The 142986-nt window shown below is 49.5% G+C and overlaps 2 protein-coding genes and 1 pseudogene across 2 annotated transcripts; 1 reads left to right on the top strand and 2 right to left on the bottom strand.

Moving 5' to 3' along the window:
* Positions 1–3608: 3608 nt before the first annotated feature.
* On the bottom strand, positions 3609–21711 carry Fasn (fatty acid synthase). Its single transcript, XM_032913583.1, has 43 exons — positions 21579–21711; positions 20259–20394; positions 19589–19741; positions 18392–18565; positions 17996–18196; positions 17699–17821; positions 17496–17611; positions 17272–17406; positions 16197–16659; positions 15892–16079; positions 15466–15655; positions 14867–14961; positions 14524–14658; positions 14243–14446; positions 14021–14136; positions 13663–13835; positions 13399–13590; positions 13245–13325; positions 12973–13152; positions 12637–12816; positions 12360–12563; positions 11816–12102; positions 11037–11423; positions 10790–10954; positions 10593–10711; positions 10356–10510; positions 10043–10249; positions 9689–9839; positions 9429–9607; positions 9223–9342; positions 8985–9107; positions 8678–8901; positions 8255–8456; positions 7989–8140; positions 7786–7877; positions 7467–7618; positions 7141–7386; positions 6753–6941; positions 6346–6573; positions 6037–6257; positions 5820–5918; positions 5385–5636; positions 3609–5284 (listed from the first exon to the last, which is right to left on the bottom strand). Exons 2-43 carry the CDS (start codon positions 20383–20385, stop codon positions 5147–5149), a joined length of 7518 nt encoding a protein of 2505 aa, XP_032769474.1. The 5' UTR covers positions 20386–20394; positions 21579–21711; the 3' UTR covers positions 3609–5146.
* Positions 21712–24396: 2685 nt separating this feature from the next.
* Positions 24397–127977, bottom strand: Ccdc57 (coiled-coil domain containing 57). Its single transcript, XM_032913584.1, is given in 20 exon segments — positions 24397–24794; positions 61536–61752; positions 62343–62474; positions 66715–66836; positions 75909–76122; positions 80915–81088; positions 83680–83780; positions 87446–87598; positions 88130–88343; positions 96023–96157; positions 96642–96804; positions 98912–99070; positions 102774–102974; positions 104255–104329; positions 104466–104590; positions 104592–104624; positions 105223–105324; positions 114770–114878; positions 117176–117590; positions 127539–127977. Coding segments are annotated over 19 exon segments (3057 nt in total). The 5' UTR covers positions 117583–117590; positions 127539–127977; the 3' UTR covers positions 24397–24573.
* An 8043-nt stretch (positions 127978–136020) lies between these two features.
* Positions 136021–137787, top strand: LOC116910335 (annotated as a pseudogene).
* Positions 137788–142986: the final 5199 nt, after the last annotated feature.

Genomic DNA, 142986 nt, shown 5'->3' with positions numbered 1-142986 from the left:
CTCCTCCAGAGGTCCTGAGTTCAATTCCCAGCAACCACATGGCGGCTCACAACCATCTGTAATGAGATCTGATGCTCTCTTTTGGTGCGTCTGAAGACAGCCACAGTGTACTTGTATAATAAAATAAAATAAAAATAAATAAATAAATAAATAAATAAATAAATAAATAGTAAGGGATTTGTTGTATGTGACTGAGTGTTTGCCTGGACATGTGTCGGCCCGTGGAGGTCAGAAGATGGTGTGGGATTCCCTGGAACTGGAGTTGTGATGGTTGTGAGCTGTCATGTGGGTTCTGAGAATCAAACTCAGGACCTCTGGAAGAGCAGTCAGGGCTCTTAACTGCTGAGCCATCTCTCCAGTCCCCAAAAATTGTCTTAAGCATTCCTCTGTGTACATTTGGAATTGTGTGATGCTTGAGTGTTACTTTTACCCCATTTTCTTTTGAGACAGGGTCTCCTGTAGCCTTGTACTCCATATGTACCGGAAGACCCATCTCCTATAGGTCCCCTCCTCCACCTCCCAAGTGGTGGGTGCCAGGCACATACCGCCATATCCAGCTCTTATTTCAACTGTTACGCATGAATTGGGGACTAAGAGAAGAAAATACTGCATTTACCCATGCCTTTTGTTTTTCCACTTTCTTCCTGATATTTTAAGGCTCTCTTTTGTTGAAGGGACGGTAAGGTGGGATCTTTCTTTCTTTGCCACCCAGACAGCCCTTGAGCTTTCAATCCTCCTGCCTCAGCTTTCTTTCTTTATTTTTAAAATTTATTTATTATATATAAGTACACTGTAGCTGTCTTCAGACACACCAGAAGAGGGCATCAGATCTCATTACAGATGGCTGTGAGCCACCATGTGGTTGCTGGAATTTGAACTCAGGACCTCTGGAAGAGCAGTCAATGCTCTTAACCCCTGAGCCATCTCTCCAGCCCTTGTCTCAGCTTTCGAAGTGTTAGGATTACACGCCTGTGCCACACCAGGATCAGACCGTGAAATTTCTATTGCTTTATTTATTATTATCATTATTGTCATTACTACTATTGGGTTTTTGAGACAGGGTCTCTGTTTAACAGAGCTGGCTGTTCTGGAACTCACTCTGTAAACCAGGCTGTAACCGAACTCCCAGAGATCCACCTGCCTCTGCCTCACAAGTGCTGGGATTGAAGGTGTGCACTGCCACTGCCTGGCCAGTGCCCTCTTTCTTTGTTGAGATTTCCTATTTTCTTATTAGATATGTTCTTTACTGCTCACTGCGGCATGTGCTATCAGCTGTTTTATTCGTTGTTGGGTTACAGGTGTGCCACCTACCCAGTTTACATTATTTCCTTCCTCCCCTCCTTTCCCCTCCCTCCCTCCTCCCTCCTTCCCTGTTTCCTGGTCGTGGGGATGAAACCCACAGCCTCTTGAACAGTGGAGGAAGCACCCTACCCTAGATTGTACCCAAGCCCACTGGCTGCTTCCGGTTTCTCTAAGAGCATTCTGTCGGTCAGCATGAACTGACACTTATTTTTGTTTTCCCCCACTCAAGGTTTCTTCTGGTTCTTGGTAAATAAGTGATTTTTAAAAAAACGAAACCTTGTAGGCGGTGGTGGTGCCTTTAGTCTCGGCCTTCAGGAGGCAGAGGCAGGCAGATCTCTGTGAGCGCAAGGTCAGCCTGGTCTACAGGTGGAGGACAGCCAAACTGTTAAACAGAGAAAACCTGTCTGCAAAAACCAAACCAGACCAAACCTGTTTGGTGTATTAGGCTGTGTTAAGCTGTGAGAGTCATTCAACCCTCCAATCTGGCTGGTCTGTCCTCTACCAAAGTGGTAAAAGGTCTGGCTGCTGTTGCCTAGCAGGTCACCTAGGTAGGGAGTCCTCTGAGGGGGGAAAGGAACTTTATTTTTTTTTCTTTTTCTTTTTTTTTTTTCTGGCCCCCATAGGCCTTTCCCACACACTTAGGGGTAAGGTGGTGGGCTCCTTGCCCAATAACCTACCATTTTGATTTGCTAGGCTGGTTCTTCTGGCCCTCTGACTACATAGACTTTTTTTCTCCTTCTTACCCTCTCTCCCTGTTTCTGGGATGGAACTTAGAACCTCAGAAATTCAGTTAACCCCACCTACATACCTGTCAAACAGGTACATAGTCCAGGTTAGCCGTGAACCAGTAGTCATCTGCCTCAGACTCTCAGGTGTTTGTCACATTGTACATGGACATGGAGACTTTTATGGAACTGGGGCCTTTTGGTCTGCGCCCTTAATGATCTACAGGTTCCTCCCACTCCATTCCCTGGATGTTCAAGGATCCGCCCCCAACTGTTGACTTTCCATTTAGGACTCAGTATTTGGTTTTATTTCCCTGTCCTTGTTCAGTATACTATATACTGCATGTGCAGGAGGGTTGGGTAGAAACATCACTCACTCCAGTTTGACTGTGACAGACCTTAGCATACGACATGGTTCCTGACCTTGGAGTTTGTTTCCTGAACCTATGAGTTTGAAAATGAGCCTCCACTCTAACCCCCCTTTTCCAGTTCTAAGGACTGAAAGCAGGGCCTTGTGCACATTAAACAAAGGCCATTTTTTCCTATCAAGCTGCACCCCCTGCCCTTTTACTCTGGTACTCCAAATTACCCACAAGGTCCCATCTCTTCCTGAGCTCTGTTCATTATTTAAAAATAAAACAAATTCTGTTCTCCAGAGGATCGACCAGATTGTTCCCCATTCCAGGAACCTTCATAGGACTGCCTCTCTCCAGAGGTTTTACTCAGGGGTCCTTCTCTTGCTTCCTACACACCTTACTAATCTGAATACCTGGACCGGTTACAGCTAGCTCACTTTTTTGGTCGATGTCCTAATGTCCACCTGGGTGGTTTGATAGGTCTCTTTTCTGGGCTTATCCCTAAGATTCTTTTTGGCCCCAAGATGGGGGCTTTCCTTTCCGTGTGGCCCAGGCTGGCTGGAGCGGAGATCCTCTTGCCCATCTCCAGAGTGAGATGTATCATCTCTGGCGAGCAACCCCCCTCCCGGTTTATACAGCCCAGGCTGGTCTCTGCCTGCTGGGGTAATGGGTGCTCAGGTCTTGAGCTTTGTTTGCACAGAGCAGTTAATTCAGAAACTTTGACCTTTAAGCTCTTTGAGCTTTTGTTTAAAATTTAATTAGTTTTATGTGTGTGAACATTTTGCTTGCATGCATGTCTGAGTACTCTCTGTGGTTCCTGCACAGGTGTCAGGTCCCTTGGGGCTGGAGTTGCTATGGTTGCTGGGAACCTAATCTGGGTCCTTTAACTGTAGAGTCACTTCTCTACCCTCTTAGTCATTTTTATTGCTGAAGTTCCTAGGAGGACTCCTATTCCTGACTGATGTAAGAACTCAGTGTCGTACCGACAACCCAGATGCTAAATTTGGTCCTCTACCTGTATTTTAAGATCCCCATGAACAGCAACTGCTCTTTTAAATTTTCATTTTAGTATTGCTCCACTCAACACGTGTGGAAGTCAGATGACAACCTTTACGTGGGTTCCAGTGATCAAACTCCGACTCTACCCAGAGCAATCTCATCAGACGCCCTGGAAGTCTTGTTACATGAGCACGAAGAGCAGGAAGGAGCAAGGTGGCCATAAGACTAGAGTCTCAAGGTTTTATTGCCTCACATATGTGAGTTCGAAGGATCACACAGCCTTGTAGGGGAGTCAGGCCTTTCTAGGACACTTTATAAATGTTTGAGTCAGTAGACTCCAACGAGATAGAGACATTACCGAGACAGGGTAGGTCCTTCCCAGGAAGTACATGACAAGAGCTTTAAGAATTCTCTAGGAGGGACCACAGCCAACCAGATGCTTCAGTCTTAGGCTAATCACTGGGGCCCGGACCTCCTGAACACCCTACCTGTACCCCAGCACTGCAGTTTTCTAAGCTGGCAAGGAGACAACTTAGTCTGCTGCTCTCTGTGGATAGGACTGAATGCTGTGGCCTTCTGACAGTCTCCTCTGGACACTCAAGCCTGGTCAGTTTTGTGTGACTCAGGTAGGCGTTAGCCCTCTGCTCTGGTCACCTGTTTCCAGGGATATGCTTCTCACAGTGGCCACACACTGCTGTTTTCCTCTATAGGGGCTGGCACCAACTGCCAGTTAGTCAACAAGTAGAGGGTACTATTCTCTACCCCTGGGTGAGGCTGTAGCTACGCTGATGCCTTCAGGGTGACTTAAAGGTGGACACATTCTGTTCACTACAGTGCCAAGGTCTCTAGCCAGCCCCACACGCTGAACGTGAATCAGCGCACTCTACTTCCCTTTCACTCTGACAGAATGCCACGCCTTCCAAGGAGTGGGCCAATTTGATTCTCACTGTAAGAGCTGTGGAGGCTCTGGGGACTCAGGTCTGGGACTGGAAAGAGACTGAACGGAAGCCAGAGCTCACGTGCAGTTTAATTGTGGCAACGGGACAGCATCAAGAGCATTTTTACCAGGTTGGTGTAAAAAGGACACAGTTCAGACATGGTTCTTTACACTGACAGCTGCAGTAAATTCAAAACCCAAGCAGCAATTTGAATCTTGGAAAACAAATACAGTGAGTGCCCGGTGCGGTCCGCAGAGTCTGGTAGGCCCTGCATCATGGGTGCAGCCGGGGGTGCTGGGGACCAAGGGCCATGGGCTACAGTGTCTGCTGGGGTCCTCGTTCCCCGGGAACCAGCCCTCTCCATACCCTGCCCTGCAGTGAGCGGGTACAGGGCTAAGACAAAAAGGGGCTCCAGCCAGCAGCCTTCCCCACATGGCTTTTCCCACTTTAGGGGTTCTGGAATGAGTTAACCCTGGGGTGGGCGGTCTTTCCCAGCAATGCAATAAATATGAGAATTTAATGGAGAAACAACCAGTGTGACAAATGTCACTTGGCAGAAAAGGCTCAGTTTGGCTCTTGCTGGCCTCCACTGACTCTTCACAGACCAGGGTGCCTCCAAGTCAGTGGCTCTGGGAACCCCACTAAGTGGCTGGGACACATGTGATGGTCCTGTTTGTAGCAGCCACCAGGGGAGGGGGTGGTGCTGGGCCACTGGGGCGAGGGGGTCCCACCAGCAGGACCCTCCCCAGTCCCTGCACTCAGGGTGTGGTGGGGATCGGAGCATCTCTGGTGGCGGGTGTGGATCGTGGCTTCATGGTAGGCAGGTCTAGCCCTCCCGTACACTCACTCGAGGCTCAGCCAGGGAGCTGTGGATGATGTTGATGATAGACTCCAGGCCCCTGCCCTCCAGCAGCGTACGGTGGTCACCCTCAATGATGTGCACAGACACCTTCCCATCACACACCTGTAAACATTCAGGTGTCATTCTGTGACTACCAGCAGGCGTCCCACCTGTGGCAGGCAAGCGGACGACACCGCCTCATCTGCTTCACTCACTCACTTACCTGGGACAGGTTGTAATCAGCACCCAAGTCCTCGCCGTAGGTGCCACCTGTCTTGGCCCGCAGCAGGGTCACATTGCCATGGTACTTGGCCTTGGGTTTATACTGCTCAGCGGCTCGAAGCTTGTGGTAGAAGGACACGGCAGCAAAGCTCAGGTCACGGCGGTCCAGGCTCTGGTGGCTTCTAGTGATGAGGTCCACAGCAGCAGCAACCCGGTCCTCCAGGCTCTTCAGTGGTAGCAGGGCCTCTAGCACCTAAAAGCAACAGCTCTGAGCATGTGGGGTGGGATGGGGGGACTACACGGTCTGCCCTGCCTTCACTGGGCAGATGGGTTTCTGAAGAAGCGCTTGGATCTCCCTGCTCCATTTTAAAGGCGCAGAGACCCCAATCCCCCCAGCCTTGCCTTTCCTGCCCTCTCTGGGTGTGTCCAGGCCCACCTTGCTGTGTTCTGCATCAACAAACTGCTTAATGAAGAAGCAAATGGCTTCAGCTTCAGCCTCAGCCTCACAGCCTGGGGTCAGCTTTGCACGGTAGCTCTGTCAGGGAAGGAGAGATTGATGCTGCAAGGGCTAAAGTAACCAGGACCCTCCCAGAAGTGTGTTCAGAGCCAAGACACAGGCGGCAATGCTTAGGACCAGTTGGCCCGGCTCTCACCTGGGTGTACGCCAATACGTAGGTGTGCGAGCCGTCAAACAAGAAGAGGTTGTTGTGGGCGGGGGCTGGGCCCTGCTGGGCCTGCAGCTGGGAGCACATCTCGAAGGCTACACAGGCTCCAAAAGAATACCCAGCTACTCGGTAGGGCCCCTCAGGCTGCACCTGCTTGATGCAATCAATGTAGTAGGCAGCCAGGTTCGGAATGCTGTCCAGGGGGGCCGCTGTAATGACAAACAGAGGACTCAGCCAGCAGTCAGTGAGGAATGGAGGCCCAAGGCAGCATGTACTGCTTCGCCATGTGCACAGTACCTTGGGTGCACTGCAGACCGTAGGTGGGCACACTGAGCTTGGCAGCCAGGCTGTGGAACACAGTGATGGAACCTTCAATGGGGTGCACCAGGAACAGAGGCCGCTCAGAGCTCTGCACTGAGTTGAGTCGTGTTAAGGTAGGGCCCTCGGGGTTCACCAGCAGGATGCTCAGATTCAGCTGGGCCTGCTTCAGGGATGTATCATTCTTGGACTTGGGGGCTGCCAACTCTGTAAAGACAGAGGGTGTAGGGTAGCCTTGGCACATGGGCTCTGGTACACATCCCCTTGTGAGGTCATACACACACAGATTAAGCACACGCCCGGGTGTTCTTTGCAAAAGGGCAGTGCTGCTGCCTACAATACTAGGATGCACTTGTGTCTCTCACAGCCTGCTGCTTGGTACGCACCGGTGTCTGAGCCAGCCTTGGAGGACATTTCCTGAAGCTTCCGCAGTGTGAGTTGCCGTACTTCACGCATGGGTAGCACCAGATCATGTTCACGCTCCAGGATCTGGCGCACTTCTACACCCATGAGCGAGTCCAGGCCGAGGTCTGCCAGCGAGCTGTCCAGGTTAATCCCTGCGAGGTCGCGGATGCCTAACAAAGGGGATGGGTAACTGGTCATTACTGAGAAGGGGACGTGGGAACCAGGTGCATACTGTGGCTCTCCAGCATCACTGCCAATCACCTGGCCTGGCCAGCATTCAGACCACAGAACTCTGTCGTCTGCTTCTACAGACGGGAAAACTAAGGCTCCAAGTCACCTAAGCCAGGAAGGTCCCGGAAGCTGGCTTACCTAGGATGTGTGCCACGGCTTTCACCAGATCCCTCTGGGCTTCACCATCACCATGGACCACAGCTTTCTTCTCAGCCAGCACAAAACTGCTCAGGACTGCGTGGGGCTGATTCAGGAAGAGGTCCAGCACCTCCATGCAGGAGGAGATGCGCTGTGGCAGTGTGCCGCCAATAACTGTGTCATTGGTACCCATCGCTTCCAAGATAATGCCCACGTCACCGATGGCACCCCATTGCACAGCAAGACCTGAGAGCAAGGGAGGCAGCCGGTGAGGTGCTTTGGGGAGTGAGACCACAAGCAGGGGTGGGCTGGACAAAGAGGCCCACCTGGGAGGCCATCGTGCCGGCGCTGTTCGCAAATACGCTCCATGGTAGAGTTGGCGAAGCCGTAGTTGGATTGGCCAGCATTACCACGCCCGCAGCTTACAGAGGAGAAGGCCACAAAGTAGTCCAGCTCAGGACAGGCTTCCCGGGTCGCCCTGTGGGTACTCATGTCAGTCTGATAACTTTCATGTCCGTACCTCCCCAGGGCAGGCCCAGAAGGCCACGGGTGGCACAGTTTCACTTCCCCAGACCCTCAAGTCCAGCAGGGACCAGTATACATTGCAAGCATACATGAAACTCAGAAGAGGGACCAACTGCCTACCTGTCAAGGTTCAGGGTGCCATTGTACTTGGGCTTGTTGACGTCCTGGAAGAGTTCTGGAGTCTGGTTCTCCAGCATGGCATCCCTTAAAACCTAGAAGAAGGGGTTTTAGTGTCTGCTGCAGCTCTGAGGTTCTAACCCCACTTAGCAGCAGCCTGGGTCTCAGGCTCTGGAGGTACGCAGAGCCCTGCATGCTTTTCTCACCATGGCCAGGTTGAAGACACCTCCAACGGGCCCAAGCTTTGTGGCTTCAGCGATGAGAGCACGGGCCCCCTCCAGTGAACTGACATTGCTTGTCGACACTAGCACATGGATGCCCTGGCGCCTCCACTCCCGAACGTGCTTGGCTTGGTAGCCTGTGGGACACAGGGAAATGGGGTTGCACCAGAGGAAAGCAGTGGCCTACAGCCCTCCCAGGACACTTTCCACTGAAGGGAAGCCTACATTACCAACTGCCTCTACTTGCCCACCTGTGCGGATTCCAGATCGGGAAGTTAGCACAAGCCTTTGGGCCCCACGAAGCACAAGCCACCGGGCCAGCTCCAGGCCAAAGCCACCTAGGCCACCAGTGATGATGTAACTCTTATGCTCTGGGCAGAAGGTCTTGGAGATGGCGGAAATCAGGGTGGGCTGAGCCCCTGGCAGCACAGCCTCGGGCTCCTCGTCCCGTATCTGCAGACAAATAGCAGTGGTTCAGCAGCTGTCCCAGGACCGGCGAGACAGCTGGGTGCTGCTATCAAACCTGATGACCCATGGAGGAGAACCAACTCCTGCAAGCTGTCCTCTGGCACCCACACATGCCACTCACAACCATCAAAGTAAGTAAATATAATTAGAAAAAAAATCACTACAAAAGGCGAGACCAGGCTTGGTGCCCGAGGGCCTCACTTTACCTGGACAAGGACTTTGCCAATATGTTTTCCTTGAGCCATGTAGCGGAAGGCGTCCTCCACCTGGGCCTTGGGAAACACTGTACACTTGAGAGGCTTCACAACCCCATCACGGATGCCGGCCTTCAGCAGCTCTGCCACCTCCCGCCAGCTGTCGTTGGCCCCCTCAAAAAGTGCATCCAGCAGGATCCCATGGAAAGTGACGTTCTTCAAGAAGATGGCCATGCCTGCACGCGAGAATCCTGTTCACTGTGGGATGCTCCTGGCCCCAACACCAGCCCCCACCCCTGCTCCTGACTGCGAGTCATACCCAGAGGGTGGTTGTTAGAAAGATCAAATTTGCCGATCTCTAGGAAGCGGCCATGCTGAGCCAGGCACCGCACGCTGGCCTGCAGCTTCTCTTCTGCCAGGGAGTTGAGGACCAGGTCCACCCCTGCGGTGGCAAACAGGTCAGTCGGTCATACTGGGCTCACCCGTACCTCAGTCCTCAGCGCTGGACTGACTATGTGACCCACTCACTCTCAGGCAATGGCCCAGGGGGTATTTACCTTTGCCACCTGTGTGCAGTAACACATGCTGCTCAAACGATGTGTCTCGAGAGTTAGCAAAGCTGGTGTCATCCAGCTGAGGGAATCTGGCCTGGAGGTAAGCTCGCTTCTCAGCGGAGCCTGTCAGTCAAGGGGACCCCAGTAAGTTTGGCCCACAGGGTTCAAGAAGCTCCTTGACTGGGATCGGGAGGGGGTGAGGGCCTTACCCACAGTGGTGAAGACTCGGCAGCCCAGGCTAAGGGCAATGGAAATGGCCGCTTGGCCCACACCGCCGGAGCCTGAGTGAATGAGCACAGTTTCCCCGCGCTGAATACGACCACGCACTACTAAGGAGTAGTAGGCGGTGGTGTAGACAACAGGCACAGAGGCCGCCTCCTCCAGGGTCCTGAGGGAACAGAGCACAGGATCAATTCAGCCTGGCCACCAACTAAGATCACATAACCCCCAACTGCAGCCAGCCACTCACCAGCTAGAGGGTACATCCCAGAGGAAGTCGGGTGATAACAGGACTGAGGTGGCCAGGCCTTCTGCGGGTACCAGCCCCATCACACGCCGGCCGCACTTATCACGGCCCGAGAACTCCATGCCAAGCATGCAGTCCCGGCTGGCCCATTTACCTGTGTGCAGACAGAGGGAGGCTCCTGTTAGCCCAGACCCTAGGACAGGTTGTCAGGGGAGCAGGATGCAAGTGCAGCCCCTGGTGCTGGGAACCCTCTCTTCCCCAGGAGCCGGGCAGGACTCCTCCTCACTGGGCTGCTACAGTACAGGCACCTTCTCTACTCCCAGCAACCCAATCATAAGCCCCCGTCCTGGTTGGCACCTGGAATGGCATCAGGGGACAGCTTGCCCGTGGCCAGCATGATATCTCGGAAGTTCAGTGAGGCATAGTAGACAGTGCAGAGCTGTGCTCCTGAGCTCGAGGGCGGCTGCATGTGTTTCAGGGGAGAAGAGACCCAGCGGATGGAGGCAAGGTCCCCTCGGGTAAGGACGTTTACAAAGGCATGTGCGGTCTGCTCCTCGGGCTTATCTGAGGGGAAAGAAAGCACGGATGCCACAGGGGCCTACCTGGCCAGCTCCTTGTTCCCCCACCTCCTCACAAGCCTATTAAGTATATAGGGCATCGACAGGCTCACCCTGCTCTAACTGGAAGTGACGGAAGGCACCCCAGGCACCGTCCCGGTACACGTTCATCACCAGATCACTCTCTAGCACCTTCTGTAGCTCTGAAGAGCCAGGGTCCAGCTTGGGGACGTGAGATGTGCTGCTGAGGTTGGACAGCAGGATACACCTGTGGGGGCAAAGTGGGTAAGGATACCAAGAATGGAGGGGGTGAGGGAGGAAGGGTAGGCACCTCTCAGGGCCTTTCCTACCGAATCCGGTGTCCACCTGGCTCTTTTCGGAGACAGTTCACCAAGCCCACCACACCTGAGGTGGGGCAGTTCATGGCTGTTAGCCACACAGGCTGGGAGGAGGATGTGGCCAGAATGCTCTGCAGGATAAAGTAGGGTCAGCCTCTAGGGTGATCATACGTCAGGGGAAGCCAAGGTACCCAGCCCCAGAGCCTGACCTTCAGAGAGTCCACCCACTGGAAGCTGGTATCCTCCACAGGCAGGAAGATGGGCTTGTCCTGTGGGCTGAGACGGCGGCACAGGAACAGCGCAGTACCGTAGAATGACTTTTTAAGGCCCACCAGGTGCAGTGCCTTCCTTGAGAACAGGCTCTCCCACTCTTCCTATGTGTATGAAGTCTTATAAGTACTGAACTGGCAGAACCATACCCAGCCCTTACCTGCCCTGCATGCCCAGGAGCAGTACCTGGCTTAAGAGGCTGGGCCCAGGCTGCACCTCAGAGGGGAGGCAGGCCAGGGTCTCCCCAAGGGCATGTCCTTTGAGCACTGTGTGCATTAGCAGGAAGCCACCTTCCTTGAGGGCAGCTACCATGTTGTCCAGGGCCAGGGCTGGATCCCCCAGGGTGGCTAACGCACAGTTGCACACCACAAGGTCAAGAGCACCCAGGTTGGTGGGAGCAGGATCAGAAGGGTCCCACTGGCCCTGTGCTACATCATGCTGCTGCAGCTTGGTCTGAACATCCTTCAGGGCCTGGGGGTGCCGGTCGGTGGCTGTATACTCCAGTTGCAGCATAGGCTGGGTGTTGAGCAGTGCTGAGATGTGGGAATACAAGTGGCCTTCTCCAGCCAGCACCTGGTGTGGGAGAGCATCTTAGATCTGTTGTTTCTAGGAGGCAGAAAACCCTGGGGCCTGGGTGAGCCTCTCCGTGCTGCTCATGCTCAGTTTTGAGGCACTGCTGGCCGGGAGGCTCTTCCAGTGTTCTCCTCTACTCTCCTGCGGAGACTGTCTGCGACATCCCAGGTTAGAGCTCAGAGCATCCCAGGGTTCTTTCCCAGAGGCCTTCCTTCTGATAGCTCATCCCTTGGACTGGTAGCAGTGAAAAGTTCCCCACAATCTTTTAGGGTGGAACAAACCAAAGCACAAAGGCCATAGAAAGCTGCTACATCATGGCTGCCTGCCTTGGGCTCGGGTCTGAGATTGCCCTGGATCCACGCACATGGCCTGTCTACCTTCCCAGCACTCACCTCCACCACCTTCATCTTGAAAGTAGACAAGTTCTCCAGGGCTGTGTCTATGCAGGCCTTGAGGGCCTGGGAGTTAAGGAGGCCACTGATCAGAGGGTCTTCTGGCAGCAGGAGCCTCTCTCGAGCCAGTACCTCACCTAACTCCAGCTGCAGGTTCCCGTTGAGCTGCAGCTGGCAGGCAGCGGCCAAGAGTCGAGGCAGCCCATGCTGGGGAGGGTCCTCTAGCCCAGGCACTGTCATCTTCAGCCCTTGCTGGGTGGCCTTGGTTTGCAGAGCCTTTGCCAGACCTGGGAGGGACAAAAAAAGGCCTACGTTCTCTCTCTACGGCCTCCAGCCTACTGCCAGGGCCTGCTTCCTAGTGTGTCCACAGGACAAGCCCACAGCAACGGGAAGAGCGGAAACTCAATAGGAAGGATGCAGCAGTGCCGTGCTACCCATGGAAGGTAGGCTGTGCTCTCACCAACCCTGAGCTCCCCGCCATCCAGGCCTTGTCTCGGGAGTTTCAAAGCTAAGACTGAGGAAGAGGGAAGGTTTGGATCCTCACCTTTGCACAGCTGCAGCTCTTTCTGCAGGATAGCACTCTCAGACAGGCACTCAGGCTCCACGTAGGGTGTGAAGAGAAACTTCTCCAGGGTGGGGACCAGCTGTTCCTGCTGCCGCCGTGAGGTTGCTGTTGTCTGTAGTCTCGAAATGTAGACACCCCCAGAGACGGTCACGCCCAGACAGCGGCTCGTGGTCACGTCAGCCACTATGGAGACACACTGGTCAGTGTAGGCAATGCTCAGCCCAGGACAAGTGGACAGAGCGAGGGCCAGAGCTACCTTGAGTGTCTCCCTCCAGCATGTACACCTTCTGCAGGTGGGTTGCAGGGTCAATATAGATGGCAGTCACACGGGTGGGTAGCTGCAGACTCTGCTTGCTGAAGCCCAGGATGGATATCTGCAGCATTGTGTCCATGAAGGTCACCCAGTTGTCTTTCCAGAGCAGCTTGCCTTGCTCACCTACAGTAGGGGGGCTGCTCAGCACACAAGGCCTCACCTGCTCCAGGGCCTCTACTCCCTTCCTCCGTCTTCCCTGTCCCCGAGCAAGACATGGCCCAGGAGTGACAATGGCTCCTGGTCATCATGCTCACTGACTCGGGGATTGCTCCTGCCCACCTTCGAGGGTGGCCTCATAGACGCCCTGGAAATGAGGGCCATAGTCATAGCCACGTAGCCGCAGCTCCTTGTATACTTCTCCCTGTGTCAAGCGGGAGACGGACTCGGACTCAGCGGGGATCGGGACTTCTGGGTGGTCGAATAACTTGGAGTCAGGGTCTTCCCACTGGTACACTTTCCCTGTAGGAGGCAGGGCAACAGGAGGGTCTGAGCATGGGGCAGGCTAGGAGCTGAGGTCCTCAGCCACACAGGCCCAGCCAGGTCCTACTCACCGCTCACTATCAGGTTGCCACTGTCAGACACCTCAAATGCATGGGAGGCCTCTAGCAGCCGCACCTCCAGAGGCACGGTTCCTGCAGAGAGAAAAGAAGGTTAGAGCGGAGTAGTCACAACCACCTCACCGGCCCCCACTGAAGGGCCTCTTACCTGTCCTGGGCAGGATGGTGGCCTGATGAAATGTCACGTTCTCAAACACCACAGGGGTCTCTTCTAGGGACAAGCTCAGGCTTCGAGCCAGTGTCTTCCACACCAGGTACAGGTAGCCAGTGCCAGGGAAGAGGACACGGCCGTCAATGCAGTGGTCGACCAGGTAGTGGTCAGGTGACTCGGAACTGGCGTCTGTAAGGACAATGCCTCAGCACGGGCCCACAGGCCTGGGAAGGAACCCACTGACCACGGAGCCTGGCTCACCAATGTTGTAGACTGTAGCTGAGGAGGAGCTGGAACCGTTGGGGAAGTCTTCAGCAACTGGGACATCCCAAGTCTGACTGTGGTCCCACTTGATGTGAGGGGAGATGAGAGGAGTCCCTCGGGGAACCGGGAACTCCACAGGTGGGAACAAGGCATTAGGGTTGATGTCGATGCTGGTGACAAACAAGTTAAGTGACACACCTGTCCCTGAGAGTCTGTGGCCCTACTTTTGCTCTAAGACCCCAAGATGGCCAAGATGAGGACCGAGGGCCAGTACTGAGCTAGGCCACAGCAACCCCTCTCATGGGGGGTGGTGGTGTGGGCCTGCACACGAGCAGCAGACAGAAAGGAGACCTACCCTGTGAGGTGCACCTTGCCGAGGTTGGTGAGGAAGAACTCCAAGTTATCTTTATGGTCCCTCTTCATCAAGGGGATGATGGTGCAGCTAGGCTTCACGCCTCGCTTCAGGACAGCCTACACATACAAAGGAGAGCTAGGCTCCGACCCCTTCCGTGCCACACTTGCCTTCACCAGTGACTGGCAGGCTGATGTGCCCCATCCCAGGCGGACCAGTGCTCACCTGCAACAGTGCATGGGGTGCAATCTCCAGCACCACGGCGTGCTCGGGGACGTGCCACAGTGCTTCCTGGAAGAGCACAGGGCTCACCAGGTTGTTGACGTTGTACTCAGCAGAAGATGTGCGGGCCAGGCTGCTCTGCCACTGGGCCTCAGGGATAGAGGTGCTGAGCCAGCGTGCTGAGCGTGGCCGTGGCTCCCGGATCACCTGCACACAGACGCTTGGTTAGCGAGTGAGGTCAAGTCACCGTGCCCTGGGGTCCAAGCACATGGCCAGGTACTCACCTTCTTGAGAGCCTGCAGCAGCGTGGGGGCAATTCCTTCCATGAAGTAGGAGTGGAAGGCCAGGCCACCTGTTCGCACCTCCTTGGCAAACACGCCCTCTTGCTTTAGCTGCTCCACAAATTCATTCACTGCAGCCTGCAGGCATCAAGGCCAGTGGTCAGGGGGCCTGGACTGGCTTTCCCTGGTCAGGGACACAGTCCACCCAGAGGGCCTGTGACAAGTGTAGCTCACCAGCTGGGCCCTTCAGAACTTGGTGGACACAGACTGAGAAGGCCTTGCCTCCTAGGCAGGGCCAGGGCAAAATTGCAGGGAACAGAAGTCCTGCTATGATTGCAGGGCCTACCTGAGGTCCAGAGATGGTCACAGTGTCCTCAGAGTTGTGGCAGGCAGGCACCACACCAGGAGGGCAGCGTTGTTTACATTCTTCCCAGGACAAACCTATAAGCAGAGAGGCTGGCCTCAGAGCCGGCCCGAACTCAGCCCATCCTCCTGGACCATGAGCACTACTTAGGGCCAATGGTGTTGGGATGCCAAGAGTCGACCTTCCAGGGCACCTTTACTCCCTCCCTGCTGTTTCTGATCTCAAGAGAGGTGTCATTATGGAGGGAGTGTAGGAAAGGAGCCGGACCTCAGAAATGACACCTAAGTGGTGTAGGGGGTAAGCAGCTGAGAAGCTGGGCAATGAACACCTAGGGTTGGTAAGTAGCTCTCCTCAGCTCCTGGACCCTCATCTGATGTGTATGGTGTTTCCTGCCTTGCTCGGGCCTGTGGGGTCAGAACTGAAGCCTCCTATAAAGATAACCTGAGCAGAGTGACCTCTCCCTTTGCAACCCCATGTCTCACAACAAAGCAACTGATTCTTCTGGAGGACCCAGGACAGAAACCCCTTCCAAGAAGATCCTGGTGCCTAATGAGGTCGGGGGCCCTTGGGAGGATACCTACCAACAGCTGCCATGGATCCAGCCGGAAGGTTGGCATCCTTAATGCACTGGCCTCTCCAGTAGGCTGCAAGCACAGCCTCTCTCTGGGAGAGACAGCCATCTGCATAGCCACAGGCAACCTCTCCCAAGGAGTGCCCAATGATGCCATCAGGTTTCAGCCCCATAGACGTCAGCAGGTCGATGAGGGCAATCTGCGAAGTGGGGACATAAGCCATGTCACGTAGCCCCTAGATCACTAGCCTGACCATCCCTCACAGTAAAGCTGAGCACACCAAGCACACCAACCCTCTCTCAGGGTCCTCTGAGAAGACCCTGCTCCTCCTCAGGTGTACCTATTTAAGGCTCTGCCTACACACCAGTCGGGGCCAGGACTACGTGACTCTGGTGCGGAGTGTCCCGGGGTCCGAGTACCACGCAGGTGGCATACCTGGATGGCGGTGAGGCTCACAAAGGAATGCACGATGTCATCAAAGGTGTGCTCATCAGTGCTCATCAGCAGGTCTGACACTTTGACTCCCAAGGACTTCAGAGCCTCATCAGAGCGCAGGATGGACTCACGGAAACTGTCCAGGCGCATAAGGCTCAGCCCCATTCCACGCCACTGTGTGCCCATCCCTGTACCAGAAAGCTTATCAGGGCCATAGCATGGCCAACCTCCAGCCTCACCCTCAAGAAAAGGGACCGACTCCCCTCCTCCTTTGGGGCCAGCCTGGGAACATGGGAGCAGCTCACCTGAGCAGATGAACCAGAGTGGGCGCTGGCTGGCAGGCACTTGCTGCACTTCCTGGACATGGCCCTCAACACCTAACACAGTGTAACCTCTGAAGGGCATGGCTGCTGTAGGGGTTGCTGCAATGTCATTGAGCATGCTCACAAAGGCCAAGTCCTGACTGTGCTGGCGGCCCTGTTCCAGCAGGCCCTGCACTGCCTCCATGGTCCGTCCACTGGCATGCAGCAAATGCGGTAGGGCAGCATGTGGGGCAGGTGCTGGGGCCTGCTGTGTGTTGGGCTGGAGGATGACGTGAACATTGGCACCTCCGAAGCCAAACGAGTTGATGCCCACGATGCCACCACGAACAGGCAGGGGCCTATCGACCACCTGCAGCCGCCCATCAAGAAGTGCTGGGATTTCAGGGTTGGGGTTGTGGAAATACAGGTTGGGGGCCCAAACCCCATTTTCCAGGGATAACAGCACCTGTAGACAGAACACATGGTTACTGGGCAGCTGTCCCCACCAAGCGTGGCCACCTACCTCCCCAGAGCCCATAAGCTGTGTATGGTACTGGGCACCAAGACCCTTGTCTTCTCTGGCCTTGCCACCAGTGGTCCAGGGTGCATGGTGCCCAAGTCAAGGGGCAGTAGGCCTGAGCGCACAAACTCTGAAGCCAGGCCCAGAAGCCCCAACAGATAGGTCATCCAGACAACCGCACCCCTCCCAGCATAGAAACAAGCTGAAGGTGCCTACACGTGCAGGGTCACCCAGGGAAAGAGCACCCAGATCAGACACTGGGTCACTCCTCCCTTCTCATCTCAGAATGGGGCATTCTGCTAGACCTGGCTGCCTAGATACTTCCTCAGAACTGCACCTGCCCTTTATGCAGCCAAGTGTTTCCTTCAGCCAGAAGCTATGTAAGTCAGCACACCAACCACAGGGAATGTGCCATGCCCCAGTCTCCCTGCCATTTCAGCCATGGTACAGCCAAAGGGCTAGTTGGTGGGCAGGCAGGAGCCCCGGGGTAGGTCAAGTGGTGGTCACAGTACAGAGCTATCTACATCACTCTTGACTCAGAGCCCTCAGCCTGCTCACCTTGGTCAGGGCTGCAAGCCCCGAGGCAGGCTCAGGGTGTCCCATGTTGGATTTGGTGGAGCCAATTAACAAAGGGCTCTGGCGGAAAGCACACAGGGACCGAGTAATGCCGTTCAGTTCCTGGGGGTCCCCCACCTGCAGGGGACAGAGTAGGTTAAGGCTGCAGCCAGGTCCCTCTAGTGAGGATAGAGGAGTCGCAGGTATGGGCTGGAAAGGGCTTTCACCTTGGTGCCCGTGCCATGGGCTTCAATATATTCAAGAGACTCGGGGGCCACACCACCCGGCTGATATAGAGAACGGATGAGTTGTTCCTGGGCTTCTCCAGAGGGGAATGTCACGCCTACGGAGATGGGTAATGGTACAGTACGGTGTCAAGCCCTGTGCGCTCCACGTCCCCATTCCCCATGCTCTTTCCCTCCATGCCCACCTTGCTCCTTGCAGCCATCTGTGTTCGTCCCGGCATTCAGAATAGTGGCATAGACTCGCCGAGCCAAGGACTTCTTAATCAGCAGAACTGCCACGACAGCCTCAGCACGGCAATACCCGTTCCCTAGAGTAGATCAACACCTCAGCTAGGTGCTCTGGTGTGATGGGGTGTGTGCTATGAGTCTATACATGCACATGTCCTCCCTTCCCCCCCCACCAGGAGCCCAGATGCCACTCAGGGTACAGGCTGGAGCCCTGCAAAGTAGAGCCTAACGATCCCTACCCAGGCCAACCTTACCTGAATCATCAAAGGATCTGCAGGTGCCATCGGGGCTGAGCATGCCTAGCTTCATGAACTGCACAGAGGTGTTAGGCTTTAGCAGCAGGTTGATCCCGCCCACAATGGCAGCAGGGCATTCCCCACTGCGGATAGCCTGATAGGCATTCTGTAGTGCCAGTAGGCTAGAGGAGCAGGCTGTGTCCAGGGCAATGCTGGGTCCTGTGGACAAGGTCATAAAGTGGGTGTGGGTACCCTTGGGCAGATGCTGTCCCACACCCCCCGCCTCCCGGGCCTTGAGTACCCCACTCAGTGAAGGCTTGAGTACCCAGGAATAAGGAAGTCTGAGTCTGAAAGGGTTGTCTAGGTGAATGCATATACAGCTGGGTCGTGCCCAGAGCTGGGCTGCCCACCCACCTTTGAAGTCGAAGAAGAAAGAGAGCCGGTTGGCCATCATTGCTCGTTGGCAGCCCACCATGCTGTAGCCCACAAGAGTCTCGGGATCTCTGCTCAGGGCCTCCGATGCCTCGGAACCACTCACACCCACCCAGACACCAGTGTTTGTTCCTCGGAGTGAGGCCGGGTTGATACCTGCCAGGGGCAGCAATAACCACATGGGTTTGGGTCAGAGGGGTACCATCGGGGCCACAGTGGACCTCTAAGGTCTGGGTCAGAGCTGCAACCATAGGAGGCCATAGTTAAGACAGAGGACAGCATTGTCTGAAGGCAACTCCCTCAGGCTCTGGTGTTACTGGTGGGTCTCGAGAGGCCGCTGGCCAATGAGTTCTCTAGTGCCAAGGGCAGCCTGCCCTGGGACAGGCTGTGATAAGGAGATACAGGAAGACAAAGACCAAGTGTCCAAGCTGGGAAAGCAGAGGACAGTGGGTAACCCCCTGGGAGCTGTGCCCAGCCTCTGATAGAGCCTGGGCAGCCAGACAGGCCCAAGGTGAGGACCTTCATTTTCACCACCGAGGTTACCAGGATCCTGCATCCCCTGGTCTTCTACTCTACCCCAGGGCAGTTATACATCAAGCTGTTTATCAAGTACAGGGTTAATTAGCATTTACCAACCTGAAGCTCACCCCCGCCACACCAACCCACACTGGCTGCCCACTATGGGGCCTTCTATCCCTGGGGACACGTCCATGACCCAAGCAGCAGGATCCAGAGTGAGAGACAGCCAGTGGGACTGGGTTGTTGCCAAAGCTGAGGCTGAGCCCCTGCAGAGCTACCTGCTGTAAGCCCTGCCCTCAGTCCAAGAACAACCAGACGTCGGGGAGTGAAGTAACTGGGGTAACAGGGCGCGCCTGGGACACTAAGTGTGTGGTTGTGAAACCCATGCCCTGCTCAGGGCCCCCGCCTCCTGAGCCACTGGCCCTATGTCAGGGTTGGGGACATAGCTAGAGGGACCCATGCCATCCATGCCTGTCTCTGAGCTCTTGACATCTCAGAGCCAAGAAGGTATCATTGTTGTGTTTCCTTTTCCTGGACTGGGGATGATGATGTTCCCAGGTCCTTGTGCACACTAGGCAAGTGCTCTCCCACTGAACTACGTCCCCAGCCCTCATGACAGTAAGTCCTACAAAGGGCAATAATAATACCCCAATGACCCACCTCCGTCCACAATAGCTTCATAGCTGACTTCCAGCAGCAGCCGGAGCTGCGGGTCCATTGTGTGTGCCTGCTTGGGGTGGACCCCAAAAAAGGAGGCGTCGAACTTGGACAGATCCTTCAGCTTTCCAGACCGCTTAGGCAACCCATAGAGCCCTGTGGAACATCACAGTCTGAGGCCAGGGAACCAACCTCTCCTGGAGGAAGGTTCCCAGAAAGTGACCCAGCCTCACTGCTAATGAGCCCCAAAACAGCCACATGTGGGTGACCCAAAGCAAAACCTGTAGGAGCAGGAAGTGAGGCTGGCGACCACCCCCTGGTAACCCCGACCTGACTGGGAGACCCTCTGCCTACTCCCAGGCTGGCCAGGCCAGCCCAGTGCTGACTCACACCTGCCCATCAGGTAGAGCTAGCTGCTCTATGGCACTGTTAGAATCCACTGGGTGTGAGCGTCATCTTAGACACTATCCGCCAGCTCAGGGCAGAGGTTACAGATGGGAGATCCAAAGGGCCAGTCCTCTTCTACAGCCCACCTTCTTCTACAAGTCACCTGTCCCTTCTCATTCTAACCGGTTCACAACCTCACAGCTCTACAGGGAGTTCACTGTCTCTAGAAGCATCTTGGGTGAGACTCTCAGTCTGTCCTGCTGCCTGATCCCGAGGGGACACTCACCAGCCTTCCACCTCCTGTCATCGTCTGTGACCATGTCCACACCGCCAATGAGGTTGGCCCAGAACTCCTGCAGGTTCTCTGACTCGGGCAATTTCCCGGACATACCGGCTATCACCACCTCCTCCATGGCTCTTCTCTGTGGGGGAAGGTAGGTAGCCTGGTGGGCCTTCCTCATGGAGTCATTCCCAGCTACAGTCACCTGAATCCACAGGTAGCACACCTCACAGCCAGGCCCTGACTTTCTGAGAGCAAAGGGCTCAGAAAGCCCCCCAGTGGTGGAAACTAGCAGGACCCAGCTATAATCAATGGATGAGCCCGGGTGCTCGGGTTCCCTTGCACGGATAGCTACTTCTGAGGTTTTTAATCCCTTCCAGACACATGACCTGGCCTGACCCTACCATGCCTTGCTAGTTACCTGGGACCATATGATCTCCAGTTGCCTACTGGGTGCTCCATCCCAATCATAAGGAACTTGCAAACAGAAGTGGGGCTTCAAGAAGCAGGGTCTGGGGCACTCTCACCTCAAGCCACGGGGAAGCCAACGCTTCCCTTTCATGATGAGGGTGGAGACTGACTGCCCTGCAGGGCCAGCCAGAACGCCAGGCATGGTAAGGACCCAGAGAGAACAGGCCCGACTACTTAGTGCTCAGGCCTAGCAGGGCTGAGGCAAACCGATCCCCTGCCAACGGATCCTTTCAGCAAGATCCGACCTAGAGTACCACTCCTAACTAGGTGCGGATCCGGGACAGGAGAAGCCTCTCGCCATTTGGTCAAACACCTTGTAACCTGGCTGAGGCAGCTGAAGGGTTTGATAGATCCTCTGGTCCCTAAGGCACTTGCCCAGGGCAGTTCAGGCCTTGCAGCCGTAGTCCAACGAGAAGGCTTCCGCGCCACCCAGCCGGTGAGGCCTGGATGGTCTGATGACTTCCGCTGAGGCCCCTGGGGCCTCGTGCGCTCCCAGACCCACATCTGGCCTCTCCAAACTGGAGCCCGGGTACCACCGCGGCCTCCTGTGCCCTGCCAAAGCCTCCGGATGAGAGTGGAGGCCCCGGCCCCATCCACGAGGCACCCAGCCTCCTGCACCGGGCTGGCGCGGCGCCCACGTGACAGCGGCCCGCCGCGCTGGCTCTCCGCACACCCCTCCCGCGCCCCTCTCGGCCGGACCGCGGCGCACAGCCGGGTGGTTGGCTGTCGGAGGGGCGCGGCGGCGCTTTTGTGAGCGCAGGGCTGTTGAGGATGGGCGCCCGCCTGTCCTCCCACTGGAGCCGCGGCACCCAGACACCGGCCTGCCATCCCGGAACCCCGAACGCAGCGGCGTACCTGTCTGGGATCCGGAGGCAGACGACAAGCGAGGAGCGCGGCAGGCGAACTGGACGGGACGCTGCTGCCGTCTCTCTGGCTCCCTCTAGGCCGCGCCGGCGCTATTTAAACCGCGGCCATCCCCGCGCGGCCACGCCACATGGGCTGACAGCTTGGCTGCGCCGCCCAGGCCAATGAGCGTCGGGGCTGCGCCCCGGGACCCGGCGCGCCGCCGCCGGTGGGGTGATGCCCGCGCGCGCCGCCCCCAGCCGGGACCCTGCACAGGCGCGCGCTGGAGCACAAGGAACGCGCAGCCCCCGCCCGCTTCCGTCCCCGCCCCCGGCCTCGCGCGGGCCACGCGGGGCTCATCCCGACGCCCTCATCTCTGTCCTTTCTCTCACCCCCCCCACCCCCACGGCCGGGGCCAGGTGTGCACTGTGCGCGCGCAGTGTGGGTCGGGCGTGCTTGGTCACACTGGGGACTGCACTGAGGACACTGGGGCCACGCGGGGGAACAGAACAGGTCCGTGTCGCTGCGATTCCACGCCGTGCTCATAGCGCGCGCGGAGCCGAGGGGCGTGGCCTGCTCCACATCGAGACCAATTGGACACCGAGGCCGTTCTCGGTGGCCCAATGGTGGCGCGCGGGTGGGCGTTGCTAGGCAATAGGGTGATGGGCCGGCAACAGCGGCAAAGCGCTTCTCGGGCCCCCGCGCAAGCGCGGTCGTTGACCCTGGCGGAGGGCGCCTCAGGCGGGGTTACTACCGGTCATCGTGGCCCAGCTTTCTCAGACACCCACCCTTTCTGTGGCCGCCTTGGAGACCAGGATGCGGGCAGGGACGAGAGCAGTAGGCAGGATAGGGAACACTGACGGGCGCGTGCCGCGGTCTCCGGAGTCCGTTCAGTGTCCAGGCGCGGCCATCTGGCGAGCGGGATACCACCCCTCCCCCGCCTGGTGGGAACAAAGGAGCGTCTGCGCGCCTCCCTGAGTTGCTGGTTTCCGGGACCCTCACCCTCCCTCCCTTTAAATTCCTCTTTTGAAAGGGTTATCGAATTTGGGGAGGGGAGATGATGAAAACTCACCGACCAAAAAGACACAGACTGCTCAGAGTTGATCCCTTTCCTTCTGCTCTTCCACTACAGGCCCAGGCCACTAAGACCAACCTTATGGGCAATGGCTTTGGGGGGGGGGGGCGCTAGGGAGGGAGTAGTGTCAGTGGTCCTTGACTGCATGTCTATAGCAAAAGCCAGAGCCTCAGGGGTTGGGGATTTAGCTCAGTGGTAGAGCGCTTGCCTAGGGAAGCAAGGCCCTGGGTTCGGTCCCCAGCTCCAAAAAAAAAACAAAAAAAAAAAAAAAAAAAAAGCCAGAGCCTCAGAGTCTTGCTTGTCAACCCTGGCTTCTAGCTTCTCCAGCTTGGCTGTCCACAGGCTCTCTGTGGAAGGAGGCTAAGTGGGGACCCTGAAGGGCAGCCTGTAGGACTGGCAGGTGTATTCTGCCCACATGCCGGCTTGTCCCCAAGTTCTCCTATTAGTGCCCCTGTGTCTTTAGGGCCTGTTCCATGGCCTGCTGATGGCATCTCTTGCTGTAATGTGTATTCTATGGAGGTGGGGAGTGCAGGACCCAGGTCCTGCACTCTCTCTATTGGAGGGTCTTCACTTTGTTGTGTCTTTGGGTTTCAGGGTCAGCCTAGGAGAGTTTTACAAATGGCTTGTGCATGTGCCAGCCAGAGCTGTCCCACCCCACCTCCAGGTGCCTTGAATGCCGTGTTTGCCTTCTCGCTGGCCAGGCTGCTGGCTAACCATACTTGGGTCAGCAGAGCTCTGCCCTCTGCAGCTACTGGGGTCTCCAGTGGAGGGGTGGTAACCAAGGAGAGCAGGCTGGAATGCAGAGTATGGGCCTGTGCAGAGGAGGATGCTGGGGTCAGCAGACTTCTCTGCTCATCTTTTTACCCATGGAGGTTGCAGGCTACATCTCAGAAACGAGGCCTCACCAGCAAAGAGAGTGGACTGCCAGATGTGGATGTGGGAGAGCCACATCAGGATGGCCTACCACTGCCCTTGCTGGTCTTGAAAGCACTGTGTGCCTAGGTGGGCTGTTGTGCCTTGGCGTATGCACCTCGAGAGCAGCCCACTGCAGACACAGCAAGAGTGATCTGCAGTTGTGTGATACCTAGGCCTGAGGGTTTCAGCGAGCGTCCCAAGACCACATTACTGAGCGTGGGCTTTCCTGTGATGTTTGTGTGGCCCACACATGTGAGCCAGCCAGCGGGAACCACTGTCAGGATTTTACACAGATGCAAAATGAAGCTGTAAGAGTCACATGATTAGTCAGGGACACAGAGCAACCTGGACCTGGGAGCTGCTTCCACCCCTGCAGCCCTGTGTGTCTTATGCCCAGCAAGGCTAAGGCCATGACCCTCTTTAAGACCTACTGTGGGGGTTGGGGATTTAGCTCAGTGGTAGAGCGCTTGCCTAGGAAGCGCAAGGCCCTGGGTTCGATCCCCAGCTCCGAAAAAAAAGACCTACTGTGGGCAGCAATGGTCAGGCAGGTCCCTTGATGAGGTTTTCAGTCGGCAGATGAGTATATTTCTGAGATAGGGCCTCGGCCAGGCTCATGCTCCTGGGAGGACCTCTCTCACAATGTTCCTTGGGGACATACTTTGCAGGTGGCCACTCTATTCTGCCCACCAGGTTCTAGAGAAGAACAGTGTCACTGACAGGGTCAGTGCACAGTGGCTGTGGGTGGTGACACAGGCAGGTGGCAGAGACCAGCCCAGGCTCTAGCCTGCATGTTGATACTTCATTTCCCAAGTAGGACAAGACAGACAACTTCACAGGCCAAGCAGATGGAGGAGGGTTTTAATTTCTCTTTAGTATCAGGAAGGCCAGCATTTGGGAGTCTGTCCTGTGTCACAGTCCACCTGTGTATTCTGTGTGTACTCACTCCCAACTTGTACATGCACAGGCCCCGTGGACCCAGGTGGCAGCCCCTGTGCAGTACCCTGCAGGAGCTGAGATCTAGTCCTTGAGGTTGTAGTTGCGGATCCTCGGGTGTCGCTGTGGCTGGCAGTTTGCAGGTTTTGCTGGATGCGACTTGCTGGGTCTGGGGTGTAAGGCTTTTGGCTGAGCTTCCATCTTTAGCCCTTTGACAGCAAAGGCCCTTTGTGTGGGGACAGGGCTCCAGCTGACCCTTTGTGTGGGGACAGGGCTCCGGCTGGGTCCCAGAGGTGCGGGACACTCTACAGGCAAGAAGTAGAAAAAGATGTAGGTTAGGATCACAGGAAGCGGAGGTGGGATGTGCCCAGAGTTGGTCATATCATAGCAGCCTGTAGGGACTCAGTCTGCTTCTCTCTGCAGGAGCCTATACAGGCCAGCAGGCCCTCCGCAGTGACCTAGCCCTGGCCAGTGGCAGCAACTGTATTGGGTCCTGACTAGGGTGTAGGAGGTCTGTGTGGGCACAGGCTTCACATATCTTCAACTGATCCTGGGCCTGCCTCTTCCCTACTGCACAGAAATCTAGGCTCTGGAAACAAAAGAAAGCACAGAACAAAACACCCTGAGCTGTTATAACCATTTCCTAAGGGCATGGGGGCAGGTGGCCCCACCTCCCATTCAAGCCAAGCCACCCCATCGAGAGTTCAGTGAGTTGTCCTGTGCTTGGGGCTTGCGTGTACAGGGAGTGTTGATGAACACTTCGGACACAGACAGGCCAAGGACTGTCTGGTAAGCTGTACCACACACACAGGCACAGGTTAAAGCCTAGAGCAGCTCTGCCAGAATCCACTTGAGCCGTAGTCAAAGTGGTCACTTTATTGCCGCTGCTGCGGCTGCTGCTAGAACCCAGACTTCATGGGTAAGGGCCTGCTAGTAAGCCCCACTAGTTAGTAAGCCCCACTAGTTAGCCCCACTAGTTAGTAAGCCCACTAGTAAGTCCCACTAGCTTTTGTAGATGATCATCTTTATCTTTTGAGCTTTTGTGTCCTTTGAATCTTTGACACTAAAAATGTCTATCTTTTCTAAAACTATTTCACTTCCCTCAGGCACACAGACAGACCTGTCCTTCCTCCCTGGCAGCCTGGCCCAGCAGACAGGAAGCTTCTGGTTTACCTGGAGCTGGGGCTTTTGCATTTTTATACTTTTTTTTCTCCTTTTTAGACAGGAACTACTATGCAGTTCTGGTTTACCTGGAACTCACTATGTAAACTGCTTGGCCTAGACATTAGGGACACACCTGCCTCTGCCTCCCAAGTGGAGGGATCAAGAGCATGCAACACAACACCATGCACTATATCTTACAGCAGAGTCTGGTGTCTTGGGGACACAGCCCACTGCTTGCCAGTCTTAGCTCAGCTGTCTTATGTGCATGTCTGTCCAGAGCTGAGGAGCCTATCTCTGTGACTCCCGTGGACCTGGAACATGCCGCATGGGCACAGGGTAGGTAGGGTAAGAGTCAGTAGAGCCACAGAGTGCCTGGCAGAATCTAATGTGCTGTGGGCATGGAGCCTGAATGCTTGCATAGGCTCCAGAGAAGTGAGCTGCCCTCCTCCCTGTCCTGAGACTGTGTAGGTCTCTTTTTCTTTGGTTTCTTTTAAATCAGGGTCTTGCTTTGTAATCCAGGCTGGAGTCATGGCAATCCTCTTGCTTCAGGCTTGTGAGAACGCAGTATGTGATACCATGCCCAGCTTTCTGAGGAAGGAACTTTTTGAAACATTTAGAAGCAGCAACCTCATTAGGGTCATTTCCGCCCTAGCTCCTGCAGGACAAGACTGTGCTGACTCAGGATCCTGAGGACACCTGCTAGCTATGCCTGGTTCTCCAAACCTAGACCACCCTTCTCTCTTACACACATGTTCCTCCCAGCACCAGCTACCATATCACATGGCTCTTCCCCCTCTAAGTCTTCCAGAAGGCATCATGGAGGGCAGGAATCATAGAAGGGCTCCATGCTAGGTCCTCTTGCTGCCGACCTGGCCCAGCCAGGTAGGAGCAAAGGCCAAGGAAGGAACTAGCCTGATCTAACCAGTGGTCACAGTGGAGCTGTTCATGACTCAGGCCAGTGTCAGACAAGTAGCTTCTAACTGGCACCAAGAGCTAGACACATTTACTTGAACTGTTCCTAAGTAGGTCTAGTTAGAGGAAGAACAGGACACTCTTCTTGGTGGCCTTTGGATCTGGCCTCTCTTTAGACAGTCCTCCCTGTGTCGGGGAAGGAGGTACCTGGCCCAACTCCCAGGCCTCCAGGGCCCCAGCCCACTACTCTGCAGCTAGGAGACATAGCACTGGGAATCCCAGGCCTGGCTGAGGTTTGTTTCCCACCTGTGCTGACCTGAGGTCCAACCAGTAACTGGCCCATAAAGCCCACTCTGCCTATCTGGGACTCTATGTTGTCACCTGGGCTCTTGAGTAGTAAGCACCAGGGAGAAGTCAGGATGCACAGATGTCCTGGGCATTGCCAGGCAAATACTCGTGCACACCAGCCTCCTGTTTGATCTGCCTCTGCCTAGCATTTGACTTGTGGAAAGTTCTGGTTTGTAAGGTATTTTAGTCCCTGTGGCTTTTAATTGAGGGAGAGGTATCGGAGCCTTATGGGTCCATATGTGCGGTTACTGCATGTTTTCACTGAACATTTGATCCTGGACTGTGTTTGGAGATGGGCCTGATTCTCATCTACCCTAAAGTGTCTGAGCCTCAGCTCTCTTGCCCCTGAAAGTCCTAGGCCCAGGGGTTACCTTCAGAGCTACTACCCCAGCTGCTTGGCTCCAGGATATGGTGTGACCTCCTGGCTCCATGGATGCCCTGATGTGGCTTTTCAAAGGACTGGACTCAGGTCTCCAGAACCTGCCTTGGGGCTAGAGAGGGCTTGCCCTGGACTCTGGCAACAGTTCAAGACTCAGTTCATGTTGTGGCCCTGGGCACAGCTGTCAAGACCTTTCTATCCCATCTTATGCATGGCTGCTCCAGCCAGTCCTGTCTTTGGGGTTAACCAACCTTCACGGAGACCTCTCCTATCCCCATGGGATCTAGTGTGCACCTCAGTTTTCTTGGCATTTGCCCTGAGCTCCTTTTTCCATCACGCTTATCAGTGAGGTCGTATTACACTTCTGGCCTGTCAGACTCTCCAAGGCTCCCAGAGTCCAAGCCTTCAGTGAGGCCTGCACGGGGGACATGATCTTGCTTCCTCAGCCCTCATATTCACATGCAATGGTGGCCTGGCATCCCCACTCCTGTACCAAACCCCCTGCCTCAATGCCTTTTCCTAAAGGAGCCTTTAATTTCAGGTAATCAGATGCCACCTAACTCCTCACTATCATCACCTTGGGGAACCCAAAGTTGTGTGGCCTCCATTGGAGCAGCTTAGGCTCCATTCACAGGCCTGTTGGACACCACCTTCTCTTGAGCTGTGCTACAGCAGAAAAGCAGGAACCTCAACCAGCGCCCACTGCCACGCCATGGGGTTCAGAGAGGCAGCCCTTGGTGGTTGGGTCCCACCATCCCTCCTGAAGATTACTTTGCCAGGTGTGGACACTGGACCTATCTCTTTCTGGCTGTCCTGCTTATATCAAACCATCTGCAGACAGAGATCCTATGCAGCTACCTGGCCTAGCTCTAATTCTGCCTCTGGCAGGGGTGGGGGAAGGGGAGAGACAGGGCTGAGGACAGGGGTGACGGTTGCAAGAGGAACTGCACTGTGAGGTGGCCTCAGAACTGGCTTGCCCGGTTGGGGATTTGGCTCAGTGGTAGAGCGCTTGCCTAGCAAGCGCAAGGCCCTGGGTTCGGTTCCCAGCTCCAAAGGAAAAAAAAAAGTGCTAAGAACTGGCTTGCCTCTGGATACATTCTCGGGAAGACAGACAATAGTGTGGGCAGGAGGTGAGAGCGGGGCAGAGGAGGCCAGGGATGTAACAGGAATCTCAGGTTGTTTAGGAAGCTGTGAACCTGCTTCAGGGTCCACACTGTTCTATTCTCTGCATGTAGAATCCTGTGTGTGCGCAGATGGTGTGTGGCTCTACCAGATGTTCTTTGGGGTGGCCACCTTGTCATGACAGAGGAACTTTTGCAGGGCCTGCCTACTGACTGGAGGTTCCAGGTGGGCTCCTGAGCAGCCTGAGCCATGCTGGCAGAGCAGGTCAAGGCTGGTGCAGGCTGGTAGGCCCTCATGGATGGCTACATTGTGGGTAGCAAGCCCCTCACTATCTGCACCTCCCCTCCCTGCGGCACCTCAGGGATGGCTGTGGCATCTCTGGGCTGCTGTACCTTAGCTGTTCTCTGCTTTCCCGGCCAAGACAGCTGAGTGAGGCAATGTTCCCCACATCTACCAGTGTGGCCTTATGGGGAGAGGCTGCTGGCCACGCTGACACAGGCTGCCCAGCTTGCTCAAGACATCATGGGCGGCTGGCCAGGTCAAAGGCCTGCTCTGGAATCATTCTCTGGAGGTTTGGCCAATGACCCTTTGGACCCCATGAGCTGCTTTCTGCCCCCCAGGAAGGAGAGGCAGAGGGTGACACGCCTGTGGCACATGCAGGAAGGGTGCGCTCGCCCAGGCGTGGGTCTGAGGCCAGGGCCAGAGACACAGGCAGTGCTCCACACAAGGCCATGGCTGTGTTCGCTCAGGTCTCAGCTTCAGCAAGCCTCTCTGTGAAGGATGGGAGACCTACTCCCCCAGACTGAAATGTGGAGGAGAACTGCAGGAAGATGAGCAGACATGGCTTCACCCAACTAATGCTCAGCACCTCTTGGGTCCACAGGGGATCAGGCCCCAGACAAAAGGCCTGTGGCATGGGCTAGGTGGGGGGTACTCAGGTTGGATGTGGGTAGATATTATCCAGTGCTATGCTTCTCTGGGCTAGGGATGCAGGATCAGTTCTGCAGAATAGTGTGCCAGTGTGTACACTGAGGTGAGGTTCCTCCTGCAAGCACTACATGTGGAGCTTACAGCTGAAGGCTGCCCTCCTACCTCAGCTGCCTTCAGCTCCCTCACACCACTGAGAGGTCAGTGGTGTTTCCAAGACAGGCAGGAAAACTACAGGGCCTCACTCACTGCAAGGAGAGGGGGGGCTTTGGGGTTCACAGGCTGGGCCACTGAGTCAATCACAGACAGGGATTAACATCAGATCATGATGTTCCCGGAAGGCCTGGTCTTCCCACTCTTCTCCTAGACCTCTTGAGTTCTGCCCATACTGGTTTAGGAGCACACAGTGCTTCCATGTTTAAGGCCAGAGGCCATTGTCCTCAGGAGAGCACAGGCAAGCCACTCTGGCTGGTGAGGAGGGTCTCTCTGGTCACTAGGACACTTCTGGGTTGTGACACCTGCTGGTGTTCCACCACCTCCACCTACATTCCACTATATGCAGCTTATAAACTATAGATACTTAAATACTATACTGGCCCTGCTTATATGAGGGGTCCCCAGGTATCCAGTGACGGGGCTTATCCCCAGATACAGAGTGATGTGAACTTTGCAAATTTATACCCTCAGTGATAGAATAAAGTGTCCTGTTAGCCTGTTATTGGCTTTCCGTTTTAGACAAAAGTTGGTGGTACCACAATGCACATGCCGAGAGAAGACTGTTTCTCCTGAGTGCCCGACCAATCTCTTACCTCCAGTTTTCAATGTCAGGCCTGACAGGGGACATGGCCTTTGCCCCACTAGACTGATTAGTTCTGAAGTTTAATTGGGAAGGCCACATTTCCTAATCCTGAGCATGAATGGGACGTTTTATTAAAGAACTGCTGCCAGGGTACCCAGCAGTAGTGACCTGAGCTAGCCCTGTTGCTTTGGCTGTGAAGAAATGAGGAAGCAAGTAGGTGCCTGAGGGGTGTGTAGGGTTCACACACACCAAAGTTCCACCATTGTGGACCCCAGGGCACACACAGTTTTCAAGGGCAGCATTGTTTACCTGGGTCAGACTCAGCTCAGACTTATGCATCTTTGTTCTGGATTGTAACAGCTTTTCATGAACTATAGGTATAGCACAGGTTTGTTTTTTGTTTGTTTTTTTTTTCCTTTTTTTCGGAGCTGGGGACCGAACCCAGGGCCTTGCGCTTGCTAGGCAAGCGCTTTACCACTGAGCTAAATCCCCAACCCCCTATAGCACAGGTTCTTTTTTTTTTTTTTTCCCCCGGAGCTGGGGACCGAACCCAGGGCCTTGCGCTTCCTAGGCAAGCGCTCTACCACTGAGCTAAATCCCCAACCCCTATAGCACAGGTTCTTAAAGTGAAGGGAGAGGGGTTGGGGATTTAGCTCAGTGGTAGAGCTCTTGCCTAGCAAGTGCAAGGCCCTGGGTTCGGTCCTCAGCTCTGGAAAAAAAACAAAACAACAACAACAACAAAAAACCAACAACAAAAAAAAAAAAAAAAAGTGAAGGGAGAACTCTGGTTTGGGTTTTTTGGGTTGTTTCTTGTTTGTCTGTGTAGGCCTGGCTATCCTGGAACCCACCGTGCAGACCAGGCTGTTGTTGAGTTCACAGAGATCCTGAGTGCTGGGACTAAAGGCATGCACCACCACACTGGGGGATTCTGGCTTTACATTAGGGCTTACATCTAGACCCTCTAGTAGAAACTTCTAAAGCAGGGAGGCCAGGTGTGGTGAGGCAGAGGCAGAGGCAGGTGGATCTCTGGGAGTTCCTAGCCTGCAGAGTTACAGGGTGAGACCATGTTCTAGAGAGAGAGAGAGGGAGAGAGAGAGAGAAATGAGGAAAGAAATTTTAGGAAACAGTCAAGTCCTATCTTCTCCAAATTATCTATAAGATTAGAAAAATGCTAAGACCTGTAACTCTAGAACATAGGAGGCAGAAGCAGTAGGATCCTGAGTTCAGGTTCAGCATGGGTTAGATAGTGAGGCCTTATCTCAAATACTAAAACAGCCAGCATTGGTGGGCCTTTAGTTCCAGTAAAAGCAGGCAGATCCCTGTGAGTTTGAGGCCAGCCTGGTCTACAGAGTGAGTTCCAGGACAGTCAGGGCTACACAGAGAAACCCTGTCTCAAAACAAACAAACAAACAAACAAATCAATCAAAAACTGAAGTTGGAAAATGGCTCAGTAGGTTAAAGTGCTTGCTATACAAACTTTTAACTTGAGGTCTATCCCAAGAGCCCATGCAAAGGTGGAAGGAGAGAACTTAAGTAACTGTCCTCTGACTTCTATGTGAGTGAATGGTATGTACATGCCCTGTTCCCAGACACACACACACACACACACACACACACACACACACACACACACACATGCGCGCGCGCGCGCACACACACACGCACAGGCACACACACACACAGACAGATACACAGACAGACACACACAGACACACATGCACACACACACACAGACACACACAGACAGACACACACAGAGACACACACACACACACACACACACAGACAGAGACACACACACACACACACACACACACACACACACACACACACACAAAAAACCATAAAATACAGGTAAGACAAACCCAATCAGTTCTAGGCGAGCACATTGCTGCAATGTCAAGCTCATGGCTGCCCCTCAAGGCTGGCCCACACCAAGTCTGCTTCTCCATGCTCACTTCAGCAGAGATAAAGTACCGGGCAAGGTTTAAGGCCTGTCTGTGATGACACGAATATCCATATCCGGGGTAGAAAGTACCTTTTTACAGTTCTGGGGACAGAACTCGAGGCTTTGTGTATGCTAAGCACACACTCCAGCCCTGAACTCCAGCCCCTGCTAGGAGAAATGCTGAGCTTGATAAAGATCCCATTGAGAAGCACACAGCAATCATCACATTTAGAAACTTCAGCCTAATCCCCTTCGATTTAGGAAGGATACAAGACAACTACTGTCACCACTCCTGTTACCATGGTGTTAGGGGGCCCAGCCAACTCTTTAAGAAAAGGAAAAGGAGTGTATGGCTTGGAAGAGAAGAAAAGAAGGAAGACAGCATCATCTACTTAGCAAGAGAAAGAATCAAAGCCAAATTGTGAAGGTCTATTCAGGAGCTCAGAAAGGCAGCAGCTCCACCTACACTCCCCGGCCCTTTCTGAAGCAGCTGCGAGAGCCACGACTTTAGGAACAGCAGAAGTGAAGTGGCTGCCACTCTGCAATAAAGTTTTCCTGGCACTGCTCAGTGTCTGGGCCTGGGTGGGAACACACCTCAGGGCTGGGTACCTGCTCGTCAGTCTAGGAAGTCCTTTGCTTTATATCCTTTTTTTTTTTTTTTTTTTTTTTTTTTTTCGGAGCTGGGGACCAAACCCAGGGCCTTGTGCTTGCTAGGGCAAGTGCTCTACCACTGAGCTAAATCCCCAACCCCTTTTATATCCTTTTAAAAAAGGGTTTTAGGTTCTTCTCTTTATGCTGACTCTCCACAGCAGACTTTTTACTCAAGCTATTGGGGGCGGGGTGCCAGGCTCTTCCACTGGCTCTGTCCCCTGGGTTCTACTATACTCCCATGATGCTGGAGCTCCTGGCCTGCTTGTCAGCAATAATGGCCTCCCCTGGTGTCCCTAAATCCACAGAGGAGAACAATTAAGAAGCCTCCAATGGCTTGATGAGAATTATAAGTATGCTTCAAGGATCTCAAGTGGTCTCCAAACAACACACTTGGAAAGACAAGGCAGACTACATAGTCTTGGCTTGATCTTGCCAGTGATAGACCCAGATCTCCAAGGAAAAAGAATGTAGTAATTAGTAGTAGTAGTAGTAGTAGTAGTAGTAGTAGTAGTAGTAGTAGTAGTATGTGTGTGTGTGTGTGCGTGTGTGTGCGTTGGGTGTGGGAGGGGGTTCATGTGTGCTACAGCATGCACTTTGGAAGCTACAGGACAACTTGTGAGAGTTATTTCCTTTCATAGAGAGGGTTCCTAGATGGAACTCAAGTTAGGCTCAGAGGCAAATACCCTAACGTGGTGAACCACCTCTCAGGCCTCTTAAATCATTTTTAATTTACATACAATAGAGTGCATCTTTCTAGATCTTCCTATCTACTTTGTAAAGTATCTGCCTCTCCTTTGGGGATCAAACCCAGGGCCTTGTGCTTGCTAGGCAAGCGCTCTACCGCTGAGCTAAATCCCCAACCCCTCTGCCTCTCCTTTTTAAAGAGGCAGATATTTGTTTGTTTGTTTGTTTATTTAAAGTACACTGTAGCTGTTTTCAGACATACCAGATCTGATCCCATTACAGATGGTTGTGAGCCACCATGTGGTTGCTGGGAATTAAACTCAGGACCTCTGGAAGAGTAGCCAGTGCTCTTAACCCCTGAGCCATCTCTCTCCAGTCCCTGGCTCAGGCCCCTAAGTGCTGGATTATATGTATATGCTGTCAGGTTTGTTTTGCAGTGTTGGAGGTTAAACTGGAGCCTTCCAGGGTAGAAGTAATGGCTAAAAGCACTTGTTGCTCCTACACAGGACTTGGCTCCAATTCCACGCACCCATAACTAACCCATAAAAACCATAATTTTTATACATAAAATAAATAAAAACAAACTGGGACCTTCCACAATATAAGATGAACAGTCTGTCTTCACTCTAACCTTTCTGGTTTTTGTTGTTGTTTTAAGATAGGGTCTCCCTATGTAGCTCTGGCTGCCTGGAAAATTCTATGTAGACCAATTTGGTCTCTCCCTTGCTTCCCAAGTACTGGAATTAAAGCTTTTTTTTTTTTTTTTTTTTTTTTGGTGGGTTCCTGGAGCAGACCCTGTGATACTGGAATAAAGAGTGTCTCCTGACAGGTGTGGTGGTGCTGAGGAGACTGGGGTGGGTGGGGCAGAAAGGGCTTTCTCTTTACAATCTGCTTGTCCCCTTTCTGGCTTCATTATGTTGTAGGACCGCCTGGCCATCGGGCAGGCGGAGGAATATGGTTCATCAGGTTCCGGAGCTGGGGACCAGACAGGCCTGGAAGCTTCCTTAGGCAGTGCCTGAGCTAAATCCCCAACCCCGCTGCAGTGCCTTCTTGACTTGCTAAATTGTTTGGTTTTGAGACAGGATCTCACTCTGTAGGTCAAGCTGGCCTGAAACTCACTATGTTGTCCAGGATGGCTTAGAACTAATGTGAATCCTACTGTCTTAGCCTCCTGAATGCTAAGATAACAGGTATGAGCAGCCAGACTGGCTTGAATTTATTTTTTAAAGTTTTATTTATTATTATATTTATATGAGTACACCTTAGCTGTCTACACACCAGAAGAGGGCATCGGATCCCATTACAGATGGTTGTGAGCCACCATGTGGTTGCTGAAAATTGAACTCAGGACCTCTAGAAGAGCAGTCAGTGTTCTTAATCGCTGAGCCATCTCTCCAGCACAAATTTTATTTTTTTTAATCATTTAAAATATAAAAATTTTTTTCTTTTCTTTTCTTCGGAGCTGGGGATTGAACCCAGGGCCTTGTGCTTGCTAGGCAAGCGCTCTACCACTGAGCTAAATCCCCAACCCTAAAAATTTTTAAAATGTAATGTGTATTTGCATGAGTTTATGTGCAACGCATGCATGCAGATGCCGGTGGAGGCCAGACGGTGTTGTCTCCTGGAACTAGAGTGGAATTAAGGCAGTCATGAGCTGACAGACACAGATGCTGAAAACCCAGTCTAGATCCTCTACAAGAACAGTAAGTGCTCTTAACCACTAAGCTATCTGTCCAGCTCCTATATTTCAATGGTTAGATTATCACCATCATTATTGCCACTATTATTACATGGGTGTGTGTGTATGGTGCATGTGACTACACAAACATGGCCATTAGAGGACAACATCCAGGAGTCATTTCATTCTTTCTCTCTTTCTCTCCTTCTTCCCTTCCTTCTTTCCTTTTCAAGACAGTGTTTCTCTGTGTAGCCCTGGACATTCCAGAAACTCACTCTGTAGACCAGGCTGGCCTTGAACTCAGAGATCTGCCTGCCTCTGCCTCCCTAATGTTGGAATCAGGGAGTCATACCACCATGCCTGGCAAGTCAGTTATTGCTTGATACCCTCAGCCTCGTTGGCAAGCCCTTTTAATTGCTATCCCATCTCGAAGCCCAAAATTGTGCTTTTCAGACAGGAATTTAACTCTGTAATCCCTGAGTGCCAGAATTACAGCATGTGCTACCATGGCCCCTTTGATTTTTTTTTTTTTTAATCTGTTTGAGACAGAGTCCCATCCTGTAACTCTAGTTGGCCTGGAATCCGTTCTGTAGACCAAGCTGGCACCCAAGTCACAGAGATCCATTTGCTTCCACCTCCCTAGTGCTAGGATTAAAACTGTGGGTTACCATACCAGGGGGTTGTGTGTGTGTGTGTGGGGGTTCCATACCAGGGGGCTTTGTGTGTGTGTGTGTGTGTGTGTGTTACCATACCAGGGGGCTTTGTGTGTGTGTGAGGGGTTACCATACCAGGGGCTTTGTGTGTGTGTGTGTGGGGGGGTTACCATACCAGGGGCTGTGTGTGTGTGGGGGGGCATCCATACCAGGGGCTTTGTGTGTGTGTGTGTGTGGGTTACCATACCAGGGGGCTTTGTGTGTGTGTGAGGGGGTTACCATACCAGGGGGCTTTGTGTGTGTGGGTGGGGGTTACCATACGAGGGGGCTCTGTGTGTGTGTGTGTGGGGGCAAACACACCGGGGGGCTTTGTGTGTGTGTGGGGGGGGCACCATACCAGGGGCTTTGTGTGTGTGTGTGGGGGGTTTACCACACCAGGGGGCTTTGTGTGTGTGTGAGGGGGGGGGGCCATACCAGGGGGCTTTGTGTGTGTATGTGGGGGGGCATCCATACCAGGGGGCTTTGTGTGTGTGGGTGTGGGGCATCCATCCCGGGGGGCTTGGCGTGTGGGGGGGGTTACCATACCAGGGGCTTTTGTGTGTGTGTGTGTGGGCATTCCTGTGGGTTGTGTGTGTGTGTGTGTGTGTGTGTGTGTGTGTGGGGGGGGTTACCATACCAGGGGGCTTTGTGTGTGTGTGTGGGGGGGGTTACCATACCAGGGGGCTTTGTGTGTGTGTGTGGGGGGGTTACCATACCAGGGGGGCTTGTGTGTGTGTGTGTGGGGTTACCATACCAGGGGCTTTGTGTGTGTGTGTGTGGGGGGGCTTTGTTACCATACCAGGGGGCTTTGTGTGTGTGTGTGTGTGATGTGTTTGTAGGTGTGTGTGTGTGTGTGTGGTGTGTTTGTAGGTGTGTAGGTGTGAGTGTGTGTGTGTGTGTGTGTTTGTGTGTGTGTGTGTGTGGGGGGTTACCATGTTTGTGTGTGGGGGGCATCCATACCAGGGGGGCTTTGTGTGTGTGTGGGGGCATCCATACCAGGGGGCTTTGTGTGTGTGTGTGGGGGCATCCATACCAGGGGGCTTTGTGTGTGTGTGTGGGGGGGCATCCATACCAGGGGGCTTTGTGTGTGTGGGGGGGTTACCACCAGGGGCTTTGTGTGTGTGTGTGGGGGGCATCCATACCAGGGGCTTTGTGTGTGTGTGTGGGGGCATCCATACCAGGGGGCTTTGTGTGTGTGTGTAGGGGGGTTACCATACCAGGGGGCTTTGTGTGTGTGTGGGGGGGCATCCATACCAGGGGGCTTTGTGTGTGTATGTGGGGGGGCTTCCATACGAGGGGGCTTTGTGTGGGGGGGTGGGGCATCCCCACCAGGTGTGTGTGTGTGTGGGGGGGGTTACCATACCAGGGGCTTTGTGTGTGTGTGTGGGGGGGCATCCATACCAGGGGGCTTTTGTGTGTGGGGGGGGCATCCATACCAGGGGGCTGTGTGTGTGTGTGTGGGGACATCCAAACAGGACTTCTCTATGTAGCCCTGACTGTCCTGGAACTTGCTCTGTAGTCTTGGCTGGCCCCAAACTCGGTGACATCTTCTTCTGCCTCCGAGTGCTGGGATTCAAGGCCTGAGACATTACTGTTCAGCTCTATGATTTTTTTCCCAGTCATAAATACTTGTGATTTTCTTTTCTTTTCTTTTCTTTTCTTTTTTTTGGAGCTGGGGACCGAACCCAGGGCCTTGTGCTTGCTAGGCAAGCGCTCTAACACTGAGCCAAATCCCCAACCCTTGATTTTTTTTTTTTTTCATCTAAGCCATCCATCATGAAAATGTTTACGATAAGCCTAGTATGTTGGCATACTCGGATCTCTGTGAGTTCCAGAAAAGCCAGGGCAAACCATGTCTTAAAAAAAAGGAAGGAGGGGTTGGGGATTTAGCTCAGTGGTAGAGCGCTTGCCTAGCAAGCGCAAGGCCCTGGGTTTGGTCCTCAGCTCTAAAAAAAAGAAAAGAAAAGAAAAAAAAAAAAGGAAGGAAAGGAAATGTTAAGTTAGACAAGAAGACACTAGGTTTGGTGGCCCACACTGTGATTTCCACACCTGAGAGGCAGAGAGGCAGAGATGCAGGAGGATTACAAGTTCAAATTCAAGCTAAAGGAAAGGAAGGAAAGAGGCAATATGGCTGGGCGGGGAGAACGCCTGTGTGGAAAGATTCTCACCTTTCATCTGATTCGCCCGGTGCCGGCTGGAGCATGACAAAGTGGGTACAGGGTCACTGCGATACAAACCTCTACACGTCAGCCTCCAGATGATGTCACAACTCCTGCCCAGCCCCCTGTGGCTCCCACCCCAGTTATTTCCCTGCCTGTGGGCCTGGGAGGAAAACACATGTATGTGCACAGACCTTAAATATTTTCCTTGATACTGGGATGTCTGAGTATCACGGCCATCAGAAGAGGCCTGTGCCCTCGAAACCGCGTGAGGTAGGTGTGTCGGTCTCCGGACATTCTTCACGCCTCTTTCAAGACCTTTGTTTCCGCGCACTCTCACATATTCAATGGAGAAAGTTCTGCCTCTGGCAAGCTTTACAAGTAAAATGTGTATAGGACCCAGTGCTAAACACTGGGGTCAGTGTGGCTGCAGCATACAAGCTCACCCACACGTCCTGTGCCATTGTGATCTATGGCTAATAAGTCCTTTGGCCTTTGTCCCTATTTCCTGGTGTATAATTGCTAAAATCAAGTGGACTCACGCCTTAATATCTACCGGGTTTGGCTCCAGGCCATCTCGCTCCCCAACACTAAATATGCCCTAGTCCTTATATGAGATGCCTCAGTGTTTAAACATGAGTTTTGAAAGACGCCACTGACTCTACGTAACTCTTGATTCCATATGACTTAACATACAATATACATGCCCACCCTATAAACACCTGCCAGACTGTATGGTGGGGGGACAGAATAAAGTGCAGATTAGCTTTATTTTCTGCTTGCTTGGCCTTTTTTTATTGACAAACTAACATCTACTGAACTCACGTCAATACTTATTCAGTAGAACAGCACAAACGGAAAGATTACGTTAGGAAAATATTATGGTATGACATATGGCCTGAAGACAAAGCCAGTCCTGTTGTGGCTGGGCATGGTGACTTACGTCTGTTCATGCTACAGTTCTCTGGAAGCTGAGACAGGAAGATTTGCTGCCCAAGCTGGGATTACAGGCCTTTGCCACAAGGGTCAGCTGAAGAGGTTATTTCAATTTAGCTTTCCTTATTGGAGATGTTGCTCTGAGATAGAGGACTAGCCTACCTTATACATGACCCAGGGCTCAATCCTCTCAGCAGAACAAAATTAAGGAACTAAACAAAACCACTTTCTTTGCAAGGTTGAACTGGCAGCTAGAACAATAGAAAAGTAACTGATTGAGCAACACTGGCTAGCCTTATAGGCTATTCTGTGAGAGGATTAGGGTAGAGAGAACTGTTTTCTTGCCAACTGAAAGTGGCCTGTTTGAGAATTTGGCAGTTGTCTCTTTAGGACTGATTTCTAGAAGGTGAGGTAAAGAGCTTGGCTTTAAGTTGGACAGGGATGGCAATTCTATGTTGACACCTTAGCTTGGTCCACTGTTGGACCCCAACAGTGACCTGCTATTTCTGCATACCTGTTCTCCCAGTAAGTCCTGGTTTTCTTTTTCTTTCTTTCTTTCTTTTTTTTTTTTAAGATTTATTTATTTACTATATGTAAGTACACTGTAGCTGTCTGCAGACACACCAAAAGAGGGCATCAGATCCCATTACAGATGGTTGTGAGCCACCATGTGGTTGCTGGGATTTGAACTCAGGACCTCTGGAAGAGCAGTCGGTGCTCTTAACCTCTGAGCCATCTCTCCAGCCCAAGTCCTGGTTTTCTAGAGCTGAACCATTTCTTCCATTTCTTGGCTATTGCTTTTGTGCTCCTTGTGTCCCCTCTAGAGATCTTGTTTCTATGCACTATGCCTGCGTGGGTATAGAAATACCGTGTGCCTGTTGTGCTCTTTTGTGGAGGACCTGGGACTGTTGTGTCCTGCTGTAGAGATGCTTTCCTGAGGAAACACTCCTTGTTGAGACTTAATCCTCTCCCAGAAAAAAAAAATTAGCCTAAGCAGCTGTGTTAACTGGTCAGTTGTTTTTCTTTTGCTGGATTCTTGGCCTTCTTAACCTATTTTTAGATTTTTTTTTCCCCTGAGAGAGGGGGTGTCTCGTGGCTGTGGTGACAAACTCCTGTAATCTCAGCACCTTGGGTATGGAGGCAGGAGGATGAGTTCCAGTGTACTGTCACCCTCAGCTGTATTCAATCCTGTCAGAGAGAGAGAGAGAGAGAGAGAGAGAGAGAGAGAGAGAGAGAGAGCGAGAGAGAGAGAGCGTGCAAGCGCTGTAGAGCACTGGCTGCGCTTCCAAAGGACCCAGGTTCCATCTCCAGCACCCACACGGCAGCTCACAACTGTCTGTGACTCTAGTCCCAGAGGATACAGCAGTCTCTTTGGGCCTCAGACATATGTGTAGGCAGAACATCCATGTGCACAGAATACGTGTGCTGGTATGGAACTCCCAGGTTCCACTGGTCCTTCTGCCTTGTCTGTGGAGTAACCGTGACTATTTATCTATATAGGACCATAGGTGTGTGTCACTGCCTTGTTGTGTGGGCTCCTGGGGGCAGGATAGAGCTCAATTTTAGCTTTTACTCCAAGTCAGATAGCAGAGTGTTTAGACCATGTAAATACATTTTGTGAAGCAAGAGAATGAACTAAATTACATCTGTCTGGTGAGACCTATTTTTAAAAAAACATTGATGAGGGTGGTTCAAGACAGGTTTTCTTTGTGTAGCCCTGCCTTTCCTCTTGTTTTAAAGACCAGGCTGTCCTGAACTCAGAGACCTACCTGCCTTGCTCCACCCCCCCACAAGACCCCCACCGCATGCTGGGCTAAAACGCCTGGCCTTTTTTTTTAAAAATAAAGGTAGCCTAGGTTGGTCTCAAACTCCAGGTATAGCTGAATCACTAGATTGTCCTGCCTTCCCCCCGCCACCCCTCCCCCACATGCTAGGATGACAGACCCATGCTACTATATTTATGCTGTGCTGGGTATGGAGGACTCTAGGTAAACATTCTTATCAATTGAAGGTTCTCAGCCCACCTAGTGTTCTAACACTGAGCTACAGGCCAGCTATGTTTGCTTTTTCCTTTTTTTGCTTTTTCGAAACAGGGTTTCTCTGAGTAGCTCTGGATTCATTTTGTAGACCGGGCCAGCCTGGAACTCAGAGATCAGCCTGCCTCTGCCTCCTGAGTGGTGGGACTAAAGGCGTGCAACCATAAAGGCAGGCCTGTTTGGTTTGTTTGTTTGTTTTTGTTTTTTTCTTTTTTTCGGAGCTGAGGACCGAACCCAGGGCCTTGCGCTTGCTAGGCAAGAGCTCTACCACTGAGCTAAATCCCCAACCCTGCCTGTTTGTTTTTAAGTTACTGCTCTTGGAGACAAGGTTTCTGTGTCATTAACCTTGTACTTCCAGCCATTCTATTTCAACCTAAGCACTAAAGTTGCTGGAAGGAATATACACCAGACCAGGCCTGGTCTGTATTTCCAAGTGGTTTGTGGTTTTTAGTTTCCAAGAGGAGCCTATCAGGATTTTTATCTACCCTTATGTACAATGTGCTAGTTTTTCTTTGATAGCATTAAGGTTTTTTTCTTTACCTCCTTCTTTAAAAAATGTTTTTTTATTAGTGTGTGTGTGTGTGTGAGTGTGAGTGTGAGAATGTGTATCTCTGTGTGTGTGTGAATGTGTGTGTGTGTGTGAATGTGTGTCTCTGTGTGTGTGTGAATGTGTGTCTCTGTGTGTGTGTGAATGTGTCTCTCTGTGTGTGTGTGAATGTGTGTGAGTGTGTGTGTGAATGTGTGTCTCTGTGTGTGTGTGTATGAATGTGTGTGAGTGTGTGTGTGAATGTGTCTCTGTGTGTGTGTGTGTGTGAGTGTGTGTCTCTGTGTGTGTGTGTGTGTGTGTGTGAGCATGTGTAGGTGTATGATATAAGTGGAGAGTCCATGGTACACGTTTGGGGGCAGGAGTCAGCTGAAGAGTTAACCTCCCCCACGTATCTGTGGGTTACAGGGACCCAGCTCAGAGCACCGGGTGTGCCTGGCAAACTTAGCTGGACCTCCTCCCTAGGCCACTTGTCACTGTTTTTTAAAACACGTGATTACGCTGCTGGGTGGTGTGTGCCTTCTATCCCATCACTAAGGAGGCAGAGGTGGTGGATCTCTGTGAGTCTGAGGCTAGTCTGTCTACATAGTGAGCTCGAGACCAGCCAGAGCTACAAAGTGAACCTTATCAAACCAACTGACCAAACAACTGGTCAAGAACAAATACACATCCTTGCCAGCATGTGCTGTCACCAGCATGTGCTGTCACCTGAGGTTTTGATCTTAGCCATTCTGATTGGTGTCAGGTGGAATCTCATGGTCATTTTGATTTGCATTTCCCTGATGACTAAGGACTTTCGACATTTCTGTGCTTCTCAGCCATTCAAGATTTCTCTGTTGTGAATTCTCTGTTTAGCTCTAATATCCCATTTTTTGATTGGGTTGTTTGATTTTTTGAAAATCATTGGAGCCATTGGAATTGTTTAGGAAGTCCCCCACTCCCCGTACCAATGAGTTCACTCTTCCACTGCTGGTGGGATTGCAAACTGGTACCACCACTCTGGAAATCTGAGGTTCCTCAGAAAACTGGAAATAGATCTACCTGAAGACCCAGCTATACCACTCTTGGGCATATACCCAAAAGATGCCCCACCATACCATAGAGGCACATGCTCCACTATATTCATAGAAGCCTTATCTGTGATAGTCAGAAGCTGGAAACAACCCAGATGTCCCACAGTGAAGAGTGAACACAGAAAATGTGGTTCACTTACACAGTGGAATACTACTGAGCTATTAAGAACGAGGACATCATGAGTTTTGCAGGCAAATGGATGGAACTAGAAAATATCATCCTGAGCGAGGTAATCCAGACCTAAAAGGACATGCATGGTATGTTCTCACTAATAAGTGGATATTAGCCAAAAAAGTACAGAACACCCAGGATACAACCCACAGAACTCAGAAAGGTTAACAAGCCGAAGGGCCCAAGTAAGGATTCTTTAATCTCACTTGGGAGGGAGAAGAAAGCAATTGTGAGAAGCAGAGGGAGGGAGGGGAAGGGGAAAGGGGGAACACGATCAGGTACTGGGGGGGAGGGGCAGGAGAAAAGCCCTGAGGGCTGGCAGAATGAATGGAAATATGCAACCTGGGGTTGGGGGGTGGGAGGTAGGAGGACCAGAGACCTGGGAGGTGAGAGACTCTCAGGACTCAAAAGGAGGGACCTTAGATGAAATGCCCAACAGTGGGGAGAGGGAACTTGTAGAGTCCACCTCCAGAAGAAAGACAGAGCATCAAGTGGAGGGGTGGGGTTGCCCTCCCACAGTCAAAAACTCTGACCCAGAATTGTTCCTGTCTGAAAGAACTGCAGGGAACAGAGAGGAGCCTGAGGAAAAGGAGGTCCAGTGCCCAGGCCAACTTGGGATCCAGTTCAAGGGGAGGCTCCAAGACCTGACACCATTACTGATGTTATAGTGTGCTTACAGACAGGAGCCTAACATGGCTGTCCTCTGAGAGGCCCAACAAGCAGCTGAACGAGTCAGATGCAGATACTTACACTTAGCCAATGGACTGAAGTTGGGGACCCCTATGGTTGAATTAGGGAGAGGCTGGAAGAAGCTGAGGAGTAGGGTGACCCCATAGGAAGACCAGCAGTTTCAACTAACCTGGACCCCTGAGCTCTCTCAGACACTGAGCCACCAACCAGGCTGCATGCAGCTGCTGGTCTAAGGCCCCTGACACATCTACAACAGAGGGCTGCCTGGTCTGGCCCCAGTGGGAGAAGATACACCGAACCTTCAAGAGACTCGAGGTCCCAGGGAGTGGGAGGCCTGGCAGGGGGTAGGGACATCCTCTTGGAGAGAGTGGGGAGGAGAAATGGGATGAGGAATGTGGGATGGCAGACAGGGGTGGGGAGGTAATGACTAGACTGTAAGAAAATAAAGGTAATTAAAAAAACAAAACAAAACACTATGTTTTCAAACACCTCTTTTGAGATTGTGGGGATCCTGTTTGGAATCAAGGTCATGGGTCACCACCATCCCACAAAGCTTTCTTTTTTAAAGAGAAACCAAGGAGGAGTGGATAGGGTAGGGGACAAGGGGATAGTTGTGGGGAGGGACTGGGAGAAATTGGTTGAGAAGTAAGAAAAATAATTAAAAAGAGAAAAACAAGCAAACAAATAAATCTTCTTAAAAACTGCCCCTCCAAATGTGTTGACAATAGCCCAGGCTAGCCTAGAACTAAATCAATGGTTCTCAACCTGTGAGTCTCCCGCCCTTTGAGGGGTCACATATCAAATAGCCTGCATATCAGGTATTTACAACAAAATTACAGACAGACATGAAATAGTAACTAAATAATTTTATGGGTGGGGTCACCACCACAGGAGGAACTGTCTTAAAGGATCTTAGCATCAGGATGGTTGAGAACCACTGAGCTAAGTAGTCAAGGGTGACCTTCAGCTCCTGGTCCTCCTACTTCTGTCTTCTATGTGCTACAATTATGGGAATGCGCCTGATGTCTGGATCATATGGTGCTGGGACTGAACCCAGGCCTATGTGCGTGCTAGGGGAGTCCACATCTCCAGCCCTCGTAACAGCTCATGCTAGCTTCCCACATTTCTGAGATCTTTTCACTGACTGATTTTCCTCCGTGTGTGTTGGTTTGGTTTTTGGAGACAGGGTTTTTCTGTGTAGCCCTGGCTGTCCTGGAACTCACTCTGTAGATCGGCTAGCCTGGAACTCAGACATCAGCCTGCCTCTGTATCTCAAGTGCTGGGTAAAGGCGTGGCTACCAGCCAACCTGGCCTTATATCCCTCTTTGTTAATGGATATTTCCATACACTTCATGTGTCTTATAGATTGATTTGATGCTACTAGACATGTTTTTTTTTTCCTTTCTTTTCATTTTTGGAGATATACTGAACCTCTGGAAGAACAGTCAAGCGCTCTTAACCACTGAACCATCTCTCCAGCCCCTAGACATTTTCTTATGTTACTGAAATTCCCTGTCTTTCAGAGAAGCCTGCATTGATCTTGTATAGTTGAGCAATTGTCTAGGCACCTCAAGACTGTAGAAGCAGATGAGGCTTTGCCCTCCCTCATGGTGCTTTCTCTGGGGCCTGGGGCCTGAGCACCCTCCTCCCTGGCAGAGCTCTGAAGTCAGTCATCTTGTTAGTATTCTCTTTCTTTTTTTCCCTGTTTCTCCCCTTAATTCCTCTTTCTCCTCCCTCTTTTTCTCTTTCACTGCTTTTTGAGATAGAGTCTCAAGCTAAGTACCCTAGGCTGGCCTCAAAAAATTTGGGGGGAAGGAGATTGAGACAGGGTCCCACGTGTTGTCCTGGCTGGTTTGGAATGCCACATGTAGAGGAGGCTGGCCTTGAGTTTGTGGTCATCCATTCTCTGCACTTGTTTTGCATTTGCGTTGTTGGTGCTGGGATAAGCAGACCCTTGGGCATGCCAGAAAAGTGGTCCACCACCCAGGTCCCACAGCCCAGATCCTCACTTGCCGCACACGCTGTGGGCTATCTAGGACTCCTTTCTGTACAAATCTCTCTTTTACCTAGACTCTGCCTTAAGGTTCATCCTCCTGGCCTCTCCAAGTCCCATTCTCTGTCTCTTCCACAACGTATTGCCTGTGCTTACCCGTTCCTTGCTCTCCAGACAGAAGGTCAGACGACCTAAAACTGGCGTCTGTTGCTCCTAAGGGTGGCACGCAGCAATGCCTGCCCTCCTGTCTGCAAATAGTTAGCTGCTTTGTATCTTTATCCAGTTGTTTATGGGGAACCTCAGAGTGAAGTCCTTATCAGTAGAGCTTGCAGGAGCAGAAGTGGGTGCCAGAATTCTATGGCCCTAGAACAAATACCACTAAGAAGCAAGTTGATTTGGTTATTTCTAAATATATTTGCTTTGCTTTAGAAGTGACTTCAACTTGTTGCGTTCCTGAGTGGCAGTCCTCATAGCCTCATAACTATTAAAAAAAAAAATCTCTGGGTATCTGTGTCGCAAAATTGTGGAGGGCCCTTTGTCTTGAGGGACCTCAGTACAGGCAAATGGGCAGCTCATCCACTTCAGGATCTCCGCAGCTCTGCTTGTTCGTTTGTTTCTTCCTTTCTAAAGCAAAAGTTTCTGTGTGTGTGTGTGTGTGTGTGTGTGTGTGTGTGTGTGTGTGTGTGTGTGTGTCCCTGGCTATTCTAGAGGTGGGCCACACTATCCCCTGTCTTTTAATATTATTTTTAAATATTTATTTTTATCTTATGTGTGTGTGAGTTCATTGGATCCCCTGGAACTAGAGTTATGACAACTTATGGCAGCTATGTGGGCATCTGGAGTCAAACTCAGGTTCTCTGAAGAGCAGCCAGTACTTTTAACTACTGAGCCGTCTCTCCGGCCTCTGCCCAGGTTTCTGTAAAGGCAGTTCAAAGATGCTGTGGGTGGTGCGCAGGCATCTCAGAGAAGTGTTGCCAGCTGCAGGCTCTCACTCAGCAACGGACCAAGCCAAGGACAGACAAGCCGAGAAGCGGAGAGGCACCCTCACCTCATGAGCGAGGCAGTCTGGCCCAGTGTGAGGCTGCTGTGACAGTGGCCAGGTCGAGGTGAGGGGAGCCAGGGCTGCTCAGGCTCTCTTTGCCCTCCTCTGGAAAGTTCCTGGAGCTGAGCTGACAGGAAGCTGAGGTTTGTTCTCCCTCGCAGAGGGGTGGTTGCTAGGGTCTTCTTGGCCCATGCGTCTCATTGCCTTGGCTATAAGAAGCCCCATGTCTACCTTCCAGCTCAGGTTACTCACACCTTAGGGGACTTGTGTGTCAGTTTTCTAGTGTTTGAAGTAGACAGGAAAGGAACACAGTGTTCTGGGTTAGTTTACAGTAGTCACAAACTGTTCTTGGAGGTTACCCATCCTGTGAGATTTTCACTTGATTTTTCTTATCATAAATAAGCATCACACAGCTCATTACCATCTCCCACAGGGACAGCTTGCCTGCTTTCCTGAGCTCACCTTGGGTTTCACAAGAGACACAAAGCTCCTGCAGAGGCCAGACAGTAGACAGCTCCGATGTCAGGGACTCCTAGTTAATACACATTACAGGAGGCCAGGTTGGGGGCTAAGAAACAAATCAGGAAATGCATCAAAACCCCACATCACCATTCTGAAGTATGTGCCAGATTCCCTGGGACTGGAGCAACAGGAGGCTTAGAGAGCCATGTGGATCTCTAGGATTGAACACAGGTCCTCAGGAAGAAAAGCCAGTACTGTCTGTCTGTCTGTCTGTCTGTCTGTCTGTCTGTCTGTCTATCCATCCACCCATCTTCTATCCATCATCTATCTATCTATCTATCTATCTATCTATCTATCTATCATCTATCTACCCATCCATCCATCCATCCACCTGTCTGTCCATCCATCTGTCTGTCCATCCATCCATCCATCAACCATCCACCCACCCACATATCTATCTATCTATCTATACTACTACTACTGCTGCTGCTGCTGCTGCTGCTGCTGCTGCTGCTGCTGCTGCTGCTGCTACTACTACTACTACTACTACTACTACTACTACTACTACTACTATTAATGGGTTTTCAAGACAGAGTTTCTCAGAGTCTCTGGCTGCCCTGGAACTCACTCTGTAAACAAGGCTGGTCCTCACACTGCTTCTGTCTCCCTAAGTGCTGGAATCAAAAGCACATGCCACCATGCCTAGCCACAACCAGTTCTCTTAAGTGCGGAGCCATCTCTCCTCCAGCCCACCTTGCCTTCAACTGGTGCTGATAGTGAAGCTGCAGTTGAAGTCCACAAGGCAACCCAGTGACTAGATGGAGGCCACATCTGGTAAAACTTCAGGAGTGTGAGATTAATCCTCTGGGATTAGCCCATACCCATTTTGCCTCAATTAAATGCTAATGTTCAAAAGTAAACATTTTAAAGTTTTTTTTTTAACAGTATTTATTATGTATACATCACACAGCTTTCTGCCTGCATGTACACCCACAGGCCAGAAGAGGGCATCAGACCTCATTACAGATGGTTGTGAGCCACCATGTGGTTGCTGGGAATTGAACTCAGGCCCTCTGGAAGAGTAGTCAGTGCTCTTAATGGCTGAGCCATCTCTCCAGCCCCCTTAAAGTTTAACTTAATTAATTTTTAAAGGTTTTTGAAGGAGGTTGGTGAGATGGCTCAGCGGTTAAGAGCACCAACTGCTCCTCCAGAGGTCCTGAGTTCAATTCCCAGCAACCACATGGTGGCTCACAACCATCTGTGATAGGATCTGATGCCCTCTTCTGGTGTGTCTGAAGACAGCTACAGTGTGCTCATACATAAAATGAATAAAAAAGGTGAGCAGTATGTGAGTGCTGGAAATCACACCTGTGTTTTTGGCAAGAGCAACATGTGCTATTATTGGCTGGGCCATCTCTCCAACCCCCATTTTTTGTTCCTTTGTTGGGAAGTGTGCACACACTTGTCCCAGCATGTATACGAAGGTTAGAAGTTAATCTGTGGTGTTCTTTCCTCAATGTTTCCCAGGGCCGAATTCCACTTGTCAGATTTGGCAGCTCACTTTTACCCACGAAGCCATCTTGTCAGCTCCTTCTTATGTATATATGTATGTATGTATGTATGTATGTATGTATGTATGTATGTATGTGGGTATGTATGTATGTATGTATGTATGTTTTTTGGAACAGGGTTTCTATGTACAGTCTTGTCTGTCCTAGAATTTACTCTGTAGAGTAGGCTGGTCTCAAACTCAGGGATTTGCCTGCCTCTGCCTCTGCCTCTGCCTCTGCCTCTGCCTCTGCCTCTGCCTCCGTAGTGCTGGGATTACAGTATTCAAACTCGGGGAAATCTGTAATTTTAATTTTTTAAAACTGATTTTTTAATGATGGTTTTAACCTCCCTTTAGTCCACCACCCACCAGAGGTTGTGGAAAAGAAAGGATATGGGAGAAGTAGACCTGTTTAGAAAGGTTCTGCGGGACAACTCTCTTCTGTGTTGTCTGGAAATCGGCAGTTCACTTTATAGATTAGCAGAGGCAGCTCGATCCACTTACAAACATTACAAACAGAAACTCTGGTCAGTAACAGCAGTGGCACGACCTAATAGGAACAGCCAGGCCTCAGCCTTGGCTTGAGTTAGCAGGAGGGACCGGGAGGAACACCAGAATCTCAGCTGTGCCTCTCTCAGAAAATCGAAGAGCAGCAAAGAGATCCACAGGGGTTACACAGCGAGTTCTATCAGCAAGCCAAGCTCAGCCTCTGTCACTGTCCATCGAGTCCTACTTATACTCTCTAAACGTGTCTTCTATAGGTCTGTCTCAGCTGATGTCATTGTCAGTCAGTACACGGAAGCAACAGGAAACTGCAGCACACCACCAGAAGACTTTCTGCTGTATTTTTCTATAGAGTCCGACAAATACAGTTCAACTACACAATATGACAGACAAATATATGTGTCGTCAATAAAAAAATCTTTCATCACATGTCTTTTCACGTGTTTGCTTTAACAAAACACCTTTCTATCTATGTCTGCTTTTGCCAAACATTCCTTTACGAGTCTGGCTGTGTCCACTTCAGCTAAACGTTCCTTCATGTGTTTGCCCTAGCAAAACGCCATCTGACAGATTTTCCAAAAAACCTTTATGTTTCCACTTCAGAAATCTTCCTGCCTCTGTGTCTCATGTGCTGGGGTTACAGCACCTTAATCTTTTGAGGCATGGCCACTCTATCACGTCTGACCTTGGTCTACAGAGAACTCTACCTACCCCTGCGTCCCAAGTGCTGGGAAGGTGTGCACCACCACGGCTGACTGTTTCCTAACGCTAAGGTTCCTCTCTCACTGAATCTAGAGCACACTGTCTGTTTCAGCTAGACTTGCCAGCACCCCCAACTCCACCGTGACAGGGACATGTTATCACCATTGGCTTCTATGGGTGCTGGAACCTGAACTCAGATCCTTCCGCTGGTGCAGCCAGCACGGTTACCCTCAAAGGTGTGTTCTCAGGTCCTTAAAAGAATTGTTTTGGGGGTTGGGGATTTGGCTCAGTGGTAGAGCGCTTGCCTAGCAACCACAAGGTCCAGCACTAAGAAGGCAGAGGTAGGTGGATCTGAGTTCAAGGCCAGCCCGATCTACAGAGTGAATTCCAGGACAGCCAGGGATACACAGAGAAACCTTGTCTCAACCAACAAACAGTTTTGATTTTATTTTCAATGTGAACATTTTAAAGGGGAAAAAACATTTTCTAGCTTCCCTAGAAACAGATGCTTATTAGATCCACAGAGCCAGGGAGGAGCCAGTGTGGGTGTGTCCAGGCCGAGCCCAGTGGCCACTTCCTGCCTATCCTCCCACCCTTTCCCTGCAGGAGTGCTCTCCTAGTGAGGCCTGAGGGAATGGGCTGGCCATTCCAGCTGAGTCTAGGACAGGGAGGCTCAGCTGTCAGGCCATCAGATAAGTGTTGGCAGTTCAGTTCAGTTTTTTTTTTTTTTTTTCTTTTTTCCTTCTGGATCTCCAGATAAGAAAAGCCAGGTAGCAATGGGGCCACTGTCACAGTCAGGATACACACAGCAGGTGTGTTATGTAAGTAGGACTTAAGAAAGGGCGTTAAACTTTTTTTCCCTTTTAGACTGGGCTCCGGTATGTAGCCCAGGCTGGTCTTTCATTTCTGATGATCTTCTTTCCTCAGCCTACCAAGAGCTGGAGTTAGAGTCCTGTGCTATGAGGATACACTAAAAACAACCCACGACATTAAAAAACAAAAAATCCAACCCAACCATTGCACTGTACTGTGCCTAGCCTTCAGTTTGGTGGCAGAAGCTGACAAGTTAGAAGCCCAGTACTGAGCAGGGAGGGGCTGGGCTAGTCCCAACCAGTAGCCACATTCCTCAGTAGCTTCCACGCCCATGACCCTTTGTCCTGGGGACAACCTTAGCCCTCCTCCTAAACCCTCCATTTTCACCCAGCTGACCTCCCATCTGGCCTGGTTTCTACTTGGATCACTGTGCGTAGGATTTTGTTTTGTATACCTAGATGTCCTGCAAACCAAGAACTTGCCAAGCATTGAAGGGTACCTTCCATACACTGGCTGTTCAGGCCAATCCCACCTAGAACCCCTCAATACCTGGTCCCTGTAGGTATGGACCTTCTGCCCTGCCTCTAGTCTCCCAGCACCTTGTCTGTCCTCCTCTCCAAAGAGTCTGTTATCCCAAGTCCTCAGTTTCAATTGTCCTCTGTGAAAAGGTCGAAAATCCACATTAAACCCAACCATCTACAGCTTCAGAACTGCAGGTTAATGGACTGGGCGTGGTGGCATACACCTTTAATCTCAGCACTGTGAAGGCAGAGGCAGGTGGATTTTAGTAAATTCAAGCCTAGATCTACGACACAGAGCACGGTTCTAGGACAGTCAGTGCTATTCAGTCACACCCTGCCACAAAAACAAAAACAAACAGCAACAAAACAAGCAACTGGGAATTAAGGCGTTGGAGGCAGGAGGATCAAAAGTTCAAAATCATTTTAAGCTATGTAGAGTTTGAAACAAGACCGAGCTTACAAGAAACCCTGTTTCAAAAAGCAAAGCAAAGCAAAGCGAAACAAAACAAAACACCCAAGCCCCCAACTGGTAAATTAAAACGAACAATGAAGTATCAGTTTTCATGTATCAGCCGGAGAGAAGGTCTGGGTACTGGAGCTGAGAGTTGCTTTCCACCTGCCCGGCAGGCAGCTGCTGGCATAGGGCCAGATTTTTTTTAGAACAATTTGGTAACACTTCAAACTACCCACACCTTTAACCCAGCTATTTCCCTTCTAGATAATTGTCCAATCATGGATCCCACAAGGAAAGGGACATACATTGCAGCACCACATCTAACGTGGAAGATGAAACACATGAGACCCTGAGACAAAATAAGTGTGGCCATGCCGTGGACTAGCCAAAAGATCTACCAGCCTACACATACTCTGAAAAGATCTTCAGATAGAATAAAAAAGCAAGCGCTTAGGGCTATTGGAAGGAAAAGGGCAAAATGTGTTTAAAGGGGTTGGGGATTTAGCTCAGTGGTAGAGCGCTTGCCTAGCAAGTGCAAGGCCCTGGGTTCAGTCCCCAGCTCCGTAAAAAGAAAATGTGTTTACAGGCACAGTGCACCTGCTCTTGACAGCTGGGTAGGTGGAAGGCAACTGAACAGGCGGTGGGCGGACTGGAGCCAGCTCTGGGGAGGTTGGAGTTCCAGCTGACGCCTGCACAGGTGGTTTCCAACTGAGGGAGGTGGGAGGCAGAACCAGGCTGCCACTGGAGCCCCTTTCTTCCAGGGAGGCAGGCGGTTGGTTCTCTGATACATCTGTCCGCTTGCATTCCTGGGACAGACACTAGGGAAGCAGGACAATCCTAATTCCTGGAGAAGACATTTGGGGGTACCAATAGCTGCACTCCAAGAAGGTAGATGAGGTCTGCCTCAAGACTGAGCTTTGGAGACAGGTGCTTCTGGATAAGGGGATCTTCTGAAGCCCCTGGCTGGGAACTGTGAGCTTCAGAGATGTATCCTCTGAGGGGAAACAGCTGTTTAAAGATGACTGCCTCACAGTGCTGCTCAGACCGGAGTAGAACTCTCTGCCTCAGAACTGGGAACAAGTTCACCTCTGGCTATTGTGTTAACCAGTGTGTGTGCACGCATGTGCATGTGTTGTGTGTGCATGGATGCTCTTGTGCATGTGTCTGTGAGCGAACCTAGAGCCTGGCACATGGGAGGTAAGTCTCTTGCCACTCAGATAGGCCCCAGCCTTGCATCATACGTCTTAGTGCTTAACATGTGGAAGGCTGCAGCAGGCTGAATGCCTCTTCCCCAGGCATTTCATTGCTGTGGAACTTGAAAATCCACTTGTTTGGCTTTAAGAGAAAGTCTGTCCATATTTCAGTTAGGATTACATTAAAGGTTTCTTTACTGGAGAAAACCACTGCCCTACTCAAACTTAATATTTTCATGCAGGAAATACATGTACTTTTAACGCCTTGCTTTTCTTTTCCTTTTTCTTTCCTTGAAGTGTCTTGACTGACCTAGGCTCCAGGGTGCTGGGATTGTAGATGTGTCCCACTCTCAGGGGCCAAGTGTTAGCTGTGATGTGTTGAGGTGGGAGTAGGGAGGGATGAATTGGGAGCTTCCTGGATGTGAGGCTAGGACGGCACCACTGAGCTGTGGTCCCAGGCTGGGCAGTGACCTTATCAGTAATCAGTTTTACTTCCTAAAATTATTTCAATCCTCTCCTACCCCCACACTAGGCTTTGGACTCCATCAACCTTTTATGTATTGAGTTTACTATCCAAGACAAAGTGTCCCTACCCTTAGGGGCATTCCTGAAGAGACAGAAGGGACTCAAGATAAATAAGAGAAAGAGAAAAAGGCCTGGGGCAAGTTGCTGAAAGCTGGGTGGGACGTGACCTATTGGATTGGCCTGGGGAGCTTTTTGCTGAGGAAGGAGGCAGGTGGTAGGGAAATGGAGTGGGGGGTGAAGGATGCCCTTAGTTGTATGAGGGACAGGTGTAGTGGGAAAGTCTTCTTGTGTCTGCAGGTGGGTGCTGGGCTCCTGGGCTACCCAGTAACACAGAGAGCAGAAGAATGGGCCCAGGCCTTGGGCTAGTTCTGATCAGAAAGACTTGAGGCTTTTGTAAGAATGAAGGTGAGAGAGGAAGCCTGCTGTTTTTGCAGGTGGGCCTGTGAGGTGTGCCTGTGAGGTTGGGAAACTCAGGGGTGTTAAGGGGGGGCAAAGGGGAGTCAGGTGTGTGGGGGGTGTGGGGTGTGTGTGAGAGGGGGGTAGGAGTCAGGGTGTGTGTGAAGGGGTAGGAGTCAAGGTGTGTGTGGGGGGTGGGAGTCAGGGGTGTGTGTGAAGGGGGTAGGAGTCAGGGGTGTGTGTGTGGGGGTAGGGAAGGGGTGTGAGGGGTGGGGTGTGTGAAGGGGGTAGGGAGTCAAGGTGTGTGGGGGTAGGGAGCCAGGGGTGTGAGGAGGAGTCAGGGTGTGTGAAGGGGGCAGGAGTCAGGTGTGTGTGGGGGTAGGGTCAGGGTGTGTGTGGGGGTAGGAGGGTGTGTGTGGGGGGTGGAGTCAGGGTGTGTGTGTGGGGGTAGGAGTCAGGGTGTGTGTGAAGGGGGGTAGGAGTCAGGGTGTGTGTGAAGGGGGGTGTGGGGGTCAGGAGTGTGTGTGAAGGGAGTAGGAGCTGGGTGTGTGGGGGGTCAGGGTGTCTGTGGGGGGGTGGGGGTGTCAGGGTGTGTGTGGGGGGTAGGGAGTCAGGGTGTGTGTGTGGGGTAAGGGGGTGTGGGGGTAGGAGTCAGGGTGTGTGTGTGGGGGTAAGGGGGTGGGAGTCAGGGTGTGTGTGTGGGGGAGGGGAGTCAGGGGGTGTGTGTGAAGGGGGGGGAGTCAGGGGTGTGTGTTAGAGGGAGTCAAGGGTGTGTGTGTGGGGGGTAGGGAGCAGGGTGTCTGTGAAGGGGAGGGGTGGAGCCAGGGTGTGTGAAGGGGGGGGGGGGGTGGGAGTCAGGGTGTGTGTGAAGGGGGTGGGAGTCAGGGTGTGTGTGTGGGGTGGAGGGAGTCAGGAGTGTGGGGGGGTAGGGAGTCAGGGGTGTGTGTGTGTGGGGTGGGAGCCAGGGGTGTGTGTGGGGGTGGGAGTCAGGGTGTGTGGGGGGGGGTAGGAGTCAGGGGTTGTGGGGAAGGGAGTCAGTGTGTGTGGGGGTAGGAGTCAGGGTGTGGGTTGGGGTAGGAGTCAGGGTGTGTGTGGGGGTAGGGTCAGGGTGTGTGTGTGGGGTAGGGTCAGGTGTGTGTGTGGGGGTGAGGTCAGGAGTGTGTGTGGGGTGGGGAAGGAGGTGTGTGTGTGGGGTGGGGTCAGGGGTGGGGTAGGAGTCAGGGTGTGTGTGTGGGGGAAGGAGTCAGGGTGTGTGGGGGTAGGAGGGGTGTGTGGGGGTGGGTGTGTGGGGGTGGGGTCAGGGGTGTGTGTGGGGGTAGGAGTCAGGGGTGTGTGTGGGGGGGGGAGTCAGGGGTGTGTGTGTGGGGGGTGGGGTCAGGGTGTGTGTGTGTGTGGGGGTGGGGGGGGTGTGGGTGTGTGTGTGGGGTGTGGGTGGTGTGTGTGGGGGGGGGGTGTGTGGTGTGGTGGGAGGGGGGGTGGAGGGGGGTGGTGGGGGGGTGGGGTGTGTGTGGGGGTAGGGGGTGTGTGTGGGGTGGGGGGTGGGGGAGTCAGGGTGTGTGGGGTGGAGTCAGGGTGGGGGGGGTAGGGAGTCAGAGTGTGTGTGTGGGGGCAGGAGCAGGGTGTGTGTGGGGGTAGGACTCAGGATGTGTGTGGGGGGGTAGGAGTCAGGGTGTGTGTGGGGGGGTAGGAGTCAGGGTGTGTGTGTGGGGGAAGGAGCCAGTGTGTGTGTGGGGGTAGGAGTCAGTGTGTGTGGGGGGTAGGACTCAGGATGTGTGTGTCAGGTGTTCTGTATGACAGGAAGCTGTCCATAGCTGGTTGTGGGGCTGAGGCCTTGTACTGATCCCTGGACTGGAAACCAAACAGTGAGGATTGAGGGGTTTGGGGTGAACAGTGCTTATTCCTTTCCACCTCAAAACCTGGAGGCGTGAGGCAGGTAATCCCAGCCTCCAGACAGGGTGGCACCATAGGGCCTAGGGTTCCTCAAACCCATGACCCTCCTATCTCATCCCTCAGTGGTTGTCCGGGGCCTTAACTGTGGACACTATTTCATGGCTCCTGTGCTTTTTCGTCAGTATTGTTAACTGTCCAGGGCTGTCAATGGCCAGTTTGCTGCTCACAATGCACCCAAAGTGCAAAAGACAAGCAGCCGGGAAGAATTCCACCCTAGATTTTGGAGTGAGGTTTACAGACTGACTGGGTTCTGGTCTTATCCCACCTCACTAACATGGTGAGGTCAGCCACATCTTCATCTTATCTCACCTTACCTCCCGAAGTATGACTGTGTCCAGAAATAAGGTCCTCAAGCTGTTACAGTATTAGCACACAAAGTGACAAATCTCATGGTCCACTCAGTTACACATGCCCAAGCTGCCACCAGATAGCACTGACGACACCCATCCTTTCCTCTCAATAAACCCTTTACAGGGTGAACTAGGAAGCCAGAGATTGTGGGTGCCTAGGAGCTACCAGCTACACCCCACACTCAGGCTGGGGATGATCGCTCAGCTCCTCCTTTTTTTTTTTTTTTTTTTAAAGATTTATTCATTTATTATATATAAGTACACTGTAGCTGTCTTCAGATACACCAGAAGAGGGCATCGGATCTCTTTACAGATGGTTGTGAGCCACCATGTGGGTGCTGGGAACTGAACTCAGGACCTCTGGAAAAGCAGTCGGTGCTCTTAACTGCTGAGCCATCTCTCCAGCCCCCTCCCCATCTTTTCTACTGAGAGCTCCAAGAAGCAGGCTTCTAGGAAGATGGCCTAAGGCACAGGTGAGGGCGGCCATGAGACCCATGAAAAGCAGGTATGTGGGTCCTAGGGCAGCATCCCTTCACTGATAAAAATGAACCAGTAGGAGAAGGGGGTAGGCTCTGTGACTCATGGGAACCTTACCAGCCAACTCAGCAATAGCAGAACTGTGAGGACCCCAGATGGCCAGCTAGAGGCAGTATCCTCCTGCTTGTCCTGCAAATTGGTGCAGGCATGTGCTTTGGCCTGTGTGGGTCTTGTACTCTGGCAGGATATGAACAGTGCCATTCCCCATGGTTCTCCTGACACGGTGCTCTGTCCCACGCCACCTTCCCTGGGATGTTGTGACCTACAGCTGCATGCATACTGGCTGGTCTGTGCCACCCTCTTCTCCCTCAGCCCACACCCCACACATCATCGTTGATCACTGTGTGGCTTCTGCTGCCCTTTCAGCTGCCAGTCAGGGTGCTCTGGGTTGCAGGTGGGACTATGGACAGCATGTGGTGTGGCCACCAGCTATGACTCTCACTCTGACCCAGGCCCAGCTTTCCTGAGAACCTGCTGTCAGACACGCTTCTGGGTCCTGTGAATTTATGCCTGGCAGGGGTACCAGTTGTTCAAGAGTCAGGGGCTCCCTCAGGGTTAGCTGCATTGTAGTCTGCTCTTAAGAGGCTACGTGGAAAGTCTACGTGTGTTGGAAAGCCTGCCTGTCAGTGCTGGAAGCCTGTCCACCTCTATTCCAGTCAGCCGGTCCACCTCTGTCCAGGTTAGGACTGCAGGAGTACATCCGACCTACCTTCACCTCTTCCAGCACCTCTCTCTGAATCTGTCTCCCACCCCACCCACCAGCACAGGGGAGCTTCTGTTGGGAGTCCCCATCCTCATCTCTGCTGAAGTCTTCATCAAGGAAGACTAAAGTAGTGATCCTTGTTCCACTGAGAACACTCTTAAAAACCACTAGTGCTTTGTACCAGGCAAAACCCAGGAGTCGTGGGCATAGCACCATGTTTATAATCCTAGCACGGCACAGGGGCAGAGGCAGAAGGACTGCTGCAAGTTCCAGGCCTGTCAGGGCTACAGAGCAAAACCATGGCTCAAAAAACCAAAGTCAAATCAAACCAAAACAAGGGTCATGGGCTGGAGGGATGGCTCAGTGGTTAAGAGCACTGACTGCTTTTCCAGAGGTCCTGAGTTCAATTCCCAGCAACCACATGGTGGCTCACAACCATCTGTAATAGGATCCCATGCCCACTTCTGGTGTGTCTGAAGACAGCGTCAATGGACTCACAAAATAAATAAGTCTTTAAAAAACAAAAACAAAAACAAACCAAGGGTCACTTCTCTATCTGATCTCCTGCGTCTATGAGCCGACCACTTCCTCAGTCTTTAACCCATGCAGGGTGTAATTTCTGTAATCCCAGCATTTAGGAGACAGATTCAAGGCCAGACAGAAATACACAGTGAGACACAGTCTCAGAAGAAACAACAAACCCAAAAACTAACAACAGAAACACTAAACACATGTAATACGCATGAGTTGAAAGAACAATAAAAATAAAATACTTTAAGGTTCTATACATCCAGGTTAAGGAACAGAATGTTACTGCTACTGGAAAAACAAATTAAAAAAGTTCTATTCACAGCAGCTGTGTCTGCTGCCAGTCTGGGCTCTGCACTGTTCCTCTTCGATGGCGGAGATTCACTTCGTCCCAATGTGTGTCACCATGCCCAGCTTTGACAGAGGAGTGGCTGCGAAGCCACATCTCATACTGGCTAAGTTGAGATTACTGTTTTTGAGGAACAGTCGCTGGTGACACTGCTCAGGCTTCTTTGTTCTGGGTGCATTTCCACCCTCTTCAGCTCCCTGTGCTGAGTCACAACAGTCTGTCCACTACTACAACCCTCAGAAGGACGGCACTGCGGCTGGAACGATGGCTCAGCAGCTAAGTGCTTTTCCAGAGGCCCAGGTTCAGTTCCCAGGACCCACAGTGGGCATAACTTACAATAACTTCCTTGTAACTCCAGCTCCAGGCGTATTCAATCCCCTGGTCTCCTAGGAACCTGCACTCACAGGTAGGAACCCACCTCCCTCTGGTGCCAGCAGTCTTGTAACCTCCTGGGTGTGGGTCTTATTACTCTGAGACTAGTAGGGATATCTTGTAACAAGTCCAGGAGCTCCTGCCTTCTGTTCCCAGTGCCTCCCCCATCTTCCCCTTCTTTTTCCTCTCTGCTAGGATAGAACCTGGGACTGGCACCTCTTGCCAGAGAGCTGCTTTCCCTATATTTGGCTGTACGCAGTGCTGCTGGCTTCTTCCTTAATTCTTTCTTGGGCCTATTTTCCTGTTATCCAATTCTTTGTTTTGTTTCTTGAAATAGGCTCACTGTGTAACCTTAGCTGTTCTGGAACTCCCTTTGTAAACCAGGCTGGCCTTGAACTTTCAGACATCTGTCTCTTTTTTTTTTTTTTTTTTTTTTTTTTTTTTTTTTTTTTTTTTTTTTTGAGCTGGGGACCAACCCAGGGCCTTGCTAGCAAGCTCTACCACTGAGCTAAATCCCCCAACCCCTCTGTTTTTGGTTTTTTGTTTTTTTTTTTTTAATGGTTTTTGTATTTAATTTTTTTCCTTTAATGCGAAAGTGGTTAACAAACATGAAGACTACCTGGGCAGGCGAGGATGTAGCTTAGTGGTTTTGTTTTTTTCCAAGCCTTGGTTATCCTGGAGCTCGCTTTGTAGAGCACGGTGGCCTTGAATTCACGATCTACCTGCATCTACCTCCCAAGTGCTGAGATTAAAGGCAGGTGCCACCACCACCTGGCTGTAGCTCAGTTGTTAAGAGTAAGGGCCTAGCATATGGAAGCCTTGGGTTAGCACAGCATAAGCCACAGATGGTGGTGTATACATGTGACTTCAGTACCCAGGAGGCAGGAGGATTAGAAATTCAAGGTCATCCTTAGTTACACAGGGAGTTTGAGAACACCCCCTTAGAGACAGCTTCTTTAGGAAATGCTGTCAAGTGACTCAGTGCACAGAGGCATTGGCCACCAAGCCTGATGGCCTGAGCTCACCCTGGGACACCAGATGAAAGAAGAGAACCAGTTCTTGAGAGCTGCTTTCTGACCTCCACATACATTCTGTGGCACACACATGCACACACCTGTTTGGTGTGGCACACACATGCACACACCTGTTTGGGGATATAGCTTTGTGGTAGAGCATCTGCCTCCCATGCTGTAGGCCTGGATCCCAAAGACAAAAAAAGGTGCTGTTTCTAACTTTGGCAGACACCATAACTTTGGTGTCCACAGAGACTGCAGGTTTTTACTCTCCTAACAATACTGAGGGAACACACACACACATATATACTCACTCACATACTAAATATAAATATATATGTATATATGTACATACACACATATATGTGGTTTGAATGAGAATGGCTTCCATAGGCTTGAACACTTGGTTCCTGGTTGTGGAACTGTTTGGGAAGAATTAGGAGATGTGGCCTTGCTGGAAGTGGTCACTATGGGGCAGGTTTGGGGTTTTCTTTTGTTGATTGCTTTGTTTTGTTTTGTTGTTTTGAGACAGGGTTTCTCTGTGTAACCATCCTGGCTGTCCTAGATCTTACTATAGAGACCAGTCTGGCCTTGAACTCACAGAGATCCACCTGCCTCTGTCTTCCAAGTGCTGGGATTAAAGGCGTGAGCTATTACACCTGGTTTGGTTTGAGATTTTTTTTTTCCCCCCCGGAGCTGGGGACCGAACCCAGGGCTTTGCGCTCACTAGGCAAGCGCTCTACCGCTGAGCTAAATCCCCAACTCCTGGTTTGAGGTTTTTAAAGCCATTCCACTCCCAGTTGCTTTTCAGTGCTTGGTGGTTATGTCTCCAGATATGATCTCTCAGCTACTGCTCCAGCACCATGGACTCTTGAGCCTCTGAAACTGTAAACCCCACATTAAATGCTTTCATTTGTAAATTAACTTGGTCATAATCTTTTACCATAACAATATAAGTAAGACATTGTGTATGAATGATTTAACAGATTTTTTTTTTTTTGAGACAGGGTTTCTCTGTGTAGCCCTGGCTGTTCTGGAACTCACTTTGTAGACCAGGCTAGCCTCCAACTCAGAGATCTACTTGCTTTTGCCTCTCGAGCACTGGAATTAAAGGCATAGGCCCACCACCACTGCCTGGCAACAGTAATTGTTTTTTCGGGAAAAGCAAACTTCTTCTCCTCCTTCTCCTTTCTTCCTTCTTCTTCCTTCCTTTCCTTCCTTCTCCTTCTCCTCTTTTACTTCTTTGAGACAGGATTTTGCTATGTTCCCCGGGAAGTACTGAATTTCTGGACCCAAGTAATTGATCCTCTTGTCTCCGTGTCTTGAGTAGCTGGGACCAGAGGCATGTGTATCACGCTCACGTCAGAACTGTCTCACTTGACATAAAATCCGGGCTAACGTGCATGTTCAAGGGTACTCACCACTGTCTTATTTGTAATGACAAAGGACTGGAAATGACATAACACTAACCAACTGTGGGAGAACAGCTCCCGACACAGTGCACAGCAGCATGGATTGTGACCAAGAAGGACACATCCAGGACCTAACACCAGAAGGACACTGGACCACATACCACATTCAATGTAGCTGCTGTACTTTCTCCCCCTTTTGACACAGTGTTTCTCTATATAGTTCTGGATGTCCTAGAACTCATTATATAGACCAGGTTGGCCCTGAACTCACTTGCCCATCTGCTTCTGCCTCTCGAGTGCTGGAGTTAAACGTATGCACCACCATGCCAGGCATTGTTTGTTTGGTCTGGCTTTGGTTTTAAATCAGTGTTTCTTCTACCCTTGCTCTGTCATCTCAAACAGTTCCCCCAAAGTAAGCCCTTTGGAGAGATTTTCCCTAAGAATTTCACTTTGACCATCACTGAATCTTCTAGAGAAGCAGGCCATCCACCCTGTATCCAACCTGTGGAGAAGTAGATTTCATCCTAACAAGTCCTGGGGAACATTGTATATGATACTGTTTCTGGTCTGCAGGGCTCTATGATACAAGACATGGGACACTCTGGTTTCATACAAGAACTAAGATACACAGGCCCAGGAGATCAAAATGGCAGAGAGAATGCAACACACAACCCCCAGTCACTTCAGAACATTATAGCCACCCTGTTCCCACAGCCACCCTGTCCTCACTCCTGTGGCAGCAATCAGGCAGGCAGATCTCCTACCTGCAGCAGAGTTATCCTGTGAGGGGACGCCTGAAAGGCTGGATCCCAGGTCTAGCAGCCTCCAGGTATCTAGGAGGGAACTGCTGGCCAATGAAGATGATCTGTGTGTATGGTGGTCACTTTCTTCGGGGACTTCTTGAGCCTGTGGTAGCTTTGGAGTCCTGTTTTCTTTCTGATAAACTGACTTCCAAGTCTCTGTGGGGATTCTATGCTGCTTCTGGGAAAGTTAAGAGGTAGTTATCTTCGATAGCTACTCTTTCTCCAGCCGTGAGATGCTTATAGCTCTTCCTCCTCCCTGCTCCCATCAGGATAAAGGGATCAGGATACTTCCCAAGATGGAGATGTGCTCCTGGAGAGCACCTGAGTGCTCTGGGCAAAGTGCACTGGCAGTGCTGACTGACATCACCAGGCTCGGCTGAGTGTCCAAAGCCCAGATGAATCCAGCATAGAGGTATGGAGACAGCCCTGAGAGCTGAGGCTCCTGCTGGAGTGTGATGGCCACTGTGGGGTGAATGTACACCAGCTGTCCTGGAGTCTGTGGTCCTCCACCTCTGTAAAGTGAAGTACCTGCTGGCAAACCCATGGCAGGCATCAGAGCAATGTGACCCTTTCTAAGGCACCAAGGAGTTCAAGTTCCATACTCGTGTGTGTGTGTGTGTGTGTGTGTGTGAACATCCAGCTGTGTGTGTGAGAGTGTGTGTGTGAGAACATCCAGCTGGGTTGTACTCCAGTACCCAGACTCCTATGGCTACACTCCAGCTCCCATATGCACCCTCGGAGCCACTGCACCCCAGCACCTGGCCATACCTGCACAGGCCTTGATGCCATTCCTGCCTTGTGGCCTTGTGGGGTGGAGTTTTTGTTGACCACTTGTGCCGAGTGGGGTTGATTCTTCCCTGCATATTCAGAAACACATTTTCTCTTGGTGTGCCTGGGGTCCTGTCATGGAAAGTTAAGAGAGATTTAGGACCTGATCATTGGTGTATCAGCTCTCCTACAAGATTAGAAAGAAACACTTCCCAAATCCTGAGATGGGGGCTCTTCATTTGTTGTCAGTCTTTAAAGGAAGGACATGCTTGTTTTACTACAGATTCAGCCAGCTTGCTCCAGTTGGCCTAGGTGGTTCTCACAATCCTCTGGGGAAGGAAGCTATGAATTTCAAGCATAAGTCTCTTCCCCAAGAGCAGGGCAGTCCTGCATGGTTCTGGCTTAAGTAGACCCCAGCCCAAGACAGAGCCTCCTGGGCTGGTCCCTAGCTGGGCCACTCTGCCCATTGTACAATCTGAATTCTTGACCCATCCATGCTCTGCAGAGAAGTGAATGGAAAGGGAGGCAGGGGCATCAAAGAGAACAAACACTAAAGGGCTCGAAAGGAAACAAGGAAAACAGGAAGGAAAAAGCAGCTGGGCACAGTGGGTGGGGCAGGGGCCATCTCTCTGGCAGTCCTCTAGTGCTCATAGTAGTGAGCACACCCAACTATGGCCTCCCTTCCCCCCACCCCTCCCCACATCTCTGACGGGTTTCTCTGTAGACCAGGCTGGCCTTGAACTTAGAGATCCACTTGCTTGTGCCTCTCAGTGCTGGGATTAAAGGCACCACCACTGCCAGCTCTTTCCACTACTTTTACACGGTAGGTAGAATTACTACTAGAAATAAACATAAATAAAAAATAAATAAAAAGACTATATATGTTCTTGTTTTGTTTCGTGAGATTAAAGAGATTAGAGGCATATGCCACCACATGGCTATTTTTATATTTTGACGACTATAGGTGTTTTGCCTCATGCTCCCCTGTATTGTATGCATGCCTGCTGTGTACAGAGGTGAGACAATGGCATGGGATCCCCTGTGACTGGAGTTACACAGTCATGAGCTGTTGTGTGGCTGCTGGGAAGCAAACCTACATCCTCTGCAAGAGCGGTCAGCACTCCTAACTGCTGAGCCACCTCTCCAGCTGTTTTGTTTGTTTTGTGTTTAAGGCAGGGCTTCACTGTAGCTCAAGTTGGCCTTAAACTCCGTCCTCTTCCCTCAGTCTCCAGCATTTCTTTTCTAGAGTTTTAAGTTTTTTGTTTTTTGTTTTTTTCTTTTTTTCGGAGCTGGGGACCAAACCCAGGGCTTTCCGCTTGCTAGGCAAGCGCCCTACCACTGAGCTAAATCCCCAACCCCTTGAGTTTTAAGTTATTTAAGTAGATGGAATAACAGTGTTAGTTTTGTTGCTTGGAAAAAATAGTTTAATAAAATATTTATTATCCTAGGAAGAAGTAGTCAGATATCAGACATGCCTTACTGTAATGGACAGCAGGCTTGTTTACTTGGTATGGGAAGGTTTCTTCTGACAAAACAAGTTTGAGAAGTTTCAGTAATGACAAGTACAAGTGACTGAAAGTTCCCAAGTGGTTAAGGTGAAACCTCCCTGGACTGAAGAGCATCTCCCATGGGTCAGAAGTGGAAGCGCACGGAGGGTAGCATTTCTATGTGGGTCCATGGGGGTAGGCGGGAGGTGGTGGCGCACAGGCGGGGAAGTCCACTCTCCAGCAGTGCCAGCAGTACCTACCACTCTGAACAAATGAATGAACGAATGAATGGACAAACAAACGGGGCTCCTCTCTGGACTCAGCCATGTTTCCCAATGCTTCCCGCAGACTTCCCTTTGTGAGGAGAGGGGTCCGATGGGAAACACCTGGGCCTGCCCCACTTTCTCTGGCTAATCCTGCTCCGTTTCTTCTCTGAGGAACAACTGGCCTGCTGTGCCTCAGCTGTTCCCTCCATGGCTGCTTTCTGGGTGGCCTTGCCCCTGTGCCTGGCCTGGCTCTTCTTGGCTTGTGCTTTGCGTGTGGTCTCAAACACAGGTGTGAATGGAGAAGGAGTACCTTCGACTTGACCCCTCTTCCCTACCCAGCTGCTTGAGCCTAAGCTTTGATGTTCTTTCTTGGTGTTCCTGATATTCTGTTTCCACATTTCAGCCCTGCCCCGCCTCCACCACCGCCTCAGTGGGCCTCACCAGTGATGGTTGCTCCCTGGCCCAAAGCCTACTCTTCCCACCTGGCTAGGAGTACATTTGGAATTTACATCACCCCAAGGCAAATCATTTCCACAAGGTTTTCTTTTCTTTTAACTTACTTTACGTAAACTCAAAAGGCAAAGTCCTTTGGGAGGATATATTTGCATTATTCAACAAGTACGAATCAGTATCAAGATTCCAAAAACAATTCCCATAGACTTAAAGGTGCTGATCAGCAGCAGCTTAAAACCTACATTCAGCTGGCCCAGAGTGGTGACCTAAAATCCCTGCACTTTAGGAACATAAGCAGGAAGGTGGCAATGCTCTCAAAAATCAAATAACTCGGGGTTGGGGATTTAGCTCAGTGGTAGAGCGCTTGCCTAGCAAGCGCAAGGCCCTGGGTTCGGTCCCCAGCTCTGAAAAAAAGAAAAAAACAAAAAATCAAATAACCCTGCTAGGTACACAGTTAGCTCCAAGGCAAAAGCTTGCTATGCTTCATCAGTCAGTGATGGAAATTACTAGGTGTATTGAAATTTGTGGGAGGAAGAGGCGATGTGAACATTCCCATGGCAGAGGCATGCTACCTCAGGTCTCAGGGAGGCAGGCCTACTACCTCAGCTGAAGTTCCCAGTGAGCAGCCCTGGATGCTGCTCCACCTGGGAATTCTTATCTTGCAAGTCACAGCTGTTCTGGGTAAAACCTGAGGAGAGATCATCTTGTTTGAGACAGGGTTTCACTGTGCAGCCCTGGCTGTCTTGGAACCCAGAGATCGACCTGCTTCTGATCCCAAGTGCTGGAATTAAAGGCATAAATCGACACCACTGCCCGGCTTTAAAGTGTTTTAAAAATTTAAAGACTGAGAATTTTATGATATCAACATGAGCAGAGCTCAGGGACACACAGCACAACTTAATCCTAATCCACAGCCCTGCCTCTGAGACAGCTGCACAGAGCAGTAGAGGAACAGACTTACTAACCTTCAGAAAACAAGAAAATAAAGGGGTGGATTAATAATGGCTGCAGTCGGGGTTGGGGATTTAGCTCAGTGGTAGAGCGATTGCCTAGCAAGCGGAAGGCCCTGGGTTCGGTCCCCAGCTCCGGAAAAAAAAAAAAAATTCAAAAAAAATTCAAATACTGGCTGCAGTCATCTGGCAGGGGAGTCTCAATGGAGAAAATGCCCACTCCAGATGTGAGAAGGTCCTACCCATCCCACCACGGACGGTGCCACTCTGGGGCAAGCGGTCCTGGACTGTGTAAGACAGCAAGGTAGGGGCTGAAGAGACGGCTCAACAGCTAAAAGCACAAGCTGCTCTTCCAGAGGACCCAGGTTTGATTTCTAGGACCTACATGGTGGCTAACAACCATCTGTGACTTTAATTTCAAGGGATCTAATGTCTCTCCTGGTCTCCACAAGTACCAGGCATGCACACAGAACACAGACAATCATGCGAGCAAAACACCAATGCACATAAAATACAAATAGATTAAGAAAACAAAACAAAAACTAACTGAGCAAGTCCTGAGACACATGCCAGTAAGCAGTGTTACTCCATGTTCTCGGCTTCAGTTTCCGGCTCTCGGTTCCTGCCCTGAATTCCCTTCATGATGGACCATGGTTGGGATGTGTAAGCCAATTAAACCATTTCCTTGCCAAGCTGCTTTTGGTTCTGGAGTTTTGTCACAGCCATAGAAAGTAAGCTAAGACAGATGCCCTGGAGCGACAGTTAGGAGCCGCCTGAGACAAACTCAGTTCTTCTGGAAGAGCAACAAGTACTCTTAGCTACTGAGTCATCTCTCCAGCTCCAAGATATTCTTATTAAAGATACAAATCTTAAAATTTATATTGGTAAAGATTAAAAATATAATACCATATGGGCAGCGCTAGTAAACCATATGTATAATTAGTTACTTAAAGCCATAAACGAATTCAGGAGGCAGGCATGGTAGGGCACTTGTGTAATTCCTGCACTTAGGACCCAGGGTTCACACTAAGCTGCACTTCATAGTGAGGCTCTGTCTCCAAAACTCAAGACAAATTAAGAAGAAAGGCAAGAGTGAGTGTGGTGTGGCCAGCATCATGGTGGGCGCTGAAACAAGAGGTTCTTGTTGTCTTCTACTGAAAACTTACACTTGGGCACTTAGGAAATGGTAACATAGATTTCTAGGTGAAGAAGGTACCTGAGTTGTTGAATGGGGCTGCAATTGTCCCAAAGGTGGGCCACGATCCAAAGGTCTCTCAGGTACCTCCCGGGGATCCTGGGGCTCAGAGGTGGGAGGACCTGGGCAAGGAGTCAGTTTCCCTGGAAACAGAATCAGGAAAGGGTTGGTTTCCCTTGCACATCATAAAGGATTTCTTGAACACAAGAACAGCAAGTTAAGCTGGGCAGTGGTAGCACACACCTTTGATTCCAGCACTTGGGAGGCAGAGTCAGTCAGAGGAGTTCCAGGCCAGCCTGGTCTACAGAGAGTTCCAGGCCAGCCTGGTCTACAGAGAGTTCCAGGCCAGCCTGGTCTACAGAGAGTTCCAGGGCCAGCCAGGCCTATGCAGAGAAACCCTGTCTCAAAAAAACAAGGTGGATGGGGGAGGGGGCAGGAACAGCAAACTATTTTTCAAAATCAAAGAAATTTTTACTTTAAAGAAGGAACTAGGGGTTGGGGATTTAGCTCAGTGGTAGAGTGCTTGCCTAGGAAGTGCAAGGCCCTGGGTTCGATCCCCAGCTCCGAAAAAAAAGAACAAAAAAAAAAAAATAAATAAAGAAGGAACTAGGGGGCTGGAGAGATGGCTCAGGGGTTAAGAGCATCGACTGCTCTTCCTGAGGTCCTGAGTTCAATTCCCAGCAACCATGTGGTGGCTCACAACCATCTGTAGTGGGATTCGATGCCCCTTTCTGGTGTGTGTTAAGAGAGCAACAGTGTACAAAAAGTAAATAAATAAAGAAGGAACTAGGTGACAGAGACAGAGGTCAGGTGTGAATTGTGACACACCATCATCTCCTAGCAGAGCCCAGGGACACACAGCACTACTTCCCAGCAAACTCTAACCTATAACCCTAACCCTCAGACAGCTGCATGGACAGTAGAAGGAATGAACAGTCATTAACACAGGCCTCAGGCAGCTCATTAAGTAAGCATCTGCCTGTGCAGGACACACACACACACACACACACACACACACACACACACACATACACCCCACACCATACCACACATATACCACACACACACACCCCACACCACACACATATACCACACACACCACACACCACACACATACCACACACACACACACACACACACCACACACACCACACCCCACACACATACCACACATACACACACACACACCACACCACACATATACCACACACACACACACACACCACATATACCACACACACACACCACACACCACACACACACACACACACACACACACACCACATACACACACACATGTACCACACACACACCACACACATATACACATACACACACACACACATACCCACACACACACACACACCACACCACATACACATACACACACCACTCACACACACACATATACACACACACACACACACACCACACACACACACACACACACACACACACACACCACACCACACACACACACACACCACACACCACACACACACACACCCCACACACACCACACACACACACACACACACACACACCACACCACACACAACACACCACACACACACACCACACACATACCACACACACACCACACACATACACACACACACACACCACACATATACCACACACACACACACACACACACACATACACACACACACACACACACCACACACATACATATGCACAGCACATACACTACACACATATCCCATATACAACACACACAATGTTCTGAATACTCCAATGCTCCAGGATGAGGCCAACCTGGATAACACAGCAAAGTCCCACTTTAAAAAGGGGTGGGGAGACAAATAACCCTATTAAAAATGGGGTTCAGAGCTAAACAAAGAATTCACAGCTGAGGAATGCCGAATGGCTGAGAAGCACCTAAAGAAATGTTCAACATCTTTAGTCATAAGGGAAATGCAAATCAAAACGACCCTGAGATTCTACCTCACACCAGTCAGAATGGCTAAGATCAAAAACTCCGGTGATAGCAGATGCTGGCGAGGATGTGGAGAAAGAGGAACACTCCTCCATTGTTGGTGGGATTGCAGATTGGTACAACCATTCTGGAAATCAGTCTGGAGGTTCCTCAGAAAATTGGTCATTTAACTACCTGAGGACCCAGCTATACCTCTCTTGGGCATATACCCAAAAGATGCCCCAACATATAACAAAGACACATGCTCCACTATGTTCATAGCAGCCTTGTTTATAATAGCCAGAAGCTGGAAAGAACCCAGATGCCCTTCAACAGAGGAATGGATACAGAAAATGTGGTACATCTACACAATGGAATATTACTCAGCTATCAAAAACAACGACTTTATGAAATTCGTAGGCAAATTGTCGGAACTGGAAAATATCATCCTGAGTGAGGTAACCCAATCACAGAAAGACATACATGGTATACACTCATTGATAAGTGGCTATTAGCCCAACTGCTTGAATTACCCTAGATGCCTAGAACAAATGAAACTCAAGAAGGATGACCAAAATGTGAATGCTTCACCCCTTCTTTAAAAGGGGAACAAGAATACCCTTGTCAGGGAATAGAGAGGCAAAGATTAAAACAGAGGCTGAAGGAACACCCATTCAGAGCATGCCCCACATGTGGCCCATACATATACAGCCACTAAACTAGATAAGATGGATGAAGCAAAGAAGTGCAGGCTGACAAGAACCAGATGTAAATCTCTCCTGAGAGACACACCCAGAATACAGCAAATACATAGGCGAATGCCAGCAGCAAACCACAGAACTGAGAATAGGACCCCCGTTGAAGGAATCAGAGAAAGAACTGGAAGAGCTTGAAGGGGCTCGAGACCCCATATGAACAACAATTCCCACCAACCAGAGCTTCCAGGGACTAAGCTTTCCACTACCCAAAGACTATACATGGACTGACCCTGGGCTCCAACCTCATAGGTAGCAATGAATAGCCTAGTAAGAGCACCAGTGGAAGAGGTAGCCCTGGGTCCTGCTAAGACTGAACCCCCAGTGAACGTAATTGTTGGGGAGAGGGTGGTAATGGGGGGAGGATGGGGAGGGGAACACCCACATAGAAGGGGAGGGGAAGGGGTTAGGGGGATGTTGACCTGGAAACTGGGAAAGGGAATAACAGTTGAAATGTAAATAAGAAATACACAATTTAATGAAGATGGAGGGAAAAAAAGAAAAAAAAAGGGTGGGGGATGAGATTGGAGAGATAGCTCAGCTGTTTGGAGGACTTGTTACTCTTAAGGAGGACCTGTAGTTGAAAGCACCCACACAGTGTTTCACAAACATCAAAAACTCTAGTTCCTGGGTTGGGGATTTAGCTCAGTGGTAGAGCGCTTGCCTACCAAGCGCAAGGCCCTGGGTTCGGTCCCCAGCTCCGAAAAAAAAAAAAAAAAGAAAAAGAAAAAAAAAGAAAGGTTTAAAACTCTAGTTCCTGGAGATCTAACGCCCTCTTTTGATCTTCTCAGGCACCCAGATGCACATATGGTGCACAGACATACACATAGCCAAAACACTTACACATATAAAATTAAATAAACCTAAAATAAAAAAAAGTAAAAAGAGGGAAGGTGTAATAAATGCTTCTGTACTCTTTCACTTGAGGAATGATCCTGAAATCAAATAAGTATTCTCTCATTAACTTGACGTGTTTTTGTTTTTTTTTTTTTTTTTTTTTGGAGCTGGGGACCGAACCCAGGGCCTTGCGCTTCGTAGGCAAGCGCTCTACCACTGAGCTAAATCCCCAACCCCAACTTGACGTGTTTTAAGCTGTTGTTTAAACAGGTCTAGTTCTGTAGACAGGGTGGCCTAGAACTGTCTGTCTCTTGTTTCAGTCTCCCAAGTGCTGTGACACCCAGTCTGACATAAAGATGATGATGAAGATGATAATCTTGAGATCACTGTGCAGCCCTGGCTTGTCTGGAACTATCTCTGTAGAGAACATGCTGGCCTTAGACTCGCAGAGATCTGCCTGTCTTTGTCTCTTGAGTCCTGGGATTAAAAGGTGTTCGCATCACACCTGGTTTAGGATCGCTCACTTGTACAGTTGCAGAACACAGCCTTTGCAAAGAGGCCTGAGTATCCTGTACAGACAAGGCCTGAAATAGTCTGGGACACTGTTTCCCACATTCTGCAGGAAAATGTTCTCTTTGCTAGGGACAGCACTCTTGTTTTCACTGGTAAGTTTGGGTGGCCAGTCAGCCAGGGAGCTTCTGTTTCAATCAGGTGTGGGTGGGAACTTTGGCTTGGTACACTCAATGGAGCACTTGGAGTGCATGGAATCAGTGTTCCCAGCTCTAGTTGAGAAATAAAATGGAACGAGAAAGGAATTCATGTTGGACTGAGGACTGGGAGGTTTCCAATGGGTCACAACATGTCTTATTCCTCACTGTCCAATAAAGAACAAAATTTAAACCCAGGCTCACGTCCACACCTGCATGAGAGCCATGCTTTTTTCCTGGAATGATCTCCTAGCCATGGATATTGTCAAACACCAAAGCATGCTGGGTGAGCCATGATGAAGTGTAAAGTCTACACTCAGCACAAGAACAAACAGCACAAGGACAGGGAGGCGCAGGTAGAAGGCAAAAATGGAAAGGTTCTAAGGCACCACAGCAGGCGACCTGAGGAACAGAAGCGAATTCAGAATGTGAGTGTGTTTTATAAAGGCGTTCAACAGCAGAGAATAAAAAAACAGAAGCCAGCATATTAGATTAAAGAAATAACCAAAAGGGATGTTGAAAATCTCTTCTAGATAACTCAGGGTGAAGTAGAACCCTGAGCCCACAAGAGCATGTGCCTTGAGATCAGTTACTTGGTAACTTTCCTGCATGTCTCCAGGACAAGTTTGAAGTCATAGTTGAGAGAATGAGAATTTACCCCTAAAACATGCAATGGCAAGCCAAGTGTGGCAGCGCATGCCTTTAATCTCAGTACTGGGGACAGAGGCAGGTGGATCCCTGAGTTTGAGGCTAGCCTGGTCTACAGAGCAAATTCCAGGACAGCCAGGCCTACACAGAAACCCTGTTTTAAAAAACCAAAATGGGTTGGGGATTTAGCTCAGTGGTAGAGCGCTTGCCTAGCAAGCGCAAGGCCCTGGATTTGGTCCTTAGCTCTGAAAAACAAACAAACAAACAAACAAACAAGCAAACAAACAAACCCAAAAACAAAAACAAACAAACAAACAAACAAACAAAACCAAAACAGCAGAGACCATGCAATAGCTGAACATGGAGGACTCAAGTAAAATGTGAGACAATCAAGATACCAGGGAAGAGCAATCAAATCAACTCAAGAAAAGAAATAGAGATGAGGTGCTAACCGATAGCCCCCAGGAACGAATCTAGCCACTTTTTTTTTTTTTTTTTTTTTTTTTCCGGAGCTGGGGACCGAACCCAGGGCCTTGTGCTTGCTGGCAAGCGCTCTACCACTGAGCTAAATCCCCAACCCGAATCTAGCCACTTTTGAAGCCTCAGAAAAACAAAAGAAGAGGAACAAACACATGCATACACACACAGACACACCACACACACAACACTCACTCAACACAGACACACACAGAGACACAGACACAATACTCATACATACAGACACACAACACTCACCCACACAAATGCACACATTATATAATGGACATACACATAGACACACACACACTACACATACCACACACATACACACTACACATACCCCCACACACACACATCATGGTGATGTACACAAGGCTGAGAAAGAAACAAGAAGTGGCATTTAAAGGAGTAACAGCTGGACTTTTTTTCATGTGTGTATCTGTTATTTACGTGTGTGGAAATGCATGCCTCTGTGTACATGTGAACTCTGAGACCCAAGGTTGATGTCAGAGATTGTTCTTGCTTGCTCTTCCACCTTTTATTCCTTGAGGCAGCATCTTCCAGTCACACCCAGAGCTCACTGATATGTTAACTTCCCCAGCTGGCTTGTTCTGGGGATCCATGTCTCCAGCTACTACATCCACTCGACTTTGGGGACTCATCAATGCTTAACCACAGAGCCATCTTCCCAGTCCCTCTGGCTAGGTTTTCAGGACTATGAAAGACAAACCGGTGTATCACATGGACTTTTAATCAAGACAAACCAATTACCCCATCTGGATACAACAACATAAAACAGGAAGGCGACAGAAGTGGTCACTGTGTACAGAACAGACCCTCACCATGGAGCCAAGACCAGACTCTGGGTGACTGTTTAGGAGGTGACTTATCTATGGATCCAGCAGGCGGGAGGCTGAGGCAGAGGGGTTTTGATCCAGGCCAGCCTGGACTACACAGTGAGATAAGACCCTGTCTCAAAAGCAAACACACGCGTGGAGAGGTATAGCACCAGCTTAGCTACAGTTCTAGACAGCAGTTAAACTAACAGACCCAAGGAAGCTTCTCTGCCCTCAAGCTCTGGCTAAAGGAACAGTAAAAGACAACAAAACAAAACAAAAAGAAGCACCACACCTCCACCTCAGAGGAGGAAATGCAAGGTCCGTTTCCTCTGAGGAGGCAGTTGCCTTTTGTGGAATTGAAAGAGGCCAAGTGTGGAGGAGGACTGCTTCCAGGGCCCAGGACAATGACATAGCAACAAGATACTGGCTTCATAACTGTATTCAACTGGTTTGTAAGGTGAAATTTTGTACTAAAGCCATTTCTTTATGATTAGTGATTTCTGCATCAGGTTTTTGTACGTGCATGTCACTGTAATTACCAGGGATGGACATCTGACAACCCAGGCACATACACTCAGAAGGAGACACCATCAGCTGTAGCCACAGGGAAAACCTGAGGCCCTCCGTTACCTTCTCTTTTAACTTTTTGACTATGGCTGATCTTGAACTCATGATCTTCCTGCCTGTGCCTTCTAAGTACTAGGATCATAGATGAGTATAACCGACTCCAGTATGGTAGGTTTTCCCTGAATCATTCATAGCTGAATCAATTTTCCTCAGCAGGACTGGGGATGTGGCTCAGTGGTAGAATATCTGACTGGAATGCAAGAGGCCGTGGGTTTGATACCTAGTATATAAATCAGAAGTATAATAATGTAATAAAATGGGGAAATAATAAAACAATAAATGGGAGAAAACACTACAAAAATAAAAGATGTATGAAGTAAAACAATGAATGTTTTACCTATCGTGATTTTCTAATGGATTATTTTTATGGGCCTGTGGTCACAGCAGGATTCTAACCCTCTGTTGTGCAAGTCTCTTCCGGCATTCATAGCTCATGAAGAGTGCAGAGAGCAGTTTGTGGGAGACAGACAATAGGCTAGTGGCAGATGAGAGGAAACGCGGACACCATTACCAGGCCACAGGAAGAAGGAAGAAATCGATGTTGGTACAGTGCTTGCCTAGCATGTATGAAGTCACTGTTCCATCTCTTCTGGGAATCAGCTTACTGATGACTCAAAATGTACAACATGCCCTGCTGGAAGGAAAAGCAAGCTATGTGCACACCGTGTACCTAAAAGTCTACGTCCGTGAACCCTGGGCGAGGTGTGAGTGTAAGTGAGCGTGGGGCACACGTGGGTTGGTAGAGCGGATGCATACAGAGCTGGAGGACGGAGGGGCCAGCGTCCCCCCAAGTGCAGACAAGCTCCAGTCACTCGGTTTTGTTCCCTTACAATCTTCGTTTTGCCTTGTACTTTTTCTTTTGTTTAAAATGTAGACTTATTTATTTGTTTTATGTGTATGAGTGGTTTGCCTGCATGTATGCACAGGCATGCCTGGTGCCTGTGGGGTCAGAGTAAGTGTTGAATCTCCTGGAATTAGAGGTATAGATAGTTGTGAGTCACCGAGTTGGGGCTAGAACTAAACCCAGGTTCTCTACAAGAGCAACCAGTACTCTTAAACTGAGCCATTGCTTCAATCCCTGGATTTAGTTTGTCTCACTCCGTAGCACAGGCTGGTCTTGAAGTCAGTGTTCCTGCAGTAGTCTGTCTCCCTTGTGCTAGATTAAAACATTAGCAATGCACCTTAGTTGGTACAGTGCTTGCCTAACATGCATGATCCCCGAGTTTGATCCTCAGCCCCATTGAAAATCGAGTAAGTTAATGCAAGCCTGTAACCCCAGTTCTGGCAGGGGGGGCAGGAGGATCAACTCATTCCTGACTATACAAGGAATTCTTCTGAGGCCAACCTGAGCTACGTGAGACTTTGTCTAAAAACAAAAGCCAGGGTCCTGGGGAGATGGCTCAGGGGTTAAGAGAACTGGCTGCTCTTCCATAGGACCCAGGTTCAAGTCCCAGCACCCACATGGCAGCTCACAGCTGTTTGTCTGTAACTCCAGTTCTGGGGAATCTGGCACCTTACACAGGCATATGTGTAGACAAAACACCAATGCACATGTTAGATGTTTAGAAAGTAAGAGGCAAGAACAGATGCTGGGTTCTGATTTGGGGAAGAGGTAGCATCAGACAGAGGGATGTGTAGGAGGGAAAGGTGGCCTGCAGAGGTATGATCTATTTATGGACCTCTTCCTTTTTTACATTTCCAGTGCTCTACTTCTTGGCTGGTCTTGGCCTGGACACTTTCTGTAGTGGGCCTTGGGACCTGAACTTCAAGTTCTCCCAACCACTGAGCTACCTCTCCAGCCTTGTTTGTTTTTAAGATAAGGTCTTCTATAGCTCAGGCTGGCCTGGAGCTTGTGGGGATCCTTCTGCCTTAGCCTCCTGAGTGCTGGGGTTACAGGCAGGGCCTACTATATTCATCTGTCTTGCATTAAAGAACAAACAAACAATCAATCCTGGGACTCAAGAACCACTTGCTTCTTGTGGGAAACCAACTGGATATCAGCAGACAATGCTGCACTATTGAGGACACCTACAGTGGACTGGCCTGAGACTGCCCTTCTGCTTGCCTCACAGGGCCTCAACTGCTACACAGCTATTTCTTCCAGATGTGGCCAGAAGAGTGGGTCAAGGGACACCCAGTGCTGAGATGAAGCCCTGCTCTGTGCCTAAGGCATCTGGTTGGCTCCATTCCACCACCAGTGGCCTCTGTCCTCCAGCCTCCCTGGGAAGCCAGCCTGCAGCCCTCCCTCTGGCCCCAGGCTTGTAGCAAGCAAGCCAGAAAGCTTTTTCCCTTGGCCTCCTGTGGCAGAACCATGGCACCACCTTCCCTCCCCATTGGCGTGACCCCAACTGGCCTGGCTTACCATCCTGCTCCAAACACTTACCTTTCGCGTGGCCCTGCTCAGCTCGGAGTCTATTTCCCATTTCTAGGAGCTGCTCCCTCTCTAGGAGGAGGTTGAGTATCTTCCTAGCTGCGTCCTTTAATTTTCTTTGCAGATGGGACACAGATGTGGTCTGTGGAGGCTGTGCCCCTTCCTGGAGGAAAGTGGGGGACTCCGTCTGGTCTTCCATGCCCATGGGGTGCCAGTCTGCCAGACCCTGTACACAAAACCCAACCAGGAGATAGCCCTGTTAAGACACTCGAGAAGGCCTGCTGGAGGAGATCATGAGGGCTGAGGGTTGGTGGGATAGCCTAATGCACGGCCTACAGAGGTGCTCACTTGCCCTCTTACAATCACCATGGCTGGCTCACTGGTGATATCCTTCCAAAAGAAAAGAGAGACTATTTCCCCATGCTTTAGCTGAGCTGGTGAGCTACTTCTTTCCCAGAAGAGTGTGTGTGTGTGTGTGTGTGTGTGTGTGTGTGTGTGTGTGTGTGTGTGTGTGTGTGTGTGTGTGTGTGTGTGTGTGTGTGTGTGTGTGTGTGTGTCTGTGTGTGTGTCTGTGTGTCTGTGTCTGTGTGTGTGTGTGTGTGTGTCTGTGTGTGTGTGTGTCTGTGTGTGTGTGTGTCTGTGTGTGTGTGTCTGTGTGTGTGTGTGTGTGTCTGTGTGTGTGTGTCTGTGTGTGTGTCTGTGTCTGTGTGTGTGTGTGTGTGTGTGTGTGTGTGTGTCTGTGTGTGTGTGCATGTGTATGGTTTGCATAGTTCTCAGTCTCTCCACTCCTGTTCCCTTCACCCAGAGCACCCATAAGCTCCTGCTGAGAGTCTAGGTGGGGTGTCTTCCAAATGGAGACAATGAGAACTTATACTCAACCATTAGAAGCTCCCTGAGGGCCTGTATGGACTCTGTTCTGGAAGAAAGTAGAATGGCCTCTCATTAGCCTCCAGCAACACCCTAGACCTGGGAACCTTGAACCCTGTGTGAAAACAGGGCCCTGTGGCCAAGACACTTCTCACTGCTATGGCCCCACTCTGCTTTTGCCCTCTGCCCTGTGCTGGCTGGATGCCCCCTATGTCCTCGTTTGCTGCACAAGGGTCAGGCATGCTTTTCCTTCTCTTCTTTCAGCCCCCTTCTGCTCACCCCTTCTATCTGCCTGTCCCCTTACCACCCTGTGGGTTAGCTATGGTCACCTTTCCCTGAGAAAGTACAGGAGACTACTGGGGAGACGGGGCACTGTGCCAGGGTCAAGCAGACATGAACCCTGGGGAAGCACCACGTGCCCCTCCTTCAGCCCAACCTGGAGTTGGGGGCCAAACCACACAATGCAGAAATATAGTATGTGATGAGGAGAGGGTATAGGAGAGACCAGGTTCTGGCAAGACCTGCCGATTCCTGATAGTTATAAGAAACCATGACAATCTGTTACTATTCTGGGTGCTTGAGTTCCAGGCCCTGGAACATCCTGCATGCCCTGCTCTGTCTTCCTGGTCCTTGCCAGTGCTGGCAGGTGCTTGTGCCCTCTGGGTGCTACTGTTCCACAGGTAGCCTGAAGTGTGTGGGTGATTGCACTGCATCCAGGTGCTTTTGGCAAATGCTGCAGGACACAAGGGACTGAAGGGCTCACAAAAAGACATAGCAGAGGCTGGAACTCTGGGTCTGAGAAGGTCCTATGGCAAGCTATGACCAAGCTAGGCCAGTGCTCAATGCTCCCAGGGAGTGTTGTTACAAGCCCGAACACTCCAAATCTCAATGAATTTCCAGCATATGTAGTTTGTTCTGAGTCTCTCCTCAGATGTGGCCTTCAGAATACAAAGGAACTCAGGTCCTAGGAAAGGCAGGTTGACCTGGAAGAAAGGAGGACAGGGCTAGCCTAGTGCAAGATCCCTATGGCTTCAAATCATCTCTCTAAACAGGACCTTTGTGTGTGGGTTAAGAAGGGCCCAGTGTGGCTTTGTTCCTGATGGGACACTGGCCTCAAGGATATGGAATGATTTCCTTGGGCTCAGCTATTAAAAATTTTCATTTGGTTAAAGTGTTCTGTGAAGTCTTTCCCCTGAGTAAAGATTTTACAACACGAGACATATTCAGAGATGACTGTGGTCTACCGGCACTTGAATAAACACTGTGGCAACCCACTTCCACCATCTTGGAATGGTAGCATGTCTGGAGAGTAAGGAAATCTGCAGAAATGTTTTGATGAGATTCACTGGGTCCAGACAGTCCTGCAGAGGAACTTGCTCTGTAAATCAGACTGGATCCACCTGCCTCTACTGGGATTAAAGGTGTATGCCACCACCACCTGGCTTAAGCTGGCCTTTGACAGAAGCTGAAAGGATCTTTGGAGGGGCCATCTTAGACTCCTGTCTTGGGAACTGCCATTTCCAAGCTTGGCTGCCCACCTCTCTCCACATAAACTTCTTCCTGAAACACTGGAGAATGGATGGGAGACTGTGCCTTTATACCTAGAAGTTCTGCACTCCCCACAAAGGACAGTGGCACACTGTTGATCCTGGCCTCCTGATCATACTCTTCCAAATTGAGATTCCTTTCCAAAGTTCGGGACCCCCATAGTATGAATGTGCCTAAAGCTAAAAGGTTCTTCAGTCTTTATCTGAGAGGGTTGGTTGGTGTTTTGTTTTGTTTGAGACAGGGTCTCTATGTATGGGGATGGCTGCACTGGAACTCATTCTATAGAGCACGCTGACCTCAAACTCAGAAATCTCCCAAGTGCTGGGATTAAAGGTATGTGCCACCACAAAGCAGCATACTTTGTATTTTATGACAGTGACATCCTCAAGTGTCCTGAGAGGCTAATCTGTGGATCCCCTTCCACCGGTTCTGTGTGAAGTAATCTCTTACTTAGGTTCAGGTTTCATGCTTTGGCAGAATTCCAGAGTCTTGGGAACGTTCCACTTAGGCACAGATGCTGGTGTCCTGGTGCTGGAGAAGTTAGTCAAGCTGGTGTCCCTAGGTTTCTCCAATGAAAGGACTTTTCACCTTCTGGTCAAGGTCAACTGAGGGTGGGAGACACACTAGGTGACTGGAAATTAGGGCACCTCAGTTCTCACTAAGCTTCTGCCTTGAGTTCCACATCTACATTCAACTGCCTTGTCTGTCATGCTTACTCACTGCTTGATGTAGAAGTCGTGTGACTTTTTACTATGCCTGTCTGGGATGCTGTGCAGGTCACTGAATATGTTTTATGGAGAAGAACTTGTAGAAGTGGGCCTGCTCCTTCTACCACAGGGGTGCAGAGACTGAACTTGGTCCTCAGGCTTCCAGCAAGTACCTTTGCCTGCTGGGACACCTTGCTAGCTTCCATTTCTTCCTGTGTCTGTTCACTTGGCCCATGTCACTTCAGGATTTCCTAGGAACTTGGTGGACTGCAGCCTCTCCTGGCTGAGGTGGCCACTTGGAGTTGTTCCCAGATGGCATCTGTACGATCCTAACATATCCATTTGGAACTCGCATTGTTCAAGGAGTGCTGATGCTAGAAATGGAGCAAGAGAGTCTGGAGCAACCTCTGGAGCAACAGGTGCTGGTGGCTGCAAGGCCCTCAGGACAGTGAGGAACAGGAACACATATGTCTCATCCACTTCTCTACGTATCAGTAAAGACAGCTGAGGTCACTGACCATGCCCCTTGGAAGCACTGATTTCCAGGCCTCCCATTCCTGGGCATCTAACACTTGGTCCATTTGGGGGATATGCTGCTGGGCAGTGGGTGTCACTCTTGGGGCCTTGTCCAGCAGCGGGGCTGGGCACTCATGCTTCTGGAGCTTTACCCCGGGAATGACCTCATAGTGTGTCAAAATCATAGCTACTAAGACCCAGCAGGAACAAGGGTACCCAATAACTTTTTAAAAATTATTTTTACTGTGTGACCCGATAAATGTGACTGTTAAAGCCTATGCCTCCTGCTTCAACCTAGTCTACCACTATTTAAAATCCAGTGTATGTATGATCTGCCCACTTCCCCTGGACTGCTGGTTTGTGGGGAGATCTGAAAGCCAGGGAGGCCTGGGCGCAGGAACCCTTGGGGATGAATACTGCTTGATACTTCAGTATTGGCCAGTTCAGTCATTTGCTGAAGCCTCAACCTCCCTCAGCCCCCATACCTGCCCTGTTTCTCTTCTGCTTGTTCTTAGACATAGCCTCTGCCAGAGGCATGGCCTGTGTTCCTGTTCTTATAATATGGTGCCATATGAGCACACACTGTCTTAAACATCTCTGGTGAGTGCCTGTGACCTCTGGTGATTAATAGGTCACCGTCAACAACCACAGGCGGCCACTGTAGGTCAGCACAGGTAGCCAAAGGTGAGCATAAGTCACCACTGTCACTGCAGGTCAACTGGCAGGGAGTCATAGCTCAGGTCACTCACTGTAGGCCACAGCAGGTCAGTGCAGAGGGAGAAGGTCATCATAAGTGGGTATATACCACCCCAGGTCACTGAAGGATGGGTAAAGCCTCAGGGCACAGCAGCGGTAGGACTGTCACCTTTCCTACCCATGGTTCCAATGGGGCCTTAGGTGGGAAGAAAGAGTCAAGTCTCACAGCTGAAGTTCTGGCCCTTTTTGTAGATTAGGCTCTGCTATGGGATTCAGTGGATACTCAGTTCATTAGGCAACGTCCTAGCCACAGTGCTGACCAGATATTAAGGACTGTGGCCCCTCCTCTCATAGGCAGGCCAGGTCAGGTCACACAATGCCTTCTTAGCCATCAGTCCGGGCCTGTCTATGAAGAGTTATGCATTCTTTGCAATGTGTTTCCTAAGGAAGGCTTTTCAATCAAGGAAGGCATGAGCTCCATTCTAGCAATAGTAATAGCCAGCCAAAGAAAGAACAAGAGGCCTGAGCAAGCTCACAGAGGAAAACAGTGGAGGAAGAGAGAGGCAGTGTCTGAGGAGATCAGGAATCTATCCATGTGCCAGCAAACATGTTTTCCTTCAGCAGTAGAAGCTGACAGGCCAGGCTGTGAGAATACGGTGGCAGTCGTACATATCTAGCACCCACCTCTCTCTGTAACTGCTTCATGTATGAAGGCTCTCCTTGGGGTTGTGTCATCTTGAGATGCTTCCTTAGCTCAGCCACCTGCTTCTGCAGCTCTAAAACCTCCAGGTGTACCTGGTCCACTTCACTGGGGATCTCCTGTTGGACAGCGACCAGCTCCAGGGGTTTCTGTCTTAGCTAGGCAATCAGTTCAAGAAGGCAGTGTTAATGTTAGGAAAAGGCAGTGGGGACACCACTGTCCTAGAAAGGATGGGAGCATGAGTGCAAGGATGCAGCAGGCCACGTGGCCAGTTCCACCTCTGGCTGTACATGACGGTCTGCAAAGCTGCCCCGTGTACCCCACATCTGTACAGTCCATCATGACGATCTGCAAAGCTGCCCCATGTATCCCATATCTGTACAGTCCATGCTCACTGCCCAAGCTCGCTGTCACTGGGAAGAATTACGCATGAAAGTGGGTTCATAATCCTCTCCTGAGCCCTAGTTCCCAGGAAGATATAAATAACTGCTTTTAGAACATTGCTGGTGACCAGGGAATCTTTTCTATCAAGAGGCCAGATGGTAGGCTGGGTGAGGTGGCACATACCTTTAATCCTGGCACTTGAGAGGCAGAGGGAGGTGGATCTCTGGAAGTCTGAGGCCAGCCTGGTCTACATAGTGAGTTCCAGGAGGAGTGGCACAGAAGGAGCTGAGAGGGAAGTAGGCATGAAGGAAAGCTCCACCAGGCAGTGATGGGTTAGGGATGTGCAGCTGATAGAGTGCTTGCCTGGGATGCATGAAGCCCTGGGCTTCACTGCCAGTATCACGTGAACAGGGTGTAGTGGTCCATGCCTGTAACTTTAGTGCTTGGGAGGTACAGGCAGAAAGAGCAGAAGTTCAAGGTCATTTGCAGCTAGCTTGGGTTCCATGAGAACCTATCTTAAAATTAAAAAAGGTAACAGGAGAAGTGACTGTGGTGGATGTGAAGTTCAGAAAGGGAAGCCAAGGGTCATGGTTATAATGGTGGCAATAGGGTCACTACATCACCAGTCCCATGCGGCTCCCCTGTGGCCTGGGCCAGGTAGGAAGAGAACCAGGAGAATGGGAAGGACACTTCCTCACACGGTGGCCATCCATTCTAGGTTACGGGAATTAAAACAATGCTTCTGTTCCAGGGATGCCTGCGGTTGTCTCTGCATGACTATCCCTTCTTCCCACTACCTCAGGAAAAGCACTTATAGAATGGTGAGAGGACACCATGCCCTTTCCCTCTCACCGCAGGCCCAAGTGATGGAAAAGGAGGGTGAGCTCTGTCTAGTGACTAAGAGTTGAGACAAGATGAAGAATAGGAGACTTAGCAAGCAGTGTGCTCTTAAGGATCTGGAATCCAGAGTGCACTCCTGCTGTAAGTGAGCAAAGAACCTCAACATCAAAAGAGGCTGCAGGAGGGGTTGGGGATTTAGCTCAGTGGTAGAGCGCTGCCTAGGAAGCAAGGCCCTGTCATGATCCCCAGCTCCGAAAAAAAGAACCAAAAAAAAAAAAAAAAAAAAGAGGCTGCAGGAGAAGGTACTCAGCACCCTTTGTCAGCAGGGAAGTGCAGGCAGGCTGACGTCAGAGTCGAGTGTCATGAGATACATGAACCACAGTGGCCAGAATCAAAAAGGCAGAAGAGGGCAGTGTCAGTGAAAACATGGAGGAAACAGACCCTAGCACAGCGACAGTGGGGAGGTAACACTGCTGCTACTGCTGCTGCACTCGCTGGTAACAGTCTGGTGGCTCCTCAAAGAGTAAACACAGACTCTCCATAACGTTAACACAGCAATTCTACATCTGGGTACACAGTCCCCAAACCGAAGACACATTTCTATAGTGACACTTGTACAGGAATGTTTACCCTGTTCACAATGGCCAATGGCAGAGCCAACCTATGTGTTTATCCACAGGTAGGTGGATAAACAAAGCCACACAAGACTGCTGTGTGGCTACAAACAGGAAGGAAGAACTCTGTGTGGTGCAACGCATGTGAACATTGAAATTAATGAACTATTCCAGCACTTGTGAACTTTAAGGCCAGATTGGTCCACAGAGGGAGTGCCAGGACTACATACATCTGTCTCAAAGCCAAAACAAACCAAAACAAACTTCTGGGTTGAGTGAAAGAAGCCAGATGTAGTGACTTCACTATACAGTCTTGTGTGTCCATCTTGCTCTCTGTCAAGGCCTCCTCTTTCTTCTACCTGGTTCTTCTTGTATGCTTTCTTCTTTTTCTTCATATCTATGTGTACATGTAAAAATACATATATGCATTGTGCATCCATACATATACTTATAAAATGCATAATGTACATAAACATACACAAATGTATGTATATGCACACATACATGTTTATAGACATACATGCATACATTGTGTGTGTGTGTGTGTGTGTGTGTGTGTGCGCACACGCGCAATGTTGTTGTTGTTGTTGTTGCTACTGCTATTTTGGGATGGGTCTCTCTATAGCCAGGGATGGCCTTGATCTTCCTGCCTCTATCTCCTGAGTACTGAGATGACAGACACTCTCCATCATATTAGGCTTCCCTGTGAATCATCTGTGGCCACACATAAGATAAACCAACTACTGCACAGTGCAGTCCTTTGTCCTGAAGAAAACAGAAGTTGGGACGACACCCAAAGGTCAATGAGGTCACACCTGGCAACCTCTCGGTGCCTGCACCTGTGTCCACATCTGGACTGGTTCTTCTGCTGGAATGCTTGCACAACCTTAAGTGTCCAGGCTAAGTCTCACCTTCTTTTTGAGCTGTGTCACTAGCAAGTTCAAGAGATGCACCCTGTCTCCAAGTTTTCTGAGTGCCAATGTAATGAGTGTTTGGTCTGCCGGGGCTGCATCTGTGGGAAAGAACAGTGGCTGTCACCTCAAACCTCAGAAACAAAAACAGTCTTCCTGTGAGGCTGACCCTCCTTCCCCACAGAGGCCCACTGAAGCTTCTAATTGAACTCAAGATAAATATGTCCATCCCTGAATCAAAGGGTTGGGTCCCTAGAAAAACCAGAGGTGTGATATTTAGTACAACCTTGGAGAGAGAGAGAGAGAGAGAGAGAGAGAGAGAGAGAGAGAGAGAGAGAGAGAGAGAGGAGAGAGCGCTTATAGGATGAAACCCGCCTTACTAAGTCAGATCAGAACAATTTTCCCACTTAAATACAGGGCCATTTATTTGGAAAGAAAGAAAAAAGATGATCACATACTTCCTGGGGCAAAGAAGAAGTGACACTTGATATTCCAAGTTATTGTTCATGGAATGGTAAAAACAACTCTAAGGATGTAAAAAATACATGTAAAATAATAATAATAATAATAATAATAATAATAATAATAATAATAATAATAATAATGATGATGTAAAGTAAAGCTGTCCTTTCAAGGAAACTCACAGCATCTAGGCCGGGTGGCTGAGGCAGAGGGCTTTGGAGTGAGTTCAAGGCCAGCTTGATCTACTTAAGGAGAATGTCTGGCACTGAAAACCTGGCTGTGGGTGGGGCGTAACTGAAGGATGCCCCAGGATACAGAGCCCTGGCTGGTTTTTCCAGAGGACTGAGGTCTGGTTCCCAGCACTCACGTGGCAGCTCACAATCATCTGTGACTTCAGTTCCAGAGGATTTGACACCCTTTTCTGGCCTCTGCAGTTACCAGGCACACACGTGGTACACAGACACGTGTAGGTAAAACACCTATACACGTAAAACAAAAACCCAACCACTGGTTGTGGCCAGAGCTCAGAGGCAGAGAGCTGGCTAGAGCACTGTGTGCTAGGCTCTAGGGTCCATTTCTAGCACTGCACAAAAAAGGAAAAAGAACATTTATAGCATTAGGCACATATCTTAGAAATAAAAGGTTAACCCACGAAAAACAAATATCTAGAAGGAAGGGCAGAATAAAATGAACACTAACCACTGAGGAGATAAAGTAATGAAGACTCCAGAGCCAGCAGCCTCAATGGCTGACTTTGGTAAAGTAAAGAAGTAAATGACTGCACACTCCCAGGGAGAACACCAAGAAAGAACAGAAGAGAGCAGAAGCCAGTGTCCAATATGATGCATGAGGAAATGTCTACAGACACTTAAAACTCAGGATAGACAGTACAGCAATACAGCTGCAATTTCAGCTACTCAGAAGTGGAGGCAGGAGGATTATTGTCTCAAAGAAACAAATGAACAAAACAGATAGGATGAGAAACTTCATCCTCTATGTTTGAAAACTCGGAGAAATGGATAATTTCTTAATATAATGTACATGAAATATATAAAAAGAAAATATGGCAGTGTGGGTGCACACCTCTAATCCCAGTACTCAGGAGGTAGAGGCAGGTAGAGTTTGAGGCCAGCTTGGTCTACAGAGTGAGTTCTAGGACAGCCAAGGCTACACAGAGAGACCGTGTCTCAGAAAAAAAAGAAAGAAAGAAAAAGAAAAGAAAGAAAATATGAACAGTCCCTTAACTACAAATGAATATTTAAGCTTCAAATCTTCCCACAAGGAAAACTCTAGGCCCTGGTGACTTGAAAACTAAATTCTATAAACTGTTTAAGAAAAAGAAAGTGTGTGTGAGCATGCATATCTCTAAGGCCAGAGTAACCCTGGTTCCAAACTCTGACCAGAACATTGCATACAAGGAAACGAAGTGACAGGCCTATCTGTAGTATTTCTCCACGAAATGATGGTAAGCCAGGTGCGGCAGCCCATAAGGAAGCACGCACCACAGTGCCTGGGCTCCTTCCTTCTCAGGAAAGGGTGGTGTGACAGGACACAGTGCATTCCACCCTGCTTTGCTCAAAATCAAAACCTGGCACACAGATGGCTCTCTTGGATGGCTCAAGAGAGGCAGCTCCTTGGTCAGGGATGGAGTCCTGGATGACTGATGTGAGCTCCTGTCCTTCCTTCCCTTAGGTGACAGCGGATGTACACTGCACCTCAGACATTCTTTGTAAATAATGGAAAGAAGCCCAGGGAGAGCCTGTTCTAGGAAAGATGTCTGTCCTCTGTGCTCCTGCCCCACTGCTTGCTTCAGTTCTCCAAGGACAGCACACTCCTGGGAAGGGCCTGTGAGTAGACATCTGTGGAGAGCCCTGAGGGACCCAGGGACAACACATGTGGCAGTCGGGAGTGCTGCTCAGAACTCAGGGTCTCTCAGAGGTCACAAGTGGCTACCAGCATAGGTTTAACACCAGGCTGGTTGTATTTCACTGTTGTGATTTGAATGACAATGTCCCTCTTGGCTCAGATGGTTGGACACTTGGTTTCTACTTGGTGGCAGTGTTTAGGGAGGTTTAGGAGGTGTGGCCTTGATGGAGGAGGTGTGTCACTGGAGGCTAAAGACTCCATACCTCTATCTGCTTTGTGCTTTTGGTTCAAGATGTGAGTTCTCATTGCTCTTTCCCAGTAGCCACATTTGTCTGTTGCCTCAGCCTTGTCTTTCTAGGCTCTAACCCTCTGCAACTGTAAGCCAAAGTAAGTGTTTTCTTCTATAACCTGTCTAATTCATGGTGTTTGTTTTTGTTTTTTAAGATTTATTTATTTTATTTATAGATGGTTGCAAGCCACCATGTGGTTGCTGGGATTTGAACTCAGAACCCCTGGAAGAGCAGTCAGTGCTCTTAACCACTGAGCCATCTCTCTAGCCCAGTGTTTTGTTTTGTTTTTTAAAGATTTATTTATTTCATTTTGTATATGAGTACACTGTAGCTGTCTTCAGACACACCAGAAGAGAGCATCGGATCCCATTACAGATGGTTGTGAGCCACCATGTGGTTGCTGGGATTTGAACTCAGGACCTCTGGAAGAGCAGTCAGTGCTCTTAACCACTGAGCCATCTCTCCAGCCCTAATTCATGGTGTTTTGTCACAGCCACAGAAACGTAACTAATATACTCACTATGACAGCCAGGGCAGGTGAGGATTCCAAAAGCTCAAGAAAAGACTTCATGTTCACACAGACTGCAAATTCACACTCTAACAGGACATGCTATGTAGACTCTAGGACAGCTAACCAGGAAGGCAGATTATATACGTGGTGGAGCGGCCCTGCACACTGCTGATGGGCACTGTAAAGTCTGGTATTGTCCACTAAAACACAATTTAGGCCAAAGGACACCAGACAAATGCTCATGTGCCACATAATTCCACTTACATGAGAAAACAGAACTCCCACCTAACACTGGGGACTCCAGTGAGCTCCTGTTCTGGAGATAGGGTGTCTGATGGCAGTCAAGACTGTGTAGTTATGCGTGCATTTGGAAGACTTGCCTTAGGGAATATATATCAATTTTCTTTATTCTTAAACATTGTTTTTTTGTTTGTTTTGTTTTGTTTTTGAGACAGGGTTTCTCTGTGTAGCCCTTGCTGTCCTGGAACTCACTCTGTAGACCAGGCTGGCTTCGCCTGCCTCTGCCTCTGCAGTGTTGGGATTAAAGGCCTGTGCCACCACCAACCACCATCTTGATTCTCACATAGTCAGTGCTACTGGGACAGAGAATAAGGTTCAGGCAGCCAGGGGCTCTCACCAGCTGCTTCTGCAGAGTTGTGGGCGCCGTGGTGTGGATCGGCGGTGGCCGTGGACGTCTTCCCTGGCTCTCCCGTGCCTGGCAGCTGCTCTTCCAGTGCCTTGAGTCCATGCTTTAGGGTTTGCATTTCTGCTTCAAGGGCCAGAACATAATCTGCCAGAACACCAGGGAGCAACACCACACACGCTCACTGCCACAGCTGCAGGGCTCACAGGCCCTCCTCTGCCCTGGTCTCTTTCCCCCAACTCTCTGGACCGACCTTCACCTCTCAGCTTAGCCTCTACGTCCTGTAGGAAGGCTTTGGGATCAGGAGTAAGAATTTGCCCGCTTCCACTCCCACAGGCTTTCTGAATGGAGGGAACAGCTCCCACATCAGGGGCAGTCATGGTGCCTGCTAAGAACAAGACATAGGTAGGGCTGCCAACTCAGATCTACCATAGGATGCTTCTCCTGAGGAGGTCCTGCCTAGCAACCCTGCTGGCAATGACTGCCTGCCAGGGGCATCAACTATGCACCCAGCACTTTGCCCTATGTCGCTAAAGGAACATTGGTAAATGTACTGCTGTACTCTGTGGAAATATATGGACTGGAGTGAGAAGCCTGCCTAGGGGCACTCTCCCTGTCCGGTCCGGTACCCATGTCCCCACCATTTACTCTTCTTTGCCTCCATCTCTCCCTGCTCACCTGGAGGGGCTGAATCTTCTCCAGCCTTGGGCTCAGGGTTTGCATTTGAACGCTCTTCTGACTGGGCAGAGGGAAGATGGCCACTCAACATTTCCATCTCTTTCCTCATCTGTGAAACAGCGTTCCGCAGACCTGCATTCTGTTCCTGCAGCCTCTGGATCTCACTAGATGGAGAATCCGTCCTTATTTCTCCTTCATGGGGCTGAGGAGGTACCTGCCAACCACACACAGCAAGGGAGAATTAGGAATACAAAAGAGGTCCTTTGTTCCAGCTCAGCTTGGAGCCATACCCTGTCCTCCAGAACTGCACAGTGTGCTGTAGACCACTACCCTCTGAGTGTAACAGCCACCATCTTTATCAGAGAAGCTGACTATTTGCAAGCGATCCCCAGGATCAGGCTTGTTGACTGATGACACTTCCTCACAGATGGGAATTAAGGTGGTCCCTGGACCCTTACTGTCTTACCCTGACACATATTCTGGCCTCTCCTCACTGCACCTCGTACCCAGCAGTATGCAGTCTTGTCCTAACTACACACACCTTCATGGTTTAGAGATGTGTCAGGGAAGACAGTAAGACAATACAGACTGAGGGAGGTTAACTGAAGGCAGGGGTTCTAGCTCTACAGCCATGGGAAAGTCACTGTCCACACTGGGGCTAAATTGATAGTAAGACTGCTCTAGAGTTTGCCACAGGCCTATAGGCAGCCACTCACACATGATCTGTGAGAAAACCCAACGAGCTCTTGGACTTCTCAAGGTGGGCTTGGAAGAGTCACACTTCGGTTTGTCACCAAGCATTACATGGAGGGTGTGAAGCTCGTTTGTCTCCCCGGGAAAATTCTGTACAACAGGATGGCCTCCTGACCCAAAGGAAGTGCACCTCACGGGGCCTGTTGACTTGTGAGCACTGCATGACAGTGTCTCTCCATAGCTGGATTCACAGACACACACAGGGGTCACAGGGCTAGGAAGGAAGAAGTGTGTTGGGGAACTCTGGAGGAGTGACAGTTCAGTCAAAACCCGTGTTTACTGCGCTAAAGGCTTCATGAAATTTCTTAATTTTTAAAGAAGATTGATTGGTTTGTTGTTGCTTATTTATAGTTTTTTTTGAGACAGGGCTTCCTCTGTGTATTCCTGGCTGTCATGGGACTAGGTCTATAGACCAGGTTGGCCTTGAGATTCACCTGCTTCTGTCTCCCAAGTGCTACTACTGCCAGGCCAAGATTTATTTATTTTTATTTTTTGTGCATTGGTGTTTTGCCTAGATGTAATGTGAGGTTGTTGGATTTCCTGGAACTGGAGTTACACTCAGCTGTGAGCTGCCATGTGGGTGCTGGGAATTGAACCTGGGTCCTCTGGAAGAATAGCCGGTGCTCTTAACCGCTGGGCCACCTCCCCAGCCCTGGCTTTATGACTTCTATGCCGTTTTAGAACAGTAAAACAATTCACTGGGTAGAACACAGTGAAGACAGAGAGAGGGGCAGTAACTACAATTGTAACAGAAAGCATCCAACAGGTCACTCCCAGGCCTGGGGACAGCGTGAGGTATAGGGTAAACTGACACTCAGAACAAAAGGGGAAGAAAAAGCAACTCCACATGCCCGAGGCATCTCAAGTGCAAACCCAAGCTCTGCTACCAGACCTCTGGTCAGACGCCAGGCAAGACTCAGCACGGGAGATCCTAGCCAATCTTCTGAGCAGAGACACAAATGTGTCCAACAACGCATTAAGAAAAGAGATGGTGTGTATGAGTGTTTGACTGAAGATACGCATATGCACCACCTACTGCACCACTCACAGAGGCCAGAAGATGGCGCTGACTCAGGAACTGGAGTGACAGAGGGTTGTGAGCAGCCCTGTGGTGCTAGGAACTGAACCCAGGTCCTCTGCAAGATCAGCAGGAGCAAGAAGTGCCCGTAACTGCTGAGCAGCCTCCATCCTCCCTCGTCCCCGCCCACCACAGCGTTTAACCTGGCTTGGGAACAGTCGAACAATCTGGAACCTGATGAGAAAATGATTTGTCACACTAAAGCAAGTCATGTGACATGCATTCATGTTATGTTTCTGAGGGACCTCTATGAGGCAGACATATTTATGGTAGAATTAAAGGAAAAGACAACCATCCTAGTAAAATGCTTGCAGAGGCTCAGCCCCTCAGACACTGCCCTGCCTCCTCCATTTATGCCCTCCTCCCCCACCGACATGTTCAGCCCCTTCCATCCACTGTCTGTCTACTTCCCGGGCAAGTGGATGTCAGGCAGAAGTACTGTCAGGCAGCACCTCCCTCCCTCTAGTGACAAGTGCAGCCTTGGAGCAAAGCTAGGTCTGTTGTAGGCCTGCATGATCTCAAAGATCCTCTCGCTACAGCCACCCAATCCCACACTTTTAAAATTACATTCTCCCCATGTCTGTTCCTGTGTATATATACGTGCTATGGCCTGCATATGGAAGTCAGAAGACAACTTTGGAGAGTTGGTCCTTTCCTTCCACAATGGGTCCTGGGGATCAAACTTAGGTCTTCTGGTTTAGCAGCAAGCACCCTTACCCACTGAGCCATCTCACTAGCCCAATTACAGCTTTTTTTTGTTGTTGTCTTTTTTTTGTTTGTTTGTTTGTTTTTTTCGGAGCTGGGGACCAAACCCAGGGCCTTGCGCTTGCCTAGCAAGCGCTCTACCACTGAGCTAAATCCCCAACCCACAGCTTTTAAAAAAAAATATTTATTTACTATGTATAGAGTTCTGCCTGCATGTACACTTGCACACCAGAAGAGGGCATCGGATCCCAGTACAGATGGTTGTGAGCCACCATGTGGTTGCTGGGAATTGAACTCAGGACCTCTGGAAGAGCAGTCAGTGCTCTTAACCACTGAGCCATCTCTCCAGCCCCCAGTTACAGCTTTTAGGTTGCTGTAAGTTGAGTTTTACTGCTGAACAGAGTTATCATTTCTGTCACCCTGAGCCCCAACGTGCTCGTGCTCGTCTTTAGCCAGGCTGACTGAGTGTGCAGCGGTGGTTGCTAACCTTCTAGATCGACCTGACCACTCCAGCTCTTCCCCGTGGACAGGAGGGGCCACCTCCGTCTTCTACAACCTCCGGCCTCCCTTTTATTATGACTGTGGCACAGCAGCCAGGCCAGGAAACCTGGAGAGGACCTCTATGAAGCAGAGGCAACAGTGGAGCTCGGTCTTCCCTGTGCTACCTCACATCTGTGACGCCAAGCTGGCTAAGAGCCCCTTCTGATCTCAGGCTGGCTACATCGTCTCCCTGTTGGGGTCCCCAGGTAACAACTCTGAAGCACAAGGGCCACCTCTTATGTGCCTTAGACTACAAGTGACGTTCCTATATCACAGGTGCCAGATGGGAGCCTGGAAAATGGAGGTTGCACATGGCTAATCCCAGTCAACCAAGGAAGCCTGTGGCAAGTCTGTTGTCAGTCTTTGGTGCAGCACAGGCTCCTGGCCAATCCAGAGATAGTGTCCAGGGGCTCTTAGTGGGGCCTGCAGGAGGGTCTCACTCAATAACACTCAGGCAGCATTTCCTCCGCTGACCTCTGCAGCTCACCAGTAGTTCAGCTCTCCATTCAGTTCAAAGTTTTCTGTAATGCTGCCAGTGAGGAGCTGGTGAGGGCTTCTCCCTCCTGGGGCCCGGCCATCACTCTCTTCCAAAGCATACCTAGGCTTGCGTCTGCAGGCAGATTCTGGGAACTGTACGGGCTGCTCTGGTTGCTGGGTCACAGCCAGACACTGTGTCCAAGATCAAGGGTGCACTCGAGGAGATGGGTGGGCATGGGCTGTGCCTGCTCTAGAGCACTTCTCAAGTTTATTGTTTACTTAACAAAAGCCGGCCAACCGATAGGCCCTGCTGACCTGCTTAGCTGGTACTCAGAGACAAATGTATTCTTTTGATTGCCAGCCTAGGGGAAAAGTACAAGAAAGCTTCCAGTAAGAGACCATTGGTGAAAATAAGTACCTTTCTTCTATCATCACAGATGTCTACAGTTTTTCCTGGGATCAGATTGGGAGGCACTTTATATGTGATCTCAAGAAAGCCTATGGGGTAAAAGGTCTGTGTGTACCAAAAGCCATCCACCCCCTCATCATCCTCTGATTCTTGTGGCAGAAATATGAGCACAGCTGCTCAGGTGTCCTCAGTGCTCTACCCCTGGGGCAGCTCTCATCATAGACCCTAGGAGTATCTTCAACCAACTTCTCTGCCATGGTCCAAGTTGGGAACTGCAGAATGTGAGAGTTGAGGAGAAATGTGTTTTGCTGGCAATCTGCTGCTCAGATCCTACATGCCCACAGTACCAGCTGCCAACTGCCAGCGCCAGAACCATCCTGGGGAGTCACTTCCAGTGTGGACACTATCGCCCCCTTGTGCCTACTCTTTGTGATCTGGGAACTTGGCCTTTAAAGGAATGACAGCTTGGTAGGAGGAAGACAAGTCTGAGGCAGGTATCCCTCAGGAAGGGCATACAATAACTTCAGTATTGTTACTCCAGAGAAATGGTGAGTGACCTTTCATAAAAGGACAGGTGCTTGATGACTGAAAAAAAAGGGACCATATGCTGGATAGTTTTATGTCAACTTATTACGAGCCAAAGTCATTTGAGAGATGTAAACTTCAATTAAGAAAATACCTCCATAAGGTCAGGTTGTAGACAAAACTGTAGGGCATTCTCTTCATTAGTGATTGATGGGGAAGGGCACAGCCCACTGTGGGTGGTCCTGGGATATATAAGAAAGTAGGATGAACAAGCCAGTAAGCAGCACCCTCCATGGCCTCTGCATCAGCTCCTGCCTCCAGGTTCCTGCCCTGTCTGAGTTCCTGTCCTGAGTTTCCTTCAGTGATGAACAGTGACATGGAAGTGTAAGACAGATAAACCCTTCCTCCCTAACTTGCTTTTGGTCATGGTGTTTCATCACAGCCATAGGAACCCTGACTAGGACACACCATTAAAGACGATCCTGAGAAGGGGTCGCACTAGTGAAGCCTTATCTTCCAATGGACACGGATTAGGAGAGCCAATGGAGATCCTGCTGAGAGTCGGCCCAGGCTAAGGCTTAGTAGAGTCTGCAGGAGTTCCTTACAGCTTTAGGAACATGCATGTGGTCATAGCTGGGTTCAAACGGAAATCTATTCTCTTCTGTTATCCAGACCCAAAGCCTGACTGTGCTATGAGGAGAGGAAAGCTGTGCCTCATCTAAAGGCTTACAGCAGATCTGTTCCAGGTCTTGTCAGAATCTGGTGTTCTGGGCTTGTAAATTTGTCACTCCAGTCTCTGCCCCTGCCACCACATGGCCATCCTGTGCTTTTATGTGTCCTTCCCTCTAAGGACAGCAGAAGCAGGGTCAGGGATCAGGGGTCAGGCCACTCTGCCCCAGCATGGCTCATCTTAACTCACTACACCCTCAGCAATACAATCTTAGTGAGTCATTCTGAAGCTTTGGGGTCAGGACTAATTCCGAATCTTGTGGGGAACGCAACTTAGACCACAGGCATCCTGTAATCAGTGTCTGGCTGTCGTCACCATGGAGCTGCTAGGTTCCTCTTTGTGGAGGGAAAACCACCTTCTCTGTCTTATGTTACTCAGACACCATGGGTGAAGTTATGTGTCTTTGGACAGAATTCTCACTTCTTACTCAGGATTGGAAGATGAAGGGGGTCCCAGGCCAGTGAGATGGCTCAGTGGGTAAGACGACTTGACTTGGAAGTCTGGAACATGCGCTGTAGAAGGGGAGAACCAATTCCCTAAAGTTGTCCTTTGGCTCCACCCACTGGTATATGCACAAATGCACACACACAGAAACACAAAATAAATAATGTAATAAGAAAAGGGCACTGTGACTACATCCTGAAATGTTACTCTGGACATTTGATTGTATATCAATTTTCCAAAATAGACACCACAAACTGATGAGATCAATAAAAGAGGAAGCACCGTCTTGTATTGCAAAAACAAACGTAAGGCAGCTATGGTGGCATGTGCAGTCCAGCACTCGGGAGGCAGACGCAAGCAAAGCTCTGAGTTCAAATCCTCAAGAGTTTACACAGTTGTGGTGAATTCTTTTAATCCCAGTATTTGGGAGGCAGAGGTAGGCAAGGCCAGCCTGATCTATAGAGTCAGTTCCAGGATAGCCAGGGTTACACAGAGAAACCTTGTCTCGAGGGAAAGAAAAGTTCAGTCAGTGCTCCATACAGTGAGCTGCAGGACAGCTACAAGCCTTCCTGCTCCTTTACGCTCCAGTGGCCAAGAGGCTGCCACCACTACTCACATGCCTGCCTTCCATGCGGCTGTAGCTCCCAGCCAAGAGCACACACAACCAGCCAGTCTCCTGTGGCTGGACAGTTCCCATGAAGTGAAGATGGGGTCTTGATAGATGTACCCTGACTTCATGTGCTCATGTTCAACACAGGGAACAGATTGCTTTCTGTCTCTGTGTGCCTCACAGGTCAGTGAGGAGGACTGTGTGCAGTGACAAATCACTTTCATGTATTTGTGATGTTGGGGCTCAAGCCTAGGGCTTTGGTCATGCAAGGAAAGTACTCGGTCTCTACAGCCTATTTAACAGTTTTCATTTCGTTTTTGATAAAGAACCTTATGTAGTCCAGGCTGGCCTTGAATTCACAATTTTCTTCCCTCAGTTGCCTGAGTACTGAAATTACAAGTGTGTGCCACTACACCTGCCTAAATCTTAAATATTGTGTGTGTGTGTGCGCGCGCGCGCGTGCGTGCATGCATGTGTGTGTGTGTGTGTGTGTGTGTGTGTGCATGTGCACGCGTGTGTGTGTTTATTATATGCTGGTGTGTACCATGTGAATATCTATTTTTCACTGTATGGAGTCAAGATGCAACATCAGATGACTTCTGTGTATCCGAGGCCCTTATGATTGTACAGGAAGGACTTTATGCATTGAGCCATCTCCCTATCCCTTCAAATATTCTTATTGTTGGTGTGGGTTTAATTTTGGCTTGAGACAGGGTTTCAATGTGTAGTTCTGCTGGTCTGGGACTCATTATGACCAGACTGGTCCCAAACTCACAGAGATCTATCTGCTGGGATTAAAGGGAGGCACCAGTAGGCCTGATCCTTGAAATATTCTCAACCATGGCAGGATTCACAACATGCAGTAGAAAGACTCCTCCATGCAAGGTGACAGAAGCCACAGGCAGAGGAATAAATCAATAAGGAGAGAAATCAGAACATGGCCTCTAAGGCTGTCTCTAGACCCTCTAGCTCCCACCTTGAGCCCTTCTGCCTAGGAATCAGTTCTGCTAACAACTGTGGCAGCTCAGGCATGCTGGTCTCCATGGCAGTTGTACCCAGCTCTGAGGCTGTGGGATGTCACTGTCCTGATAGCTGAAGACACTTGATGAGCAAGACTTGCAATCCAAGTGACTTCCCTGAAGCCCACGTAGAGGTAGAAGGAGAGAACCAACTCTACAGGGCTGTCCTCTGACCTTCTCATGCTTTCTGTGGTGCACATGTCCTCCCCCCAACAATAATAATAAGTAACACTTAATAGACTGAGTTGGCAAATTTTATGGTCTAGGGAGCTAGTGACACAGCCTAAGTAAGCACTGAATGAATGACCGTCTTGAAAGGCTCAATAGTGATTTGATATAGCCACCTAGTGTAGAGCAGTGCCTGAGACGTTCTTCAGTGCTGGGCACACCATGTGTGCTCTTTGGATGTTGGGTTTTAGAGCTTTAAATGCTGAAGAATGGAGAAGACTTCATCCTGCCATGTCCACTTTAGAACTGTAAAGTCTGGACTTGCCCTCACTGGAGCAACTGTCACCGAAAGGGGCTGCACTAAGAAAGCCTGAGCCAATGTAATAGACACTGAAGTGTGGAGTGGAAGGCTCTTCAAGCCAGCAGAGGGCTCACCTGTGCCTCCTGTCCAGGGAGGAGCCCATGTGTCCGCAGAGTTTCCATAGCCTGGTCTCGCTCCAGCGACACAGCCTTCAGCAGTGTCTCCTGCTTATGCAGTGCCCTCTCTGTCTCCTGGAGCTTAGCAGCAACCTGTAAAAATGTTCATCTGTGGGCAGTGCTGGTCTTCAGGGACCAGACTCCCTTCTGCTTAAAAAGCTAGTGAACAGTCACAAGAGCCAATCTACACCCAGAATGCTGGGGCCACCCTCTAATGGTGGGGAGGCTTCCTGTTCAGTTCCAGTGCTTAGTTTGCTCTGGCTGGTGGGGCCACCCCGGTGGAGGGACCATCTCAGCACTCCCAGAACCAGAAACAGCCCCTGACGTGTTTGGGGATTAGGCAGAGACTTATTTTTGTTCAGACTGGCCTTGGCCTTGCAATCTTCTGCCTCCTTTTCCCGAGTAGCTGGGATTTCAGGACTGCATTACAATATCAGCATGATTGTGACTTCTGGCTATAAATTAACTGGTATCTGAGGTTTTGAGTTTTCTGAGTTAAAAAAAAAATATTTCAAGAACCAAACCTATCCCATTGTACAGATCTGCTTATACTCCACTCCCAGAGTACCCAACACACCTGATCTCTGGCCTTGGTCAGCCCTTGGATCAAAGTCTCTGATCTCTGGATCTGGTCACGTTCAATGTCATCGCAGCGACGCTGCCAGTCGAGGCCTAGCTGTACCTGCTCACGCTCCAGGCTCTGCTCCCTTTCCACTGCCAGGGACAGTTGCTGCTTGTACCTATAGACACATGACAATGTCCCATGTCAACTTTCTTTCCTGAGGTCGCTTCAACATGAAGAGCAAAGGTGGGGTGATACATGAGGGGCTGACATGATGCTCTGTTCGTCCTTCCCATCTCACATGTGCCTCATGCTGAGGAAGGATGTGTGCCTGATACGAGGAGAAGCTGTCCTAGGAGAGACCTGGAGAAACAGCAGCACCCATGGACAGGTAAACATAAAGGGCTGATATCAAGATTCAACAAATGCTGGAGAAAGCAGTGCTGGAGGGAGATGGCCATGTCCAAGCACAGTTGGAGGTCTCCAAACTTTTCTGTGATTGACAGAACCAACAAGCAGATGGCAAGGACATGGGAGACGAGAAGAGTGTCATCCACTAGTGTGGGGCAGTGACATTTTCAGAACCCAGACCACAGCAAGGGCATGTTTTATCTTTAAGTCTACTTTGCTAGGTATTGGGGCAGAGCGCATTCCAAGGTCACAAAACAGACTGCAGAGGAGACCAGTCATGCAAGGTGCATTCTGTGTGCACAGCAGAATTAGGTCAGAATCACTGACAGATGGTGCCTGAAACTAAATCACCAGAGGTTAGGCAATACGGTCTTAAGTCATCTACTGACCAAAGAATATACAAGGAGACCGTACTTTAGCGGAATCACATCAGAACTTGTTGGGTGTAGCTAAGATAAGCCAGAAAGGAAACTTCTAACACCAATTACATCTGATAGAAGGAAGAATGTCTCAGAGTTAATCAATCATCTTGGCTCTGATATCAGGATCAATCAGAACAACAAATCCAATGCTGGTTCTTCACAAAGATCAGCAAAACTGATAAGCCTCCAATGAGGCTGGGCTAGGGTGAAGGGAAGCCATCAATGGCCAGTGTCATCAGTAAGAGGCCTTTGCTATCTACTCCCAGGCATTAAGACTACAGGAACAGGGGTTGGGGATTTAGCTCAGTGGTACAGCACTTGCCTAGCAAGCACAAGGCCCTGGGTTCGGTCCCCAGCTCCAGAAAAAAAAAAAAGACAAAAAGACAAAAAGACAAAAAGACTACAGAAACCAGGGACAGGCCCAGCAACAGTCGTAGTGGACAGAGAAATACAAAGTACCAAAATGGACGGAAAAAAATATCAAGAGGAAAATCTACAAAGAGAGAGATGGGGGGGGGGAGGCTGTAGACGACTCAAGCATCACAGGGCCCCTGAACATCAAGAAGAATCTGTGCATTCTAACCTCACAGTGATAAATCCAAAGAAGCCAGGACCAAAAGCCACATTATGGCTGCCACTCAGAAGTCCAGTCCAGGAAGACCCTCCCCCAGGGCAGCCATTAGATGGGAGTGGGGGGTCAGGGATGGCCACAGACCTGAAGGGGTCTGAGTTAGATAGAGTGGTGGGGTATAGATGTCAATGTCCATCCAGGTTCATCATGTGGACAATGTTTTATTATATGAGTGACTTGATGACACTATGGAAACAGGCCCTTACCTTCACTCAAGCATAAATTCATACAATGAACAGGAAAAACAAGCATGGCTTTGTTTTGTTTCTTTTTCTCTCTCTCTCTCTTTTTTTTTTTTTGAGATAGCATCTCTCTATATATATACCTGGTTGTCCTGCAGTGTTATATGGATCAGGCTGGCCTTGAAATCATGGTAATCTGTCTGCTTCTGCAAGTTGATGGCAGAGGAAGGCAGTCAGTGCTCACCACACACCAGCCCTTGGCTGCTTTCCTTAAAGACTGAGATTCCTCATCCCTAAGGTCTGGGCCTGCCCCCTGGGCCTGCCCTCTGGGCCTGCCCCCTGGGCCTGCCCTCTGGGCCTGCACTTTGCTGATGTCTTTTTTTTTGGTTCTTTTTTTTTTCTCGGAGCTGGGGACCGAACCCAGGGCCTTGCGCTTCCTAGGCAAGCGCTCTACCACTGAGCTAAATCCCCAACCCCATTTTGCTGATGTCTTCACCACCACATCTGCTTCCATCCCATTACCATTCCTCTCCCAGGGAATGCAGGGCAGAGTTTGTGATGCGGTTTCACTCCCGAGGACCTGTAATGGTTCTTGTCTGCAGGAAACAGCATAGGTGGCTGCTGCCTTGGGGACAGTACCTGTCTATGTCCTGTTGGGACTTGGCCACCTGTGCTTTGAGCTTCATTTCCTCTTCCTGTAGTGCCTGAATCTGAAGGTCTTTGGAAACAGCTTCCTTGGACATCTGAGCGATCTGGGCATCCCAGGCAGCTTTCAGAGCTGCTGCATCTTCACGAAATCTACACAGGAAGAAGTGTGTGAGTGCAGCGTGGTTCACTTGTTCTCTCTCGTGCTATACAGACCCAGAGGAATGCACATATAGTTGCCAAGCTCTCATCAAAAAGCCACATTAGAAGGGATTGCCACGTTGCCTAATTTAAGACCATGGATTGTTCTACTCAGGAAGAAATATCTAGCAGCCAGCCATGTAAATGTTAACTAATTGACTATCAAGGGCCAAATTTCGCAAGGTGGAAAGGTGCTCTGTACACACAGCCTGTGGGACTGAGGAAGCGCTGTGGTGAGTCAGCGTCTCATCTTCCACTGTGCCCAGCCCAGCACCTAGCACACTTCAGTTAGAAGTACAGGAAGGCTCTAGAGGCCACGCGTTAGCTTGGCAGTCAAGTGCTGCTAGAGGAGCAGCCCAAACCTGACAAGCTTTCCCAAAAAACAAACATCAAGTGACACTTTCAGGGGACACATTGTACTGATCTAAGCAAGGCCATCCCTGCTCATAGGAACAACTTTGCTTTTGCACCAATGATCACATTCCTGGGAGCAGACCTTGCCTTGTACAGTATGAAGAAGGCCACTGTGCCAACTTCACCAGACATTTTGGGAATGCTGAAAACAGGTACATGGAAGGCATTGATCTTTAGCCACTTTGGGCAAGCCTGCCCAACTCTGCCTTCCGCACTGGTATCTGGTACTGAAGAAATGGTCCTAGAAATGCCTTCAGCAACACTTCTCACCTGGCTGTTTCCCAGGCCGGCTGATATCCCCAGGGTCAGCAGAGAAACACTTGGTCCAGTGACCTATGTCCACTGTGGCCTCTCCTTCACCTTCTACCTCCCTTCTCAAACACCTGGCCTGGCTTAGCTGCCAGCACAGTCTGACTATGAAGACCAGTAGACATTGACAGCTCCAAGTGGAGCAGGAATGCCACTACCAAACCTGTGGGGTTTTTTTTGTTTTGTTTTGTTTTGTTTTTGTTTTTTTTTTATTTTTTTCGGAGCTGGGGACCGAACCCAGGGTCTTGCGCTTGCTAGGCAAGTGCTCTACCACTGAGCTAAATCCCCAACCCCCAAACCTGTGGGTTTATCTTAATCCTACATGTGTGTCTGTGGTTCCAGAGCAAACCCACCGAGAGGGCAAGCCACTAGGCACTGAGGTTATCACAGAATGCCAGTACATGCTCAGGACAGAGGTGGAATGGTCACCAAACTCCCTAGAAGAAGAAGAGAGATTCAAGTTTGGGATTTCTGAACCTGTTTTCTTGAGATGGGATTTTAGTTTGTAGCGTAGGCTGTCCTCACTTTCAGAGTTCTGAGATTACAGATATGTGTCACCCTGTCCTGTTTTCTATTGTCAGAGAAATGCCCTGTCTATATAGTAATAACCCTTCAGAAGCAAAAAATACTTAGAGATAAAACTAAAAATTAGTTAAAACGGGGTGTGATACATTGTAATTCCAGCCCTTGGGAGGCTAAGGCAGGAAGATTATGAGTTCCAAACTAGCCAGGGCTATATAGAGTGAGACCCCCCTCAAAACACAAAGTCATTTAGTTTAAGGCTTCTAAAGGAGGCAGGAAGCAGCCAGGCTCTGTGAGGACCCATCACTGCAACTATACTGATGGAGAGTGGGAGCAGCAGTGACCCAGCCCTCCCCTCAAGGCAGCCAGAGCACAGCTGGGCATTACTGGCTCACTGAGCTGCTGGTGTTTCTTAGAGAATAAACAAGAGCACACTAGACTTAATGTAATGTGGACAAGCTTCTTAAAGCATAATTGTTAAAGTTTTACTTTTACTTTATGTGAATGGGTATTTTGTCTGCATGTGGGTTCTGAGGTCTGGACTCTGATTCCTAGAGAAGTAGACATTACTCTTAAGCACTGGGTTCTCTCTCTAACCCATATAGAATAAGCTTTAATTTCCTGATACTTCACAGATCTAAGAACTACTTCTCCCCATAGCAGAAGTGTAATTTGGCAGCAATTTTTCTTTTTGGTTTTTTTGTTTTGTTTTGTTTTTTTAAGATATAAATACCCCCATCCCAAAGCAATATCCAGGTGCTAAGCCTGGGAATACCAGCAAATTCATGACTTTAATATTCCTGTTGAACACTGTGTCCCTGTATATTTCCTGACCAGGATGGGGCTTAGTGCTACACACCCAGCACCCACAGTTCCTGACGTGAGGCACAAGCGAAGCAGGTTGCCCAAACACTCTGGCTTGAACTAAATATTGGGAAGGAGCCAGTGTACTGGAGCACACCTATAATTCCAGCGCTGGGTAGGCTGAGGTGGGAGAATAGAGGCTTCTAGGCTAGCACAGGCTTCGCTCAGGCTTCATAGGGAGGCCTTGTCTCAAAAAAAGTTACAACCAAAGCTGCACAGTCCTGAACTTCCAACTCTGCTCAGAGCCACAAGAGAATTAAAAGCATAGTCTATAAAGAAAGTCTGCACATCTGCACTTACAACAGCATTCCTAAGAGCCAAGGTGGAAACACCCACATGTACAGAGCAGATAAAAGACCATGGCCTGTCCACACGGGGATATAAGACATAAAGTTTGACTTAATAAACCCCTGCCCGCCATAGCTCAGATGACTAAAATAGTTAACCTGCATATAGCATTTTCACGTGTATGCATGTACAGGAGTGTGAATGAGGACACGCAGATACTCATGTGTGGGTGCATGTGCACAGGTCGGAGGTCAGCCCTGGGTGATGGTCCCCCGCAGCCGTCCATCTGCTTGAGAGAAGGTCTCTCACTGGGACCTACGGCTCACTGATTATGAGAGGCTGGCTGGTCAATAGGGTCCCACAGCTTCTGGAGATGTATATTTTGATACTTGATGTATATTTTGTTAAATTTTGTCACAATTTAAAAGAGAATGCCACCCTATAAATGTGGATGACCCTTGAGAACTTGAGCCTCTGTGACAGGCCAGACATAAGGGCAAGTGCCATAAGATTCCAATTAGTGTCTGTTCCTAGAGTTAGCAGATTCACGAACAACGCAGACTGGAGGCTGCTGGGAGACTAGGGGAAGGAGTGGCAGCTAGAGCTGAGTGGGAACAGCACTGCTGACGGACGGCAGTTGGAACTGCTTCTGTCATATCCTGATGCCAATGAACTTTACACTGAAAAGATTAAGTGGCTAGCTTGGACAGGTATGGTGCTGCACACCTGTAACCCCAGCAGCACTTGGGAGGCTGGAAGCAGGAAGATAAGTTGTGGGGGACAGCTATAGTGACATATGCCTGCAGTCCCAACACGTGGAAGGAAGAGGCACAGATTATAAATTCAAGGTCATAGAGCAAGTTCCAGCCAGGTTTGCATAAATGAGACCTTGTCTCAGAAAAACAAAAACTGAAGATAATAGGTCAACTTGGTTATATATACTTTATCACAAGCAATAGTAAATATAAAAACTATATGATTAAAAAGAAAACAATGGGGTTGAGGATTTAGCTCAGTGGTAGACTACCTGCCTAGCAAGTGCAAGGCCCTGGGTTAGGTCCTCAGCTCTTGGGGGTGGGGTGAGAGAAAATAAAAAGAAAACATTACTAGAAATGATCGTGGGGGTGGGGTGGGCAGAAAGCCCCTAAAGTCCCTCCTATCCACTGCATGCAAAATTCCCTTCTAAAATGGCCCTTAGCTGCTTTGGGCACAGGCACACAAGGCTGTTGGGCTGGGCAGGCCGGAGGCAGCAGCTCACTTGTCAGTAAGGGAATTCTTCTCCTTGGTGTCCTCAGCTTGCCTCCACTCAGCCCTTCGCAGTTGTCCCTCCAGCGTTTCACATCGGAACTGAAGCTCCAGGACCCTGGCATCCAGCGCCTGCAGCTGCTCTGCATGAGCACCCTTCACTGCTGCTAGCACTGTGTCTTTCTCCCTGGCTTGACGGTCAAGCTCTTCATGTCTGAAACACAGGGAAGGGTTCCACAATGGCTCACTCAGCACTCTGGAACCTTCCAAAGTGTTTGTCATCATTTCTTACTCTACAGTTGTCCCTGACAAAATGGCTGACTCTGCAGGAGTAACTTGTGGGTATGCTTGCTTTTCCCATGTTAGCAGATCTTCTTAAATGCCAGGCTCTTGGCGGCTCCCCCAAGCTTACACACAGACACCAAAGCAGGTTCACAAAGCACTCCTAGGAGACAACTAAGCCTGCCCAGCCCAGAGAAAACACCTGCCTCCTAGATGGGCAGATTCCTGAATGCTCTCCTAGTGTATCGGTTTGTCTGTACTGCCTAACTGTGGCATGAGAAAACACAGGGACAATTTGTTCCCCTTCCTTCTCCCCAGTGTGGCTGGGAAGCCTAAGTGTGTGGTGTGTGGTAGCTACAGTTGCCATTTCCTTTGGAAGAGAAAGTAAATGACTTGCCCTGGGGGTTGAGCCCATAGCTGAGCGTCTAGCTGGCATCCCCAACCCCATTCCTTGTTGACTATGCTGTTCCAGCACCTCCTGAACCCTGCTGTACCGGGAAGATGAACAACGCTTTAATTGCATTGCTGAAGTTCCGCCTTGAGCCAACATACTATCTACTTCCTGGGTGTTGTGCCTGTTCCTGTTGGCTGGGTCCCAACCCACACTGAGTACAGGGTATATCAACAGGAAAAAGAGAACTCAAGAGAGTCTGCATCTGAGAGTAAGGGGTGGCCAACCAGGTGACTGTGTCAGCATGGCAAAGCTTGGGGCTAATAGTCTACAACTTATAAACTAGTGAGTAGAACATTCAAATTTTAAATGTTAATGTTAAATTTTAAAATATGTATTTATCTAGTGTGGGGTGTGTGTATGGAGCCAGTTCTCTCCTTTTACCACGTGGGTTCCAGGGATGGAACTCAAGTCACCCACCATGTTGACAAGTGACTTTATCCACAGAGCCATCTCATTTACCCATAAAAGTTAAAATTTAACTAAGGTTATATTTTAAAGCCTGTTTTAGACCCTGTAGACTAAATCCAGAGTTTTAGACATTTTTAGTTTGTGTTTTATCAATGAACTGGATTGGAGTCTTGGCCCTTCAAACATTTTAAGCTTTGAGACACTGGATGCCTAACCCTTTCTAAGGAAGTAGAGCATGCAGTTAACCAAAGTGGTATCCCAGCTCAGGCTACCCCGTCACAGGGCTCTTGTCTCCAGCGAGTATGATCCAGACTCTTTTCCAGAGGCACCACCCAGGCAGAAATACGCACTTCCTCCTGAAAGTCTCCTCAGCTTTCTTCTTGGCCAGCTGTACAGAGTGAAGCTTCTTCTCCAAGTCCTTTATCCTAAACAGAAACTGTGTCAGTAAAGAAGAGCAGTTACATAAGAGACCAAAGAATAGAACTGGAAGAAGCCAGGAAGGCAGCGCCACCAGGGTCTAGTCCTTACGGCCACAATGCCTTGAGAGCAGAACCCACGCACCGAGCATCCTTCATGGCCTCCAGATCCTGTAGCTCCCGGGCATGGTCCTGTAGCTTCCTCTCTAATTCAATGTGCTCTGTTTCTGCCTTCTGCAGACTCTCTGTTGCCTGTGCTCCAGCTTCTTTTTAAAGCCTGAAGCTCTTTGTTCAGCAGCTTTACCTGAAGGAGATTGAAAAGTTCCAGGAGAGTAAATGCGTAAAAGGAACAGTATGGCTTCTAGCTGAGCTGGTTAGGACTCAGTGGCTCAGTGGCAGAGCACTTGTCTAGCATGCAAAAGGTCTCGAGATCAACCCCCAGTACCAGACACCAGATATATGCAAAATAAAGAGAAAAAGCATCTCCCAATATTAAAAAAAAAAAAAAAAAAAGGAACAGTGCAAAACCTGGTGTGGTCCCAGCACTTGGCAGAGGCAGGCAGATCTCTGAGTTCGAGGCCAGACTGGACTACAGATCTAGCTCCAGGATAGACAGGACTATACAGAGAAACCCTGTCTCAAAACAAACAAACAAACAAACAAACAAAAAACTAACTAACAAAAGAACAAAGAACAGGGGTTGGGGATTTAGCTCAGTGGTAGAGCACTTGCCTAGCAAGCGCAAGGCTCTGGGTTGGTCCCCAGCTCCAAAAAAAGAAAAAAAAAAAAAAAAAAAAAAAGAACAAAGAACAGCATGGTGTTCTGTAGTACAGGGTAATTAAAGCTGGCAACAGTGAACTTGAAAACTGGAAACACTTCAAAAACCCTGCCCAGCCAGTTACCTTGAGCTCGTGGGTCAAGACAGTGTTGCTCAAGTCATCAGCTCTCAGTTGGAACTCATGCTCCCTTCTCTGAGCTTCAGATTCAAATTCTTGCAGCAGTTCCTGGAATAAGAGTCAAGAGAGGAGAGCAGCCGCTGCAAACATCTCAGCTCAGGTGTGAGACCGCTGCTCATAATGAATTACAACATCTGTACACACAAAGTTTTCTGTTCTACATACAAAACTGTTTAACTATATTTTCCTATCAACATTCTTCAAGATCTATGTATCTATATCAACATATACCGTCAATCTAAGCACTAAGGAGGCAGATGCAGGCGGATCTCTGAGTTCAAGGCCAGCCTGATTTACAGAGTAAGTTCCAGGACAGCCAGGGCTACACAGAGAAATCCTGTCTTGAAAAACAAACAAAACCAACCAACCAACCAACCAAAGAAACAATAACAAAAATTCTCAGGTAAAATGGGGTCATAAATGAAACTACTTTAAGAAGCCTCTCTCTGAGGAATGGCTGGTATAATTCTTGCAGTTCAGTTAGCATTGCTGTCAGGATAGCATACATTCCCTTCTACACACTTCCTTTTCATTTCTGACATGATGAGGCCCTCTATGGGGTCACTGGCTGATAAGAGTGTTTGGATTCTCCAGCTACCGGTGAACCAAAAAGCCTAATTTCTTTATTACTGGGGTCAGGTACCTTTGTCTCATTTTTGATCAGCATAGAGCAAGAGCCCCTGGGGAAGACTGAGTGCTCAGGGACTCATGGGAGCCCCTCTAGTCCTGGGCCCGACCCTGTGCTGCCCACTACCAGACTCCAGCCCTGAAGGACAGGCTGAGGGAGTACAGATGTAGCTCTGAGGGAGTTGCCCCCACCCCTTCCAGACAGGCCCCATACAAACGGGGTGCACTATGTGAGCTCTGCAGCAGCAGGTCTCACTTTCTGACTCAGGAAACTGCAAAAGGCACAACTAGAAGTTATGTTTCCCCTTTCAGTCCCTTGAGAGGTAAATGTGAAATATGTAGTCACACGAGTGACCCTTACTGGAATCAGAATATTAAAGTCATTATTATAATTATAAAATCATGGCAGAATGCTTGCCTGTCATGTGTGGTACCCTGGGTTCTATTCCAAGCATAGAAACGAAGGAAGGAAGGAAGGAAAGAAGGGAGGGAGGGAGAGAGGGAGGGAAGGAGGGAGGGAGGGAGGGAAGGAGGGAGGGAGGGGAAAAGAAAGGAGGGTGGTGAGTTGGTGGAACTACCTGTAAACGGAGAAAGAACCTGGTAGGCAAAGATAGAGAAGATCCCCTCAAGTTCTAGGCAGCCTTGGCTACATGTTAGGAATCTGCCTCAAAAGACTCAAAACCAAACAACCAAATAACCAAACAACAACAACAAACCCACAGAATCTTGAAACATTTGGTTTTTTTTTTGTTTTGTTTTGTTTTGGTTTGGTTTTTTCTGAACAAAATCCACAGAGTAAGTTCTGCAGGTTGTGGCCGCCAGAGAGCAGAGTTCTATACAACATCAAGCCTGTGCTGCCACCTTCTGGTCCTGTCTCTACTGTGCTTTTGTTGTCAAGGTTCTGGGGACCTGCATCCATACTCGGGATTTAGTGACAGCTCCAGGTTCCTGTCTAGAGGTCTTGGATAAACCAGGGGACCTCACACAACAATCCGTCACTGTGTTTCCTTGTGCGTGTTCTTTGTGGCAGCCAGCCTCTGTGCTCAAACCAACCAGAAGCATTTATGACACCTGCCTCTCCTGTCAGACCCATCAGGGCTCAGGGTCAGGTCAGGGTTAGAAGTCCCCACTGGCTCCCCTCCTAGGCATACCAAGAGTTGCCATGCTTTTATCTGCAGGGGCCTGCTACCCAAGCACGCCCCATCAGCCTGCCCGCTGGCTACTTCTCCCACGTCTGGCCCTCAGTCACGTAGGTCACTGCTCTACACAAACACGCAACAGCTTCCCATGGTGCCAGAGTCTGTAAGGCCCTGAAGGCCCAGCTCCACCGAGGACATTCCTCCTCTGAACTCCAACTCTAGCTTCTAGGTATCCCTGAGCACATAGGTGGGTTCTTGTCTTCCTCCTGCTGAACTCTCTTCTGCGCCCCCACCAACGTCTACGGCCCTTCTCGCCCTCTCACCGTACTTGAGTCCAACCACACCCCACTCCTGTTTCGTCACGTCCACAGGTAGTGAACTGTCCCTAGGTGTTCTCCGCTCGGTGAGGGCAAGCATGACAGGCATGGCAGGTATCCGTGCGCAACCCCAGCCTGAAGAGCTACCAGCCTGTGGCATGCGTTCAGAAACACTTCTGAAAGGAGTGAGTAAATCTCCTCCAGCGTCTTGTGAACCTGTGACGACCAACAGGAAAAAGGGTTTCTCTGGTTCACAGTACGTGCTGAGGTTAAGCAGAACAGTCAGTTACTAGCCGTCAGCTTGTTTAAATTTATAAGAGAAAAATCATTATTTCATGAATCCACTCTATTTACAAAGGTGACCGACATGTGAGACTCTGGCCCAACAACAGAAGGCAGGGCCTTGAGGAATACTGCGTTTACACAACTCTCTCCTGACCACTACCCAGAAGGCCAACACTGCTCCAAGCCACATCAGGCTGCTCTAGGCAGACTGCCCTGGGCCGCCTCGGGCTGGCTATTCCAGCCTCTATGGGGGGAGACCTCTCCCTAGCCTCTTGCAGCAGAGCTGGCATAGTAGCATGTCAAGGTTTCTTGAGTCCAGAGATGGGGATGCCGCCTGAATGACGGAGCCAAAGTTCCCTTGGACACCCGAGTGCATTCCACTGAGTCGGAGCAAACCAACCTCTCAGCAGCCTTTTCCAGCTAAAGACTCTCTTGAGACTCCTTTGGCGACTGTGGTGCCACCGCAGGGGAGTCGTTTCTTAGTTGCTGAGTTGTTTTTGGTGGTTGTTGCTAACTTTTTAGACAGGTTCTCATTTTGTAGGCCAAGTTATCCTTAAACTCATAGTGATTCTCCTGCCTCTGCCTCCCAGGTATTAAGATTACTTGCTACCTTGAACCACCATATCTGGTACAATTAATCTTTTCTTGACTACATATTTCCAGGATCTGGCTCAATGGGCAAGACTCCTGGCTGTTTTGGAAGTCAAACCTGTTGTTGGTTGATTAAAACGATCGTCCTCGTCAGACCCAGGTAGGTGCCCTGACAGGTAAAGCTAGATAGGAACAGCAGGGGTGACGGAGACCTCGGGTGACAGGCAGGGTGAGCAGGAGAGAGAAAGAGTTCTTGGGAGGTGGGCTTCATTGAGAAGCTCGTTTAATTAGGGGAACAAAGGCTATTTATTTGAACCTTTGGCGGTGAGAAAGGGCTATGGGATGAGTGAGGTCACTGGCCAGGGCCAGGGTACTGGAGATGTCTTATTTGCATAGGGAGGAGTCCCAAGTGCTAGCTGAACTTGACCTTATAAGGAGAGAGGAAGTTTAACCTGGATCCCAGCCACCAGGCTAGGTGACTCCCTCAAAAGTCACAGGGGTGGGAGCATGGGTCTACGTATGCTAGGACATGCAGGCCTAGAGCAGGTTTATAAGAGGTTCCACCTTGAGAATTGCTCTTCTCAGTGTGTCAGATCCTCTGGAACTAGAGTAACAGATAATTGTGAGCTGTCATGTGGGTGCTGGGAATTGAACCCAGGTCCTCTGGAAGAGCAGCCAGTGCCCTTAACTGCTGAGCCATCTCTCCAGCCCCTAGAAGTACATATTCTTATGCTTGGTACAGCTACTGACCTGATAGATGTCTGTTCCTTTGCCCATGAGGCCCAGTAGTAGTAGGCCTGCTTTTGGCTGCCAAGGCTGAAATGTATCTGTACTGTCCTACCTGGGGCTTCTATTGGCCCCAGACCCCATTCCGCAGTTTAGCTCACAGGGATATTGACCTTTCCACATGAGGACATGGCACTGGTCTGTTACACTGTTCTGCTTGATTCTGTTACTGTGACAAATTGCTCCATCAAAAACAACGTGGGGAAAGAAGGGTTCGCTCAGTAAGAGGTTAAAGTCCACCATCAAGAGAAGCCAATGCAGGAAGAGAGCAGAGGCCATGGACAAGTGCTGCTTGTTGGCTCCCCCTGGACTGTTCCTTCTTCTGTAGCCCAGGATCACCGTGAGCTGGGGCCCTCCTACATCAATTAGCAATCAGTTAGCAATAAAAGCAATTCTCAGTCAAGGTTCCCTCTTCCAAGGCCCCTCAGGTCAATAACCAGAATGAGCCTCACACCGATGGCAGTGAAGATGGCAGAGAACACTGTGAACTTGGTGGTGACAGACTTGCATATCAGTGGTTGGGACGTAGAACCTGACTAAAATGCAGCGGCCCCTATCTCTAAAATCCAAGTTCCTGGTCTGGCACCTGCCACAGCCAAAAAGCAGGACACCCGACGACGGGCCTCTTCAGACTTTGGAGGCAACGCACACCTTACTTGGATGCCACTGAGCAGTCCCAAACACTACCTGGGTTACTAGTAAAGTGGGGAACATGGCTACCTTCAAAAAGGCGTCAAGTGTTTGCCTTTTCTCCCCTCTCCACTTGTTTTTTGAGGTAGGGTCTCACTGTAGACCTGGCTATCCTGGAACTGAGATCCCCCTGTGTCTGCCTCCTGAGTGCTGGGATTAAAGGTGAGAGCCACTATGCCTGGCAGTATGAATGGGACCTAAGATTCCAGAGAGCGGGGTTGGGGATTTAGCTCAGTGGTAGGCGCTTGCCTAGGAAGCGCCAAGGCCTGGTTAGGTCCCAGCTCCGAAAAAAAGAACCAAAAAAAAAAAAAAAAAAAAAGATTCAAGAGAGTTCTCTAGTAGGTCAAGGACAAGGCTGCTGTGCTTTGTCACTTGGGTCATATGACACGACTCCATGGTGCCTGAGGTGGCAGAAGCTTCAACATTATCCACAGATAACCAGGTCTCTAGGCTGGGGATGCAACTCAATTGCTTAGGATGTGCGAAGTTCTGGATTTCACCCCCAACACTGGGGAAAAATAAAAGGACAAACCCTCTCCTTTTATGTTTGTTTGTTTTGTTTTGCTTGGTTTTTGTTTGTTTAGATGGTTAGTTTGGTTTTTTAGAGATGGCATCTCACTATGTACCTCTGGCTGCCCTGGAACTCACTATGTAGACCAGGCTGGCCTCAAAATCAAACATCTGTCTGCTACCTCTGCCTCCCAAGAGATCAGATTAAAGGCCTGTGCCACCATGCCTCAATGGTTTGGCTTTTGTTATTTTATCATTTTTTTCCTCTCCCAGAGCTGAAGACCAAACCCAGGGCATGGCAAATGCTCTACCATTGAACTAAATCCCCAAGCCCCTCTACCCACATCTTGGTTTTTATGTGTGTGTGCGTGTGAGGGTCTCATGTTGCCCTGGCTGGGCAACTCACAGAGACTCTGTAGGACTCAGAGATTCCCCCTGCCTCGATTGGATTAAAGGTGTGCACCACTAGGCCAGGCTCCCTTTTTCCTTTTTGTCAGGAAACTCTTGGCCGGCCACTGGGTCTTGGTATAAACTCAAACACTTGGCTATCGGCCACCAATTTACCATGAGACTCCAGCTGGTTCACCATCTGACCCACTAAGCTACAGTTTGACATTTACTGCAATACACCATCAAGGAAAAATGGTATCTACAGAGTACAGTGAGTTAAACGGCGATGGCCCTCACTCTAGCCTGCATCTGTGGTCCCACAGGGAGCTCCTATAAGCAGTTCACAGAGGAAGATAAGGCTTAGCTGCACCGTGATTCTCAGGCACCACCTGAGGGTGTACAGCTGCAGTATACAGGCTCTCCCTGTATACCCAGGGCCTTGCGCTTCCTAGGCAAGCGCTCTACCACTGAGCTTACACCCGAGGGACAGTAATCCTTCCCTGAGGGACTTTGGGCAGTGAACTCACTTTGTTTGGAAGGAAAAAAGGGCAAATATGCAACTCTTCACTGATTCTCGCGTTGCAGATCCATCTGAGTACTGCGACCAGAACTAGAGTTCTCCTGTGGCATTGTTCCCGGGATGACGAGCCAGAGGCCTGGTAGCAGACTGATTAACATTGGTCCATGCCATCATGGAGGGGACATCACTGTACCCTTATCAGAACAGGTATTTATTTATTCTGAGTATGAACTTACGTTCCCTACATGTAATGCTTCTACCAATACTACAGTTTATGGACCACAGAATGCCTCATCCACAGGGATGGTATTCCACCATTGCTGACATTACTTCTGACCAAGGACTTGCTTCACAGTTGAAGCAGAATTCAGTGGGGTCGTGGTTGTAAGATTCATGAGTCTTACCATGGTTTCCCCATCATGAGCAGCTGGCTTGAATGACCAGTGAAATGGACTTTTGAAGATTAATTGACAGTACCAGCTAGGTGGCATTAATTGCTGAGCTGAAACGAGGTCTAAAAGGATGAATAAGCTCTGGATTGGAATTCTATAAATGGTCATTTCTGCCATGGCGACAACTCATGGGTCCAGGAATTGAGAGGTAGTAATAAGAACGGCATTGCTCATCATTACTTCTAGTAAAACATTTGCCTCCTGTTCCCAGAGTGCTATGCTCTGCTGTGTGAGCTACAAGTCTTGATTCCAGAGTGGGAAATTCTTCAAGCACTGCAATGGCTCCACTCAGGCACTGTCACCACTTTGGGGCCCTCCAGCCCCTAGGTCATTAGGTGAGGAAAGGAACTACAGTGTTGACTGAGGTGAATGGCCCAGACTCCCAGGACGTACTGGCTGATTATGCCACAGTGGAGGTCAGAAAGATCCCTGAGACGCCTAGTATTACTATGTTCTGTGACTATGGCCAAGGGCCCAGACATGGTGGAATATAAGTATTTACTTTCATTCTTTTTTTTTTTTTTTAATTTATTTTATTCTATGTATGAGTTACACTGTAGCTGTCTTCACATACACCAGAAGAGGGCATCGGATTCCATTACAGATGGTCATGAGCCACCATGTGGTTGCTGGGAGTTGAACTCAGGACCTCTGGAAGAGCAGTCAGTGCTCTTAACCACTAAGCCATCTCTCCAGCACACTTTCATTCTTTTTAAAATAAAGGAACACAACATTTTATTTTAAAAATTCAAATATATTTCTAATGAAAATTCATGTCGATTTATTAAGCATTAACAGACTGTCAGGCTCTGTATAAAATACCAAGTTTGTTCATGCTTTTAGAGCAAAATCTACCGTTGTTGTTACATGAGACTGACATTTCAGTTCCACTGTCAGAATGACACAAGTTTCCAATCATGGAAGAAGCCCATCCCAGAGCCAAAGCAGACGTGTTAGTTGGGGCATCACTTCCTCTCTCCATCCCATAGCCAAGGCGGAAGTGTGTCAGTTGTGACATCACTTCCTCTTTCCATCCCACAGCTAAGGCGGAAGTGTGTTAGTTGTGACATCACTTCCTCTCTGTCCTCTAAACTCACTACTTTCAGCTCCTCTTCCTTGACCTCACCTGTCACTGCTTCAAGCAAGACCTTTCTCACCTGGAGGATGTGTGGTAGCAACTTTTAGGGTCAATATAACCTTTAGGTGTCTGTATGTCATTTTTAAAGTACACTGTCTTTAAGATTTCTAACAATTTAACTGGAAATAAAATATCTGAGTTGTTCAAATGTTTCATCTACTTTTCCAATTTGTCCTTCAGTTCTTAAATAAACAGAAGATTGAAATAAGGCACCTTTAGCGCAGAGGCTGTTCAGTGGTTCAGAGCACTGGCTGCTCTTCCAGAGATCCTGCATCCACATGATGGTTCACAACCGTCTGCAATGACAGTTGAAGGCCTGATGCCCTCTGCTGACCTCTGTGGGCATGTACATACATCCAAAACACCGATACATATAAAATTTAAAAAGAAAAAAAAGGTATCTTATTGTCTTCTATGGTACATTTACAAACTCATCCCCATGGAGATTGAAGGAACTCTTCAAATATGGACACAATGCTCTGGCTACAGAGATGACTCTCTCACCCAGCTTAATGACCTGAGTTCAATTCCCTGGAACCCAAAATGGTAGACAGTGAGAACTGATTTCTACAGGGTGTCCTCTGACCTTCACAAGCATGCTACAGCATGTGTAAGTTTGCCCTCCCCCCATATACACACAAACAAATTAATATAACACATTTGAAATAAAAATACACAGTGTACGTCTTTGGTCTTGGCCTCTGTTGTGGCCTCTAGGGCTGTCCTCTTGTCCAATCTCCTCTTCCACTGTCTCTGAAAAGTGGTTGTTGCTGTTACCATCTCTCCTGCCACTTCAGTTACAGACTCCACAACCTCTGCTTCAAAGGTGATCTCTCCCCAAAGGTGATGCCCCAACTAACACGTTCAAACATGATCTCTCCCGCCAGAGCCACACACATATCCAGCTCAGGCCTGCACACTCAACTCTCTTTGTTTTTCTGACAAGTTTGCATCATGTAGCCTAGAGGGTCTCAACAGCTGCAATCTCCATGATGCTATAACAGATGCCACGTGACCACCCAACTGTTTCTTCCCTATTTTCTTAAGAATATGTGAGTACATATATACACATGCAGGACAACTGTTTGTTTTCTTTCTTCTACTCTTTTGCCATATAACATAATATTGATTGACTATTACCAAATCTGGATTAAAGTACTAATGCTATGGACATCAGAAGAGTGAGCATTCATTAAAACTTTACCTGGACAAGGCAGTGTAGGCACTTGGAAGGTTAAGGCAAAATCGAGATCCTAGAACTCACTCTGTAGCTCTGGCCTCAAGCTTACAGAAAGCTTCCTGCCTCTGCCTTTCCAGTGCTGGGATTAAAGGCAAGGACTACTACTGGCTGGCTACAAGACTTTATCTTAAAAACAAACAAATGCTTCCTTCCATACTTGGGAAAATATATTCAGAACTGTTGTCTCAGGTTCAGTGGGAGGACAAACTTCTAATGTCTTTATTTTGAGGTCAAATTGCTTAGAGCAATGGGGAGATGTGTAATGGGACTAGGTTGACAAGGGGTAGATTTGTAATGGTTAGCCTTATGGGTCAACTTTACTAGCCCAAAGGCTTCCCAGCTAGTTGGTAAGTGATTATTTCTGGGTCTGTCTATGAACAAGTTTCCCAACCAGGAATCAGTGTAAAAAGACCCATCTTCCTGGTGCAGGCATTGTCTGCCAGTCTGATGAAGACCAGAGAACACTCCTTTGCCCTCTGCTTGAGTCCTGACCTCATCTCTCCCGCCCTACAGGGTGGGGCTCCAGTTTCTAGGGCCTTTGGGTTCAGATACAACCAAGTTCCAGGTTCTGCAGCCTACATGGTAGATAATGGGGTGGCCTCCAAGACCCTAAAGGTCAGTTCACTAATGCATGAGAAAAGAACAAATTGGCAGTGAGTTCTCACAGCATCCAACAAAGCCCTACAGCATAAATCAGCCCCAGGATTCCCTTCTCCCAGGAGAGCATATTCAATGAACCCCTCATCATCTACATTCCAAACTAGTTGGCAAGGTATGCCCCTAAGAACCAACCCTAGGGATGATCTACCTGTCTCTGCAGAGCAAGCTCACCATCAAGTTCCTTCAGTTTTCTCTCCAGTTTCCACTTCAGGTTCTCATACTGCTCCCGCTGGTGGTTGAGTTCGCTGTTCTTGTCACTGTGGTAAGCAGACAGGGTGTTCAGAGAGCCATACTGAATGTTCATTGATTGTACACACTGTAGGGTGTACCTCACCCATGGAGCCAGTATATGGCTTTTGCAGGAGTGCATGCAACCAGCCTCCAAGAAGTAGGACTTCTGCTTCACCTGAACCTGCCTGCCACCCCTAAACAAAGGGACCAACTGTGCAGAAGAAAACACAACATAGAATGAGGAAAAGGGCCAGCATGGTGGCACACACCTTTATCCCAGCACTCAGGAGGCAGAGACAGGCTGATCGCTATGTTCAAGGCCAACCTGGTCTACATAGTGAATTCCAGGTCAGTCAGGACTATATAATGAGATAGAAGGGTTAATCATCGAAAGATGCCAATATTTAGAAAAACCAAGGGAAACACAGGTCACTATCCCCTTTAATCAGGATCCTAGCACTTGGGAGGCTGAGGCTGAGGCTGAGGCAGAGGCTGAGGCTGAGGCAGAGGCAGAGGCAGAGGCAGAGGCAGAGGCAGAGGCAGAGGCAGAGGCAGAGGCAGAGGCAGGCAGATCTCTGTGAGTTCAAGGCCAGCCTGGTCTATATAGTGAGGCCCTGTCTCAAAACAACAACAATTAAAAGATTTAAAAAGTAAATAACCTAAACAAAAGTCTCACATTCTAGTTATGATGGATATGGCAAAGGAGAGAACTGGTGAACTTAACACAAACATTAGACATCATATGACAATGGAACGAAAATAAACTAAAAATAAAAGATAGAGAAACAGGGCTGGAGAGATGGCTCAGTGGTTAAGAGCACTGACTGCTCTTCTAGAGGTCCTGAGTTCAAATCCCAGCAACCACATGGTGACTCACAACCATCTGCAATGAGATCTGATGCCCTCTTCTTGTGTGTCTGAAGGCAGCTACAGTGTACATATATATAATAAATAAATAAATCTTTAAAAAAAAAAAAGATAAACAGAGCCAGGCAGTGGTGGCTCCTTTGACCTTTAACCCCAGCCCTTGGGAGGCAGAGACAGGGAGATTTCTAAGTTAGAGGCCAGCCTGGTCTACAGAGTGAACTCCAGGACAGCCAGGGATACACAGAGAAATCCTGTCTCAAACAGACAGACAGACAGACAGACAGACAGAGCCCTGAGGATTTGTAGGGTGGTTAACAACTGGTGACTGACAAGTATCTGAACATGGCTGAAAGGTCTCAGGTTTGGAGGAAAAGGAGAGTCACAAAATAACACAAAGCAGCTTCAGCTTCAAAGTGTGAGCTGGGCTGGAGGGATGGCTTGGTGGTTAGGAGCACTGACTGCTCTTCCAGTTCCTGAGTTCAAATCCCAGCAACCACATGGTGACTCACAACCATCTGTAATGAGACTTGATGCCCTATTTTGGTGTGTCTGAGGACAGCTACAACAACCCTACAGCTATATATAAGTACAGCAAACAACAAAGTGTGAGCTGACATCCGTGCTGAGAATCCTCCAGACAGTGGTTGAACAGCACTTCCTGACTGGGTCACAGGCGCTGCAGAACATGTACTAAAGACCTCCGTGTCTGACACAACATCTCTGCCATGTTAGGTGAAACTTGTGGAATGTATTGCTAAAACAGCAGACCAGCAGCTTCCATCAAACTTTAAAGCTAAGAATGTCAGCAGATAGCATCTGTCATGCTGGAATAATGGCACATGTCTTCAGTTCCAGCATTTCAGGAGGCAGAGATAGGAGGTTCTCTGAATTTTGGTCAGTCTGCTCTACAAAGTAAGTTCCAGGGCAGCCAGTGAGATCTTATATAAAAAAACAAAACAACGAAAACAAAACCAAAACATCTTGGGCTGAGACCTAAGGAAAAGTTCACAGTTCCACGGAGCATCCTATAGAGCACACATCTCACTCACTCACAGTTCCACGGAGCATCCTGTAGAGCACACATCTCACTCACTCACTGTTCCGCTGAGCATCCTGTAGAGCACACATCTCACTCACTCACAGTTCCGCTGAGCATCCTGTAGAGCACACATCTCACTCACTCACAGTTCCACTGAGCATCCTGTAGAGCACACATCTCACTCACTCACAGTTCCACTGAGCATCCTGTAGAGCACACATCTCACTCACTCACAGTTCCGCTGAGCATCCTGTAGAGCACACATCTCACTCACTCACAGTTCCACTGAGCATCCTGTAGAGCACACATCTCACTCACTCACCCAGTTCCACCGAGCATCCTGTACTACTGAGCACCTGGTGGCACATGCACCTCACCACTGGGCGTCATACACAATAATTGGTAAGGATAATGCACCTGTGGACACGCTCCAGCTCCAAGCGGTGCTCCTGCAGCATTAGCTTATGCTGATGCTGCAGCTCCTCCATGCGCCTGGCCTCTCTGGTGAGTTCCTGTTTCAGCTTGGCCACCTCTATCTTGAGCTCACTGGCCTCTGCTTGTTGGGCCTCCTCCCGCCTGCGGGCCTGGGTGAATTCAACGTCATAGCGCTCCAGTTCACGATCCCTCTCTTCCAGCACCTGAAGGTTGTAAACAAAGTCCTCCTGTAGGCGCCTCAGCTTCCCTTGTGCCTCCTCCAGGCGGTTCTGAGTAGCCTGTAGAGCTGCCTCCTGCAGCTGTGCACGGTGGGCCTGCAGGGCTCGCCATTCCTCCTCCTTTTGTGCCAAAAGCTCACTCAGTTCCCGCTCTGAGCATGGCGGCAGCATGGTGACAGCTGCAGCAAAGAAGAAACAAGTGGCACACCATTAGGAACTCTAACTCATAAAAATAAATTTACTTATTTATTTATTTTTGGGTTTTGAGGCAGGGTTTCTTCTGTTTTGCCTTGGCTGTTCTGGAACTCTCTCTATAGACCACGCTGGCCTTGAACTCACAGAGATCTGCCTGCCTCTGCCTCCCACATGCTGGTATTAAAGATCTATGCCACCATTGCTTGGTTAAAAAGCAAATTTAAAAAACAAGATACAAGTTCAGCAGTTTTTGAGATGGAATATTACTAAGTTGCCCAGGCTGACCTTGAACTCCCAATACAGTTTTAACCTCCTGAATAGGGAGGGTAATAGCTATGTGCCACTGTGTCTGGCTAAAGTCTTAATTTTTAAAAATATTAGATCCAACATTATAAAACTACGTTGCCAAATAGCTAACAAGTCTTTCAAAGCAACTTACTGGAGGATTGAGGAATGGGCCTACAGGGCTGGAACTGCAGGGGCCACAAGCACATTAGAAGAGACTGTTTCTTATCAAGGCACACTACAGACTATTACTGGTTCTAGTGAGGCCTGCAGCCAGTACTCTACATAAAAGGGATTCTTTTCTGTATACAGAGCCATTTAGCTTGTAGCCAGGCTCCTGGCTTTATTTATAGTCAGCCCAAGGATACCCACAGGGAAGGACAGAAGGTCAACAATGCTGGGCACCATCACCTAGGCACAAGAGCCAAGTGTAATGTAAGCAAAGGGAGCCACGAGGGGAGCCACGAGGGGAGCCACGAGGAGAGCCATGAGGGGAGTCAAGAGGGGAGCCACGAGAACTCTTCTCTAATGTCACCATCTTCCAACAATCTTTTTTTTTTTTTCATTTTTTTTTTCGGAGTTGGGGACTGAACCCAGGGCCTTGCGCTTGCTAGGCAAGCGCTCTACCACTGAGCTAAATCCCAACCCTCCAACAGTCTTTTCCAGGGCACATGGAGGCTTCTGGCAGTAACAGTTTTGTATCGCTGTCACCCCAAAGAAGGTGGCAGTATGACTCTGTAAATGGGTATTCTTTAGAAAGAAAAACACACTGTCCTGGATCACTTCAACTCACTAGTCTTATGTATAGTATATTTACAGAGAGGTAAAAATAATCATGGCCATCACCCTGAGATAGCCCAGAGTGAAGGTAATATAGGTTACCTCACCTCTACTCAAATCAACAATGAGTAGGCCATCACAGACATAAAACTCAAAAACAGGGGTTGCTCTTGTGCTGTGCTGTATGTGTGCATGGAGAAGGACATGATGTGTGTGGGGGGTGTGTGTACGTGTGTGTAGTGTGTATTGTACCGTGTAGTGTGTGTGTGTGTTGTGCCGTGTAGTGTGTATGTGTGTATGTTGTACCGTGGTGTACATGTATGAGTGTGTGGTGCTGTGGACGTTTGTGAGTATATTACAGCATGGTGTATATGGTATAACATGGATGAGCTCACGTGTATTATGGTGTGCTGTGTTATATGTTTACATCAACTCCAGAGTTGCTAAGCCAATAGCTGCTCTTTATATAGGCAATACTACTTACAGAAAATTTAACTCATGAAATTATTGATAAGAAGAACTAGTCACAGTCAGGCTGGAGAGATGGCTCCATGGTTAAGAGTACTCGCTGTCCTTGTAGAGGACCCAATTCCTTTACCAGCACCCACATGGCAGCTCACACGCATTTGTAAGTCCAGTTTCAGGGCCTCTGATGCCTTCCTCTGATGTCTACAGGTTCCTTCAAACACATGGTACACATAAAACTTCCACAAGAACATGCATAGAGACATAAAAATAAATGAATAAAATTTAGAATTACAGTCCAAATCATTATACATCACCTGGACTAAAAAACCAAGAGTGTATTTCACAGGAAAGAAGGGGTTTTCCATCCAACAGTGAGCACAGCTCTGTGTGTGTCTTGTAAGCACTGAATCACCGAGGGCCTGGAAGGTCTATGGACCAGGCGGTATTTGGTAGGGGCCTCAAGGCACACAGCAACTTACAACCCTAGCCCTGCCCTGCTGGTCTCCCACAGAGAGGCTTCTATCAGCATGTAGGGGACAAGCCTGACAAAGCTTCTCAAAGCTGGTCAGGGTCCTCAACCCATTAGGGACCAAGCAAGGGCTGTATAGAGACACAAACAAAACACTGGCTGTGCAGTCCCTGATTCTCGGGCACAGGAGGAGAGCACAGTGGCATAGCGAATCTGAGTGCTGCCAAGAACGAAATTTGGAGCAAGGGTCCCCCTAGCTGCATCCAGAAGAGGCTGGCCCACCAGTGCCAATCACTGGAGACCTCAGAGCTCCTTGAGTGTGCTGAGATGGAGTTCCTAGGAGCAGGTTACAATCTGGGTCAGCTTTGTTTATCCTGCTGCTCACCTGGCATAAGCTCTAGCTTCACAACCCGTCACGGCCGCCTGGCTTCTCAGAACTGCTACAAGCCACCCTTCACTTGAGTTCAGGAGACGCCTGCCGCCTGCCTACCTGTCTGCCTGGCATCCACTCTACAGCTCTGTTCAGTTCCTGCATCCTACTCAATGGTCTGGTCATCTCACTAACAGGCCTGACTCTTCATTGCTTCATCCCCGATGCCTGTATCTTGGTGGCCTCACACTCCTGCCATGACAGTCTATGCTCTCTGTGAGCCAAGAGACCCTCCTTCCTAAACAGCTCTTGTCAGAGCAGTGAGGAAGATAACTAGCATTCCCCATGGCTACGGGGTTCCTTTAGGTTCAGCCTAACTGAGGGGCTGCTCCACCTAGAGCACTGGAACCCTAGTCATTCAACACATAGTCTTGGGGAGCTACAGGAGAAGCCTCTGGAGGAAGGTAGGCCACAGCAGTGTGCATGGTGTCTAGGAGACTCTCTGCCAACAGAGCAGCATTGACCAGGGGAGCACATCAATTTGTTCATTTGTTCTCTCTCTCTCTCTCTCTCTCTCTCTCTCTCTCTCTCTCTCTCTCTCTCTCTCTCTTCTTATTTTTAAAACATTAAACTTGCCAGGTGAGATGGCACTTTCCTGAAACTCTAGCTTTTGATGGCTGAGGCAGGGGGATCACAGGCTTGATTTTAAAGCCTAGGCTAAGTGCTGAGGCCTGTTTCAGAAATGAACAAATGGAACACTAGGCTTTCTTTTTGAAAATCTAATGGGGTGTTGTCAGTGTACCTGTGAAGTCTAGAGAGCCTTAGAAACCTCTGGATTTGGGAAGATGGAACGACTCTTCCTGAAAGACATGATTTCCCATGGGGCTTACGGGCCAATCAGACTTCCAGATAGGAGAGGCATCATCTGTAAGACATGCTCAGTATGGCACAGAACGCAGGAGCCCCCAGTCCCGCATCCATCATGTGGGGGGTGTGACTCTGAATTAAGATGTCACAAACAATATGGTAGCACATGCAGCAGCTCATGAACTCAGCTCGAGAGCTCACAAGGCCCAACACAGTGTGTAGCAAGGGTGCGTGCAATCAGGCCTGCAGAAGCCGCTCCTGAGCACAGGATCTGGTCAGTGGGAGAGCAACACACAGCAAAAGGTTGATATGGAAAGACAATCAGCCTCTCCGGGTGATAAAAGACGCTGGGACTTCACGAAGTTACAACAGAGCCAGAGAGTACCAGAGCTGGGAGCAGGGCCCTCTTAATAGCTGACACCACCCTTAAGAGGGAGCAATTCAAAACCAAGCCCTGAAGTCACCTAAGAAAAGTCTATCTGAGAGGGAAAGAGCCTTCCCACAGGCCCAGCAGGGGTCCTTGCCGTGCCCACCATGTGCCTAACTCCCCAGCAGGCCCCCTACAGTTGCTGTTCAGGGATATGCAGCAGAAACCTATGAAAAGCACGGTGTGCTTTCTGCTCAACAGGTGAGGCACAGAATTGACAACCCTTCATTCAACTGTCTACAAATGTGAGACAATTAATAAACATCTGGTTGATAATTAATTGAAAAGTATTAATATGCAGTAGTAGACGCTACAGTTTAGAAAAAGGATAAGTTGTAAAAGCATAAGAACAGAACTGAGGACAAGCTGTCTGGGCACCAGAACTGGACAGCCTTCCACAGTGGCTGTTTCCTTTGGTTTCCTTCCTGTGAAGAACTGCAGCTCGGGTGTACTTGGTTCTCTCTGTTACCAATAAGAAAAGCTGCCGTGTCCGGTGCAGAAGAACACTATCTACTCTGGATGGGGGACACTGTCATCCTGTCATGGCTGGGAGGGAGGGGGGGGGAGGGAGAGAGGGAGGGGAGGGAGGGAGGAGGGGGGGGGGGGAGGGAGGGGCTTCCTTGTTTGGGCTCACAGTTTGGCAGCACAGGCAGGCAGGACAGCAGGAACACAGAGCAGCTGGTCACCATGTCACCATGTCACCACGTCACCACGTCACACCCACACTTAAAAAGCAAAAAGAGATCATCCCTGCTGCTCAGTTAGCTTTTAGCTCTCTTTCTTCTTCAGCTGAGACATCGGTCTATGGAATGGTGCGCCCTCCAGTGAGGGTGGGTCTTTCCACTTCAATCACCTTAATTGGGAAAGTCTCTCAGATATGCCCAGATATGCTCATAAATGATTCTAGGGACTTTAATTGATGATCAGTGTTAATCACCACACTACCCAACGACCTTTACTCACAAACATTTGAAGGACTTGAACTAAGCTCAGGGAGTCTACCCTTTAAATGCTCACAGGAGACAAAATTCAAAGGTCCCAAGTTTTTTCATATTCATCATTAACTGCCAGAGCCACAGCTACAACCATTTTCTTTTGTTGCTGGATATTTGAACCCTGAGATCGTGTTATTTACTGAAAAACCCTGTTTCTGGTTGTGGTGTGGCTCAGCCTTTAGCACACCCTTAGCACACACCTTTAATCCCAAACGAAGGTAAAGTTAGTTTGTAGAAGGAAGAGCCCATGTTTGAAAATTATGTCAAACTGAGTGACAGAAAAAGTGACAAATCAAAGAAAGATTTGACAGGATAGGATATGCCCAACTCTCACAAGGGAGAAAGAGAGGAGCTTTACTGGGACAGTTTTACGGACACAAGTTAGCAAGTTGCAGGAAGAGAGGGAGAGGGTGTGTGTGTGTGTGTGTGTGTGTGTGTGTGTGTGTAAGCCAGAGAGTGAGGAGAAGCCAGAACAGATTGCCAAAGTTGATATGAGGCAATTCAGGAAAGGCCAAGAGAGAGAGGCCAGATCAAATCAGTCAGCTGGGGGAGAAGCTTGAGTCATAATAGCTGAACTCAACCAGACACCTAGACTGAAGAAACAACTGGGAAGGAGTAAGTTTATTTAGTAGCAAGTCTCAGAGACTAAAAACATTCTAGGCCTAGATAAGATTGTATAGAGGCTCGAAGCTTCCAGGACTAAGCTTAGGTGCCAGACTGAAGCAGTAAACTGAGAATAAAAGTTACGGTTACAATTTTTAAATGGATCTCCACTATCTTACTACACTCCCTGGGTCACACAAGTAATTGAGAAATAAAATGGAAGAGAAGTCATACAATCTCACACTTAAGAGCTAGGTCCATGGGGCTGGGGATTTAGCTCAGTGGTAGAGCACTTACCTAGGAAGCGCAAGGCCCTGGGTTCGGTCCCCAGCTCCGAAAAAAAAAAACCAAAAAAAAAAAAAAAAAAAAAGAGCTAGGTCCATGTGGACTATTAGATACATACGTTTCACATGCCCCCAAACCCACAAAACTTAGTAATAAGCATTCAGAGTAAAATAAAAACGAGAAAGCCTAATGCCATTAAAAATGGGTATCACGGGGGTTGGGGATTTGGCTCAGTGGTAGAGCGCTTACCTAGGAAGCGCAAGGTCCTGGGTTCAGTCCCCAGCCCCAGAAAAAAAAAAAAAAAAGAAAAAAAAAAAAAATGGGTATCACGGGGCTGGGGAATATTTTCACACACACAGACTTTGAAAAATAATATTTTGGTTCTACATTCTAAGTAAATGTAAAAACTGCACATAAGCAATATACCTGACAGTTATAATAGGCCTGTTTTTCATAGGAAAATGAGCTGCCATTCTGAAGCCATGTTGTGTGTGCTACAGGATGTCCTGCTTAGCTTTTTGTTAGCCTGGCACGAGCTTGGAGTTATTTGGGAAAAGGAATGTCAGTTGAAAAGAATGCCTCCATAAGACTGCTCGAGATTGCCTGTAAGCAAGGCTGTGAGGCAGTTTCTTGGTTAATGTGTGAGGGTCTAGCCCAGTGTGGATGGTACCACTCTGGGCAGGTGGTCTTGGCTGGGATAAGAAAACAAACTGGGCAAACCATGAAGAACAAGCAGGCCAGTGAACAGTGAGTGCCCTCCATGGCCCCTGCTTCAGCTCCTGACTCTAGTTCTTGTCTTATCTTTCCTTGTGACATCTATGGTTGTGTAAAGTGAGTCAATCACTCCTCCCTGTGCCAGTTAATTTTATGTCAATTTGACACAAGCTATAGTCATCTGAGAAGAGGGAACCTCAATTGAGAAAATGCCCCCATGAGATCAAGCCATAAGCAGGCAAGCCTGCAGGGCATTTGTTTTCTTTTTTGGAGGGGGAGAGGAAGGGAGTTACTCTGTGTAGCCCTTGCTATCCTGGAACTCACTCTGCAGACCAGGCTAGCCTCGAACTCAGAGATCTGCCTGTCTCTGCCTTCTGAGTGCTGCAATTAAAAATGTGCTCCACCACTCTGCCACTTCTCTCCCCTGACCCCTTTCTCCCTCTCTCCCTTCCCCCCCCTTGCTCTCCACGTGTGTTCCTAGCCTGCCCCCCCATCCTTCTCTGTCCCTCTCTTTCTCTGCCTCTACTCCCTTCTCAACTCCCTTTCCATGTCCCCAAATAAATTCTATTCTATACTAAAAAAAAAAAAAAAAAAAAAAAAAAAAAAAATGTGCTCCACCACATGGCAACAAAGACAATTCAGTCTTTGTTTTCCTTTTTGTTTTTCTGAGACAAACTCTCTATGCAGACCATACTGGCCTGGAACTCACAGAGATCTTTCTGCCTCTACCTCTGCTTCAGACTTCTAGAGTGTTGGGGGTTGGGGGGTGCTGGGGTCCAGGAGTCACCTCACAAACCACTCAAACACCAATCTTAGTCAGAAAGGGATAGTTTATTGAGCATTTGGGATAGTTTATTGAGCATTTGCCCCAGGACTGATTGATCAGGGCCACAGACCAGACTTAAGAGTTACCTGTGACCTGAAGCCAGGATCCTACAGAGCTTTTAAGCCTTGAAATCCAAAAACATCTGTGCCAAGTTATTTCACCAATCAGGGTTTAGGGATAGGGAATTTCCTTAGGAGCATGTGCTTTTTGTACACTTATCCTGTTCCCATTGGTTGGGGTAGTCAATTGTGGCTGGGCAACTTGGCTTGCCATCCAGGCTGTCAGTTACCCATATACATGTCTCTTTTTCTGCCAAGTAGGATGTCAATTCCCAGGTAGATCTTGGGAACTTAAACTTTATTCGACCCCTACTCAAAATGAGAGTTTTACTCAAAATGGCTTCGTACGTCAGTGCGGGTGGCTCTCCTATGTTGAGGTCTATCCCAGGGGCAGTTTAAGAAGACAAGAGACCACAAAAGCTCAGACACAGGTGCAGGAAGGCTGCTGGGTGGCTCGGGTCCACGCTTCTTGTGGCTAACCACACAAAGCAGTTTTAATTCTATTTGTTCCCAAGAACACCAAAGCATAGACCATAACAGAAAATGCAATCAGCTAGAGCAGGAGAAAGTTTCCTTATATTGCTAACATCACAAAACAGCTGCTGGACAGGCAATAGTTACCTAGGCCTTAACAGGGGAGAGAGGAAGGAGAAGAGGAGCTGCAACCGAAATGTAAGGTGAATAAATTAATTAATGGAAAAATTATAAGGAAAGATTGTTTTACAGCAAAGTGCCAGCTAATAAATGTAGGAGTAATAGAAATAGAAAATATTTGACAAATACCACATACATAATTACTTCAGGACAGAGGCTGCCAGAGGCAGAAAGAGGCCACCACACTTAAACGCCATGGCTCTCTGACTCCACATCAGGCAATGCAGGTGCTGATTCTCTGCCAGTTTCAAATAAGGCCTTACGGCTTCAGTAAAAAGAAAATCCAGGACTCAGAATAGAGATGCTGGCTCTTCAGACTGAAATTACTGGAATTATCTGGGTGCTTAAGAAGAGACAAGAGACACAGGACCAGAAGAGTCATTGGGCCAGTTAATGAGGATGTGCTGTGACTGGGAAATCTTCAGCTTTCTGAAAAGATTGGAATTGCTTGAAGGTAAAGTACTATCAGGGAGAGGGAGAAAAATAACAGACCAGGTCCTGCAAGTCAAGCATCCCAGAGAAAAGCAAAAGAAGTATATCCTGGGAGCTGATATACGGGTGTGGTGGCTTACATATTCGAATGCTCAGTCAACAGGGAGTGGAACTATTTGAGAAGATTGCAAGGATTAGGAGGTGTGGCCTTGCAGGAGGAAGTGTGTCACTAGGGTGGGCTTTGAGGTTTCAAAAGCCATGCTGGGCTGTCTCTCCGTCTGTCTGTGGATCAGAATGTAGCTGTCAGCTATCCAGAACTATGCTCGCTGCCATGATGATAGTAGACTAAGCCTCTGAAGCAGTAAGCCCCCAGTTAACTGCTTTCTTTTATAAGAGTTGCTTTGGTCATGGTCTCTTCGTAGCCATAGAACAGTAACTAAGACAACGGGCTTATATGGGACTGTTCCTGAAGCCAAGGGAATTCCTGCATGGTCGTTATGAAGCAGTTTCATAAAGGGTTCCAGGATATAGTGGAAGGGCAGTGACTTTTGAGGTCCTCCCTGTGGGGACATCAATGAACTCCATCTCTGCATGACTAGCCTGTGCCATCCCCAATCCCTTGGAGCTGTGGTTATCCTTCACCTCTTATCCTCAGGGAGGACAGCCCTGTACCCAGGCAGGAGCCCCAGAGAATACATTCTGTGCCTGTTTCCTGCAGCTCTCCCAGGGCCCCAGCTGCCAGAGCAGTGATTGAAACCTACTCTGATCCAGATTCTAAATAAAGACTGCTGGAAACTGTATCCCAGTTTAGTCCCAAAGGTTTAAATGGTTTGATTCAGTTAACGTGTGATTCATTTTCTCCACCTAACATAGCAAGAATAAGACAGAGATTAAAACAAAACAAAACAAAAAAAAAAAATCAGGAAGCTTTCACTGATGTATGCTAAAATTAGTAACAGAAAATATGGTTAGAAGCAAGACACAGTCAAGCACCTCCCCAAATGGTATTTATTATTTACAATAAGAAAATAGTAACTCTGTTACTTATTTAGTTTTTAAGAAAGGGTCTCTACAAATCTCTGGCTGTCCTGGAAGTATGAAGACCAGGCTGGCCTTGAAATCAAGGAGATCCACCTTCCTCTGCCTCCCAAGTGCTGGGACTTTAAGGAACGTGCCATCATGCAGAGCAGAAAATAGTAGCTTTATGTTAGCCACTTGGCAGGCACCACTTAAACCACTCAAAACTTAGCGACGAAAGTATTCCCCAGTAACGGGCGTCTGCCTTTTGAGAGACGCTGCCATTTTCTTGTTAAAAATGTGTAACTTAGGGGTTGGGGATTTAGCTCAGTGGTAGAGCGCTTGCCTAGCAAGCACAAGGCCCTGGGTTCGGTCCCCAGCTTCCAAAAAAAAAAAAAAAAAGTGTAACTTAATCGCGTTAAACATCGGGCCAACCCAGGAAGTAATGCAGTCTACAAGACAATGGACTAATGAAGTCAATGAGGGACTGAAGCGCTGTTGCAGGTTGCAAAGCAGTGAAAACAATGCAGTTATGTGCCGGTTTGAGTGAAACTGCACCCAGTGCTGGTGCTGGAGGCTATCCGAGGATAACCGCGTGTGGCTACTCACGAGATAGGCGTTTCGGGAGTCTGGGTCAAAGCTACAGGGGAGCAGAACCTGATGCGATGGCCGTCCACTCACCGCGTGTGTCACCCGGCAGGACCCTACGGAATTAGCTTCGACTCCTGCGTACGACCTAGAGCTGCGCCAGGCGGGACCGGGGTCTCCAGGATTCCGAGCATCCGCACTCTCCCGCCCGCGCCTAAAGTTCGGGCCACGTTACCATAGCGACTGGAGTCCGCAACCTTGGTCCCGGTGAACTCTGAGCGGCGCTGGTGTCCCGCCGGGCAGAAACAGGAGTCTCAACACAGAGTTCCGACTTGTGCGCTGTACCGAAGGAAGAGATGCATGGTGTTCCGTAGCTTACCGGACTCCCTAAGCAGTGCATGTCAGTGAGCAAGGACCCGCACCTGTGGGGCCCTGTGCTCTTCCCCTAGCTGACCTGATAGTCCCCAGGATGCCCATCCTGGAGCCCCAAAGGGCTAACTTCGGTTTAGCAGGAGGCGCCGGTAGGCGGAACGACTAGGAGCTCAGGGGTGGAGCCTGCGAGTCGTGGGTGGGGAGTTATTTCTGGACTTAGGTTTTTGCTTTGTAGATGGTTCATGAGACTGTGACAAGGGGGCACATGCCGAGGGTGGGTGGAGGTTGCAACTAGAGCCTGTCGCCAGGCAGAGAGGGCTAAGTGAAGGAGTTGATCCTCCTTCAGAGCTCTGGGTAAGGCAGGGCCACAAGAAGTCCTTCCAAGATTTGGTCTGATACCTCAAGCATCAAAGGGTGAATGATTCTCCAGGACCCCAGCTTTCATGGAGCTTATCCACTGGACTAAGAAGAGTTGAATGGAATGGGACTGGTTACTGGGAGGGGCCTGCATGGGCCCACACCAGTAATTAGTTGTAGGCTGGCCTGTCTTCCCTGTCGTTTAAATTCTCAGGTCAACTGAGGGCCAGGGAGATGGCTCTGTTGATGCATCAGCCTGATGACCTAATTCACACTCTGGGACCCACAGAGTGGAAGGAGAGGACCAACTACCATGAGTTTTCCCTGTCCTCCACATATTATGGTTGGTGTACATGTTCACACAGTCACAAATACACGAAATAAATAATAAAAGGAACGGTATTCTTAACTCTTTATACTGAAGAAGTTAAACACACCTCCACCAGCATAATCTCTAGGGGATGGCAAGTGTCTGGGAATCCCCTCTTCCAGGAGGGCAGCATCAGGAAGTCTAGTCATTTCTACTTTCCTGCCCTACATCCTGCGGTCTTCCTGTTAGTCTCTTTCCCTGTGCTTGCTGTCCCCATTTTCTGATAGCATATGCTTGGTGCTTGACCTGAACTATCCCCCAACCAGCTTGTCTTTGTAGCCTTCTCCTCAGCCGGGGATCCCCTGAACCCCTAAGAGCCTTCTGTTCTATTAGAAAGTGAGGTAGGCCCAAATGTCAGTTCTTTGCTGCCTAAAACTCCTGCCTTAGTGGAGAGGCCCAAGGGTCAACCCCATTCCAGACATATCCACAAGAATGCTCACATCCCTTGTCTCTGCCTCACTCTGTCATATTCCTGGGAGCTTCTTGTAGCCTTTGCTACTTTGTGGTTCTTTTTCCCACCCTTTATTCTCCCACCCCTGTTTCACTCCCATCACCAGATAGGAGAGAAAGGTTAGAGGGGAAAAAATAAGATAGAGACCCCTGGATCTAATTTCTTTCCTTTCGTTTCTTCTTTGAGCATAACTGCAACCTCTCCACCCCACCCCACCAAATGACCAACAACCACCCTGACTTCTCAGGGACCTAGCATTTATATAGCATTTATATAGCCTCTGAAAAGTTCCCAGAGTTCCAAACGCCCCACGATTGAAGAAACTGTCTGCAGCTAGCAAAACCATGCCTTTGCTAGAGCACGAAGAAAATCATAGTCGGCTGCTGTGGACAGTCTGAAGCAGTCTCAATATCTCCACATCTGGGGTTAAAATGAAAGCTCATTCTTATGATATTTCTGTGTTTTCAAAGAAGGCAAAATTCCAGAATTTTCAAAAATGCCACGGCGGCTTTCCCAAGGTGACAGGGAACTGGACCTCTATGTACAAAAAAAAAAAAAAAAAAGGCCAGGGAAGACTGAGAGAAACAAGCCTAAAGCTGTGTGCTCAAATTGGGACCAGGCCACCCCCAAGAGAGCCAGAATAGGTGCCACCTGAGTCCTTCAAGCCCCCTTCCCCTCATCTGTAAAATGAAGGTCTGTAAGAGCCTGTGTGTTGTAGAAGGAAGTAGATTCCCCATAATCAATATTTTGAATTCTAAATCCCCAAAGGGACTGTATTTGGAAGTTAAGACTTTAAGGAGGTAATTACCAATTAATGAGATCATCGGTGTGGGACCACTATAAGAAGAGGAAGAAACACAGGAGCACACAGGAAGGTCAAGTGAGGACATAGGAAAAGGGGGCTGTCTGCAGGCTGAAAAGAAGTGCCAGAGAAAACCAGCCCTGCTGGCTTCCTGACCTCATTCATCTCCAGAAGTGAGAGAAAGGAGCGTCTGTTTGAAGCCCCAGTCCTCTGCATTTAGTTATGACAGCCAGGATGGAAACACAGCATCACAGGTACATGCGCCTGGAACTGTGGCTGGGTAACCTAGGCGTCGTAGTGACTGCAGTCATTCTTGCAGCTAAGCCACATGCCCTGGTACCTTAGAACAGAAGCAGGGGTGCCATCTAGGTCTAGAAGCTATGATAGTGTCCCACAGCCTTCGTACTAATCTCAGTGCAATTGAGCTAGGCTCCCTTGGTTGATAGCTCCCCTCCATGGCTCGGTCTAAGGCTGTATCTTCCTCAATTACTCTGCCCTACCAAACACCCCTTGCACCCACAAGATTCTTTCAAATACCACCTGAGGGTGCTGGTTCACGTGGCCACACCCTGCAGCCTCCTAAATGGCCACATACAAGTCCTGCCTCGATTCTTTCAAGGCAGAGGATGTGCTGAAACCCTCGGCACCTCCAGACAGGAGAACCCTCCCCTCCCCCCTCTCCCCACCCCCCTACTGCACGTCATACACCTCTTTGCCTCGCCTCTTCCTCCTTTCTTAGCATCACCAGTCAGGAGATGGTTAAGGAGATGACATTTACTTCACTCTCTTGGAAGACAATGCAGATGGGGCTCATGGGTGAAAGACAGACCAGTTGCAGTAAGAAAGGATAAAAACTTAGCCCTCATCATTCTGGGGAAACCAGGGTGCTGGTAGGGCCAGCCTCACCCCCGAGGCTCAAAATGAAGATCCTCCTTGTGTGCTTTAGCTGCTGCTGGTGGCAGCATTCTTGGCATCCTCGGCTGCAGGTGCTCTCTACACTGTACCTCTCTTCCTTCTCACACTGCTCTGCATAGGATGCCAGTCACACTGGGCCTGGATGTACCTAAGGCAGTGCAATCTCATCTTAACCAACTGCATCTCCAGTGATCCTGTTTCCAAGCAGGGCCACATTTGAAACACGGGTGGCTAGGAGTTGAGCCTGTCTTCTGGGGAGCCAGCATGTACCCCACTATAGAGATCATTGTCTGGGCCTGTGCTGACAACTTTGCAGTGATCCCTGCTACAGGTTAAGATGCAGAGGAGAGGTCAATTGTCCTCTACCACCTGGCATCAGTGCCGCCATCCCAGTGCAGATGTCAGCATATCTCTGTGTAGTAGATGCATGGGCTCCTGGGTGGGATGAACAAGGAAGGGTAGAAAGGCTGAAAGGCTAGAATTTAATCAGAATTCTGGGATGTCAGAACACAGGCTGACTTGGTGGATACTACTGACCACTGAGTGAGCAGCCTAACTTGGTAGCTAGACCCTCTCCTAGGAAATGCCCTGGGGTAGAGGGCAACACAAGAGCTACCCAAGGACACCTGGTTCTGGCCACCCACAACTTGGGAGTCTTTTCTTTGACTTTTGGCCATAGGTCAACCTTGCAGTGGCATCTACCAGCAACAAACATACACACACACACACTCACACACACACACACACACACATTCACACACATACACACATACACTCACACACATGCATATACATACAACCCCTCCACATAATACACATATACACATACTTACACAAACCCCACACATACATACATATACACACATACCTCCCTCCACATTCACACACACATACACACACGCCTCCCCCAATTCACAAACATACATACACCCCCACACATACACACATACATACACACACATCACACACACATACACATACACACACACCACACAAATTCACACACACACACTCCACACATACACATACATACACATATATACAACCCTCCCCACATAATATGCACATATACACACCCTACACACATATATACAAACACACCTCCCCCCACATTGACACACACCCCACACACATATACAGACACCCCAAACATATATACATACATATACACATATATCCATACGTACACCCCACATATGTATATGCACACATTCATGCATATATATACACACATACACACACCCATACACATATATATACATATACATGCACAAATATATACACACATACCCACCCCACATTAACACACATATATTTACACACACACACATTCACACAGCCCCCCCATACCTCCCACATGCATACCCCACACACATTCACACACACATCCCACACATTCACACATGCACGCGCACACATGCACACACAGAGACACACAGACACACAGACACACAGACACACACACACACACACACACACACACACAGAGCTGTCTGCTCTAGGACTCTAGGTCTTATTGGAGCCACAGTAGCACAGGGATCTGCTATGAGAAGTAGGGCGGGGCTCTACCTGGGCACAGGCCTCTGTGGGCTTGAGCAAGCTACTTCCCTTAGGTTCAGGAAATAGCAGTGTCAAGCTTGCTGGGGTGACTTCTCCATCTGCTGGGGAGCAGGAGGTGAGCTGAGGAGTGAAGGAGACAAAGGCCACCTGTTTCTTGGACGTCTCTGAGTGACAATACATGTGGATATCATATCTGTCCCTTACAAGGTCCCCGACCAGGGAGCCGCTCTGGGAATGACTATCAGCGGAAATGTCTGTCTTCCACCCTACAGTACAGCAGGACATGTACAAGTGGTCCCTGTTTCCTAAGAACCAGAGAAATAGGGGTTGGGGATTTAGCCAGTGGTAGAGCACTAGGAGCGCAAAGGCCCTGGATTGGTCCCCAAAAAAAGAAAAAAAAAAAAAAAAAAAAAAAAGAACCAGAGAAATATTCGAATAGGGCCACCGGGATGGGTGGGCTGCCTAGTGACTGAAGTCGTAAGAGATGATGCTTTGGCCAGGGACTGGTGGCACTTGCCTTTAATCCTAGCACTTGGGAGGCAGAGGAAGGCGGATCTCTCTTAGTTCAAGGCCAGCCTGGTCTGCAGAGCAAGTTCTAGGGCAGCCAAAGTTACACAGAAAAACCCTGTCACGAAAAGCAAAAACAAAACAAACAAAAAGAAAGAAAGAAAGGGTTGGGGATTTAGCTCAGTGGTAGAGCGCTTGCCTAGCAAGCGCAAGGCCCTGGTTCAGTCCCCAGCTCCAAAAAAAAAAAAAAAAAAAGAAAGAAAAAGAAAGAAAGGAGGAGCGGGGACTTTGGAGGAAAGGAAGGCATGCATCTGAGAAGGCAGCTCTGGTCTTGTACAGAGGGAAATGCCAGCTCAGTCACCCGTCTCTCCATCAGAAACCTGTGATCTTTTGCTTCCCTGTGCCCTTGGCCTCTGAGGTCTTAGTGCTGACTCACAGGGAGGGGCAGTAGTTCCTGGTTTCTGATGGACAGTTGGGCAGAGCTTTCACCCGCCCCTTGGTCTGGGGCATGAGTTTAGCACAAAGGCTGTCTACCCCTAAGCTCCCTGTTCCCTTACTATGGGCTGGCCTCTCCTGGAACTCTTGATTCTTCCATGATGAAATCTGAGACCGAGAACATTTAAAAGCAAGGGTAGGAAGATCATGACCTCTGTCCCCTTAGTTTGGGGTGATCCACGTTGTGAGTGTTTAGTTGCAGTGTAGACGTGATAGGCTCCAGGTAGATGGTGGAGACAAACCAGTCCTCAATCAGTAGAGGAGGAGAAATCAAGGGACCAGGTACATTTGTCATTGGGGTCCCAAACCAGTAGATTTCCAAGCTGTTTTCGGCAGAGGTCGTGGCGAGACAGTGAGCAGGACTAGCTCAGGTGGACCACTGTGGATGCTCATCTGAGCCAGTGCTAACTGTAAGCAAAGCAGTGCTGACCACTGGGGAATTCTGCAGTTCCACCCCACTGCTGCTGGAGAATGGGCTAAAGGGATGTGGGCTGGATAGGCTGGGGGCAAGACTACCTCCTGCTGACCATCCACACACCTTGTCTGTGTGATCCTGGTCCTGAGCCTGGAGGTCCAGTGGGATGCAGGGGACCTTGGGAATTACTATTGGTATGGACAGAAAGCAAAGGAAAGAAGATTCGGAAGACTGGGGGGTTTGGGGAGGCAGAAGCAGCTTTGCTTGGGCCAAGCAGGACTGAGGGCACCTGGGCTACATGAACAATCAGAAGGGCCAATGTAAGGGTGGTCTTGAAGGCTGTGAGAGTAGATGAAGTACAGTAGACAGAAAAAAGTAAGAACAAGGTCCCCAGGACTGACTCTCCAGGACTCAAGAGATTCGGGTGATGTGGAGAAGGTCTCTGGGCTGCTAAGGGGAGGAAACCTCTAGAAGCTAGGGAGGCCCAGGGATGTCCACAAGAGAAGCCATGGGTGTGAAGAGTGGTTGGTTTTAGGTCCATGTCCAGCCAAGGCAGAGAATAACCAACACTACCTGATAAGGGTTTCGGTGTGTCAGAGGTGGTGGGAATGAGGAGCAAGGGTCTGCTCAGTGCTAGAGTTGGTAAGTTCTGATAGCTATCCCTGTGACCAGAGTGTTCATAGACTGCTGTCAGCAGAGGCCATGCAATCACAGGCTGTTCTCTGAGCTCCAGAACAGGCCTTCCCTCTGTCCTCAGCAGGACTTTTGGCTGCTGGTAGAGCCTTGGTGGTCCCGTGGTTTCCTAGTGTCACTTCATAAGCCAAGACTTAGAAGGGTCACTTTACAGCACCGCCTTCGATCTCCGAAGCAGCACGTTGTTACCTGCTCTTTACAGACGGGATGGTGATACAGACAGGTTGGGTGCTGCTCTGAAGTCCTAGGGATATGGAGAAAGATGACAGGCCAAAAAAACATCGAGGGAGGGGAGGGAGACACTACTGATCAGGAATCCAGCGGAGGCTTGTGATGGCCATTCTTGGTTGTCGACCTGACTGTGTCTGGAATTGACTAAAACCAGAGTGGCCGGGGACGCATGTGAGGGATTTTTCTTTTAAACCATTATTATTAAATCAGTTGAAGTGGGAAGACCCACTCTTTATTTGGATCTTTTGAGGTGGGAAGAGACACCTTTAATCTGGGTACACCTTCTGGCGGCAGCCTATGTAAAGGACGGAAGAAGGAAGCTCTTCACTCTTTGCCCCCTTGCTCTCACTTGTGCTGGCAAGGCCTTTCCTTCACTGGCATTAGAGCCTACTTCTCCAGGATTCCAGTGTCTACTGAAGACCCTCTGAGACATCCAGGCTTGTGGTCTGAATGACTACTGAATTCTTGGTAGGCAGCCACTGTTGGGCTAGATGGACCAAGGCCTGTGAGCCAATCTAATAAAATCCCTTCCTTGTAACAGTTCTGCTACTCTAGATAACCCTAATACAAGGCTGGGTGTGCCACCACAAGGTCTGCAGAGCAGGTCTAAGAGACTGGGGACATGGACAGACACAGCAGAGGAGGACAAGAGATAAAATGGCCCCTCTGTCTACACAGCCTGTCTCCATATCTCAGGCTCACCCACAGGGAGATCCAGGATCTAGATGGTTCCAAGGAGCTGGAGTTCCCTGCAGCTGGCCAGGGAGAAAGGATGCAAGGAAGAGTGAGAGGAACAGGTAGGTGAAGAGTACCCAGTGGGTTCAGGACCTATAGAGCCAGCAGACAGTTTGTGTCACAGTAGGTGTATGTGAAGGAACCCAGACTCCCAGAAAAAAATTCCCTGCTCATCCTTCAGGCTTAAAGACTGAACTGGGGTGGGTGTGCCCTGATTCATCAAATGGAGAGGACATGGACAATGGGCTTTGTCACCCCATGGGAGAGAGGGAGACCCAAGGCAACCTGCAGTTTGGCAGGGAAAGTCCTGCCAGGCAGTGCTCACTCTAGCTTAGGCCCAGAGGAGGGTAAGTGTAACCAAGTCTGCAATGGAGAAAGTGACAGTTCTCTGACATAGCAGCACATAGCTGTAACCCCATCACTAGGGAGGCAGAGGCAGGCAGAACCCTATATGAGTCTGAGGGCAGCTTGGCTTACATAGTGAGTTCCAGATCAGCCAAGGCTACAAGGTTTTGAAACCTTGTCTCAAAAAAGAACAAAACAAGGGGTTGGGGATTTAGCTCAGCGGTAGAGCGCTTGCCTAGCAACCGCAAGGCCCTGGGTTCGGCCCCCAGCTCCGGGAAAAAAAAAAAAAAAAAAAAAAGAACAAAACAAAATGCTAAGCCAAGCTCTATGGTTCAGACCTTTAATACCCGCACCTGGGAGAATAAGGCAAGAAGAAGGTAAGTCTGAGACTAGCCTGGGCTACACAGCAGTGAGAGCCTGTCTCACAAACAAAAATGAAAGACATTTATGTGGTGCTGGTAGTGCAGGTCAGTAGATGAACGCCTGCATAGCATGTGAAAGCTCTTGAGTTTGACCCGAAACATTGACAACAAAAAAAATGCCAAACATTTTTTTAAAATGCTGAGATGAGGGGGTGCCCACGTGTAGAGGGATGAGACCAGACCTCTATCCCAAGCCATTCACCACATTGAAATTGGACAACGGGTCAACGAACCATCAAATCTTAGAAGAATGAAACACTGGGTAGGGTTCTATTCCCAGCATCAAAAATAAAGAGAAAGAAAAGAAAAGAAAGGAAAAGATATGCAAAACATCACGGCAGAGGATTTTTGTCAGGACACTAAAACCGCAAGCAATTAAGAATAAGGGTGACAAAAGGTCTGGTGGTGTGTTACCTTTAAGCCCAACACTTAGTGGAAGAGGTACAGGCAGGTGGGTAGAAATCCAGGCTAAGTCAATGCCACATAGTGAGACCTTAGGGGGTGGGGGTGGGGAAGCCATTAAACGAGATGTTCTAGGGGCCAGGAAGATGGCTTAGTAGGTAAAGCTTTCACTGCATAAGTATGAGGACAGGAGGAGTTCAGCTCTCTAGCAACCATGTAAATGCCAGGGAAGTGGGTGTGGTGACCTGTCCGTGATCTCAGCCACAAGGAGATGGAAAGTGGAGACAGGGAGTCTCTCAGGCAAATTAGGTAGGCAGACTAGCCAAATGGTTGAGCTCTGGGTTCAATGGGAGATTCTGCCTTAATAGATTGGGGAACAATTTGTCGTCTGTCAATATTGGGGCTCCACATGCGCATATGGGCTTAAGCACCCTCCCACATACTACACACACACACACACACACACACACACACACACACACACACACACACACACACACACACACACACACACACACACGCACGCACAGAGTACACGATAGAAAGCAAAGAAATGGTGTTCGGTCCTAGTCCCTCTAGAAATGCAAATCAAAACCACAGTGAGCTGCTACTTCGCACCCCATAAGGACGACTTCAATAAAAATAAAACAGAGGGGTTGGGGATTTGGCTCAGTGGTTCAGGACCCTGACTCCCCAGCTCAAAAAAAAAGAACCAAAAAAAAAAAATAAATAAATAAAAAAATAAAAACAGAAAACCCACAACCAGAGAAGATGGGTGTTAAGAAGAACATGGGGGAAACTGGAAGTCTTCTGCTCTGTGGTGGGAGTGTGACATAGGGCAGGTGGTGTGGAAAGCAGCTTGGTAGGTAGTTCCTCATGAAGCTAAACACGTAATTCCTGTGTTGTGTGAGCCAGCGATTTCTTTCTTCCGTATCTTGCTGAGAAAGGCGGCGACGTAAACATGAAGCACACACGATGATGACGAAGCTAACGCATGGCTTTGGGGACTGGCTCTCCTGGGCTCTGCCTGGGCTGCCCTGACCCTGGGAGCTCTGGGCCTAGAACTGCCTTTTCCCTGTCTTTACCCTGTCGGGAGGTCCTATGGCCACCGCCTGCCTACCTGCTGGTGTCTGCTGGCTGCTGTGCCCTGAGCACCATGAGCTATGGCACAGCTACATTTCATGACTGTGAGGACACTGCTATCTGAGAGCTGCAGAGCAAGATCTTGGAGACCCGAGCTGATTTAGCCTGCAGGGGGCTGCACTTCTGACACCTGAATCCATTCTGGTCTGGGCATCTTTCCTCATTCCCTATTAAAATGTAGTTTTATTTTCTAAAAAGAAAAAAAAAAGAGCATAAATCACGATAGCTAAGAGGCAGTAATGGCCCAAACTCCACACATACACATACATACAACCCTCCCCACATAATATACACATACACACATACATACATACATACATACATACATACATACATACACACACATACAGACATACACATATATATGCATACACCCCACACACATGCACATATATACACACATACACACACCATACATGTACACACACATATACACATATATGCATACACACCCCACACACATGCACATATATACACACATACACACACGCCATACATGTACACACACATATACACATATATGCATACACACCCCACACACATGCACATATATACACACATACACACACGCCATACATAAATACACACATACATGCACATATATACACACATCTCCCCCCACATTCACACACATACCCCCCACACACAAATGGGTGTCCATCAACAGGTGAGCAGATGCACAGAGAGCATACTTTCTGTCCAAATAACAGGATATTGTGCAATACCGAAGGAGTGAAGTACTAGTGGATCTGAAGACTTCATGGTCAGTAAAAGAAATGGGTCGAGTAAGGCCACATCCTGAGCCAGGCCTGCAACCCCTGTGTCTTTGGGAGGCTGAGGCAGGAGGATTGCAAGTTCAAGGCCCGCCTAGGAAACTTAGCAAGACCTGTCTTAAAATAAAAGGAAGGAAAACATCTGGAAGTAGAGCTCCACATTGGAGCACTTGCCCGAGGCCACAGGTCCAGTCCCTGACATATGCCCCCCTTCCTTGTGCATAAAATGTCCACAGAGAAAGAGGCAGAAGGCGCAGAAATTGTTGCCACTCGGTACGGAGTGATTACCCACTGGGTGCAGGGTGTTGTTATGGAAAGATCACGGTCACACAATGCTTGCAGGCACTGGATGCCAGTGTTCCTTTATGAAAACTTCATTTTGATTTTAAAAAGGACAAGTAACAGTGTACCTTGCTGGGGAAGGGCAATTCGGGGAAGTAGCAGGGAAGACACACGATCCAGGTCGCACTCGGTGGGGGCGGGGTGGGGGGTTGTCCTTCTGGGCTCTACGTGCACACACATTTTCGCTTTGTATATGTGTGTACTGTGTGGTGCGCCCGACCACTCGGATGCATGGAGGGGTCAAGGTTAACATTAGGATGTTTCCCTCGATCACTCTGCCTTTAAAAAAAAATATTTATTTTGTGAGGGAGTTTGGGTTAGAGGGTGTGGTGGCAAAGGTGTGGAGGGGTGGGGGGGGACAACTTCTGGGAGTCAGCTCACCTTACACTTTGTTGAGGTGGAATGTGCCATTTGTTTGTGATGCTTCAGGCCAGCCAGCCTGAGGGCTGTTATTTCCTCTAACTCCCACATCAACACAGGAGTGCTGGTATTACAGGTACTCACCATTGCATCCAACTTTTTATGTGGGTCCTGGGAATGAAGCTCAGGTGGGCAGGTTGGTGCAGGGACCACCTTTACCCACTGAGCCATCTCCCCAGCCCCCGCTCTATGCTTTGGAACAAGACCTCTCCCTGTTTTGCCAGGATTAGGGGGCAAGTGATCCACCCTTCTCTGTCCACCACCACCACCTTGCTGGGGTTATAGACATAAACTGACAGTCTTAGCTTTTACATTGGTTCTTGGGATACAGACTGTGGTTCTAATGTTAGAAATGGGTCCCAAGAAAATGTCCACACAATCCAAAGAGTTTCAGCAAGGTAAAAAGCTTCACTTGTGCACAAGGAGGCAGAGTGAGGCAAATCCAGCAATCCCGCATGCCTAGGGGTTCCCACTGGGTTTTTATTTCTAATGCAAAGAGGTCTTGCACCTCACTCTGATTGGTCAGAGCTCACATTCTTTAAGGGATTATGCCACTTAGAATGGCATACCTGATAAGCCTCACGCAACCCTGAGCACAAAGGTTAATCTTGGAAAGACGCTGAGTTGGAGAGGGATTCTCACCAGATGATGTCTTTACTAATTTCTTTTCAGGAGCTTGAGAGATGCTCAGTGATTAAGGGCACTGACTGCTCATCCAGGGGACCTGGGGTTCAGTTCCCAGCACCAACATGGCAGCTCACAACTGTCTGTAACTGTGGCTCTAGGGGATCTGATGCCCTCACACAGACATACGTGTAGGCAAAAACGTCAGTGCATATAAATGTAGATAAATTAATTTTTTTTCCAGATGTTATTATCTTATATCAAGTCTTTCACATGCATTATGTGTACAAATGCATGCCCTTGGAGGTCAGAAGACAGCATCGGGCCCCTGGGACTGTATGAAATTACAGATGGTGTGAGCTACCATGTGGGTGCTGGGTCCTCTGCAAGAGCAACAACTGCTCTTGACCACTGAGTCACAACTCTTCAGATTCTGTCTTGATTAAGTTCTTTACAGCTGGGACTTTCATGACCTCATGTAACCCTTTGATAGCGAAGACAGCAGAGGTCATCTACATTTCCCACCCTCAAGCTTGTGCAGAAAGCGTTTTACCCAGTGAGCCGTACCAATTCTACCTTCAAGACCGGGACTTTATATGTGTGTGTGTGTGTGTGTGTGTGTGTGTGTGTGTGTGTGTGTGTGTGTGTGTGTGTGCGCGCGTGTGTTTGGACACCTGGGTTCTAAGACACCGCTTTGCAGGAGCAATCCTAACCGGAAGACAAAGCTCCACCCTGCTCGAGTCTGCATCTTGCTGTCCGTCTACTGGATGATTTGCATGTCCTGCTCATACATTCAGACACTTGACTGCCTCATGTGGTCCACGCCCAGCTGCTCCCTGAGCCTCTCCTCCTCCTCCAGGGCTGAAGGGTGGAATGTCTGGTCCTAGTATTCCTTCTCCCTTCTTGCTGTCAAGATCTTCTGTGGATAGCTATGGTAAAGCCGACCCTTCAGGCCTTGTGAAACCTCGGGGTGAGGGGGCCCATCTGAGATCCTGTTGTGGCTTTGTGTGTTCCAGGCTTGGTGTCTCAGTGTGGCCTCGTTCAGAGACAGGACTTTTGGGAGGTTTGTGAATCGTTAGGAATGGACACTAGGAATGGTGTAAGCAACTTTCGGAGTGGGCCAGGGAAGTCTGTATCTCACTATACCTGCAGGCGCCCGGAGAAAAAGTGCTCTGGTTGTGGAGTAAAGGTTTCAATAGTGTCTCCTAGATCCTCTGGACAGAGATCACTCCGGCAGCAGGGGTAAGAGACAGGCAGCTGCAGACCTCAGGAAGGGGAGCTGTGCTTGGGACGGAACGTTTGTCCCAATGACTTGGCTTTCTTTACCTGACCCAGCTTGTCTTGGCCCTAATCCATCATGGGGTAGCAACTGGTGCTGGGTGGTTCACAGAGGCTTGCCCAGGCATAGTGACTAGTCTATAATCAGGATGATCACGGAGAAACTCCATGGGCCACAAATGTGGCCTCTGTATGGCTCTATAGAATCTGAAATATTCCTTGGCTCCTGACTGGAGAGGAGATTTGACCTTCCATCCTCCTTGGGGCAGCTGACAGAGAAACCTTCAGATAACACTCTCCTTATTTCTAAGATCATTTTGGAGACGAGGAGGAGCCAAGCAGCTCTCTGGGAGACTGGATGGCTGCTTAAGACTGGTGACAGACATGATGGCCTTCACTTCCCATGGTTCCTAGGGTCAGGGATCTTGGGAAAGTCCATGTCCCCCAGGGATCCAGCCACTAAGTCGCCTCAGAGCACATTCCAGGGCCTGATGGGACTTGAAGCTGTAGACTGGAAAGAGGTGGGAAGTGTAGGCTGCCTGGAGGAACTTGGATTTTAGAGGGCTGAATCAGATCTGACCGGATCCCTAGGCAGTTGCTAGGAAACTGCCACCTTGCCAGGGATAGCTACATCTTCCCAAGTACCTTCCCTTGAGAAAGGGACATCCTGGTCTGGTGAAGGGCCATGGTGGGTAGGCTGGACACCAGATCCAGGTCTGAAGAGAGCTCCCACATCCTTGCTAGGTGAGCTGTAGAACTGTAGGGGCTGTGCCACGGAATTTGTTCTTAGGCTCTGGGGTCCTGAATGCTCCTAGCTCAGAAAATGGACTACAGGGCAAGTAGGTCACCAGGTCTGCAGACACATGGTTATTGATGGTGCCACTTCTAACCTTTGGGAGACAGGAGGAGCACTGGCTTGGTTTCTGTTTCCTTGTTGGGAGCTCTGAGTTATTTGGTCTGAAGGAAGGGTCAGGGTTGGCAAGCACAACTGGCTATCCCCAGCATCTGAGGGATAGTGTCCGGGTATCTGTGACATACCCAGTGGCTGAGGCTGAAGTTTGTCAGCTACCTGTCACAGGTCTCCATCCCTGAAGACTGAAGCCACCCTCAAGCCCCATGCTACTTGTTGGAAGCCATGGGGGTCCTCATGCAAATAGTTTCTGAAGCGCCTTTTGAATAATAATCAGATCCTAGGCAGGGGTGGAGGTCAGACTCTGAATGACTCTTCATGGAGGGTCATTGGGGTGGAGGTCAGACTCTGAATGACTCTTCATGGAGGGTCATTGGGGAGTGAAGGCCTGAAAGCACAGGCTGACCTTACCAGGCTGGGCATCTCGATAGGCAAGGACTCAGGATGGTAGGCTGTGGAGCCACAGCTAATGCCCATGGTCCCCCGTTCCCCTTCCCTTCCCCCTCCCCCATTGCCACAGTCAAAAAAGTGGGCAGCTGTGACCTTTTGGACTCGGAGATCACCCTTTCCTGTTCTGGCTGTATTGAGATCTTTGTCTAAAGTTGAGTTATTATCAAAACTTCCTAGCTTTAGGGGACCTGGGGTCATTTAGGAGCTGCAGTAGAAGTGAGATGGAGTGTTCCTTTATCCCACACTGGGTGCTCAGGGATAAGGGTCCTGGACCCTGTCCACCAAAGGTGATGCTCCCTGATGCCTCCTCAAACCGAAGTGCCCAGTTATTTCCATTGTGTGGATAAGAAAAATGGGGTTGATGCCGCACCCCTCATAGGACCTGGAAGAACTCTCCCTGCTCAGAAGAATGGCTCTGCTTCCTCCCAACCCTGTTGCTTTCCAGGCAGTCAGCATTTGTGGAGCAGGCTAGAAAGCGGCTGTGCTGTCCTCCTGTGCAGGGCTGGGACTATGTTGGGATTGGTCTTGG

Source organism: Rattus rattus, chromosome 9 (assembly GCF_011064425.1).
Source record: "Rattus rattus isolate New Zealand chromosome 9, Rrattus_CSIRO_v1, whole genome shotgun sequence".
NCBI classification, from domain to species: Eukaryota; Metazoa; Chordata; class Mammalia; order Rodentia; family Muridae; genus Rattus; species Rattus rattus.
The sequence above is the reverse complement of the archived record's forward strand: the minus strand, read 5'-3'. Positions and strand labels throughout refer to the sequence as shown.

Bases quoted from the DNA above. Each gene is read 5' to 3' on its own strand.
- Fasn (XM_032913583.1), bottom strand. From the start codon at position 20,385: ATGGAGGAGGTGGTGATAGCCGGTATGTCCGGGAAATTGCCCGAGTCA. The intron at 16,660-17,271 runs GTGAGCAGGCTG...TTCTGTCTACAG, and splicing joins GGCTTGCAGCCCTGACCAAG to GTGCTGTTATCCCTGGAAAA. The intron at 5,285-5,384 runs GTAAGTGAGTGA...GAATGTTTACAG, and splicing joins CTGATTACAACCTGTCCCAG to GTGTGTGATGGGAAGGTGTC.